Genomic DNA, 125,909 nt, shown 5'->3' on the forward strand with positions numbered 1-125,909 from the left:
CTCTCAGAATGACAGTTACCTACACTCAGGAAGAAAAACACAAAATAAGAGAGGCATCCAGGGACCCAAGGTCCAAATTCAGGCTTTCCTAGGCTCTTCCTGTCAAGTGCTCACAGCTGCCATTGTACAAGTGGAAGAGAGGAATTGCCTCCTTCTCTAGCCCCCATCCTCTTTGGAAGTCCAAAGGGAGACCTAGTAGAGTCCTAAAATAATATACTCAACAGAGGAAGAGAGAACAGAGACACAGAGACAAAGAGACAAGGGGAGAGTAACAGAGACAGAGACAGAGAGAAAAACGTTTCTTTTGAGTTGTTCAAGTCTATCAAGGCAGCAGCTCCTCCTGCCTCAGTCACCACTCTTCTTTGGGACGTTCTGGTCCGAAGGGACCCCTCAGAGTTGTTTCATGCACGTCCATCACCCCTGCTATACTGACATATTGAGAGAGAAAAAAAAGTAGCTCCACGAGAGCCAACCCAAGGTAAGAGAACATGATTGAGAAACAAACGATTGTAGCTCATCTTTGTTCTGCAAAACACATTACCTGCATTGCCTCATCATTTGTCTCTCACAACAATGCGGTGACTGGCAGGTGTGATCATTAACTCCAATTTATAGATGAGGAAACTGACACTCAGCTCAAGTGATGCTGCAGGTGTGATCATTAACTCCATTTTATAGGTGAGGAAATTGACACTCAGCTCAAATGATGCTGCAGGACACAAAATCAGCATCTGAAGTAAGCTTCAAACCCACCAAGGTCATCCTAGACCCTATCCGCTATGCTCTCTGCCTCTGAAAGCAAAGAAGCACAGGAGAACAACTACAGGTGGAGAGAAGATGAAAATAGAGAAAGGAAGGGCTCCTTTGTGGTTGGCATGTTCTGTGCAGGATGATAAGACCTGCAGGACCCAGGAGCTGGGCTCCGATCTGAAAAGATGGGTGATCCAGGCGGGGCTTACCAGAGCATTTGCTTGCTAGGATACATTGCGAATGTAAATAACAATTGTTTCTGTTTTGGCCAGAAACCCTTATGGTCTTCCCCTCCCAGAAATTCTTTGTCTCATTTTATTAAGGCTTAATCACTGAGTGGGCTGAGACCTGTTAAAGATCTTAGCTTGAAAAGTCCAATGTCTCCCACTGCATCCTGGGCCATTTCCAGTTGTACTGATACATATCTAGCCACTGCCTTCCCTCACTTCAATCCAATTCACTTGTGTGTCATGGCATCACCTCCCTGATGTCATGGTCCTCTTCGAGAACGAAGAACAAACAGCATTGAGCATCGTGCACTGATTTCTGCCTTCCTCCTTACTCTCCAGACAGTATTCTTTAGGCTCTTCATGGCTTCCCATGATTCTCTTGATGGAAGAAGATGTGGGGAGTGGTGAGGGGGATGTCAAAGCTTTTTGGCAGATGTTTCAAAGTCAGAGTAATCAAGAAATTGTAAAAGGTAATGACTGGGTCCCTATTTCCCAGGCACACAATGGAGTACTTTCTCAATCAGGACATTAGGACACATTAGTTCATTGTAAAGGTGCCCTTGGTGTGTTACAGTAGTCTGAATTGCTTAATTAGTCTGAATTGCTTAATTACCCTCCATTAAGTGAGTGGGGGTAATGGTATGGATGATGTCAAGAAGTAAGAGGTGAATGCGCATGCATCTCTCTCTCTCTCTCTCTCACTCTCTCTCTCTCTCTCTCTCTCTGTGTGTGTGTGTGTGTGTGTGTGTGTGTGCGTGTGTGTGTGTGTGTGTGTGTGTGTGTGTGTAACCCATGGCCCTGTTCCCAAAGTTCTGGGTTTACACAGCTGGCCCACACACAGAGTTTATTCTGGGAAATCTCAGAATAAAGCTCAAATATAGCTCAGATCTAGGTCTCTTACAGATATAGATAAAAGGGTCCCTAGAGAAGATACATATGAACTGATGCAGAGTGAAATGAGCAGAATCAGGAAAACAATTCATACAATAACAATATTATAAAGATAAACAAATTTGAAAGACAGGAACTCTGATCAACACAATGGCCAATCAAGTTCCAGAGGATTAAAGATTGAAACATTCTGCCTACCTCCTAGTAGTGGTAATGATTTAGAACATAGATAGGGACAGGTATATATACATATGTGTGTGTGTGTGTGGGTGTGTGTGTGTGTGTGTGTGTATATATATATAAAACATAACTAATGTGGAAATTTGTTTTGTTTGACAAGGCGTATTTGTAATAGAAGTTTTGTTTTTATTACTTTCTCACTTGGAGAGGAGAGGGCAGGGAGAAAATGAAGATCTGAAAATAAAATTAATATAATTTTAAAAAAGAAATTCCAGATTGCGTGTAAGCTCTTAAAGTAACAAAGCATGTTGGAATCATAGAAAATAAAACTGAATTAGTAGTAAAGGAAATACAAAGGTGGCTGGGGGTGGGAATCTGGCCCAGACAGACTTATCTTGGAAAATGGTGTGAGATGTTGGTCTATTCCCATTTTCTGCCAAACTGCTTTCCAGTTTTCCCAGCAATTTTTGTCAAATAGCAAGTTCTTGCCCCCAAAGCTTGGATCTTTGGGTTTATCAAACACTAGATTATTATGGTCATTTACTATGGTGTATTGTATACCTAATCCATTCTACTCCATTTCTTAGCCAGTATCAGATTGTTTTGATGATTATTGCTTTGTAATACAGTTTGAAATCTGGTACTGTTGGCCTCCTTCCTTCATATTTTTTTCATCGATTCCCTTGATATCCTTGACCTCTTGTTCTTCCAGATGAATTTTGTTATTTTTTTTAATCTATAAAATAATTCTTAGGTAGTTTGATTGGTATAGCACTGAATAAATAAATTAATTTAGATAGAATTGTCCATATTGACTTAGCCTACCTGTGAGCAATTAGTATTTCTCCAGTTGTTTAGAACTATCTTTATTTGTGTGAAAAGTGTTTTGTAATTGTGTCCATATAGCTCCTGGGTTTGTCTTGCAAAGGAGATTACAATCATAATGAGTTACCTCTTCAGACCTATCTGATTGGATAACATGACAGAAAAGGAAAATGATGAATGTTAGCAGACAGGATATGAAAAAATGAGGACAGTAATGTACTGTTGGTGGACTTGGGAACTGGTCCAGCCATTCTGGAGAACAATTTGGAATTATGCCCAAAGAGCTAAAAAATTGTACAGACCCTCTGACCCAGCAACACTGCTACTAGTTCTCTATCCCAAAGAGATTAAAGAAAATGGAAAAGGACATATATGGACAAAAATATGCATGGCAGCTCTTTTTGTGATGGCAAAGAATTGGAAACTGAGGGGATGCTCATCAGATGGGGAATAACTGAACAAATTATTTTATATAACTGTGACAGAATGCTATTGTGCTATAAGAAATGATAAGGGATGGTTTCAGAAAAATCTAGGAAGGTTTGTGTCGTTGTTTATCCTTCTTTTTTGAAGAAGACCAATGACATCATGGGGGTGATGTCTTGACTTGTGTTTGAATAGGATTTAAGTGAGACAGAGTTGCACAAAGTCTTCAGTCACACTCTCTTGCAGTGACAAGTCCAGTGGCAAGACAAAAGTCAAGATGCAGTCAAGTCCAGGATGCAGTGGATGACCATGGTGTCTTCAGTGTCTGACTAAGTTCTAAACACTCCACAGTGCCTGCTTCAGTCTCCGTCATGGGTGTTGTTCTCATCTGCCCATTCCATCAGAGGAAGTCTTCACATCCTTGGGGTACACATCCTCTAACTCACAGAGAGGTGTGAAGCCTGTCAGTTACCCTCAACCTGGTTTAGCCATCTACTGAGATGACTTTACCAGGATATGGCCTCCACATGTTACAGCTTCTTGGTGAGACCTCAGTGCTAGGTGGACCCCAAAGGTGGATGATGAGCCCTGAGAAGGGCTCAACAAGTCCTCACATCAGAGGTGCCATTCATCCTTAAGCACCCTATACATCCCAGGGAAGACATATATGAACTAATACAAAGTGAAGTGAGCAGAACCAGGAGATAATTGTACACAACAACAGCAATATTCTAACAATGATCAATTCCAAAGGACTTGGCTACTCTAATAAGTACAATGATCCAAGATAATTCCAAAGAACCCATCATGAAAAATGCTACCTACTTCTAGATATAGAACTGATGAACTCTGAGTGCATATTGAAGCATACTTTTTTCACTTTCTTTATGTTTCTTGCTTTCTATTGTTTTTTCTTTTTTGCAACATGGCTAAAAGGGAAACACGTTTTACATGGCTTCACATATATAATTGATATCATATTGCTTGCCTTCTCAATGAATGGGAGAGGGGTAGGAAGGAGGGAGAGAATTTGGGAATTGATTTTTTTAATTAATGTTAAGAATAAATAAAAATGAAAAAGAGAGATTATAGCACTATATCACAAAGATCATACACTATGACCAGGTGGGATTTATACCAGGAATACAGAGCTAGCTCAATATTAGGAAAACTGTAAACATAATTGATTGCATTAATAATAAAAACAACAAAAATCATATAATTACTTCATTAGATGCAGAAAAGGCTTTTGAGAAAATACAGCATTGCTTCCTATTAAAAACACTAGAAAGCATAGGGATAAATGGAGCTTTCCTTAAAATGACAATTAGTATCTATCTAAAACCATCAGTAAGCATTATCTGTAATGGAGATAAGCCAGAAGCCTTCCCAATAAGATCAGGGGTGAAGCAAGGATGCCCATAATCACCACTATCATTCAATATTGTACCACAAATGCCAACTATAGCAATAAGACAAGAAAAAAATTTTTAAAAATTAGAATAAGCAGTGAGGAAATAAAGCTATCACTATTAACAGACAACATGATGCTATAGTTAGAGAATCCTAGAGGTCAGACTAAAAAACCAATTGAAACAATTAACAACTTTATCAAAGGTGTAGGATAAAAGACATATGGTATAAAAGACACATAAATCATCACCATTTCTATGTATTACTAACAAAGTCCGAATAAAATAACTGCAGACAATATAAAATACTTAGGAGTCTACCTGCCAAAACAATCTCAGGAACTATATAAACACTATTACAAAATAGTTTTCACAAGAATAAAAACAGATTATACAATTGGAGAAGTATCAATTGCTCATGGGTAGACCGAGCCAATATAATAAAAATAAAAATTCTACCTAAATTAATTTACTCATTCAGTGCCATATCAGACTACCAAAAAATAATTTTATAGAGCTAGAAAAAATAATAAGAGGAGAGGATTCTGGGAAGATGGCAGAATAGGACGGAAAACTTTTGGCTTTCCAAATTTCCTCCACAAAAGAAGAAAGATAAAACATCACTGTAGAGCAGCAGAAATAAATATGGGGTAAAGTAGTTGTCCTCCTAAGACATTATGAGAAGATAGCAGGAAAGGCTGGACCTCCAGAGGCAGATGTTTGGCCTGGGTGAAGTGTAGACACCTCCAAGCTGACTCTGCAGAACACACAAACAACAATCCCGAGGGGCAGCTTGGTTGAGAGGTAGCCTCAGTCTTAGAAACTTTCATCTTAAAGACAGTGTCAGGGTCTGATGACTAAGTAGAAGAAGATTGAAGGACCTTCCACTGTTGAGGGACACCAAGCACAACTATGCTAATCAGTTGTGTCCCATGACTACAAGGAGAAGGAGCTAGCACAGAGCTGATGAGTGCAGCAGCGAGGGACAGGGACCCTGTTGGCTGTGGGTACTTGTAGGAGAGCAGAGTCTCTGGTTTCAGTTCCAGGGCAGAGAGGATGGCTGTAATTTGCAGCCACTGGAGGGACTGAAGGGAGCAAGATCATCCACAGGAGAGTGTACCTGGGAGCCCAAGTTTGGGTGCTGAGACAGACCTCAGAAAATAACAGTAAGAAAGACCCGAGGTTTGGAGCATCATTCCCCATATCTCTGGACCACAACTTAATTACACTAATAGCTGCTAAAAACAAAAAATACATAAATGAAAATGAGTAAGCAAAGGAAAAGGGACCCAACCATAGATAGTTACTATGGGGATACAGAAGATCTGGGTTCATATTCAGAGGAAAACAATTGATCTAAAAAAGCCACTCCTTTTTCAATGAGAAACATCAAGTGGTCCCAAGCACAAAAAGAGTTCTTGGAAGAACTTTAAAAGGACTTAAAAATCAAATAAGAGAGATTGAGATAAAAGAAGTATAAGAAAATTTTTAAAAATTATGAAAAGAAAATCAACCAACTTGAAATAGGGAATCAAAAACTTAAGGAAGAAAATAATTCCTTGAAAACTAGAATTGGGCAAGGAGAAGCTAATGATATTCTAAGACACCAAGAAATAAAACAGAATCAAAAGAATGAAAAAATAGAAGAGAAAGTGAAATATTTCATCAGAAAAGCAACTGATCTGGAGAATAGATTGAAGAGACATAAAAATAGTCAGACTACCAGAAAATTACAATAAAAAAGAATCTTGATACAATATTACAAGAAATTATGAAGGAAAATTGCCCTGAAGTTCTAGAACAAGAAGGCAAAGTAAAAATAGAAAAATCCACCAATCACCATTTGAAAGAGATCCCAAAAGGAAAATTTACAGGATTATCATAACCAAGTTTCAAAACTCCTGGGTTAAGGAGAAAATATTGAGAGCAACAAGAAAAAACAATTTAAATACCAAGGAGCTACAATTAGGATTACATAAGACCTAACAGTTACTACATTGAAGGACTATAGGTCTTGGAATACTATATTTCATAGAGCAAAAGAGCTGGGTTTACAACCAAGGGTAACTTTCCCAGCAAAGTTAAGTATAATTCTGAATGGGAAAAAAAATGGATATTTAATGAACTCAAAGACTTTCAGGTTTTTGTGATAAACCCCCGGAATTTAAGGGAAATTTTGACATATAACATCCAGGAGAAATATGAGGTAAACATTAAAGACTACTTATAAGAAACTCAATGAGGTTAAATTGTTTACTTTGTATATGTGAAAATATTAGCAATACTCTTATGATTGTCATCAATATTTGATGTTTGAAAGAAAGGTGTGGGCTGAGCTGAGTATGATGAGGTAATTCTAAAAAAAAAACTGTGTAGGGAGAGATAAAAAAGGAGTAATTATTTCATACAATTGAGGCATAAAAGGAAAAATTTATATAGAAGAAGGTAGTAGGGAGGAGGGTGGGTAGTGCTGAAACCTTACTTCCATTGGGAACAGATTAAAGAGGAAACATATATATCTAGAAGGGTATAAAAGTCTTCCAAATTCAGAAAGAAATAAGAAGGCAATGGGATAGGGTAAGTGGAGAGGTTAAGTGAGTGACTTTTAGAGGAATGGGTAGGTTAAGGACTAGGAGGGCAAGGCAGCAGGTAGAAGTAAAGCAGAGGAATGAGGAGGAATAAGGTAAATAGAGTGAGAAAGATAAGAAAATAAGAAAGAAGGAAATGCACAAGTAATTGTAGTTTAGAATGTGAATGGGATGAATTTACCCATAAAATGGAAGCAGACAACTGATTAAAAATTTGAAATCACTGATTTGTTGCTTTCAGAAAACATAAAAATGAAAGATACAAAGATAAAGTAAAGGTCATGGGTAGAATCAGTATGTAAAAAAGTAAGGATAGCAATTATGATTCCAGACAAAGTTAAAGTTAAAATAGATTTAATCAAAAGTGAATAGAAAAACTACATCACGTGTCAGCAATATTATTCACTATTGCTTTAGAGTTAGACTATTTAAAATACCTAGACAGTGTAAAATACCTGAGCATATATCTACCAAAACAGACACAGGAATTATATGAACATAAACATAAAACACTTTTTATACAAATAAACTCAGATCTAAATAATTGAAGTAATATTTATTGTTCTAAGGTAGGTAAAGCCAATATAATTTTTAAAATGACAATTTTACTTAACCAATATATTTGTGCAATGTCATCCCAATTAAATTACTAAAAAATATTTTTACTGAGTTAGAAAAAATAATAACAAAACTCATTTGGAAGAACAAAAGGTTGGGGCAGCTAGTTGGTGCAGTTCATAGAGCACCAGTCCTGGAGTCAGGAGGATCCGAGTTCAAATATGGCCTCAGACACTTGACACTTACTAGCTGTGTGACCCTAGGTAAGTGATTGCCTCACAAAAATTGTGATTATCTCAACCCTGATTGTCTCACCAAAAAAAGAACAAAAGATCACAAACTTCAAAGAAACTAGGAGAAAAAGATATAAAGGAAGTAGATTCAGCAGTATCAGACCTTAAATTGTATTATAAGGGGAGTGCATTATTGAAGTGTAAAGAGGACAATTTTGATGATTTTAAATTAAAAATTTCTTATATAAATAAAACCTATGTAGCCAAGAGTATAGGAAATGCAGAAAATTGGAAAGGAACTTTCATGGACAGTCTCTCTGATAAGATGTGATTGGGTTGGAATATTGGGGCAGTGTAAGAAATGGTGAGCTGGCTGATTTGGAGAAGCATAGAAAGACTTGGATTTATGAGGGAAGATGCTATCCACCTTCAGATGACAGGAGGAAATAAGCATTAAAAGTCTTACATATATGTGAATGAGTATATATGTATGTGTATATATGTATATTTATAGATATCTATATATCTATGTGTATATGCATGTTTATAGATGTGTATATATGTATGTTTATAGATATCTATATATCTATATGCTTAATTGTAGCCTTCTTTAGGATGGGGGCAGGGAGAGAGGGAGAAAAATAAAGTAAAAAGGGCACAACAAAGAACAAAAGAAAATAAACAAGTAAGAAAAGCTAGGTAGCTTTGAAAACAATGGATAGTATTTATTATCTAGGTTTTCTTGAAAAGGAAATGTATTCTTATAAGTTGAATGTTATTTTATGGTCTGCTGTGTACATGGCAATTTTTTTTTTCTTTTCTCATTTTGTATTTAAGTTTAAAATAAAAAAATTTACAAAAAAGGAAAAAATAATAACAAAATTCATCTGGAAGAAGAAAAGGTCAAGAATATCAAGGGAATCGCAGAAAAAAAATATGAAGAAAAGTGACCTACTGATACCAGATCTCAAACTGTATTACAAAGAAAGCTGTAATCATGAAAACAATCTGGTACTAGCTAAGAAATGGAGTGGTGGATCAGTGAAATAGATTAAGCATACAATACATTGTAGTAAATTACCATAGTAGGGGCTTTTAGGTGGTGCAGTGGATTAAGTGCTGGGCCTGGAGTCAGGAAGACTCATCTTCCTGAGTTCAAATCTGGCCTCAGACATTTACCCAGCTATGTGACTCTGGACAAGTCACTCAATGCTGTTTGCCTCAGTTTTCTCACCTGTAAAATGAGTTGAAGAAGAGAATGGCAAACCTCTCCAGTATGTTTGCCAAATGGAGTCACAGAGAGTCCAACAAACTGAAATGATCAAACAACAAAAAATAACCATAGTAATACAGTGTTTGATAAAACCAAAGATCCAAGCATTTGGGACAAGAACTCACTATTCAACAAAAATCGTTGAGAAAATTGGAAAGCAGTTTGGCAGAAACTAGACATAGACCAACATTTCACACTGTGTACCAAGCTAAGGTCAAAATAGGTACACGAATGTCATGGCAATCAGTGACTAAAGATCTTTCCTGCCCATTCAATAGGCCTCAGGTGGAGCTAGTTAAGGGAGGCTTGATTAGAAGTTTGTTTGTAGGCAGGCCTACCCTTACTAGGCACTGAGCCCCAGGCCTACACTATTTACTGACTGGGTGTAAAGCCCTTGGGGCTTAAAAAGAGTATATATACCTAGAAGGTAGCCATTGTAAGGTCAGAATTCAGCCCAAGGAAAAGGACTAAGAACTCCGAGTCAACAGAGCTGCACAGAGAGTGCAGAGTGGAGAGTGTAAACCAGGTTGTTGCAGAGACCAGAGAACTAAGCAGGGAGAGAACACAGGCAAGCAGACAGTTGGGATTTGTGAGTGTTTACAGGAAGGCTCCAGAAGGGGAGAAGGTTACAAGATGACTTGGTTCCTTGCTATAATACTGTGTTATAATTTCCTTGTTGTCACATTAAGGTGGACTGACTGGTTTTGGAATACAATTACTGCTATGTCGAATTAGGAGTTATTGGTCTTGGGGTTTGGTCCTCTGGCGTCTAAATAAATGTTATACTTCCTCTGACTTCTACCTAGAGAATCTCTTATACTCTGCAATTCTGAACTGTACAGGCATGTTTATGGTCATCTTTGAGGTCATGAATCTTGCCTTACTGATACAACGATCTAGATATAAAGGGTGATATCATAAGCAAATTAGGGGATCATGGAAAATTCTACCTGCCAGATCTATGGATAAAAAAAGAATTTATGACAAAACTAAATATAGAGAGGACTATGGCAAACAAAATGAATAATTTTGATTACCTCAAATTAAAAAGGTTTTGCACAAACAAAACAAATGCAACCAAGATTATTAGAAGGAAAGTACGAAACTGGGAAAAAATGTTTGCATTGTTTCTCCAATAAATACTTCATTTAATGTTGGAGGGCATAGAGAAAAATTGGGATCCTAATGTATTTTGTTAGCAGACTTGTGAACTGAGTCAACCATTCCGGAGAGCAGAACTACAAGAACATTATGTGTAGTAACAGCAATACTGTAACACTGATCAAATGTAAAAGACTTAGATATGGTAATTAATTCAATAATTCAATATAATTCTGAAGGACTACATCCAGAGAAAGAACTGATAGAGTCTGAATGCAGATTGAAGTATAATTTTTTCACTTTATTTTTCTTGTTTTTTTTAAACAACATGGCTAATATGAAAATATGTTTTGAATAATTTCACATATACAATTGATATCACATTTCTTGCCTTCTCAATGAATGGGGCAGGGATAGGGAGATAATTAGGAACTCACAATTTTTTTAAAATGAATGTTAAAAACAAATAATACATTTTTCAAGAAAGAAAAAATAATCACGTTGGCAGATGAATGTAAGATGACTTGGAGTTCAGGGAGCTGTGAAACAGGAAAACTAATAAGAAGCCTATTACAATAGTCCAGGTGTAGATGATGATATCTGGAGTGAAGGAGGTGCCTTTGTGAGAGAAAAGAAGGGGATGAATAGGAGAGTTGCTGTGAAGGCATAAATGACAGGTTGGAAATGGATTGGATATTTGGTGTGAGTTGGAGTTGGAGAGGACACTGAGGCAATGAGACTGGGTGACTGGAAGGACAGCAGTATCCTTGAGTAAGCAAATTTGGAAGAGAGAAGAGGTTAGGGGTCAAGATGATGAGTTCTGATTTGGAAGGAGCTGCAGGATATCCAGTTCAAGATTTCTAAAAGACAGTTGGAGATTTGGGACTGAAGTTGAGGAGAAAGATTTGGGCTTGATACAAAGATCTGGGAATTATCTGTATATAGATGATAATTGAAACCACAGGAGCTAAGAAGATCCCTAAGTGAAATAATAGAGAAGGAAAAGAGGGGAGGGTCTAGGACAGTCCTTCAGGGAACACTCCCACTTAGTCATGTAACCTGGAGGAAGAACCAGAAAAAGAAACTGAGGAGTGGTCAGATAGGGGTAGGAGGAGAACCAGGAAAGAACAGAGTCATGAGTATTCGGAAGGAGATTGATGGACAGTGTCCAAGGCTGCAGAGAGGTGGAGATGGCTGAGAATTGGGGAAAGGCCATTGGATTTGGAAATTAACCAATTGATGATAACTTTAGGAGGGAACACTTTTAGTTGAATGATGAGGTCACAAGCCAGATTGTTGAGGATTTAGGACAAAGTGAGAAGGAAGGAAGTGAAGGCACCTGATGTTGATAGATTTCTCAAGGGAGTTATCAGAGAAGGGAAGAAGAGGCATGAAATGATAGGTACCAGGTATAATAGGATGAGGTGAGATGTTTTGTTTTTCTTTCTAGGGATAATAGTAGTGTTTATAGGCAGCAGACAGGAAGGAATTGGATAGATTCAGGGTCTATGTAGAGGAGTTTAGCTCATCAAGGAAAAGGTTCCATCTTCATCTAAAAGCAGAGTGAAGAAGAAAATAGAGGAGAGAGATACCTGAGTGATGTAAGATAAGAAGGGGAGAAGAGAGAACACTCAGTCCATTGGCCTCCATTCCAATGAAATAGATTTATGTTAACTAAAAAAAGGGGGAGGGGAGCATCCTCCGGATGTGAAATGTTGCAGGAACTTTCAGGTGAGGTCACTGTATCATGAGTTTTACTAGGTGTTTTATTTTGTTACAAGAGAGCTCACAGTGTAAGGATAATCTGTAAATGTGTGTAATGTAAAAACAAAACACACCAATAAAACTCTAAAAAAAATTAAAAACATGACAGAGGGGGAAAAGAGGAAAGACAGAGTAATAAAATATGATCAGAGAAAGGCATTTCAAAGTTCTTGAGCAGGGAAGGGCTGTATTTGTGGGTGACGGCAAGACAAGGGCATGGCCATCTCTGTGTAGTCAGTCAGTCAATGAACCCTTCTAGAGCACCTTTGTGCCGATAGCTATAGTAGAGTGGAGGGCTGGGTCATGGGAAATGAATAGACTGAGGAACTGGGAAGTGACTCCCTCCTGGTCACCCAGGAAGTGTGGGGCAGGGCTTTGAGCTTGGGTCTTCCTAACTCCAACTCTTGTAGCCCGTGTGTTAGTCCAGGCTTCCTCTCCATTGTTCCCATGGGCCTGGAGCCACTGCCTGGCACCTGCCTCGTATCGATGCTTACATAATTACATATTTGTATTCTTGCCATTCTAACAGATCACATCAGCTTTTCTTTCTGGCAGCCATTCACCACCTTTGTACTTGGCCTGTCCAGGGCTATTGCAACTACAGATGAGCATTTGAAATTCCTCAGTCATTCCTGTGATAAAATCATTCCCCAGTGTAAGGATTCAGTCCTGTTTTCAAAATCAAAATGTGAGAAGCTAGAGATCTCTGAACCTGAGCCGTATAAATGGACGAACAAATAAAGAATTCATTAACTGTCTGAAACTACTCAACAACACAAGAACAACACAACAACACTGTCCTGAGCACTGGGGTTACACGCAGAGCAGCCGTAGGACAGTCCCTGTCTCAAGGAGCTCACAGTCGAAGAATGGGGGAGACACACATATGGAAGGCTGTAGGTGCCAGTCAGATGGAAAAGCCCCAGGATCCTTTAGGCGCAGCAGCAAAGAGTATGCTAATGTCCTTTCCTTTGGTGTCATTTCCGCTGATAAAATCCTATCATTTTCTGGCCATCACCAAGGACTGTTGGCAGCAAGAACTTTATGCGTCTGCAGTAGCTGTGGGTATCTCTCCTGGAGGCTTCTCGGGAAGATGGATGAGGGCACTAGGCTGGAAGCAATGCTATTCCCAAGATTCTTGGATTCAGGGTCCTGGGCTGTCTCCGTCGGGGTCTGAGGGGAGATGGTGGTCAAGGTGGTGGCAGGTGACTTACCAGGCACATGCTACCTCCTGTGTCTCCCTCTTGCTGCTTCAGCTAAGCTGGCTTGTCTGACCTGTGGGAATAAAGGTGAATTCCTCCTGTAAAACTACCTTCCCACCATAAAATTTTTCCAACCTCCAAACTTTCTGTTAACTAAATTGTGGTCATAAAACTTTGGTGCCCTACCAAGTCTTAGAAACCACGAGCAAACTGGCAAGTATTGAATCGAGTTCTGTACCTGGGGCGCTTTCATAACGTCCATGGTTCAGGAGACAGCAGAAATTAGAGGATTAGTTGTAGGGGCAAATCTCTTACCATTCATTTCATCAGCTTCAGCTTTTTTTTTCCTTTCCTCTCCTTCATCCATTATCTTTTTTCTATTGTCATAAATACTTTGGGGGGGCAGCAAAGTTACATCTCTCATTATGATCCTTTTCAAATAAAAATTTCAACTTTCTTTCAAGCACAAGAAAGGTCTAGTGACCTCTATGGGCTTGCATGTGACATAAGGGGTACTGCAGTTGTGTTAGTACCCCAGATCAGTTGCTGTATTGCCTTCTTTAACTCTGAAAAGCAGTGTGTTACTTTAGTAAGTTATCCAGTTAGAAAGATCCCCAGGTGGGGACAAGTAGTTTCCTCTGCATCTTTTTCATGTAAGGGAGCATCACACCCCACCATGTGACTCCCAAAATGGCACAGAGCCATTTGAAATCCATGTTGTCTAGGTTCCAAACTAATCTATGGGTTATTATGGAATATTGCTCAAGAATATTAAAAATAGAAAATCTATGGCTCCATCCACACCCCAAATCTGCCATTTCCTTTCTCTGTCAAACAGCCCCCATGTTCACACATGTAGGAATTCAGCATACTGTGGCCATATTGTTTATTAAACAGCAAAATGAAAAGAAAAGAAAGGTGATAGCTTCTATATGGAGACTTCTATCCAATTTTATACCCAAACCTCTTTCCACATCTACAGCTCATGGAAGAGGACGAGGAGGAGAGGAATATGTGTCTTGGCCCTTAATTCATCTCAGAACTATAGCAAGGGGAAGCAGGGAAACACAGAGGGGAAGCAAGGCATATTTCCCGCCTGTTTCATGAGTTCTGCCTCAGCTCTGCTGACCACTGCAAATTGGGTCTCCAGGCACCATGGATACAGAGAGTCAAGACAACTGATGATGGCTCAGGATGCAGGGGCTGACCTTGGCCTTCCTAAATTAAGGTCTTTCCCAAGTCTTAGTTCATCTGAGGTCATGCCCATTCAATGATTAAGGGCTAGATGAGAACTGAGACAAAAATAGCCCAATTAACCGTCCTAAAGATATCACTCTGAGAAGGAAAGACCTTCAGAGTTTCTGGTCAAAACAGAAAACAATTACTATTTATTCCCATTCTAAGCCATCATACCTAAACAGTCAAGAGAGGAATATGTGACCAAACAAGAGATAGAGAGGATCATAAGAAATACAATGGACAATTTTGATAATATAAAATTAAAAAGGTTTTGAGCAAATAAAACCAAATACAGCCAAAAATAGAAGGAACGCAGGAAACTGAAGGGGATGGGAGGGTTTTACAGCAAGTTTCTCTGATAAAGACCTCATTTTTTAAATATGTATGGAATTGAGCCAGATTTATTAAAATAAGAGCCATTCCTCAAGTGATAAGTAATCAAAAGATATGAATAGGCAATTTTCAGAAAAAGAAATTAAAGCTATCAATAGTCACATAAAAATGTTCTAAATCACTATTGATTAGAGAAATTCAAATTGGTTGGTTGGTTGTTGTCCTTCATTCTCGAAGAGGACCAAAATGACATCACTGTGTTTGAGTCAAGATTCAATGTGTCCAAATGTGGCTGATCAGGGCAATATGAGTTCGGAAGGCTCTACCACATATTGGACACAAATAATTCATGTGAATATTTAGGGTGGATTCTCCAAATTTGCACATGCTGCATTTCCTTTAAGCTGTCTCAATTCTGCTTTGCTCATAGAGCACAGCATCTTCTCAGATGTGGGCACGCCATGCTGAGCAGTCCTGTGCCAATGTCTCCCATGTCACACAATCAATTCCAAAGTTCTTGAGAGAGACCTTGAGAGTATCCTTGCATTGCTTCTTCTGACCGCCATGTGAACACTTGCCCTGTGTGAGCTCTCCATAAAATAGTCTTTTTGGCAATTGTACGTTTCGCATCCGAACAATGTGGCCAGCCCATCGGAGTCGCACTCTCTGAAGCAGAGTTTGATTGCTTGGCAGTTTAGTTCAAGTAAGGACCTCAGGGTCTGGTACCTTATCCTTCCAGGTGATCTTCAGAATCTTCCTAAGACGATTCAGTTTCCTGGCATGGCGCTGGTATACTGTCCAGGTTTCACAGGCATACAACAATGAGGTCAGCACAACGGCTCTGTAGACCTTCAGTTTGGTAGTCAGTCTAATACTTCTCTCCCATATTTTCCTTTGGAGCCTCCCAAACATTGAGTTAGCTCTGGCAATGTGTGTGTCAACCTCATTATCAATGTGTACATCCCTGGCAAGTACACTACCAAGGTAAGCAAACCTATCCACAGCATTCAAAACTTCTCCATTTGCTGTAACTGATGGTACCACATATGGATAGTGTGGTGGTGGCTGATGGAGCACCTGTGTTTTCTTGGTGTTAGTTGTTAGGCCAAAATTAGCACAAGCAGCAGAGGAGTGATCCATACTTTGTTACATCTCAGCTTCAGAGGCTGCATTGAGTGCGCAAACATCTGCAAACAGAAAATCATGCACCAACACTCCTTCCACTTTGGTCTTAGCTTGTAGCCCTTTCAAGTTGAAGAATATTCCATCAGTGCGGTAGCTAACCTTAATGCCATGTTCATCCTCATAGAAGGGATTTGACAACATGGCTGAAAACATCATGCTAAAAAGCATGGAAGCAAGCACACAGCCTTTTTCACTCCATTGGTGACTGGGAAGGCATGAGAGCATTGTCCCTTATCTAGAACCCGGGCAAGCATGCCATCATGAAATTGACATAAAATGCTGATGAACTTCTCCAGACAACCAAATTTTGACATAATTTTCCATTAGAGAAATACAAATTAAAATAACTCCAAGGTACCACCTAAAACCTATCAGATTAGCTAACACAGGGGTGGGGAACCTACAGCCTTGAGGACACATGTGGCCTTCTAGGTGCTTGGGTGAGGCCTTTTGACTGAGTCCAAGTTTTACAGAACAAATTCTTTTATGAAGGGGATTTGTTCTATGAAGTTTGGATTCAGTCAAAGGGCCACACTTGAGGACCTAGAGGGCTACATGTGGCTTCAAGGCCACAGGCTCCTCACCCCTGAACATGACAGAAATGGAAAACAACAAATATAAGAAGGGATGTGGAAAAATAGGGACACTAAAGCACTGTTGGTGGAGTTGTGAAATGATCCAACTATTTGTTGTTGTTCAGTCATTTCCAACTCTTTGTGACCCGAATGGGGGTTTTCTTGGCAAAGATAGTGGGGTAGTTTGCCTTTTACTTCTCCAGCTCATTTTACAGATAAGGAAACTGAGGAATTGGAGTTAAGTGATTTCCTAGGGTCACGTAGCTAGTATCTGAGGCCGGATTTGAATTCATGAAAATGAGTCTTCCTAATTCCAAGCCCAGTGCTCTATCCACTGTACCACCTAGCTGCCCAATCTAACCATTCTGGAGAGCAATTTGGAACTAAGCTCAAAGGACTATAAAACTGTTCATATCCTTTGACCCAGTAACACCACTAACAGGTCTCTATCCCACAGAGATCAAAGAGAAGGAAGAAAGAACCTATTCATACAAAAAGATTTATAGTAGCCCTTTTGTGGTGGCAAAGAATTGGAGACTGAGAGGATGCCAATCAATTGGGGAATGGCTGAACAAGTTGTGGTATATGATTGTGATAGAATACTATAGTGCTATAAGAAATGACAAAGAGAATGGTTTCAGAAAAATTGGGGAAGACATGTAACCTGATGCAAAGTGAAGTGAGCAGAACCAGGACAGCATAATCCACAATAATAGCAATATTGTAATGATGATCAACTGTGAAATACTTAATTACTCTGAACAAGACAATGATCCAAGACAGTTCCAAAGGATCCATGATGAAAAACACTATCCACCTCCAGAGAGAGAATTGATGAGCTCTGAGTGTAGATTAAAGCACATTTTTTTTCATTTTCTTAAAAAAATACATACTTGCATAAAAGAAGGAATTAGGTAGGACTCCTTTACTTATTTTTCCAAATGGTTTATATATTATTTGAATTTTTTTAAACATTTGGTAGAATTCACTTGTAGATACATCTGGTCCTAAGGATTTTTTCTTAGGGAGCTCATTTATGGATTTTTCAATCTCTTTTTCTAAGATAAGGTTATTTAAGTATTCTATTTCCTCTTCTGCTAAACTGGGAAGCTTATATTTGTTTAAATATTTATCCATTTCACTTAGATTGTTACTTTTATTGTCATATACAGTCAAAACTCAACTTTCACAGGGGTAACATTCCTAGGAAAACAGTGCAAAAGTTAAAAGAAGTGTGAGTGTTGATGCATCGAGCCTATGGGAAATAGGGGATTATGTTTCCATGATCACCAAAAACTCAATTTCTTACTAGAGATCACTGAAAATACACTTTTCTGCATATAATTCTTTATAAGAAGACATTAATTCTGATAACATGTACTTTTCCAAACACAGTAACCATGAGATAACCCATAAAATGCAGTACACAAGATAAAATTGGTAACATACAAATCACTTTTTCTTGCTAGTAATTAGAATTTTTTGACCTTTTGTGGTAACATCTCAATTTTAAAAAGCTAAACATTGATTTCAGACAATACTCACTTTTCATAAAACAAGAAATCTACAGTAGCATAAATATTTTACAGCAAATAAAATTTTTAAACATTTTTAAGCAAAAATGAGATTATTAATAAAATCATGTGAATGCTTAAAGTCGCAAAAGTTAAACTCACAAATGTTGATGATTGACTGTAATCGGGCAAAAAAAACCCCTAATTAATAATTGCTTCAATTTCATCTTCCTTGGTGGTGAATTCATCTTTTTATTTTCGATACTGACAATTTGGTTTTCTTTTTTTTTAATCAAATTAATGAATAATTTATATTTATTTATTGGGTTTCCCCCCACAAAACAGTTCCTAGTTGTTGTTTTTTAACTTTTAGTTTTATTAATATCTCTTTTGATTTTTCAGGATTTCTATTTTGGTGTTTCAATTTGTTCTTTTTCTAGTTTTTTTAATTGCACGCCCAATTCTTTGGTTCTCTGTCTCTCTGTCTCTCTCTCTCCCTTCCTCTCAACTGATGTAAATATTTAGAGATATAAACTTTCCCCTAAGTACTGCCTTGGCTATCTCCCACAAATTTTGTTTGTCTTGTTGTCATTCTCTTCGATGAAATTATTGATTGTTTCTAAGATTTATTCTTTGACATACTCATTCTTTAGGATTAGACTATTTAGCTTCCAATTAATTTTTAATCTGTGCTTTCAAGATCCTTTATAGAATACAATTTTTTTTATTTCATTGGTCTGGAAATGGTACATTTAAATTTTCTGCATTTGTTTGTGAGGTTTTTATGCCCTTATACATGGTCAATTTTTTTGAAGGTACCAATGTACAGCTGAGAAAAAAGTATATTCCTTCCTATTCCCATTCAATTTTCTTCAGACATTGATAACGTCCAACTTTTCTAAAAATCTATTCATCTCCTTAACTTCTTTTTTATTTGTGTCATGTTATGATAGATTTACCTAGTTCTGACAGAGGAATGTTGAGGTCCCCCACTAGCATATACAAACACACATGTATACATATACACACATACATACATATATGTATGTATATATGTATATACATATACATGTTTATGTTTAGTATTGATATTACTTCATTATCTGTGATACCTTTCAGCAAAATGTAGTTTTCCTGATTACCTCTTTTAATTAGATCTATTTTTGCTTTTGCTTTATCTGAGATTATAACTCTCCTTGCCTTTTTTACCTGAGCTGAAGCATAATAGATTCTGCTCCAGCCCCTTATTTTAACTCTGTATGTGTATCTCTATTTCAAGTGTATTTACTGTAAACAACACATTGTTGGATTCCAGTTTCTAATCCATTCTGATATCCACTACTGTTTGATGGGTGAATCCATCTCATTTGCATTCACAGTTATAAGTACTGTATATTTTCCTCCATCCTATCTTTTCTGTTTATTCTTCTCTGTCTTTTTTTACCCTCTCCCTTCTCAAAAATCTGTTTACTTCTCACTACTGCCTCCCTTGACCTGCCATCCCTTTTATGACCACAACCCCCCTTCTCTTATCCTCTTCCCTTCCTACTTCTCTGTTGGGTAAGATAGATTTCTATACCTAGTTCTGTGTACACACACACACACACACACATATATGTATATATAATATATTCTTCCCTCTTTGAAACAATTCCTATGAGAAAGAGGTTCAAATGTTGTCTTCCACCACCCCCATTTTGCTCTCCACTGTAAAAGCTCTTCCTTGCACATCTCTTTTTATGAGATAATTTTTCCTATTCTTCTTCTCACTTCCCTCTTCTCCCAGTGCATCCCTCCTTCTCACTCTATTTTTTAGATCATCCCAACATGATAGACACATACCCATGCCTTCTGTCTAAGTAGACTCCTTCTAACTGCCCTAATAGTGATTAAGATCTCGGGAGTTGTATGTATCATCTTCCCTTATAGGAATATAAACAGTTTAACCTCATTAAGTCCCTTATGCTTTCTCTTTCATGTTTACTTTTTTAATGCTTCTCTTGAGTCTTGTATTTTAATGTCAAATTTTCTATTCACTTCTAGTCTTTTCATCAGAAGTCTTTGAAAATTCTCTATTTCATTAAATACCCATTTTTCCCTTAAAAGATTATACTCAGTTTTGTTGAGTATTCTTGTCTGTAACCCTAGCTCCTTTGCCTTCCAGAATATCATGTTCCAAGTTTCCACTCCTTTAATACGGAAGCTGCTACATTTTGTGTGATCTTGACTGTGGCTCCATGATATTTGAATGGTTTCTTTCTGACTGCAATATTTTCTCCCTGACCTAGAACTTCTGGAATTTGACTATAATATTCCTGGGGGTTTCATTTTGAGATCTCTTTCAGGAGGCGATTGATGGATACTTTCAATTTCTATTTTACCCTTTAGTTCTAGGATATCCATGCAGGTTTTTTTTGGTGAGTTCCTAAAATATGGTGTCTAGGCTCTTTTTTTATCATGGCTTTCAGATAGTCCTGTAATTCTTAAATTATCTCTTCTTAAACTATTTGCCAGGTCAGTTGTTTTTCTGGAGACATTTCAGTTTTTTCTATTTTTTAAAAATCCTTTTGACTCTGTTTTATTGTTTCCTGGTGTCTCATGGAGTCATTAGCTCCCAATTCTAATTTTTTAGGAATTATTTTCTTCAGTGAGCTTTTGTAGCTCATTTTCCATTTGGACAATTCTGCTTTTTAAAGTGATATTTTCTTCAGTATCTTTTGTGTCTCTCTTAGTAAGCTGTTGATTCTCTTTTCAAACTTTTCTTGCACTATTCTCATTTCTTTACTCAATTTTTCCTCTACCACTATTATCTCTTTCTTTAGTTCTTCCAGGAATTCTTGATGGGTTCATGTCCAATTTGCATTTTTTTTGAGGCTTTGCTGGTAGCTCACTTCATGTTGTTGCCTTCTTCTGAGTTTCTGTCTTGATCTTCCCTGTCACCATAGTCATTTTTATGGTCAGGTTCTTTTGTTGTTGTTGTTCTTCTTCTTCTTCACTTGTTTTCCCAGTCTATTTCTTGACTTTGAACTTTATGTTAAAATTCAACTCTGCTCACCTAGGGGTGGGGAGATACTATCCCAAGCTTCAGACTTTTTGGCACTGCTATTTTCAGGGCTAGTTCTGGGGATCTGTAAGTTTTTCATTCTTCCAAAGAGGTGTGATCCAGGGAGAGGTGTGATTACTATTCTTCTGATCTATGTTCTAGTCTAGTCAGAAAGGGCCCCTGCTCCCACAAGCGCTAGTGCTTCTCTCTGCCCTGGAGTATATGGGCAATGGAATTACCAAACAGTGCCTAGTTCTGCACCTAGTGCCAGCACAGGAGTCCTCTGTAATCTCTTTCTGACCAGCTACCCAATCCTCTCACTGTCTCTGTGCTGAGAGCTTCCAAAGCTGCTGCTACTACTGTCCTGTCTTCCTCTGAGGCCCTCTGGTGGCATTGCTGCCACACGTGCACCCTATCCTGGTGTCACAGACCTCTCCTTCTCACCTCCTAAGTTGTCTTGGGCTGGAAAAATGTCTCACCCTGACCTTTTGTTGGCTCTGCCACTCCAGAATTCAACTTGACATGTTATTTTAAAGTTGTCTAGAGGGGATTTCTGGGAGCATTTGTCCGGTTTGCTGCTTCTACTCCACTATGTTGGTTTTGCCTCCCCCCCCCATTTTTTAAAAATGTAAATGTATATTGGGTACAGGATAATATTTATTTGATCTGACAGATAATTCAGGAAACATGTATGGGGCTTGTAGTAGCCCATAAATATTGGACACAATATTTCCAAGGAGGAAGAGTACTCTGTTGAGTCCTATCTCCCCCCTTTTTACAGACCCCCAGACTCACAATATTTCTAGCTCAGACTATCTTTGTGGGAATACAGTGAGAGAATATGATACAATACAGTCTTTGAGTAGATAGCATGCATTTAGTGCTTTAAGGTTTGTAAAATATATTTTATATGTTATCTAATTTGATCTTCACAACAGTTCTTTGAGGTAGGTGTTACTATTAACCCCATTTTCCAGATGATAAAACCAAGGCTTGAGAGAGATAACGTGACTTAACTTGTCCAGGATCACACAGAAAGTAAATGTCTGAGTCACATTTTAACTCAGGTCTTCTTGGGTCCAAGTTAGCATTCTCTTCATTATACCAAGGCTCAAACTCATGTTTCTATTTCATACTCTGCAAGTTGGCAAAGTTGACCAAAAAAAAAAGGAAATGTCAAATTTTAGAAGGATTTTAGGGAAACAGGTAGATTCCAAAAGCCCTAGCTTCCCAGAGTCTTAGTTATTCTCTGTTGCTTTCTCTTGGTGGGTCTCTGCTCTTGGTTTGATTCCTTCAGGGGTGACGTTCAGTGAGAGGATGTATGGTAAGAATATATTGTAGAGGCAGTTAGTGGAACAGTGGATAGAGTACTGGGCTTGAAATCAGGAAGTTTTGAGTTCAAATCCAGCCTCTGACACTTACTAGCTATGTGACCCTGAGCAAGTCACTTAACCTTGTTTGCTTCAGTTTTCCTCAGCTATAAAATTAGCCAAAAAAAAAACCCAAATGGGGTCATGAAGAGTCAGATACAACTGAAACAACACAAGGATGAGCCATTTAGGTTTTGTCATCAGGCAGGAGATAGGTCTCATGGAGAGTTAGTAGATATAAGGAATGGGGAAGAAAAAGATTTAAGATGAAAGTACTTTTGTTGACTATAGAGCAGGCATTTGTATTGGTAATTAAGGAGGGCTTTTAGCACTTATTCAATCAAGTGCCCTTGAAGAGTTTGGCCTTTGTTTCCTTGATTAAATTAGGAGTCCTTCATGACCTCCTTGCCTCAAAGGAAAGCCTAGCTTACATGGGTTTGAGGAACATGTTTGTGACATCAGAGGCTTTTAGACCACATGGGTTTAAGTTGCATTTTTGTGACGCTTTTAGGTAATGTGGGTGAGTCACATGCCTGACTCACCTTTGACCCTGAACAGGATATATAAACCCAGAGGTCGGCATTCCCCTTGAAGCTCTCACTCCTGGAGGCACGGGACTCTGGACAGCTGCTTTAAGAGCCTCCCGGCCAACCTCAGATGTTGTTGGTTTCTTGGTAACTACGAATTGTATTTGGTCTGTTTATAAATGTTTGTTTGTAATTTGTTTGTATTTGCTCTGAAGTTCAGGGTGCTGGCTTTTTCCCCTGAACTAAGTGAATGATATATGTATGTTTGATTAAAATAAGATTGTCAACCCCTTAAAGTTGCTTTCCTTAGTAAAGCAGATCAAAAGAACCTGTGCTGGCAGCATTCTTCTTGTTGGGCTTGTGTTGGTCTTTCACCCCCACAGCAGCTGCTAGCCAAATTGTTGCAACAGCATTCCAGAGAGCACAGTAGGTGGATAGCTTTAGAGTGGGACACTGGAGCAGGGGCAAGTAGTTGAGGGCAATGAGAAAAGAGGTTGGGCAAGGGTGAGGTGGAGAATGGAGTTTGAATGATGATTACTCAGGCTTAGAATCACTGGGATAGGGAAGGCATGAATGTGGGGAGTTTATTAATCATTAAGGACAGTCCAGGGCCTGTGATGGCTCCTTACCCCAAATACTACTCATCACTCCATCCTGGATCTGTGACCTGGAACTGGGTAGTAAGCAACAAAACTCCCAGATGGCACCAGTTCTCATCGGTGTTCTTCTCCTTATGGGTGCTCATTTTCACCTGGTGCCCAGCTGCTCCCTGTGTTCTAGAATGGTCCAAGCCACCATGCCTGACCAGACTCCATGCTTCAGCGTCTGAAGACTTCTCTGTCTGAGTCCCTACGCCCATTTAGACTGGCAAAATAACTCAGTGTGACTTTTTCTTGTATTTTCCCATCAGGATTCAGCACGCTTTCTAGATCTTTTTGGAGGATAAGGGGCAGGGTTGCCATCCAACCTGCACTCATGAGGATGATAAAGAGGGAGATAAGGGCTAAAACCTTGGAACCCCACCTCTAATGATGGTAGCCCCTGGGAACTAATTTGCGCCTCCCTCCCACACCTGTCTTCTATGGTATGCTAAAGTCAACTCAGACATGAAAGTCAGTCATTAAACTTTCAGCGTGAGCATTTGCATCTCAGAAATCTTGATTTATTGTTGGTCATCTAGACTTAAGAAAGTGATGAAGTTAATATTAATAATGCAGATTAAATTTAGAAGTGTGCCATGGGAACAGTCCCATCCTCCACCCAGAGCTATTGCTATACATTTATCAGCATACCACCGCACCTAGCACCCAAAACACAACCCAACGAGCAAACCAAAGAAAGCCCGCTATCTCCTTCCTGGTATCATCTTGCCAGCCTTCAGTGAAGAAGGGTGAATACTCCAGGAGGGAAGCAAACCAGATAGACATAAGGGAGACTTCAGGACCATTAAGTGTGAAACTTAAGGGACAGGGCTGAACAAGAGGTAGAAAGTAATTTCAGGTATGTTGTTGTTGTTGAGTAATGTCCAATCCTTCATGACCCCATTTGGGTTTTCTTGGCAAAGACACTGGAGTGGTTTGCCATTTCCTTCTCCAGCTCATTTACAGATGAGAAACTGAAGCAAATAAGGTTAAGTGACTTGCCCAGGGTCACACAGCTGGTAAATGTCTGAAGCTGGATTTGAACTCAGCAAGATGAATCTTCCTGACTCTAGGCCCAGAGCTCCATCCACTGCACCACCTGGCCGCCCCAATTTCAGGTATAGGAGGGACTATATTATCAAAGATACACCCAGTGTTTGATAAACTTTTGTAGCTTCTATCCCATCTCCCACCCCTAAATCACGATGATGACGTAGCAATAACTAGCATTTACACAGGACTTTTAGGTTTGAAAATGCTATACGTATGCTATCTCATTTGAGCCTCACAATAATCAAGTAACTTGCCCAGGCTACCCGGTAAGGCAAGATCTGAACTCTAGTCTTCCTGAATGACAATCTCCAACCACATTCCAACTTTGACACCTAGTTGCTAGGCATCATCTCAGCCACAGCCCAATAGAGCAGGGTAGAACAAAGGAAAGCTGGACTTGGGGTCTGGGGACCTGCATTCAAACCCTGGCTCTGAACTGTGAGGTCTCAGGCAACTCAACCTCTTGGCCTCATTTTTTTATCTATAAAGTGGCGGTAACAATACTTGAAATATCTATATCACGAGGATCCTCATAAGATCCTTGCTACAGAAATGTATTAGGTTATTAGAGCAGTGTAATACGGGTAAAGAACTGGACATCAGAAGTGGCCCTATGGATAGGGGATGCTTGGGTGAGAAAAGGAAAGAGGCGTCTTGCTGTGAGCCCTAGAGGAAGGGTAAAAGTAGCAGCTCCTATCACAAGAGGGTTTTTTAGGTCTGAGATCTAGCCTGGGCTGTCTCGAACACTGATGGGGTGGGGTGAAGTCTGCCATGGCAGCCAGGCACATCCCCAGAATACCAGGTCAGCAAGCAGCATGCTTTCTACCCCCGCTGATCCCTCTAGAAACATGCAGCTTTCTCCAAGGACACAAAGTGCACCCACTGTTCTATTAAAAAACTCCTACATCAGACGCAGCTCACATTCATTTCCATGGTCCAGAAGATGGGCAAAGTGTGGTCAGGCAAAGTCCCCCTTCTTTCTGTAGAGTAGGAGTGTAAGCAAATAAGACTGAGATCTAGGAAGAGGGACAGTTACCTGGTGCCTGGGCTGTGGTCTGGCATTTAAGTACCTACTCAATAGATGAAAGGTTTGAGTCTAGAGTTAGAAAGACCCGAGTTCAAATCCAGCCTCAGATACCTTACTGGCTGTGTGACCCTGGGCAAATCATAATCTCTGTTTGCCTCAGTATTCTCAACTATAAAACAGGGATAATAATATCACCCTCTCCCAAGGTTGTTGTGGGGATCAAATGAGATAGTATTTGTACTTAGTTTAATATCTGTACTTGTGCTTAGCACAGTGCTTGGCACAGAGAACAATAAATATTTATTAAGCATCTGCCCAGAGTCAGGCACTATGCTAAGTGCTGGGCATACAAAAATGCAAAAGGCAGTCCCTGCCCTCAAGAAGTTTACAGGGAGACAACATGCAAACATGTGTGTGTGTGTGTGTGTGTGTGTGTGCACATGTGCGCACATTTTGTGTCCCAGCAATGCTGACCTACTTGCAGTTCTGGAACATGGCATTCCATCTCCTACCTCCACTCCTTTCCATTGGCTGTATCCCATGCCTAGAACACTCCACTTACCTCGGCTCCTAAGTTTATTTGACTCTCTTGAAGACTCAGGTCAAGTCCTCCCTTCCTCAGAAGGCCTCTCTCCACCTCCAAATCCCAATTGTTAATGCCTTGCCCTCTAAGATGACCTTCCATCTACTCAGCCTATTAACTTTTATGTACATAGTTTATTAACTTATCTTCCATTACAATGGGAGCCCCTTGACATATTTTTGGACATGGCCAATGTGGGTATTTGTTTGGTTGGACTATGCATGTATGATTGTTTAAAAGAATTGTTGCGGGGAGAGGCAATGGAAAGGAAAGAGAATAAATGACTGGTTTTTTTTTTTAAAAGAATGGAAACTCCTTGACGGCAGAATTGGTTTGGGTTTTTATTGTATCTATCCCCAGTGCTCAGCTCAGTGCCTGGCACACAGTAGGTACTTCATGAATGCCTGTTTCCTTCCCCTTTGCCTATAAAAGCTCCTGGAAGGCAGGACGGTCTCCTGCCTCTCTTTGTGTCCCCAGTGCTCAGCTCAGCGCCTGGCACGCAGAAGGCACTTCATGAATGCTGCTTCCTTCCCCCATCAGACTGAGCTCCTGGAGGACAGGACCGTCTCCGCCTCTATTTGTGTCCCTGAGCTCGGCTCAGTGCCTGGCACACAGTGGGCGCCTCCCAAGTGCGGGCTGAGGACTCTTTCTCCTCGGGAAGGCGCCCTGCTCTCTGACAGATGGCGCTGGGCCCCGAGGCAAACAAGCCACCCAGACTTGGCCGACTCCGAGTTCCAGTCCCTAGGGCTACTCCGCCCTCACCTTAGGCGGCTCTTCTCCCCCTCAGAGACCCGGCCGCCCATCCAGCCCGGGCCGGCCCCGCCCCTTCTCCCGGACTTCCACCAATCCGGAGGCGGTACCCGGGCCCCGGCTCCTCGGGCCGGGCGCGGCGGCCAATGGGAGCCCGGGAGCGGGCGGCATGCAAATGAGCAGGTGTGCCGAGGCTGCGGCCGGCCGGAGCTGGGCCGGGCCCCAGCCAAGGGTTGTAAGCAGAGCGGCAGCGGCGCCGGAGAGCACACGGGCCCGGGCTCCAGCGCTTCCTCTGCGGCCATGGCCTCCGCTCCGCCGCCGCCGCTCTTCTCCGCCGCCGAGGTGCAGCGGCGCTGCGCGGCCGGCGCCTGCTGGGTGCGGCGCGGCGCCCGCCTCTACGACCTCACGGGCTTCGTGCGGCGCCACCCGGGGGGCGAGCAGCTGCTGCGGGCGCGCGCCGGCCGCGACGTGAGCGCCGACCTGGACGGGCCGCCGCACCGGCACTCGGACAACGCGCGCCGCTGGCTGGAGCAGTACTACGTGGGGGAGCTGCGCGGCCCCACGCAGGTACGGTGCACGCGCTCAGCCCCGCCGCCCCCCGCCCGCGGCTGCTCCCCTCTCTGCTGCGGGTCACCCCGCTCACGGACCCCTCCGCCTCGGCGATGCCCCTGTGCCACCTGTGGGCCGTGCCCACCTGGCAGTCACCTCCCTCCTCACCTTGAGCTGCTCTGACTCAGCCTCTCCCCTGCGCCTCGGCCATCCCGGCCAGGGAGCTCCTGCTGCCCCTGCTGCCCCTGCTGCCCCTGCCATCCGTGCTCCACCGGTCCGTGCCCACCTGCTGGCCGTGCCCGTCTGGCGGTCACCTCCCTTCTCACCTGCGCCCTCATTCACCTTGTCCTGCTCTGACTCAGCCTGTCCCCTCCGCTTCGGCCATCCTGGCCTGGGAGCCCCCGCTGCCCTTGTTACCCGTGCTCTGCCACGTTTGCCCCCCTGCCCGTTGACCCCAACTGTCTGTCATCTCCCTTCTCACCTGTACCCCCATTCACCTTGTCCTACTCTGATTCACCTCTCTGTCCCACTCATTGACCATTTCTGTCTGCCTGTCCCGTCCACCTCTACGATCCTAGCCCGGGGAGCCACCCCGCTGTCTGCCATACCCATCTGTCGATCACCTCACCTGTACCCTGTTCACCTGTCCATCTCCCTCCGACTCTGCTGTCTGTCTCCCACTCACTGACTTCTGTCTGCCTGTCCCCTCCACTTCCACTATCCCAGCCCCTTGGAGCTCCTGCTGTCCATCTGTCATCCCTTCTTCTTACCTGTCCCCCACTTACTCATCTTCACTGACCTATCTGCCTCCTATCCAGCTGCCTCCCCACTCACTGACCGACCACTTGTTTGGCCCCCCACTCCCATGATTCCAGGGAATTCTTCTATGCCCCACTTTCCTATCTCCTTCCTGCTCACCTCTCCTCATTCATCTAAGTCTTTTGTTTGTCTGGCCTCCCCTCTGTGATTCCAGCAAACTCAGTCATGAGTCTCTCTCACTCACCTGTCTTTCCTTCTCTGTCCCCCGCTCAGCTGTTTTTCCTTTTCCAAAGCCCTTCCTCCTGTCTCACCAGTCATGCTCCCAGTTCACCTGCCCGCTACTCACCTACCACTCATCTATTTCCCCTTCCTCTGAAACTCTCCTGTCCATCTGCCACCCTCACCTGTCATGTTCCCAGCTCACCTATCCCCATCTATTCCCCTTATCTGTCCCTTTCCCTCCTCACTTGTCTTCCCCCATCTGTCCATGTCTCTCTCCACACACCTAGTTGAGTCTGGACCCCCCGCCTTTATGCCTATCTACTCACTTGTGATTCCTCCCCACATTCCATCTATTCCACCTGCCTTCTGTGCTTCTCTGTTCACTTCAAAACAAAATTCTGTACTGTTCCCTAAATTAACAACGCAAATGCTTTCTCCTGGAGCCTTTCACTCATCTTTATCCCTAGTCCCTCAGCCCTTTTCTTCCTTTCTCTAGAAAACCATCCCTTCCTTGCTCTGTCCCGAAGTGATTTCTCTCCATCAACTCTTCCCAGTTTCATTTCTTCTCTGGATCATCCTTCCTTCCTGTTCCTTCTTTCTGCATTTCTTTCCATATATTTCTAAGTCACCAAACACCATTTCTGGTCCTAAAGATTTCACACCCCTGCCTCCAAATAGCCTTTCCTTCCCTCATGCGCCTACCACATCCCACCAAAAATAAGTGATTCAGCCGTCAATGGCAAGTCTTGCTCCTTCACTCCCTCTCACTTTGGGCTCCCCGAAGCTTGCTGGCAGCAAAGATTGCTCTCTTTTGCCTGACTTGGATTTCCCGGTAGATAATCTCTGTTGCTTCCTTGGGCTTTGTCTCACCTCCTTTAAATCCAATGATCCCTGTGACTCCATGGACGTTTGAGGCTGGGTGTATTTCTGCTGGTCTAGCAAAAATGAGGCAGCATGGGACTCCATGCAGCTTAGCTCTTGCCTTCCTTGCCTGGAAAGTAGTCTGAATATCTAACATTGTGGTGTACAGAAAGGACCTAGCCTCATCTGGCTCAGTGACCATAGGTAGTCACTTCTCTTTGAGTCTCAGTTTTCCTGTTAAAAAATGGGAGTATTAAAGGCTGCACCTCTGTTCTTCTGAATTGTTTTTAAGGAAAATGGTTTTGGGGTTGTTGGCTTTTTTTTTGTTACAAACTGTGAAAGAGTTATGTAAACATGAGCTGCTCTTACTATCCCACTGAGTCTCTCATTCTTGGATTTTTGTAGCTACCCCCAACAAACACTTTGAAATTTTTGGGAGTTAACTGATGACAGCTTCTGGCTCTGGCCACACTCTCCCCGTGGGGCCAGAGGTTAAGTCTCCATTAGGCTCTCTTACCCAATTCTCAGGTTGTTTCTGGTGGGTGTAAAGTGATGTATCCTCAGGAATTGTTTGATAATTGGGCCAGGCTGAAGATGCAATCTGTGGCCATAGTCATGAGTTGAGTAGGAAAGGTTAGGCTCTAACCTCCAAAGCTCCATGCCTCAAGTTCCTTCAAAGCAGAAACTTCTCATTGTGTCTCCCAGAACTATTAAGCACAATGTGTTGTCAAAGTGTGTACTTAAAAATGTTAACTGAATAAGCAAATGTATGTGGATTTTTTCTGTGCCTCCAATTCAAAAGTATGTTCTGGTGCTTCTGGCACCATGAGAGAAGGCTAAATAGAAGGAATTCCTGGGTTTTTTTGGGGGTGGGGATGAAGAAGCAGGGGGCTGCAAGTGTCCTGACCTACAGGTGGTCACAGTCCCTCCCTCAGTTCTCAAGTTCCACAGAAGGTGGTGTCCTTGGTTCTGAGCATTCTGTCAATACCCCACTCTGCTAAGGGTCCTAACACAAACCTATCTTCTCTCACTCTTCCTCATCTCTTCTCCCCGATTCTCCAAAGTCTACACCCCCTGCCTTGGATGAATGACTTACCTTAGGTTGAACAATTGTTATTGTCATCTTCTGCAGGCTGGTTCCAGGGTAGAGGCGGGAGTTTGAATGAGAACTTGAACCCTGCCCCTTCCCCATACACACACATAAACTTGGCCTAAAGCCAACTAAGGTACTGCCCCCTAGAAAAGATGTGACTGCTGATAGACACTTGTTGCTCCACATTCCAGTTACCTGTTGCCTTAAATGTTGTTTTAGATTATTGTTATATTCGTTAAGTTTTGTTTGAGAGGGTTAAAAAATTTTAAGTATTGCTTCCTCATAGACTCTTCCTGTTTTTTTTTTCTTTCTCCTTTTTTTTTTTAGAGGGGAAAAAGCAGGGCCATTGGGATTAAGTGTCTTGCCCAAGGTCACGCAGCTAGTTAAGTGTCAAGTGTCTGAGGCTGGATTTGAACTCAGGTCCTCCTGACTCCAGGGCTGGTGCTCTGCTCACTGCACCACCTAGCTGCCCTGCTCTTGCTGTTTTTTAAACTTAACCTAGACCATTCTCCTATATCTAAACAAATACAACAAATACTAATAAAGAAATAATCTAACCAAAAAGAGAGTAAATCTTCAAATGAAACTCAACTGTAAACTATTTCAATTTATTATTAGCAACAATTATATATATATAGTATGTTTCTATATGTATACATCTTAAATAATAAGAAAAATATTTTCTGCATCCTCCTCTTCATTTGTGCTCCAAAAGGTGCATTTTCATTTTTTTAAAGGTAGCTACGGCCAAAGTATGCACATTTTTTCTATTCTGCTGACCTCTCTTTGCATCTCTTCATATAGGTTTTACCTTGTAGTCTTCATATTTGACTTTTTAATTTTTATTTGACATTTTTATGGTGCCATGATCATCGGTTACACAGGCTGTTCCAAAAGTCTTCAAGCAGTTTTAAGCTGTTCAAACTTAAACTTTGGTGTCCCCAAAACCTTTGTAGTTTATCAGTTTGCATAAAAATTTTGGAGATACCAGAGTTTAAATTTGAACAGCTTAAAACTGCAGGAAGACTTTTGGAACCCTATTGATTAATATAGTATACCTTAACTTGTTCAACCATTTCCCAGACCTTGGACACATTGGTCGTTTCTAATCTTTTTTTTTAAATTTTGTTTAACCACAGCATTCATATAATCCCAAATAACAAAACACATAACAAACTACTCCCCTCCAAAAGTACTATCCCCCCAAACTGTTCAGCATTGAAAAGTATGTATGACTGAAACTGAAATATGAAACATGCTGCCTGTCATTGTGGTTATAAAAGGCAAGGCAAGGCGAGGTGTGGTGCTTTCATTTTAACAAATTAGTACCAAGATCGTCCATTTTATTTAACTAGAATTTTGTTATAGTTTAAAATTCTCTTCCTTTATGTGGTTCCTGTATCTGTTGTTATTTTGGCTTGATTTTCTTTATTGGTTATTTCCAGTTTTTCATTATTACAAATGAAGCCACCATGAGTACTTTTGTATTGTTGTTCAGTAGTGTCTAATTCTTCATCACCCCGAGGACCATAGCCCGCCAGTGCTGTCCATGGGTTTTTTTTGGGCAAAGATACTGGAGTGGTTTGCCATTTCCTTCTCTGGTGGATTAAGGAAAACAGAGGTTAAGTGACTTGCCCAGGGTCACACAGTTAGTAAGTGTCTGAGGCCACATTTGATCTTCCTGACTCCAGGCCCAGAGCTCTATATCCATTGAGCCATCTAGCTGCCTCTATAATCCTATAACTGCAATTTTCCTTTTAATTATATCTTTAGGATATAGTACCAGCAAAGGGATCATTGGGTCAATTTAAGTAATTCTTAAATGCATGAACTTAGTAACCCTCATAAGGAAAAAGCAGAATATTGTCTTTAACCTTAAATGAAATAATGTAGCTTGAATTATTTCCATTTTGGTGAATATATACGTATGCATAGATATGTGTGTATATATGTATAAATATATGATACATACGTGTATATATGTATTAATATATGATACATACACATATCTATATATATATTTTTTTGTTAAAATAGGACAATTTATTTGCTCTGCGTGCCTTTCCACACACTCATCGGGGTACTTATTAAGCTTTGTTGACCTTGCTTCTTTCTATGTGTTGTCTATGTCATCTGTGTTCATTATTCTTCTTAATCGACTGGCTTTGATTTTCATTACTTATTAGAAGTCTTTCCGTGTCACCTGTCATCTTTACTCAGTTTCTTATCACCTTCAAATCCACTCTTGACCTAGGGAGGCACACCCAGCTCAGGGCCCCTTCTGTCCCCAATCTAAAGGAAGATGGTATTTCTTTATCCTGTACTTTAAAATATTCAAGTGCACTAGGGTAGTTTCAAGTGGAAAGATCAGAAAATAAATTGTGGATGGCATATCATGAGTCTGATGAGAGCTAGCATTTCTATTTGGTTTTACAAGCATTATCTCACTTAAACCTCATGATAAACCCTGTGGGGTAGATAGGAAAACTACCTATCTAGAACTCTACATCCACAAAGGTGGCTCTTTGAAGGCTGTGACCAATCAGTTAATCAGCAAGCATCACGAAGCATCCACTTTGTGCTGAACCTGGAGAATGCAGAGATAAAAGTAAAACAGCCCTGCCCTCGTGGAGCTTATGTTCTAATAGGCATGGGCATATAGTAGAGTATATGTCGACATATATATTTATGTTTGTGTGTGTATATATATATATCCATGAAATATATAGTGCAGAATATATGAGATAAATACAAGATAATTTGAGGGGGGAGGGTAAAGGCAGCTGGGGGTGGAGAGAGAGAGTAGAAACCAAGAATGTCTTCCTGTAGAAGATGGCCCTTAAACTAAGTCATGAAAGACACCAGGGTTTCCAAGATGATCAAGTGAAGAGGGATAAAGAACATTCAATTTGAAGATCCCTGAGAAAGCAGGTGGAGCACTGGGTATGAACAATAGCAGATAGGCCAGTATGACTGGATTGTAGAGTGTTGGAGGGGCTCTCCCTCTCCTTCTTCCATCCATTTCTCTCTCCCCCTCTCTCTTCCCTCTGTCCTCTCTCCCTCTCCCTCCCTCCCTCTCTCTCTCTCTCTCTCTCTCTCTGTCTCTCTCCCTCCCTCTCTCCTTCCCTGTCTCTCTTCTCTCTCCCTCTTTGCTATACCTCTCTCTCCCTCTTTCTCTTCCTCTCCTCCATCAGAATTTTCCTAAAACATATGCTATCCATTTCAGCAGTTAACTAAACAAGCTCAGCAATGCAAGATACAGAGAACATGTTTTTGTTTAGGTGTTACAAGAAGAGTGACCCTCTCTGTTCCTATCTCTTGTTCTCTTACTTCTGGGGCAGCAATGCTGGGACCTGATATTTAAACCAGTAGGCTGGCAGCCACATAGTGCCTCTAGTCAGGGCAGTGAGAAGTGAAGATTGCTCAAGGTGATGGTGACAGTCGTCCAGGGGGAGGGGAGAGGCTTCCATCAAGTTTTGTTATTTTAGGCTGAAGTTCAGTCGATGAGCAGGATCCAATATTTCAAAGATTCCTTTCCCATAAGGTGCCCCAGACTAAACCCACCTTCTTACCTTAGAATTTGGAGGTCTTGGAGTAGAGGTGGGGGTGTCTGGGGTCCGTGTGGGAAGGGCTAATGCTATTTACACCTTCCTGGGACCCCCCCTTTCCGTCATATTACTCCACTCCGCCTTTGCCCCTCCCCGCCCCCCCCAGGAACAAGTCAGGCAAGTTTGAGCCAATAACTTGTGGGGTAGCTGGATGAATTCTGTTTTAGCCACTAGCTAAGGAAGGAATGAAACTATGTCTGTTCTGTTGGCAGTGAAATTACTGGCCAGGGATTTCTATGGCACTTTCAAGATACATCTGCCCCCAAGGTCCTGGGTGGGAATTGGGCTGCTACTACAGGCTTAGAATTTTGAAGAAAGCTTGAAGGAATTGGCATTCTCAGTCTAGGCAGAAGAAAGCTACAGAGGGGTTGATGGGGGATAGTTATATCCAAGATGGTGACTATCCACCCTCCACTGAATATAGAACCAAAGGAAATAGGCTTGAGCTAGAGCACGAGGGTCAGCGGTAAGGAACAGCTTAGGTCACGTTCTGTGTTAGGTTGACATCTGAAGGCAGCAAGTTATGTGGTAAAGGGGGCTGTGTACAAATCCTGGCTCTGTGACTTACTGCCCAAGTGACTTTGAACAAATCTCTAAAATCTCTAGATCCCCATTGCCTTGATTTTTAAGATGGAAAGGTTGGACTCGGTGATCACTTGGGTAGCTTCTACCTTTAATTCTTTGATCCATTGGGCTCATAGGATCCCACAAACCAGAAGGAATAGATTATTATCCTACCTCGACTATGTCTGTGGTAGTCTTTAGATTATACTTTCACAAATTCCTTTTAGTCTTAGGATTCTGGTTGAACACTTTGTAGGGTGGTCTGTCTTGCCATACCCCAAGCCAACACCGCCAGTCTTATCCCAGAGATCATGGCACTCCAGACTCAACCTTCTCCTTCCAATGGCAAACCCTCTGAATCTTCCTGATGATTGGATCTCCAGCCATTCATGCTCAAGAGTGTTTTCAGGTTTAAGTGACTTCTCTTGGATTTATAAGCCTGACCCTGCCATCCCTGATGCATGCAAAGACTGAACTGTAGGTCTCTTGCCCTCTCCCAACTTCCCAGACCCTTTAGCAGTCCTAGAGTTCAGCTATCCTCCCAGGGGCAGCCTTTATAAACTATGCACTGAAGGGACTATTAATGTCTTTTAATTTAACCTTCAAATGCCTTCCTGGATGAGAACTCCTGTCTCTTGGGCCTCTCTCTGGAGAGGCTTATGCTCTAAGTACCTTCCTCACAGACAGTCATTTCCTTTCTGCATTTTTTTACACTGGACCTGTGATATTTTTTCTCATCCGTGTGGGTAGTTCCAGGTGAGACTTCCTCTACCCATCAGTATCTGTCCTGCAACATTTAACCTTAGAGAGTTGCCTAAGACATTGGGAAGTTAAGTGACTTGCCCAGGACCATTATACCAGTATGTATCTGAGATGAGACTTGAATACAGGTCTTCCTGACTTTGAGGCCGGCTCTCTATCCAATATGTCATTCTACCTTTCTACCTGTACTAAATGCAAAAAAAGTCACAGAATCACAGAATGTTAGAGCCAGAAGCAACCTTAGCCATCATCAATTCCATCCTTAATGTTTTACAGAAGTGGAAACTGAGGTAAAAGATGACATTTCAAGAGGCTGATTTCATAGTTATTGCTAGTCCCTCTTTCCTGTGTGCCTTCCTTTCCTTAATATACCAATTTAGGGGACTATGCCCCCCTTTTCTGACCTGCCCAGGACACACCTGACCAGGGACCTTCTAAAGGACCAGCTTCCAAAGTCACACCTACCCATGAGGAAGGCAAGACTGGCATCCTAGGAGATGTGGAGCTGAGAAAGGCCCTTCCTGAAATAGAGCTCTTACCTCAGATCTAGGTGCCTGAGGATTCCGATGTGCCGGAAGCCACAGAGATGCCTAGTGGCTGATGAGACACGCACTTATCATCTCTGCCTTCAAGCCCAATGTTCCTTACCCCGCACAGAGCGTGTCCATCCACAGTCCAACAGTTAGAGCAGAGCAGAAGAACTGAGGTTTCACACCCTCCCTCCATGATCCATTCCAAGAGTTAACCCTCATTGCCATGGAGTCTTAACAGCTAACATGAAATCTTTCATGGTGCCCTATCCCTGCAGTGGGGAAGGATCTGAAATTTACTGGTCAAGCCTTCTAAGAGTTTTCCGATTGGAACTATATGTTGTAAAGAAAACAGCATTCATTCATTTAATAAGAATTAATTAAGGATCTCCTATGTGGCAGGATAGAGGGCTAGATTCATAGTCAGCAAGACCTGAGTTCTAATCTTGCCTCAGACACTACTAAGAATGTCACCCAGTGACCCTGGAACAATCATTCACGTTCTCCCCACCTGTTTTCTCATCTGAGAAGTGTGGATATTAACTACAGCTACTTCACAGAGTTGTTGTATGAGATGCCACGAATAGAGTGCTTTTCAAACCTCAGAGCGCTATGTGAATGCCAGCTGTCATTATTTTTAGGACTATGTGCCAGGCGCTGTGCTGGGGATACAAAAACAAGAAACAAAACAGAGGCTTGGATTCAGAGTCAGAGGACTTGCTTTTAAATGCCAACTGCCATTCATTGACTCGCTGTGCGACCTTAGAGTGAATCAATTCTTTCTGGACCTCAGTTCCATGTGTAAAATGAGGGGGTTTGGAGTGTGTGTGTGTGTGTGTGTGTGTGTGTGTGTGTGTGAGGGAGAGAGAGAGGAGAAGCAGCCAGGCCTAGTAAACAAATGAACAAAGCATTTATTAAATGCTTCAGAGGGCAAAACGTGCTAACTGCTGAGCGTACAAAGAGCAAAGTAAGACAGCCCCTGCTCTCAAGGAGCTCCCATTCTAAGGGGGCAGACCACAGATAATAGGGAAGGTTTTGACTGCAGGTCAGATGGAAAAGTCCCATGGCCCATTTCATTCAGTGGCAATGCAGCCTCATAGATCCAGAGTCAGGAAGGCAGGTTCAGCTCCCAAAGCTGACACACACTAGGTAAGTCTCTTAATATTGCAATGCCCCCAGGAAATGTCCTAAGATAGAGGCCCTTAACCTGTGGGTAGATTTCAAGGGAAATCTACTATGTCTTTATTTTTACTCCACTTTGGTTTGCTTGGCAATCCTGTGTATTTTATGCATTTGAAAACATGATTTTGAGGAGTGCATAGACTACATATCACCGAAAGGATGCATTATATAAAAATAGTTTAAAATGGTTAAGAATCCCTGCTTTAAGTTGCAGCATAGGTGTCAATCTGCATTGGTGGAGGGTTCCCTATGAGGCAGCTAGGTGGTTCAGTGGATAGAGAACTGAGCCTGGAGTCAGGGTAGACCTGAGTTCAAATCCAGCCTCAGACACTCACTAGATGTGTGACCCTCAGCCAGTCACTTAACCTGTATTGCCTTAGTCCACTGGAGAAGAAAATGGGAAACCACTCCAGTATCTTTGCCAAGAAAGCACCAAATAGGGTCACGAAGAGTCAGACGTGATTGAACGACTGAGCAACAAAAGAGCGATGACATTTTAGGTTGGGACAAAAACAAATGCAATCACAGATTTCAAACAGAAAGGGACCTTCAAGGTCATCCAACCCAACTCTCGTGAAAATGAGGAAACTGGAACCTAGAAAGGTGAGGTGATTTCCCCAAGGTCATGGAGGTTGTAAACAACAGCGCTGGGATTCAGGTCTCGACTTCAGGTCTTCTGCTCTTGCCACTGAATGAAGATGGTGCCTTAAGACTGACAAGGGACTTCCCTCAGAACTGCCTGGTCCTGTGGAGAATTCAAATATTGCTATCTCCATTTTTCAGAAGAGGAAACTTTGCCCATAGCCACATGACTACTAATAGTTGGAGTTGAAATATGGAACTGGACCTCAGGATTCCCAGCTCTCTCCAACTCTCTGTGTTGCCTGAGGCTATGGGCTTTGGAATAAGAGGAAGATCTTCTTCCAAGACCTCAGCTGTTCTGGCAAGAGTGGCTAAAAATGTTTCAAGTGCCTTTGAGCTTAGGACCCAAGTCCTGGGAAAAGGGGGCATAGTGGAATAAGTAGCAGGGAGTCCCGTGGAGAGATCGGTCCCAGGATAAAGACCGCCAACTCATGAGTACCTCACACATCATAATGTTAACCAGACAGAGCCAGCAGCGGGTGGCATCTTTTTCCTAGGGAACCTGCCAAACAACTCTGGCTGCCTCAGCAGGTGGAAAGTGGAGATAAGGAACTTGCCAGCCCCAGGGGAAGGAACTTATTTCTGTGTGCCCAAAAGGGTCTTACCTGGGTGTGACATGTGTTTAGCCAAACACATGCTTCTCTAATCCCACCCAACCCTGGCCCTTGGCTGCTGATGGTACATTAAGAGCCCTGAGCACAGGCTTCCTGTGGGGGTGAGTGGAGTCAGTCAGTCAACCAATAAATATTTGTTAAATGAGCAGGCATCGATTAAGTGCCTACTTTGTGCTAGGCTCAGGATACAAAGCAAGGGGAAAAACATCCCTGCCCTTAGGAACTCACAATCTAATGGAGGGAAGGGGGGAGGGGGAGAGAAAACAAAAGGACCATTTGCAACAAGATATACACAGGATAAAATGGAGATTATTTTAGAGGAAAGGCATTAAAGGGGACCAGGAAAGGATTCTTGCAGAAGGTAGTATTTTAGCTGGGTTCTGAAAGAAGTCAGAAAACCAGGAGATGGAGATGAGGAAGGAAAACATTCCAGGCATAGAAGATAGGCATTGAAGAATGTCTAGATTCGGGAGATGAGCATTGTGTACAAGGAACAGTAGGGAAGCCGGGGTCATTGGATCAAAGAGTATGTTATGGAGAGTGAGGTGTAAGAATCTGCAAAAATGGCAGGGGTAAGGGGTGGGGGGCACGTTATGAAGGGCTTTGAATGCCAGCCGAAGGATTTTATATTTGGTCCTGGAGGTAAGGAGGAGCCACTGGAGTTTATTGAGTAGGGGCATGATGACTTTAGGAAGGTGACTTTGATAGCTGAGTGGGGGATAGACTGGAGTGAAGAGAGACTGGAGACCCCAGACCGCAGCCCAAACGCTAATGCAAAAGTCTTAGGGAAGCTTAATCAACTACCATTTCACCCGCTCTGTGCTAAACACCAGGGTTACAAAGCCCAAGCAGCCTCCATTCTGACTGATGGAAGAGATGTCTCCAAGCTTAGAGAACCCATTGGGCAAGATGGAACAACACCTGTGGTACCAGGTGCCTGGGCAAAGGAGTCCCTCACTATGGCTCCCTCTTATCATCCTTTCCCCAAACCAGAAAAATACAGTTTCTCTCTCAAGCTCACAGTTATTGCCCTCAGTGGGGGTGGGGGTGGGGGGGGTTCTCCTTGCATTCTGCTGTTCCAACAGTCCAAGGAGAAGTGGCAAGAGACCCCAAATGAAGGAACTAAAAAAGCTCCACCCTGGAGCTCCCTGGAGATATTTCAATTTCCTGGTAACTGCTGTAGAAACTCTAGCTACCTAAGATGTCTTGAGGCTAGGTCCCTGGAAGCTCCTTCTAAACTACAGCTTTTACCAAAGGGGGCCAACACATTCGATGTCAAGTCAATCCAGTAAATATTTATTAAGTACCTGTTACGTGCTGGGCACTGGGGATACTGAGACAAAATCCCTGAAATCACGGAACTTACATCCTCCTGAAACAACATAATATATGTCCAGGTAGAGAAATATAAGATAATTTCAAGAAGGGGAGAGCAGAACAATAGAAGGGAAGAGGAAAGGCCTCATGTGGGAGGTGGTATCTGGTCTGAGCCTTGAAGGAAACTAGGAATTCTAAAAGGCAAAAAATAAGAAGCGAATACATTCTAGCCATGGAAGATCATCTGGAGGAAAGGGCACAGACAGGAGATGGACAGCAAGGGGGCCGTTTTGGCTGGAAGGGTAGTAATATGAAATGAATCTAGAAAGATGGGCCGGAGTCAGACTATAGAAGTTATAAATGACCGATAGAAGAATTTGTATTTTATACTGGAGGCAACAGGGAAAACTTGAGGATTCTAGAGCAAGAGAGGGACACAGTCCAAGCTGTGCTTTAGGAAGACAATTTTGGCAACTATGTCATGAATAGACTAGAGAGAGCAGCGAGGACAATTTAAGAGGCTGTTGCAATAGTGTAGGGCAGCAGTTCAGAAATTGTTTAATCTCAAAACTCCTTTACACCCTTAAAATTATTAAGGACGCCTTCCAAAGAGATTTTATGTGGGTTCTGACTATAAATATTTACCACTTTCAAAATTAAAATATCATAGTATTATTATGAAAATTGTTTAGGTCTTCAGAGCGCAGTTTAAGAACTGCTGGTGTAGGGGAGAGCTGGGGAGAGCCTAAGCAAGAGTGGTGCTCCTATGAGTAAAGAAAAGGGGATATATGTAAGCAGAGATGTGGAGACAGAATCAACAAAACATGACAACTGCTAGAATATGTAATGTGAGAGAGAGAAGAGTTGGGGATCACTGGAAAGAAGCTGGTTTGGAGGAGAGAGAAAGGCAATGGATTCCATTTGGGGCGTGTTTTGTTTAAGTGGATCATCTAGCAGGTAGTTGGTGATGTGAGACTGGGGTTCAGAAGAGAGATTAGGTCAGAATATGTACATCTGGGAGCCATCTACAAGAGATGATTGAACCCCTGGGAGCTGATAAATCACCAGTCAACAAACATTTAGCAAGCACTTCCCAAGAGCCAGGCACTGTGCTGAACACTGGGAATACAAAGACAAAATCAAATACCTCACAATCTCACTTCTCTAAGGCAGAGAGGAAGGAGAGAAAGGAGAAGAGGGCCTTGGATCACACCAAGATTTAGGGTGTGATGCGGCTTATGCTGGATGAATGATACAGAGAAGGAGACTTAGAAGGAAGAGTCAGGCAAGTAGGAGGAGAACCAGGAGACCAGAGTGTCTGGAAAGCCAAGAGGAACTGGTTGGGGAAGAAGTGGGATGAATGGTCAACCAGGTCAAACACAGCAGAGAGATTAAGAAGGATGAGGGCTGAGAGAGGTTTAGCTGTCAAGAGATGAGTCTTCTCTTGACTACTACTTTTACCAAAGGAGACTGAGCACATTGAATTTCAAGTCAATTCAATAAATATTAAGTACCTACTATGTGCTAAGCAGGGCAGCTAGGTGGCACATTGCATAGAGTGCTGGGCCTGGAGCCAGGAAGACTCACCTTCCCTGAGTTCAAATCTGTCCTCAGATACTTACTAGCTGTATGACCCTAGGCAAGTCACTTAACCCTGTTTGCCTCAGTTTCCTTATCTATCAAATGAGCTGGAGAAGGAAATGGCAAACCACCCCAGTATCTCTGCCAAGAAAACCCCAAATGGGGTCACAGAGAGTCAGACATGACTGAAAAGGACTGAGCGACAGTGTGTTAGGCACAGGGGATACCAAGACAAAATCTCTGACATCAAGGAGCTTACATCCTCCTGAGAGGATCTAACATGTGTCCAGGTAGAAAAATATGAAATAATTTTAAGAGAGGGAGAGCATTAATACTAGAGGAGAAGAAAAAAGGCCTCATGTGAGAGGTGGTATCTGAACTGAGCAAGAGATGACTATTGGCAGGATTGGAAGTCACATCCCTAGAGACTGAGAAGGAGGTAAAGAAATGGGAGCTTTCTTCAGGAATTCGACTCTGAAGGGAAAAAAAGCTATAGGATAAGAGTTTGGAGGGAAGGCAGGATCTTTCCAGGATTGGGGGAGCCTGGAGCATGCTTGTAGGAAGCCTGAGAGATTGAAGATGAGAAAGAGGCGATGACTGAGGGAAAGCAGGAGACCAACTCCAGGGAAGATGGGAAAGAACTGAGATCAAGGTCCTAAAGAGAAGAGTTGCCTGATAGAATTTAGGCTCCTTGAAGTTAGATACTGTTTGTTTGTTTGTTTGTTCGTTGGACATAATGGCCTAATAGTGCCTGGTACATAGTAAATGCTTAATAAATGTTTGTTGGTTGATTAATTGGCTTGGATGATGAGAAGGGCCACCTCTTTGTCAGAGTCTAAAGCAAGGGAGAGGAGATTGGGGGTTGATGTGGACTAGGTATAGAAAAAGGGAGAAGAGAAAGCTCATCATGAATACCCTGTATTTGCTAAGTAAAATAGCAGAAGTCCTTGCAAAGAGGGAAGGGGCAAGGGATGGTATAGGAGACTCCGGGGGAGCGGGGGAAGAGAAGGTTTAGAATAGTCATCCTGGACTGGTACAGAGTGAAGTAAATAGAACCAAGAGAGCGCTGTACACTGTAACAGCAATATCGTATGATGAACAATTGTGAATGACTTAGCTATTCTGAGCAATACAGTGATCCAAGACGATCCCAAAGGACTCATGATGAAAAATGCTCTCTGCCTCCAGAGAAAGAACTGATGGCATTTGAATACAGACCGAAGCTTACTATTTTTCACTTTCTTTCTCTTTTTCTTCCTTTTTCTTTCTTTCTTCCTGTCTCTTCTTTCTTTCCTTCCTTTCTTGTTTGAGTTTTCTACCACAGAATGATAAATATGGAAATGTTTTACCTGATTGTACATGTATAACCTATATCAGATTGCTCACCATATCAGGGAGAAGGGAGGGATAGAATTTGGAACTCAAAACTTAAAAAAAAATGTTTAAAATTGTTTTTAACATGTAATTGTGGCAAAATAAAATATTATGAAAAAAAAAGAATAGTCATACTGTACCACCCGGGCAGTTGTCAGGGATTCATACCCCTACTATTCATTTTCCAGGCCTCTGAAAACATGCCTTCCGCATTTATGATGTGAAATAGATAGGAACTGTTTAGGACCCATAAACACATATACAAGTGTGTGTATATGTATATATATATATCACTTAACCTCTCAGTATCCTAGACAACTTTCTAAGACTATAAGCTGCACTATCATTTTTGATCTGCTCAGGTACAGAGAGCTTCCCCCCCTATACCAATGAAATCACAAGTCCAAACACAGTTTACTCTGAAGACCACCATCGATGCTTTAGTGTCCTCTAGGCTCCTCTCATCCTGGTGGTTAGTGCCTAGTTGATCTCCAAAGGCAGCAAAAGTCTTCAGATATCTGAGTCCTTAGACTAAGCAGACTTCTTTGCAATAGCATAGGCATGCCCCAAAGGCCATGCTTTCTGATGACATCTTCAGATCAGTGTTTGCTGGGCTTCTCGCGACAGGATGACCTCTGCGCTCTTTCAGATTGAATGCTCTAAGAATTTCATTGTGAGGAATTTGTGCATCTTTTGGAGGTAGCCGGGTGGCGCAGTGGGCAGAGTGCAGGGCCGTGGTCACTCAGCTAATACCACACTTGAACCCAGATCTTCTTGGCCCTCATTCCACCATGCCATGTTGCCTTTATGTAGTTTAGGTATATTTCAAAAAAACGAATTGGTAACTCCCAATGTTAGGCCAATATATTTAAAGTATATTTCAGTGGGTCATCACACGGAGATATGCATTCTCCTCCTGGCAAAGACAGTGGAGCGGTTTGCCATTTCCTCCTCCAGATTAGGAGGAAGAGAGAGCTCAGGACACCTGACATCATGGGAGAATGGAATCGTGATCTTTTCTTCCTCTTAACTTAATGATCCTCTGATCTAAAGATCTCATCTTATCTCCAGCGGGGAGGAGCATCTGGTAGCAAGGTGAGGGGAAATCCTGCTAGCCTTTGTCATTATCATTTTCCTCTTCTTTCTCAGAATGGTATAAAACTGACAGTCTTACCAGCTGTGGTCACCGATGGCATTAAGCTGGGGTGGGAGACTGGAGAACTGAATTGCTTTTTCCTCTCCAAATGACATAGCTCAAATGGGAAGAAGGAGCTACAAGACAGAGTCCCACCTGACCCTTTCTTTGGCCTCATCTTGATAAGACTTGGGAAAGAGGACTGGGGATTAGGAAGGTAGGAGAAGCAGATCATCTTCCGCTGAGGAATGCTTCTTCCAAAACATTGGAAATTCCTTTCTGAGAAGATAGTGAGTAATATGTGTGTTTATATGTGATTCCCATTCTCCCTGGCTTGTGACATTGTCCCTGCACACCTTGTTACTGATTAACAGGTAGGTCAAACCTCCTGGCAGAGTGACAGCTGTCCTTTACAGGGGTTGGGGCGGGGGAGTGGAGGTAGAATCTGGAGACTGGTGTGAATGCCAGATGCAATGGAGCCATCTGAGATTATGCCCATGAGCTGGGGGGGGGGGGGTGGCGGTCTCTGTGGAGACCATCCTACTCTGTCTGATGCTTTAGGTCCCTCAGTATTTATTTGAATGCCTTGGCATAACGGCATAATTCCACATGGCATGTGGAATTAAATTCCACAAATAATGGTTAAGTGCTCAACATTTGTAAAGCGCCCTACTAGGAGAAAAATGACTCCATCTTTGTCCTCTAGGAAGGCAGTGGGGCATATGAAGAAGCTCACACTTTTCAGGTTCATGGCATCATTGACTTAGAGCTAACTGGGACCTTCAAGGTCATTGAGTCCAAACCCCTCATTTTACAGATGAAGAAACAGGCAGTAAGGGGTATACTGAGGAGTTGAACCCAGGTCATCTCACTCCAAATCTAGCACACTTTGCACTGTACTATCCTCCCTCAGGTTGGGAGAAAGAAGCATTCATTCCTTCATTCACAAAGCATTAAAGAGGTAATTTAACATTAATGATAAAAGGCTGGTAGAGACCTGAGTTTAAATCCTGACTCCCACACTTTCATTGCAAATTATTTGATGACCCTGACCCTCAGTCTCTCCATCTGTAAAAATGTGGATAATAATATTTATAGTTTCAGCTTCACAGGGCTCCAGCAGGGAAACTCTTTGTAAATCTTCAAGCGCTACGTACATGTGAGCTGTGGTTAGTACCATCAGGTGTAGGAGGCTGTTCTGGGCAGTGGTCGGGTTGGAATGTTAATGTTTAGGTAAGACACCGTGGCTTGCCTTCATGCAGCTTGCAGTCTCACAAAGCAATAAGACGCAAACGCAGACCTACAGGCTGGAGAAAAGAGCAAAGCTGGGTCAAAAAGGCAGCTGCCCGATGCGAGGCGTTTACCAGCCTTGCCCTTGAGCGATCCAGGGAAGTTGTTTCAGGGTCACAGCAGGCCGCATATCTCTCTCCCATAAATGCTAAATGGAAATGTGCCACAAAGGTGGGTGAGGCCCCAGAAAATATGATGAATTGGCAGAAGTAACTTCACACGACTCCTCTCTCTCCCTGGGTCACCAAACAGGTTGAGTGGAAGTAAAAATCCCATTTTCATGGGAGGAAGAAAGTAAAGGGGGCAGGAGAGGGATATCCCAACTACAGAGTGAATGGACTTCTGCAATCAGAGATCACACACAGCCGCCTCTCCTCAAGGCTTTCTGTGACCCCCCCTCAGGGTCAGGGAAAGCAGTAGGATCTTCTCTCTTTGAAATTGCTTTGTACAGAGTAGAGTATAAGTTTCTTTTTGTCTCTGTACCCCAAGTGCCTAGCGCAGGACCTTGAACATAGCGTAGTGTGAAGAGAAGGGAATAAACGTGTATGAGGCCCACTCTGTGCCAGGCACTTTGCTAAGCATTTTTTTTACAAATATTATTTCATCTGATCCTCACAACAACCCTGGGAGGAAGGCATTGTTATTATCCCTATTTTACAGCGGAGGAAGCTGAGGCAAACAAGTTAAGTGACTTGCCCAGGGTCACACAGCTAGTAACCATACAAGACTGAATTTGAATTTAGGTCTTCTAGAATCCAGGCCCAGCACTCTATTCACTGCACCACCAGCTGCAGCTGTTTATTGAATGGAATTAAATCTACAGGATAATAATAATGGGGATAGACATCTGTATTGTGCTTTGACTTTTGCAAAACACTTTGTATCCATGCATCGTCTTATTTGATGCCCACAACTCTACTGTTATTTGCTATGATATCCAGACTGGAGTAAGGTAGGAAATGTGGGTGGGAATCCTTTTCCTATCATGTTCAAACCTCCATGATCGCTCACCCCAGCCACTTTCGGGAGGGCTTGAAAAACCAGGTTATATAGATGAGGAAACTGTGTTCTAGAAAGATTTAAGTGGTGACTCCAGGACTCTGGACCCCTTGGTTCTCTGCCAGCCTTTGGTGTGAGCTTAGGTAGGTTTTAGGGTTTTCTCCACCAAAAAGCGACCTAGGAGAGCTCAGGTCACAGCTAGGAGGATCTTGGAGTCATTTACTCAGGATTGGGTCCTTGTTAGAATAATGACATAGTGGGATGGGGACAGGAGAGGGGAGTCTCTTTCCCTGGTTCCTGTCTTTTAAAGTAAATAATGTAAATGTAAACAGGGCAACACAATTTAAAATGGACGCCATTTAACCAACCGCAGCTCATCCAACAAGAAAGAATAAAGCCTGTGGCTAGGCTGGGAGGAGGAAAATCTGGCCCCTCCTTTACCCGGCTCACACACCTCGAGACCCTGACTCAGCCTGAAGCTGTAACCCTACAGTCAAGAGAAGGTGAGATGTCTCTGGCTTAGAATAGGCTCCCCACCCTTTGCCTTTGCTCTGGATTCTCCTGAGAGCGCAGTGGGGGCGAATGGAGGGAAAGGGGTAGAGGATGGAACAAAGGAAGATATCTTCCTGGTGAGGTGGGATGCAGAGGTTCTTAGGTGAGGTTTTCTAGAAAGGGTGATTATAAAAAGCATGTCTCAGAGCCGAGGTCAGAATCCTGGAACCTCGCTTGGCTCCCAGGCCAAAGCATTCTCCATTGACCTACATATTCAGGTTTGATCGGCAAATATCTTGCTTTGCCCTTCCACGGCACAGATTCTGGAAATTACCGGGGAGAAAGAAAAGGCTTTGTTTATGCAAAAATCCCCAAGTGGAGAAGCCTTACTTCCTACTGCCCCTCCCACTCCCCCATGCCTTTTCTCATGAGCAATATTTGCTTTTGGGTTTTTTTTCCTTCCCCTTTCATAGTTGTAACTCAGGCTCTTTCTTCTCCTTACATGTGCTTGAGTGATAATACAGACAGTTACAATAATTATCATCATTGAGAGGGCAAATTATAGCGAGAAACAAGGAACTGACATTTACATGGCACTTTTAATTTCCAAAATACTTCCCATCTCCTCTTACTGGACCATCACAATGATCCCGTGAAGTAGGTAGTACAGCTATGAGGACGTCGAGGGTGGGAGAGGCTACCACGGGGATGAGGTCACACAGCTCCGAAGCAGAAGTGCTGCTGTTTGAAGCCAGGTCTTTTGGTCTAGATCCAGGGCTCTTTCCACTCCCAGTGCTTTTACTGTAACAACTCAGGTTTGGAAGATGGGGAGGACAGGGGGTGATGCACCCATCTTGATCCATCCTGAGAAAGCCATCTGTTTCCCTATATTTTGTCTGGTTCATTCTTGACCCTTATCTGACACAGCCATCCCTCTCCACTACCCTGAAATGAGGCATCTTGTTGGGGCATCTCGTCAGAGATGTACTATGACACCCTCTTGGCTTGCTTACGCTCCCTTCCAAGCTTTTGACAAGCTTGTGTGCCCATGATTCTAAGGTAATAAGGAAATCAGAAGGAGGAGGGGTTTGTGGGTTTTTCTAACGCTCTACTGAGAGAAAGAAGAGAATAAAAGAGGGGACAGACCCACTCCCTAAAGTGTTCATTTAGGCTAACTGAAAACAGAAGGAGGAGATGCTCAAATTCTATTTTGTTTCTGTTTTCTCTGCCAAGGAAAATGACCTTTGCACTGGAAATGACAATAAAAATGGCTAATAGGGACGGAGTTAATAACTGAGATAAATAGTAAGAGATCTGTTAGCCGCTTGGGTGACTTGGAGTCTCTGACCCAGATCTTCTAAACTGAATCAGAAACAGAAACTGAGAGTGTCCACAGCTGTGATGGCTCAGCTGCCACCAGTCACATTTGGAAGATGATGGAGAATAGAAGAGGACTAGAGAAGGGAAGATGCTCTGATTTTCAAAACAAGGAAGAGAAGCCTGCGGACTATAGGCCAGGGAGCTTGACTTCAATTCCAGGGAGAAATCATCTTTAAAAGAGATGGTTAATGAACATTTAGGAAAGGAAGTCATGAGTACAAAGAACCAGCATGACTTCATCAAGAACAGGTCCTACCTGACCCCACAGGGGTGCTGGAGCTGTAGTTTATCTAGTTTTGAATCAAGCCTTTGGCGAAGCATCTCATACTAATCTTGTGAAGAAGAGATAAGGATGATATATCGTGAAATTAGATTGATTCAGAGCTACTGGAATGGCTAGACTCAAAGAGAAATGATTAATATTTCAATGTGAGTGTAGTCGAAGGTCTCCAGAGGAGGACCCCAGGGATCTACGCTAGTTAAGGCTCTTATGGGCGACTTAGATAATAATGATAGCTAACATTCATAGGCATACATTTGTCAAATTTATAAAATATGAAAATTTATAAATTTATAGCTCTACAAAGTGCTGTTACTATGTTCCAGATACTTTGCTAAGCATTTTATAACTATTATCTCATTTGATCCTCACAACACCCCTGAGGTGCTATTATTATCCCCATTTTACACACGAGGAAACTGAGGCAAACAGGTCAAGTGACTTTACCCAAGGTCGCACAGTCAGTAAGTTGTCCGAGGCTGGATTTGAACTCAGCTCTTCCAGACTCTAGGCCCATTGTTCTCTCTGCTACACCACCTCTAGATGTGCTCATCAAATTCGAAAATGATAAAAAGCTGGGAAGGAAAGCTAATTGTTTGTATGACAGGATCCCAAAAGGTCTTTATGGTCTGCAGGAGTGGGGAACCTGAAGCCTCAAGGCCTTGGGTTCTCCACCCCAGAGCTAGAGAATTAGACTGAATCTGATAAGATGAAACCCAGTAGGGGTAAATGTAAAGTCAAACACTTGGGTTCAAAAAGTCAACTTCATTATTACTAGATGGAGAGAAATGGTTAGACTGTGGTCTGCATGAAGAAGATTTGGGGTTTTTAATGACCAAAAACTCAATTTGAATTTACAGTGTAATATGGCAGCCAAAAGGGGAGACATGGCTTCCAGAAGTTAGGAGGAGACAATCTCTCTGTACTCCGCCCTGGTCAGACCATACCTACAGTGTTGTGTTCAGCTCTGGATGCCACAGTTTAGAGAGGGCACTGATAAGCTGGGGAACATCTAGCAGAGGGCCACCATGATGCTGAGGGTCTTTGAGTCTATACCACTTGATGGCTAGTTAAGGAACAGAGGATGCTCAGCCTGGAGAAGACAAGACTCAGGTGGGAACCTGACAGATGTGTTCAAGTATTTGAGGGGCTGTCTTCTGGGACAGGGATTGGATTTGATCTACTCAACAGGGAGCAACAACGAGAGTCAAATTTAGACTCGACATCTGGAAAAAAGCATCCCATCAGCATCCGAAGGTAGAATGGTTTTCTGGGTAAGGAGTGGGCTCTCCTCCATGGGACGTCTTCAGATACCAGGGATGTCACAGAAAGAACTGAATTTGAAGTCAGCTGACCTGGGCTTGAGTTCCAGGCATCAGTGGAATGATCACTTCTGGGGTGAATATGTTGGAGTGGGAATTCCTTATTGAGTAGGGTTGGTCTAGATAACCACTGAGGCCCCTTCCAATTCAAAATATTGGTGATCTTCTAGTCATTTCAAAGGAGGGTCCCCGCTTTGGTAAAATTACAAAGTAGGGGAAATTCCTGGCGAAATGAAAGAACTATTGGACAAATAGTCAGGAAAGATGGGTTCTGGAACTACTCGTAATACTTACTGTGTGACCTTGGAATTGTCATTTCCCTTCTCTAGGCCTCAGTTTGTGAAACAAAGAGTCTGGATGAGATGGCCTCTGAAGTCCCCTGGTAACTCTGATGTTCTGTAGTTTTAAATTTATTTTGGGGTACCCTTCAGAGGTGTCACTTTTTACTAACCCTGCTCTCCCTCCTTTTATTTGCCTTGTGCTTTGAACCAGCTGTCTCATTTGGAAGTAATCTGATAAATTAATGTAAGAGTAATTGATAAAGGCCTAAAGTGTGAGGCACCTTCTGTAATTAGACCTTTGTAGAGTCACAGGACAAGAAAGTGCCTTCAGAGGTCATTCCTTCTGAGGTTCTCCAGCTAACTGGCACTAAGGTCCATCATAAAGCAATCTTTGGCACGTCATGGTATTTTGATTTTCCTCATTCTTCCTCCTTGCTAATTTTTACACCTAAGGGTAGAATTGGTTTTGTCCACAGTGGAGAAAGGTGGGTAGACCAGGTGCTGTGTATAAATAATCTGTTTGCTAGTCAGGGTCTGTAGACACTGATATCATGGACCTAGGCAGCCTGGTGTAGTGGAAGGAACACTGGATTTGGAATCAGAGGTCCTGGGTTTAAATGTCAGTTGCGATAATCATCACTTGTGTGACTTCTGTGTCACCCCCACCCAAGGGCTCACCTACCTTCATGGTTCGATTCATGTCATTTCCTAGAAGGAACATCAGCTCACGTAGGGCAGGTTTTATTTAACCCAACCCAAAACACAAGGAACTCACACCTGAGCCCATTAAAAAGTCAAAACAGTTCTTCCCTTTGGTGGCCCCACCTCCTCCAAGTACCTTGGTAGTTCTTCCAGATTGAGAGTCACCCTAGGGTTGACATCACAGGGAGGGACTGAATTCCCTTTTAAAGACCAAACCCAGAGGCAAATGAACTTGAGTCACTCTTTCGGGAGCAAGGCATTATCAGTAGAACTGAGAGAGTTTGGGAAAAGAGGAGTTCATACCCTGTGGAAGAAGTTCACACCTATCCCTGGACCCACAAGGAGGAAGAAGGGCTTTCCCCAGGGGCAGGCATCGGAATAGCTGTTTGTTTTTTTCAGGTAGAACTCCAGTGAGAGCTTGTCTTCCTGCTTTCTGGTGTTTCCACATTAGGGTAGCTTTCGTTGTTAGAAAGTGTCTTCTTCATTAAGCCTCCACTTGCTTCTTTGTATCTTTTATCTATTGCTCCCATCACCATTTTCATGTGAGAATACATCAGGTCCTTGAACATGGCTTGTCATGTTCCCATAAGTCTTCTCTAAGCCTAAACCTAAGCCTAAGCATCCCCAGTTCTTTCAACTAACCCACATATGCACGTGTTAGACAGAAAATACACAGGAGGCACTGCAGGTTTCGACTCCACCCTCTAACAGGTTCGCTCTTGATTTGATCAGACAGGAAAGACAGCTTCCAAGGGGTTAATAATAATTATTCTAGTCTAGTTTTCTCTAATAGTATTGCTGATAACGGAAGCACTACAAACTCCTACAGTATTCCTTAATCACTTTCTAGCAGGGGCTGGCAAGAAGGTGGGGGGCAACTACCCCTATGTCTCGATGGGGACAATTGAGACAGGTACAACTTGTGCATTCAACCCTGAAGCGTTCCCCTAAATCCCCTCAAGCCTCAATGGGGGCCGTTTGAGGCAAACACAGGTTCCCCGTTCCTGATCCTTGATGGGGACCGATCAAGGTGCACAGCATCCCAGCTTGTGCATTCAACCATAAAGGTTCCCCAACTCACTGACCTAAAGATATAAAGATACCCTAAAGATATCCATATCCTTTGACACAGAGATCACCTTGCTAGATCTATATTTCAAGGTGCTCAAAGATAGAAAGTCTCCACCTATACCATATGGAAGACATTGGTCCCAATTTCTGCCAGATTGCTTTCCAATTTTCCTAAGTTTTTGTTGAATAAGGAACCCATATGCTAATAGTTTGCCAAGAAAACCCCATGTACCATATAGTCCATACAGCCACAAAGAGTTGGACAGGATTAAACAACTAAATAACAATCATGATAGTAATCAGTGACCTTGTGTTATCAAATACTGTACTACCATGTTCAACTGCTCATGTGTCTTGTTTACCTGGGGGCAGCTAGTAGCCCAGTGGATAGAGTGCTGGTCCTAGAGTCGGGAAGACCTGAGTTCAAATGCAGCTTCAGACACTTACTAGCTGTGTGACACTGGGTAAGTAAGTCACTTAACCTCTGCCTCAAACCACTGGAGAAGGAAATGAATGGCAAACCACTCCAGGACCTTTGCCAAGAAAACTCCATGAATAGTATTGGCCTGCTGTGGTCCATAGGGCCACAAAGAGTCAGACATAACTGAGCAACGTGTTTACCTAATCTATTGCATTCATCAACTTGAAATTTTTTTTTAGTACCAAATGATTTTGATAATTTTTATTTTATATTTACATTTTAGATATACTTATTAATGTGTATGTTATATCTTCCAATAGTATGTAAGTTCCTTGAGGGCAGGGACTATTTTATTTTTGTCTTTTTAATCTCCAGTTCCTAGCATAATGCCTAGAACATAGAAGGCACTTACTAAATTCTTGTTGATTGATTAATTGATTAAATAGCAGTGGGTTTATTTCCTTCTTAACTATGCCGATTCCCTCGATTTCTTTTCCTTGTCTAATTGCTATAGCCCTTCTAGAACTATGTTGAATAAAAATATTAAAAAATAAATAATAATATTAAATAATAAATTAATAAATAAAATAATTAGATTAAATCATAATGTAAAACTAAAAATAAATATAAAATATAATGATGTAATATATAATATATTAATATAATATGATATAAAAGAAATATATAATAACATAATAAATAAATAATAAAAAAGACATTCTTGCTTTTTATTTGAAAGGCCTCTAGTGTTTTTCTATTATCAGTAATGCTAGCTCTTGGTTTTAGATACACTGGTTACCATATTAAAGAAAAGTCCATTTAGTCTTAATTTTTTGAAATATAAACTGTTTTTATTTTATCAAAAAATTTTCTTAAGATATTCATATGAGCTTATGATTTTTATTATTTTTGCTATTAACATAGTCTATTATGTTCATAGTTTTCTGACTATTGAGCCAATGATACGTTCTTGGTATAATCCAACCTGGTCATGGTGAATAATATTCTAAATATATTTCTACAACCTCTGTTAATATTTTTGATCTATATTCATTAAGGATAGTAGGTGCCATGCAAATCTGAGAAATATATATATATTTATTGTGATCCTCATTCATTAACCACCAGAGGTCTGTCATATCTAGCTCTTCTAAAATTCCATTCAGGTACTTAACTTTTTTCTTGTTTGGCTTTTTTGTTAGATTTATTTAGGTTATGCTACATATTAAAGTCCTAATAATTTATTGTTTTATCGTCTATTTCTCAATCTACTCTCTGAATCCATCACCTTCCTACTGGTTTCATCATGATTCCTTAGGAATTGTGGTTGGTCATTGTATTGATTAGAGTTCTCAAGTTTTATATGTGTGTGTATGTGCACACACACACACACACACACACACACACATATATATGAATGTATATGTGTATATTTAATGCACATATACATACACATACATATGCATGTGTAGTTTTAGGGCAGCTAGGTGGTGCAATGGATAGAGTGCTAGGCCTGGAGTCAAAAGAATTCAGATCTGGCCTCAGATACTTACTAGTTGTGTGACCCTGGGCAAGTCACTTTACCCTGTTTCTCTCAGTTTCCTCATCTGTAAAATGAGCTGAAGAAGGAAATGGCAAACCACTCCAACATCTTTGCCAAGAAAACCCCAAACAGGGTCATGAAGACATGGACATGACTGAAAAATGACTGAATAACAGTAACATAAATTCTTTTAATCAGCCAAGATTCACCTTCTCACTCTGCTACCCCAACCCCTCCCCATCCCATTGAGAACATAAAAAAAAGCCATTACACACATATATAGTCGATCAAAACAAATTTCCCCATTAGCTATGTCCTAAAAAATATTTATCTCACTTTGCATTCTGAGTCCTTTATTTTAGGTAACATGTTCCATCATTAGTCCTCTGGAATGTTGGTTGGTCTTTATGCTGACAAGAATTCAGCATAATAGTATTTTATCACATTTGCATATCATAATTTGTTCATCCATTCCCCAATTTATGGACACCCCTCAGATTCTTATTCTTTGCCACTTCAAAAAGAGCTATTAGTATATTTATACACACTTAGAATTTAAGATTAATCTTTCTCTTAAATCTCACTTCTGTCTAGTTCCTCTTTTTCACCTTTCCTTCCTATTTCTTTGTTGAGTGAAATGTATTTTTACCAACCTCTTTTGACTGGTTCAGATGAGGGTGAGGTTCAAGTGTCAGCCACTTCCCTCTTCCCCCTCCTTCTTGTTTGTGTAGATGTCTACTTTTGCTTCTTCATCATGTGAGATAATTTTCCCTAACCTTCCTTTCCCTTTCCTCCCCTCCCCCAAGGGAACCCCCAAGTATATTCTCCTCTTTTCCCCCCATTTTTTACTTAAGATCTTCAAGAGCTAATAGAACCACTTGCAAGCCTTAATTTGGACTCCCTCTATGAGCCCTGTTGATGATGGGGATCAGAGGGGACACATATATCATCTCCCCATATTTGCACGGAAGTAGTTTATCCTTGTTTAGTCCCTTATCAGCCATTGAATTCTATTTGCTGGCTATATGTGCTATTTTTTCTGGAAAGCCCTGGATTTTGACTATGATGTTTCTGGAGGTTTTGATGTTGGGATTTCCTTCAAGAGGCACCAGTGGATTCTTTCTATTTCCACTTTGCCCTCTGGTTCTAAGAGATCTGGGGAAATTTTTTTTAAGATTTCTTCAAATAGGATATATAAGCTCTTCCTTCCTTCCTTTCTTCCTTTCTTTCTCTCTTTTTTTTTGGTCATGGCATAGAGAGAGACCATTGATGCTTAATTTTTTCTCTTCCATTTTTCAAGTCAGTTGCTTTTGCTTTAAGATACTTTTTCTTTTTGTTTTTAGCCCTTTGACTTAGTCTTATTAATATTTCTTGTTGACCCTTGGAGTCATTGGGTTCTGTTTGGTCAATCTGAATAAGATTTTATACCTCTTGTGACAAGCTACTAATTCCTTTCCAATTCTTTTCTCTCGCAGCATTCATTTCTTTTCTAGTTTTTTCTCAGTCACTCTCATTCAATTTATGAAAATATTTTTTAGCTCTTTTTTTTAACTCTTGCTTTATCTCTCCCAGGAATTCTAGTTGGGTTTGTGCCCAAGCTGTGTTTTTCTCTTTGGTGAGGTTTGTAGATGTTTTGGAGTCGTTCTCTCCTTCTGTGTTTGTGCCTTCTAATTATGGTAAGATTATTTGTTTTCACTTTCTTTCATCCTGCTTCCTGACTTTGGACTTGATGTTAGGGCTAGGCTCTGCAGTACTTCTGGAGGGAAAGTCTGGGCTGGTCCTGTTGCTGCTTTCTAGAGGTATTGAGTGTTGTGTTTTTCCAGAATCTCAGGAACATGCTGAGGACCTGAAATTTTCAGCATTCCCAGAGCGGTCTGATGCAGGAAAAAGTTTGATCACTGCTCCGCTGTTTTGAGCTCTGCAAGTTCCTGATCTGGGTTTGGATTTGAGCAAGTGTAGACTGCTACTGGATTCCACCCCTCTCAGCCAACCAGAAAGTTCTCTTGGCTTAGAGTGGCAAAATTAAGGGTTCCCTTTTGGTCTGGAGTTCTGGCCCTGGTGATTCTTCTGTAGTCTAGGCTAAATATTAGAAGTGAGACCCTGCTTTGTATCTGAGGTCTGAGCCACACCACTGCTGCTGCTGCTGGTTTCTGAACTTCCTCATTTTTCTGTGTACCATGAAGTATCACCCTGTCTGTGCACTACTGTGCACAGGTCTCCTTCTCACCCCTGCATGCGTCCTGGGATTGGTCAGTGCTGCCCATTGGCACCTGTCTCTATTGCAGTACTCTGCTGTGGGTGTCCTGGTTGGGACCTCCTTTTCTCCCACTTCTCAGCTTCTTCCTAAATGCTGGAGTGCTCAACATATCATGCTCTTGGATGAGTTGTCCCCTCTGTCCAAAGACTTCCCTTTCTGTCTCTCTATGCTGAACTGGCCTGAACAAAGGACTCACTACGACTTTTTCTGGATTTCCCCATCAGAAGTCAGTCTGGTGCATTTTTTAGATCTGTTAGGAGAAATTCATGGAGAGGAGCTCATTGCCTTGGCTTCCCATCACTCCACCATCTTGGCTCTTGACCTATGGATTCTATTTTGTCTTTGCCCTCTGGTTCTAAACATTCCAAGCAATTTTCTTTTGTGGTTTCTTGAAATGCAGCATTCAGTGGTTGTGTTTTGTTTTTGTTTTGAGGTTGTTGGGGGTTTTTTTTGGTTTGGTCATAATTTTCAGAGAATTCAATAATTCTTAAATCATCTCATTTTGTTTTCTAGGTCAATTGTTTCTATTAATAGATACCTTATATATTCTAATTTTCTGGTCTACTGACTTTCTTCTACTATTTCTCATTGTATTATTAAATTTTTGAATTATTTTCGTACCATTTTATTTTTAATTTATACATTTTTCATTTATTCATTTATCATTTATACATTCAATTTATATATTTTATATAATGTTTTCAACTTTCATTTCTAAGCTATTATTCTCCTGGCAGCCATGCCCTCTTATTTTATTCTTTATCTCTTTTTTCAGCTTTTTATTTTTCCATCCACTCTTGTAGTTCTTGCAGCCAATCCATTATTTTTCCTTGGGCTTTACTTGGAATTATGTTTTTCTTCTGAGATTTTATCTTGAATAGGACTGGCTGTACCTGCGTCCTGCCTCTCACCAGTTTGCTGTCATATCCCAGCTAATGCCTTTCCCTGCTGTAATCTAGATGTGATTTTCCTTCCACAGTGCTTCATGGGGTAGATGGATCTTGACCTTGCTACTCCTCTGTTATAGTCCCTTGCTGGGAAACTACCCTGCACCACCAGACCCGGCCTCTTTATACAGTTTAGGCCTGGGACCTGGAGCTGGGATCACACCCTGCTCCCTGCTCCATTCCCCGATGGAGAAGCTTATCAAAATGTCGGCTGGCACAGTTCCCAACTAGAAAGATACTTTGCCTTGGGCTTCAATTCTTAGTTTATTCTCTAACCGTGATGTCACTGGCTTCCACATATCCTTGACCAGAAGATCTAGCTGACCTTGGGCCCAGTTGTCAGGTCTTTTGATACATTTGGGTGGGGAGAATGGAGTTGTTTACTGCTGTTTCTCTTTGGGTTTATTAAATCCTGTTTCATTTGAGCTCATTTTGGGGGTTTCCATTGTTCCTGATATGCTTTTTGAGGGAGCTGGACTTGACTAGAACTTCTCAATGGGCCACTTTCCCTGTCATAACTATATATAGTCAAACAAAACAAATTTCTGCATTGGTCCTGTCTAGAAAAATGTGTCCCCTTCTGCACTCAAGAGTCCTTCACCTCTGTCAGGAGGTAGCTGCATGTTTTATTATTAGTCCTTTGATGTCATGGTTGGTCATTATGTGACTGATCAGGGTTCATAATTCTTTCAAAGTTGTTTGTCATTATCCTACTGTTGTCATTATCTAGATTGTTCTCCTGGTTCTGGCCACTTCCCTCTGCATCAGTTCATACAAGTCTTCCCAGGTTTCTCTGAAACCATCACCCTCCTCATTTTTTATAACACAATAATATTACACCATATCTATACACTATAACTTGTTTGATTAGCCATTCCCCAATTTATGGGTACCCCTTGAGGTTTCCATTTTTGCCACCTGTAAAAGATCTATAAGTTTTTTTATATCCTAAGAGTTTGTTTTGCTTAGGACTAATCCCTCCTTTAATCTCTTCTCTCTCTAATTCCTCCTTTTCCCTTCTCTCTTTTCACTCCTGTTGAGGGAGATGTATTTTTGTGTCCAGCCCTGTGTGTTCTTACCTCCTTTGGACCAGTTCAGATGAGAGTGAGGTTCAAATGTCATCCACTCTCCCCAACTTCCTCCTCATTGTTTGTATAGATGTCTACTTTCAAACCCTGATTGTGTGAGATAATTTTCTCTGATATTTCTATCCCCTTCCCTCCCTCCATGTATTCCTTTTCACATAACAGAACCGTTTCAGATCTTCTTTCTAGGTAGATTCCTTCTATGAACCTGATGACAATCAGGTTCAGCGGGGACACAAATATCATCTCCCTATATTATAATGTAATTGTTCATCTGTGTTTGCCTTTTTATGTTTTTCTTAACTCCTATGTTTGAACTTCAGAATTTCCAAGCAGTGCTGGGCTTTTCATCAGGAATGCTTGGAAGTCCTCTATTTCATTAAAGATCCACTTTACTCCTGTAGGATTATATTCAGTTTTGCTAGATAAATTATTCTTGGCTGAAAACCTAGATCCTTTGCCTTCTGGAATACTGTGTTCCCACCTTTCCACTGCTTTACCATGTTGACTAAATCATGTATGATCCTAACTAACTGTGTCTCCTCCGTCCTTGAATTCTTTCTTTCTGGCTCCTTGCAGTATTTTTTTCTTTAACTTGGAAGCTCTGGATTTGGGCAATAATCTTTCTGGGAGTTTTCATTTTGGGGTTTCTTTCAGGAGGTGACCAATGGATTCTTTCTATTTCCATTTTGCCCTCTGGTTCTAAGAGATTTGGGAAATTTTTTTTTAAGATTTCTTGAAATAGGATGTATAGACTCTTTTTTTGGTCATGGCATTTAGGTAGTCCATTGATTCTTAAATTTTTCCTCTTCAATCTTTTGTTTTTGCTATGAGATACTTTTCATTTTCTTCTGTCCTTACAATCTTTTGACTTTGTGTTAATATTTCTCACTGCCTCATGTAGTCACTGGCTTCTGTGTGGCCATTTTAATATTCTCAGGGAATTTATTGCTTGGACAAGATTAATTCCCTTTCTAGTTTTTTTTTTTCTCTCTCAGCTCCTATTCCCTGATTTTTTTCATCGACAAAAATATTTTTTAAACTCCTGCTTTATCTCTTCCAGGAATTCTTGCTGAATTTGTGTTCAAGTTGTGTTTCTCTCTGAGGCTTTGCTTGAATATGTTTTGGAGCTAATCCCTCTTTTCAGTTTGAACATTCTTGGCACCATAATGGTTTTTTTATGATGGAATTTTTTTCTTTTTTGACCATTCTTCCCGCCTACTTCTGACTTCAGACTTGATATTAGGGCTGGACTCTGTACACTTCTGGAGAGAAAGTCTGGGCTGGTCCTGTTGTTATTTTCTTAGAGTATTGAGTGTTGTGTTGTTCCAGGATCTCAGGGACTTGCAGGCTAGGGGCCTAAAGAGGTCTGGTCCAGGGGAAAGTCTGATCACTGTCCCCCTGGCATAAGCTCTGCACATTCCTGAACTGGGCTAGGGTCCGAGCAGCTGAATCAGCCCCATCCACCAACCAGGAAGCTCTGTTGGTTCAGAGCATCACAACTGCAGACTCCTCTTGGGTCTGGGATTCCTGCCCTGGCAACTCTCCTGCAGTAACATTTTCAGTAGTTTTCCAGAGTAGTGATAATAGTAATAACAGCTAGCATCTTAGAGCTTTTTAAGTTTTGCTAAATTCTTTACAAATGTGTCATTTTATCCTCACAATGATGGGTAGTTCCTGTTATTATCCCCGTTTTTCAGTTGAGGAGACTGGGCCTGGCAGAGGTGAAGTGCCTTGCCCAGTGTCACACAGCTAGTAGGTATCTGAGGCTGGATCCAAAATCAGGTTTTCCTGACTCTAGGCGCATCACTCTGTCCATTGTGCCACCAAGTTATATAAGAAAGAAAAAAGCGTGGTTTACATCCCCTTGAAACTGTCTAGCAGTGAGGTGTCAGGGAAACGTGGCTGGTGGGCTTCGTGTCGTTCCATCTATCCTGCCACATGCCCCAAGGCTCTCTACTTTTCCCTGAGTGCACCCAAATATTTGAATTTTATCAGCAATAGCTAAGAATAGGCAGCTGTTGAATAAAAAGTAGAATTGGACTCTGATGTATGTGTATGTACACATATTCACACACATGCATGTGCATATATACACATGTACCTATTATACATATGTTCATATACATTACACATGCTTATATATACATAATAAACCTCCTTATATGTATGTATGTATATATACATACACACATATACTGTGTATTATAGTTATCTGTGTTGGTATCTTTGCCCCCTCCTCCCTCCCAACCAATAGACTCTGAATTCTTTGAAGTAAGGGAAACAGAATGGCCTCTTAATAAATTCAATTCAGCATACATGGATCAAGATGTCCTGTGTGCAAAGTACTGTGCTAGACCTGAGAACTCCAAGGTTTTTTTTTAAAAAATCCCAGAGAACTTGCTAGACCCCTCTCCTTTTTATGACCAGATGCCCAGAAAGTGCCATCTTCATTCCCTGCCTTGAATGCCTTGATCGTTACCCGATTTTCAAGCCTCGGTGGCCTGGCAACACTCTCATCAGCACTTTACCAAAACCACTCCCTCAAGGTTAACAATCTTTTCATAGCTTCTGGATCCAATGGCTGTTTTCTCAGGCCTCATCCTCCTTCCTCTCCTTAAGTTTTTGACAATATTGACCAGGTACTGTCTCTTCCTTTGTCCTCCCACTCTTCAAAACCTTGTTGAATCAGTGACTACCTCATCTCCCTTTCTTTCACATCCTGTGAATTCTTGTGTTTCCTGAATCTGTCCCTTCCTCTTCACGCACATCGGAACCACTTTAACTCATCAAAGCTCTGTCTTGGGTCTTCATTTCTTCTCTTTCTACTTCACCTCCTTTTGTGCCGTCATTTGCTTCCATGAGTCCAGTCAGCTCTATGGACAAGATTTTCAAGTGTGCTTTCCAGCCCTACTTGTGTTGTATCTTCCTAATAAATAAATCCTAATAAACGCTGAGACAGTTTCGTTTTTGTCTTAGTAGTCCCAGAATCGAGCACAGTACTCCAAACGTAGTAGGGATTTTAGCAATGGTTTATTGAATCAAATTCATTCTTTTAAATTGAAGTCAACAACGTTTTCAACAAACGCTTATTAAATGGAAGAAAGGAAGTAAGCCAACATATATTAAGTATCTACTCTGTGTCAGGCTCTATGCTAATCATTTGGCAAATATTATCTTATTTTATCCTCACAACAACCCTAGGAGGTAGGAGCTATTATTAGCCCTAATTTACAGTTAAAACTGAGGTGGCAAACAGAGGCCAAGTGACTTGTCCAGGGCCCCACAACTAGTGAGGGTCTGAGGTAGGATTTGAACTCAGGTCTTCCTGGCACAATACACTGTGGGATTCTTCAGTGGAATATTGGTAGTTTTTCTAGTGGTCCAGATAACTATCCATCTAGGCCTTCTTATTCTGTGAAACTTTTGTCCATACTGCCTTCCTGTAGACTTCTGGGAGTGACGAGATGCCACCAGAGTCCTAGGGTTGCCCATCTGTCAGCTCTCCATCTCACCTGAGACTACCCCACTTCCTCTTCTACTTTCAGTCCATCTCTTTAAGGGTTATCTTTAATTAAGCAAGTCTTTCTTCATAACTCGTGAAGCCTGGTCACATCATGCATGGGAGTATCTCTATTAATTAGCCTTTGAGGGCTCAGGATAAAAAGACAAAAACAACAAACCCCAATTCCTGCCTTCGAGGAGCTCAGTCTAATCTGCAGGAATATGATAGATCCCACCAATAAGACACTGATATCATACCTCCCCCTATTCCCACTGACCGTGGCGTTCCCCAGGACTCTGCAGTGGGGCTCCTCTCTACACGCCCTCATTTGGTGATCTCATCGGCACTCGGTGGGTCCAATTTTCATCTCTATGCAAATGGGAGGAAAGAGGAAGAAATAAGTATTTATTAATCACCGACTATGTGCTGGGTACTTTGCTATGTGCTTTAGAAATGTTACCTCATGCTTCCCAGATCAGTGTTTCTAATCTTTGTCTCTCTTCTGAGCTCTAATACCACGTCATCAACTGCCTAGCAGACATTTCAAACTGAGTTTCACATCCAGAACAGAACTCGTTCCATCTCTCCCCAACCCTCTCCTTTTCCCAACTTCCTGTTCCTGTGGAGTCCCCCGCCATCTTTCTAGTCTGCCATATTTGCGGCCTCGGTGTCCTCAGTTCCTCAACTTCCCTCACCCTGCAGAGCCAGTCTGATGCTAAATCGTGCTTCTTTCTCTCCGCTGACACATCCATTATTAGTTCAGGCCCATCCCCGCTCACTAAGATGATTGCAGTAGTCTCCTTCATTGGTCTCCCTGCCTCAAGCCTCCTGCAACTCCAATCCATTCTCCACATAGTAGACATAGTAGTTGTTTTTTCCAACATGTAGGTCTGACCGCATCACCCTTCTACTTGATAAATTCTAGTGGTTCCATATCATTTCTAGGATCAAATATAAATTCTTGTTTGGCATTGAAAGTTCTTTCCACCTGGGCCCCAACCTACCTTTCCAGTCTTAATATTTATCACTTCCCTCTTCATACTTGACAGTCCAGTCACACAGGCCTCTGCTCCTTACATTCTGTTCTTCCATTTTCGTGCCTTTACATTGGGTATCTCCCATCCCTGGAATGTACTCCCTATTCACCTCAACCTCTTAGAACCCCTGGTTTCCATCAGGACTCAACTGAAGTCTGCATGAGCTCTTTCCTGGTCCTTCCCAGAAGCCACTGCCTCACCTCCTTACCCCCTAAGGTTATCCGCTTTGTATGTGAGGAGTATATATCCATGTGCATATCACAGAATATAAGCCCTTCAAGAACAGAGACGATTTCATTTCTTTCTCCAAGAGCCTAGCATAGTGACTGGCATATAGTAGGCCTTTAATAATGCTTTTTGATTGATTAATTAATTGATTAATTGATTCTAGAAGTTCAAATTCTTCAAGAAAGGCAATCCTTTAAATTGCTTGTAAATCATTACTCCTTGGAATAATCCGTTTCAGAGCCTAGGACACTGGATGCCTAAAGGGTGTGGAAGAGGGAAGTCTCTATATAATTAGGGCCGAGCACACAATGGAAGGCAAGGAGTAGAAGCCAGCTTCATGTTCTTCATAGTTTTTCTAAGGCCTTCTCTCTGTGATTATTAAACATCTATATGTGTGTGTATACATGCATATGTATGTATGTATCTCGTTTTTACATAGGTGCTTGCATGTTGTCTCCTTCATTAAACTTTGACAGCAGGGACTGTCTTTTACCTTTCTTTGTGTCCTTAGCCATTAGCACAGAGCCTGGCAAATAGCAGATGCTTAATAAATGCTTATCAACTCGATCTACAAAAGGCCAGCGCCAGATGTGTCCACAAATGCCTTCCATATCTTTTGGTCCCTCTCTGTGCCCAGAAGATCTTGGCTGGATGGGGGCGAAGAGGGGAGGGGCCTTGGGACTCCCCACGTGTCCTCCATCCTCCACACCAAATTCTCTTTTCCGGCCCCCTAAGTTGCTAAAGGGCATGTGGAACTGGTGATGCTTCCTCCTGCCTTGTGGAGGCACAGCCTTTTGGTGCTGCCCATTGGGTATTGTGAGCAGAGGTCTGTAGTCACTTCCGACTCACATACCCCACTCCCACTCCTATCCCCTCACCCCCACACAAATGGCTAGCATCTAACTTGCAGCTGAATGATGTCAGTCAACTAGCATTCATTAAGTGCCTACTGTGTGCCAGGCACTGTGCTAAGCGCTAGATCTCTATAATAAATCCATAAATCCTTTAGGAAAAACTTCCTGTTACCAGGGTAGCCCTAACTAACTCTTGTATTTAATGTGTAGGCTATTGCCCCAGTAACTATTTCATTGGCGGAGTCCTGGATTATTTATTCATTCCATTTATCCATTTGTTCCTTCAAAGGCAAGATGCTTTAGTGCAGGGCTGTCCGACCTTAGGTTTTTATTGAAACAATAGACAATATGTTTTGATTTGCCATTTTAGTGAGAGCTCTGCGGTAAATTTCTATGCTTGTAGGCAGGCCGCATAAATCACACTGCTGCGGCCACCTGGCCACATTTTGGACAGCCCTGCTTTAGTGGAAAGAGCATTGGTCTTAGAGTCAAAAGACCTGGGTTCAAGTTTTGACTGTGCTACTAATTAATTACGTGACTTTGTACAAGTTATTCTTCTTCAAATGAAATTGTGTGTGTATGTGTGTGTGTGTGTGTATGCAATTTAGTTAAGCTTTAAGCATAAAGTGAGGCAATGTGCCTATCTCTAAGTCAGGAAGACCTGAATTCAAATCCCACGCCTGGCACAAGCTGGCTCTGTGATCCTGAACAAGTCTCTTAACCACTCCCGAGTCCCAGGCATCCCTGTAAGAACAAATGTTATGGAACGGCTGTGGACTGTCCCTCGCCTCTCTTTGTATCCCTCATACTTAACACAGTGCCTGGCATATAGCAGGCACTTAATAAGTGATTATTAACCAATGCTTCTGTGATCTTGGAGGAGCTGGATCTGAATCGTTAGAAGGCCTCTGGTTGAATTCTCATTCCAGGGGGAGAGGGTTTCGGTGAGATAACCAGGAGACTTTTCATGAAGTTGGTCAATTCCTTTTGATGAGTTAGTCTACAAGCATTTATTAAACTCTTATTGTGCAAAAGGCACCGTGCTAAGTGCCAGGGCTATAAAGGGTTTCCTTTTGCCTCCCAGACATACAATAAAGGGCACTTGGAACTTCCGGGGCCCTGGAGATAAAAGGCAAATGCCAGGGTTTAGTTTTCACTTGCCTTAGAACCATTGGCCCCAATCACTCTGCACCATGTAGCACCAGTCACCTGCCAACATTGATGAACCTATGTTTTAGGTCTTTGGCATAACAGGGCCAGGGAACTGTGAAGGTGTCCTGGCTGCTGGCTGAGAGCCAACCAGGAAATAATCTGAGCTGGGGACGTGGGGCTGCAGCACCTGCCTCCCAAGCTAGCCTTTGAAACTCTTGACTCAGTCAGGGCCTCACTGGGGTCTGCTCTCTTGGGGTCAGGATAGCTACCCCTCAAATTGCTGGGCAGGGAGGTCAGGGCCTGGGCAGCTTCTAGTATGATTTAGGACCTGGGCAGATCCTCATTCTAGGAACTCAAGTAATTACTGCCTCCCTCTGAGAGGGAGATTCATGAGATTTAAAGTTGGGAGGAAACTTAGATCATCAAGTCTAATCCCCTCATGTTACAGATGAGGAAACTGAGGACACTCTATTTCTAACATAGCTCTTTGAACTGCAAATCCGGTGTTCTTCCTCCTCTGCGGGGGACAAGAAAGACCAGGTCTTCTCCCCACCCCACCCTCATTGCCCTCAGTGTCCAGGAGGCAATGCTGCACTGATTCCTGTTCTCCCAGTGTCCACTCACCCTGAGATCTTTCCCTCCTGCCCAGTTTCAGAAAACAAAGGAAGCTGGGGTAGGGCTAACTCTGATTTTTCTGGGTGGGGCCTGAGGGTGTGGAGCTGGCCTGGGAAAATACAATCTAATCTGACCTTCCAAGACTGTGGCTGCTTGTGTGTTCTGTGGGCCCTGTGGTCACATGGCCCAGGCTGGGGCTCGCCCTGAGCCCACGCAGGCAGATTGCCCTGAACCAGGAGCCTAAGGGGACAGGGAGGGGGCGCCCAGTGGGTGTCCCTTTGCGTGGAATGGTAGCAATTCCAAAAGGGAATGCTAACATTCCATGGGGAGGAGGTGACCATCCGGAAGCTATGCATTGCTTAGAATTATTCCTTTGGGTTGGACTCATGTATCTTTCTGACTTCGTGTTACAGATCAGGGAAAGGAAAATGTGTGGGTGTGATCTGCTCCCTGTGTCAGCTATGATTCAAATCCAGGTTTTCTGATTACATTCGAATGCTTTTTTTTTTTTTACACTGTATCACATTGCCTCTTCAAGGTATTTCTTAGAAAGCATCCCTAGAAAACAAAGAGATTTGTGCCTAGTGGCCTGGGGAAACACTCTCCCCATCCCACCCCCATCCTATCTCCCACGCCCCCTATCTCTCCCCACCTCCAATCCCCCTACTTTCCCACTCCCCATTACCCCCAACCCTACCTCTCCCTCTCCACCCTCTCTCCCACCCCCTTCTGATGGGGAGATCTGGACCACTAAAAGGAAAAGCCCTTAAACATCAGTATTCTGACTGAAAGAAGGCTTAAGTGGGGAATTTCTTTCAAGGCAGACCCCCCATTACCCTTGCATTTTGGGGTTCCCAGCACCCCAAACCACAACACTTCCACCTCTGCCCCCTCCACCTTACCTCTACCACCCCACCCAGACATCATCATCTTCCTTTTCCCAGGGAAGAGGGAGAGCAATGACCCGAGCTACCTGGAAATGTTTCAGAGAATTTTCTAGTTGGAAAGGACCTTAGTTGATTGATTTTCTATTGAATGATTGATCTAGTCCAACGCATTCCCAAACGGAATCCCCACTATGACAAATCCAACAATTGGTGGTCCAGCTTCTGCCAGAAAAATCTCGAAGGAAGGGCCCCCCCAGCACTTCTCCAGGCAATCTGTGGCACCTTGGGGCAGCAGTGACTCTTGACTATTTTCCCTTCTCCATTGACTAGGAGACAGAGTTATTAACCATTTCCCCTTCCTCTTCCCCTCTGCACAGTAGGGCTCCAGTGCTGGAACCTCTTTGTGGCTAAGGCTTGGAAAGCAAAATTAGCCAGCCATGTTGTGTGTCCATTCTCAGAATTCTTAGCTACTGGACAGATTTTCCCAGGGGTTCAAACCACTGCCTTCTTTTTCCACCTAGAAAAGTTCAAGTTAGGCAGTTTCATTAAGTGTCAGGCCACTTAAAGAATAATAATTGGGATAATGATGTGAATAGTGTTGATGATGATAATAATGACGGATGAGTCAGTTTCCTGGCATGAGTTTCCTTTTCTGAGGCAGTGTTAGATTAGGAATTAGTTGGACCCAGCCTCAATTTCATTTCCACAGGATCCCTGAAGTTCAGAGGAACGCAGATTGCTAGAAGATGCCTCAACTAGCCAATTATCTTGTGATAAAACTCCTTTTTAATTAAATTGATTGTGCTTAAAAAGGAAAATAACCCCACAAACCTTATCAATCATAAGACTTTGTATGTTAATGGGGTGGGGTGGGGGGGGGGAGGACAGGAAGGGATTCTATCTTTATTTCTAAATTCTCTTATTGTTAATATTCAGATCCTCTGTTTTGAGATTATTGATGTGTATAGTATGAGATATTAGTCTAAATATCATTTCTGTCAAAGTATTTTCCAGTTTTCCCAGCAGTTCTTGTTAAATAAGGCATTATTCCCCCAAGTAATTTAGGTTCTTAGGTTTATTGGACACTGGGTTATTAAGTTCCGTTGTTTATAATTCTTGTTTATCTGGTCTCTTCAACTAATCTACTTTTATTCTTTAACTACTACCAAATAGTTTTAATGGTTGTTGCTTTATTATATAGTTGGGATCTGGATGTGCTATTATTCCTAGGGGTAGAATTCTTAAATAAGGGGCTTAGAAGGGGTCATAAAAGATAAAATTGACAGTTTTGATTACATGGAATTGAAAAGCTTTTGCACAAACAAAAACAATGCAGCTAGGATAAAGGGAAATTATCAAATGGGGGAAAAGGTCTGTCTCCATTTGTAGATCTGTGGGCCCCAATATACCACCCATCAGAGAGAAGAGAGGGAGGAAGGTGAGAGGGAGAGGGAACTGGCCCAGTGGTCTAACCAGAGTTGCACGTTCCTTTCCTTCTCAAGAAGAGGAAAGCCACGTTGAAAGAGCTGGGTGTCCAGGTGTACTGGAAACCAAAATCACACTCCTCTTTCCAACTCCCCGCCCCCCCCCCCCACATACACCTATCTCCCTTCAAATCTAAAGATTTCTGATCTTCAAAACACCCAACAAAACTTTCTTGGGGGCCACAAAGGTGGGCTTGTTAACCAAGCTTTCCTCTACTAAGTAGGGCCTTTAAGTGAAGTGGGATCTCCAAGCCTAGTCTGAACATCAGTAAACAGATACGGCTGAATCACATCTGCAGTTCCTCTTCTTTCATTCATCCCTTTCCTAACTTGGGATGTCTACCCATTTCCCAGAATATCATGTTCCCTCACCTCATTCTTCACAGGGATGTGCATGGAGATTGGGGATGGCTTAGAAGAGGGATGAGCTCACCACCTGATTTCTGTAAAAGTATTTTCAAAGTCCAGGCTACTGGATAAAAGGCTATCTGTTCCTGAGTGCCCAGAGCCTAGAATTTCCTGAACACATATTCTTTTATGTTGGGCTCTCCTGACTCTTCCTGGTCCCCTTACTCACTTAGCACACTGACTCTTTTCACTGCCTGACTCTATAGGCGACTTGTTTGTTTTTGATACAGGGAGAACGGTTTTTTAACTGTTGTGCTATTCTTATTTTCCCTTGTTCCCCCCCCACTTCCCCAAAATAACTCCTTATTCAGGATCAAAGGGCATTGGAATTCACCTCTGGACTAGGACAGAATTCAAAGGGACCATTTATGGGAGTGATCATTGACTTTTCTCCATGCAAGGGGATGTGTCTTGGATTCTTTGTGGGAACAGGACAGAAATAGGCATTAGGAAATCTGGGTTCTAGTTTGTCCTGATCAATGACATGATTCTTAATTTATCTGGGCCTCAGTTTCCTCTTTAAAATGGGAATAATACTTGTTCTACTGGTGTTCAAAATTCTAAATATCAAATATAAATCTCAAATAAATAAATTTAAATATAAATAAATAAATATATGAAATTGTAAATATCAAATAAATAAATAAAATTTCAAATATCAAATGACTCATAGATGCAAAAGGATTCAGACATTCACTAAACATTTTTAAGTACGTATTATACTTGGGGACCAGTACTAGCCGCTGGAGATTCAAAGATATGATAGACCTTGCTGTCAAGGAGCCCTCAGTATAATTGGAGGAGGTGGTTAGAAGACATGGACACAAATACCTTGACTACAAGGGAAAGTAAGTGCAAAGGGAGGTTCCAACCTAGGCCTAAGGTTCTGATATATTGGACCAAGGAGAGATGGCTTTGGAAGGGAAGGAGAAAAGAGTTCAGAAACATTCATGGAGGAAGTTGGCTGTTAGGTTGGGTCTTGAAGGAAGGGAAGGATTTCTAAAGATGGAGATGAGTGGGCATGGGGGGGTGGTGCGGGGGAGACTGTAGACACCAGAGACAAAAACAGCAGAGGGTCTTAGTAGTGAATGAGTGGGTGGTTCCAGAGCCTGGCTCAGAATGAGTTATTCTTGGTTCCTGGTCACACTGCATACTCATAGTCTGCCTGGGATGAGGTTAAGCCTGTTTGCCTTAGGTACAAACCCTTTCTTCTCCTTACAGAACCCAACCTTTGTTGTCTGTGTCTGTCAGCCTCTTTAAAAGTAAAGAAAAGCCCAACCCAAACCGAGACAAAAGAACTCGGGATTGACCTACTCATCCCTAAAAGCTAGTCTGGGCTTCCTCGGGGTGGTCAATGGTCTGAGACACTGGGGTAGAAAGGAGCAGATGAGGATTACAAGGGACTTTGGATGCCTCTCACTTCTTCCAGATAATCATCTGGGCTGTCACTGATGAAAAGCCACTGTTCCTCTGCTAGAAGACCCCACCTGCTAATGGCTTCTTACAGGACCAGAGATCAAGAGCCGGAAGGGCTAGAACAGAGAGCATCCAGTTCAGTCTCTTCATTTTACAAATGAGGAAATTGGAGCCCAGACGAAGGCCACAGGATCCAGCTCCAGATCTGGATCTCCTCCTTTTACACACAAAGAAACTGGCCCAGGGCAGTGAAATGACCTGCATGAGGTCCCAAAGGTCCGGGTCTTCTCATTCTAGAACCAATCATCTTCCTTCTGTATAATCATGGCCAGGAGTCAGGAAGCCTTGAGTTCAAATTCATACCCAGGCTGGGTGACGTTGGGCAGGTCACTTAACCTCTGCCTCAGTTTCCTCGACTGTAAAATAGGGATCATAAGAGCAGCATCCACATCCCTGGTTGTTGTAAGGATATGTAAGAGACGGGGAACAGTTTTGTTTCCACAGAGTTGAAAGCATTCCTCTTCCTCCCCACTGCCCCGCCACCACCCTCCACCCCCAGCTTTAGCAGAATGTAAGTCAGGTGACTGGTTAGAAGTAATTCTAATCAAAGCTCTGGGGTGAAAGGTTAGAGGCTTGTACACATGCTGAAATGAGCCATTTGAGGACCACATGACGTAGGCAGTCAGGGCGGTGTATTTGGCCAACGAAGAGCCTGGCGGGAGATTCAAAGGGAAAGCCAATAAAAGGACTGGCGTCTATCTGAGTCCTTTGTACTCTCTCTGGGGCCTAAAAAGTTCCTCCACCTCCCTCTGAGCCTCAGTTTCTTCATCTGTAAATTAAGGGAATTGTACTAACTGATCACAGGTATCTTCCAGCTCTAAATTTATAATCCTAATCCTAAATATAATTATTAGTCTTTATCTTTCCTTACATCTCTGCAGTTTTTGATACCACTGACCAACCCCTGCTCCTTCATGTTCTGTCCTCCCAGAATCACTTAGTCAAGACAAATAAGTACTTATGTGCCCTGGCACAGCGCACCAGGGCCCTGACAGCACTAAGAAAAACAAACACAGTCCTCGCCCTTGAGGACTTCACATTCTAACAGAGAAGAAATCCTAACAGAGAAGACATCGTGTAAGAAACTATGTACATACAAGATAGATTGTAAATATATTCACAGCTCTCTCTGGGTTCTCCTCCTCCCTGTTTGGCAACTCTTTCTCAGACTCCTTTGTGGCACCACCCCTGATGCATGGGTGTGTCTCTTTGCCTTGCTCTTTCTCTGCCTCTTTCTGTCTCTATCTCTCTGTCTCTCTGTCTCTCCATCTTTCTCTCTCTCTCTCTCCCTCCCTCCCTCTCCTTTCTCCCTCCCTCTCCTATCTCTTATGTTTCTCTGTCCTTGTTTATCTGTCCATCTGTCTCTCCCCACCCCCAACTTGAAATGCTGATTCAGCAGCTTCTGACTGAATCATAACACCTGCCCACATGACCACCTGACCCCGGGGCAAGGGAAGCCCCTTTAGGGCCTGGAAAGGCTCCCCAGGGAAAGAGTCTTCCCACCTGCCTTCATGTGGCTTCTCAGGAGCAGCAGATTCCTGCTTCCCTTGTCTGAAACAAAGAAACAGGAACATTTCCTTTGTGTGGAGGGAAAGCTTTGGAGGGGGCACTACCCTGACAGCAGGAACCACGATGGAAGGAAGTTGGCCTTCGAGAAGTGGGATCTAGGACTAGGCTGAAGGGAACCTTGGAGGCGATCTAGTCCAACTGCCTTGTTTTGTGGACAAGGAAACTGAAGCCAGGAAAGACAGCCATTCGTGAAGCTACAGCTGTCTCAGGTCCTCTGATGTCAAACCCTAGGCTCTTTCCGCTGGTGCCAGAATGCTTGGGCCTGGGTCACCACAATAGTATTTCCCCTTGCTTCATCCGAGAGACACTAATGAACTCTGGGAGCATCAATACATAGAGAGGACAGTTCAGCTCCTGTGGTGCTAGGGTCAAGTGGTGACAGCAGGAGGGGTGGATGGAGGGCCTCTGGGATCGTTTATAATGGTTTGGCATCTCAGAACCCTCACAACCCTTGGCCTGTACAGAGAGGTCTGGGTGGCATTAGTAAGCCAGCCTTGGCACTCTCTGCCCATCCTGAGCTGGCATGTGGTCGGGAAGAGCCAGTGAGCACTGACTTCTCAATGTTTCTTTCCCCAGTAGTCACTTTTCCCACTATCTCCGACAGGATCAGTGCCTATAAATTCCTGGGCAGAGGGTTCCCTGAGTGATAGAAACAAAGGGACCAGGAAGGAGAAAAGATGAGGCCTCTGTCCCTGCCTTGCCCCTTCCCAGTATCTTTCGACCTCTCCAGCAGAGTCTTCCTGGGCAAAGCCATTATGCTACTGAGGTTCATCAGCCTCTTAGTCACCTAGGCCCAGGGTTGTATTGGAGCCAACTCAAACCAAGAGCTAATTGTTCAGTTCTCAGGATGAGTAGTTAATACCTCAGAAACCTAAAAATGCTGCATATCAGAGCCTCGTTTATTGTTTTGTTGATTGTCTAGACTCATAAAAGTGATGGAGAAAAATTTAATAATGTAGATTAAACTTAAGTGCATTTGATGAGTACATTTACCCCACCCAGCCAGTTGTTAAATATTTACCAACGTCCCCCTGCCTAGGCTCCTAACCTTGAGTCATGGATTTAGAGGTGGAAAGAACTGACTCGGCTGTCATTTTTCTTATACTTCGGGTACATATAAAGGTCATTTTTATAACCCTCAGAATTTCAGAGTCAGGTTCAGGAATGTATGCTTGAGTGTTCCATGGAATTTCATGGAATCTTATCCCCCAGCCTTAACTCTGGGGCAATCACTGAAGGAGAGGCAGCCTGAGAGGTTACGATACTGGGGAGGCTCTTAAGAAATGAGTCATTCCAGTCTAGGTAGGAATGTTAATTCCCCCTATCTCAAGGATGTTGATTATTGTGTCCTTCAAAAATATAGTAATGGAGTATTATGAAATTTCATGATATTTATAGGTTGGGCCATGACAGGGGTATGGTGCCTGAGGCAGTAATCTGAAAATCACTTTTCCTGTGTGGTTCATCTTGGTGCACTCACTACCTTACTCCCCGACCCTTGCAGAGTGTAGATGAAGAATGACCCTCACATATCCTATTTAAGCTTGGATGAGGGAGTGAAGATGTTCTCTGCCTCAAGTGTTCCTTTGAGCCAAGAGACTCTTTTCCGTCTTTCTTGCTGTAGTACTGCTACTGACACCCAAAGACATTTAGGACTAAGGAGTCTGATAACCTCAGGTCTACACCAGTGTCATTTGGGAAATTATACCAAAGCATCCAGCCACTTCTGGCGTCATTCACTGTTCCCTGAAGGGCCCGGTCTTGCTGGACTAGCCCTTTGCAGGCAGAGTCTTTATATCTTTGTCTCACTTTTAACTTGGAACTTTTTGAGTTTCTGGTCCCTGGTGGTCTTTGATAAATGGAGACTCAGTTGCCATTTGTCTGCAGTAATATTGTGGAGGGGATTTCTACTCGATGACCTCGGAAGGTCCCAACTCTAAGAGTCTGATTGTTTTATTCACTTATTGTTCTCACTTCTAAAGATACTCCTGTGGTGCTTGGAGATCACAAGAGGAGATCCCTTTTACCCCAGGGTGAATGGCAGGGATATTATATGGGTTCTCAAGCGGTTGGGAGGGAGGAGAGGAAGGACCTATTTACAGTTTTGCTTGGGGATATAGAATTTAATTTATTATATATTATAATGTAACATCATTGTAACATATATAATATTGTCACATACAGAATTAAATTATATGTTACATACTATTAAATTTATTCCATTGAGCATGATTATTGAAAAAAAAAAGAGCCCCTACCTCCTAACTGAAGCCAAAAACATTTGATTCATTCATTCTGCAAATATTCAAGTACCTGCAGGTCCCCTGTGATAGAGGGATGTCGAGTTGCTGTAAAATTTGGGAGCTGGTATAGACAACCTTTTATAGTTTAGTCTCTAGTTAGAGAATCTGTAAGGTTCAGTCTAGTCTGAAATCCTGCAATCCCTTTTCCTGGCCATAAAAGCTTCCATAAAGTTTTCCTTGAAGGGTGTGTAGATTGAAACTGGTTGGGGAGAGCATTCTGGGTGAAGAGAGTAACATCAGCAAAGGTGTAGAGGGAGGAAAATACAAAGCTCAGAGGGTAGCAGTAATTCAGTTTGACTACTCCGTCAATGAGCATTTATTAATTTCCTATTCCATGTTCAAGGCACCGTGCTAAGTGCTGGGGATACAAAAAAAAAAACAGGCAAAAGACAATCCCTGCCCTCAAGGAGCTTATCATCTAATGGGGAGACAACAAGCAAACACATATGTACAAACAAGCTATATATGGGATAAATAGGAAATTATTCACAGAGTGAAGGCCCTAGAGAAGCATTGAGAAAGGCTTTCCTTAGGAGACGCAATTTTAGTTGGTACTTGAAGGAAGTTGGTACTTGAAAGCTACCAGGGTAGCCAGAGGAAGATGGGGAGGGACAGCCAGAGAGAATGCCCAGAGATGAGAGATGAGAGCGTCTTGTTGGAAGCCAGAATTGCTGAATCTAAGAGTATGTGTCAGGGAGTGATGCATAAGAAGACTAGAAAGGTGGCAGGGGCCGGGTTGGGGGCGGGGGGGTAGGAGCTGGGCTATGAAGGGCTTTGAACACCAAGCTGACAATTTTGTATTTTATCATGGAGGTGATAGGGAGCCACCGGAGTTTATTGAGTAGGGGGATGACATGGTTGGACCTGCCCTTTACAGAATCACTTTGGTAGCTAGATGGTGGATGGATTCATATGGGAAGAGACTTGAAGGCAGGCAGACCCACCAACAGGCTACTGCATTGGTCCGGCAGTGAGGTGATAAGTGCTCTGGAGCGGGGGCAGTGTCAGAGGAGAGGAGAGGGCATATTGACAAGATGTTATCTTTCGGTCATTTCTCAGTCGTGTCTGACTCTTCATGACCCCATTTGGGGTTTTCTTGGCAGAAACACCAAAGTGGTTTGTGCCATTTCTTTCTCCAATACTTTTTACAGATGAGGAAACTGAGGCAAAAAGGGTAAAGTGACTTGCCCAGGGTCACACAGCTAGGAAGTGTCTAAGGCCAGATTTGAATTCAGGAAGATGTGTCTTCTTGACTCCAGGCCTGACTTTCTACCTGCTGCAACATGGCATTCAATAGTGTGGAAGTACTAGAGGGAACACTGAATTGGGAGACAGAAAAGAGGTGGGTTTGAATCCTGCCTTTGAGTCTTACTCTGTGGCCATTGGTAAGCCGTTTACCTTCCCGAACCTAAGCTTCCTCATCTGTATGTATTCTTTACAGGATGGCTGTGCAAGTGACATGCGATAAACAAAGTGCTCTGTAAAGCTTCAAGCACATTAAGTAATGTCCACCTTCACCATCATTACCATTATCCAACAGCCTTTTCTCAATCCGTAGCCTTTTTGGCTTCTGCAGTATTTGGTAATGGTGACTACTCTCTCCTCTTGGCTACTTTTTCTTCTCTGGGTTTTTGTGACCATTCCTCAGCTTCCCTTGATGGATTACCATTCATATCCTCCCCTCTGTGAGTACACTCAAAGGCTCTTGCCTCAGTCCCCTTCTCTTCCCTGTCTACACCTCCATACCTGGTGACCTCATTCTCTCCCCCACGTTCAGCTGGAGTCTTTATGCAGATGACTCTAAGATCTATATATCTACCCATCGTCTTTCTCCTGAACTCAGGTCCTTTATCAACAACTGCTTAGTGGATGTTTCAAACTGGATATCCCACAGGTCTAACTTTCTCCCAAATCCTTCCTCTTCTGAACTTCCCCATGTCTGCCAAGAGTCACCCAAATTTGTAACCTTAGATTCCTCCTCGATTCTCCCCTCTCCCTCACCTCCCATATCCAGTCAGCTGCCGAGGCTTGTCTGTTCCACCTCCACAGTGTCTCTCCCATCTGCCCCCTTGTCTCTGCCCACACACCTGCCAGCACCTGGATCAGGTCCTCATCGGTTCCCGCCTATCCTTCACTACTCTCTCTGCTTCACATCTCCCCTTCCTCCAGGCCATCCTCCACACAGCTGCCAAAGGGATCATCTAGAGCAGAGGTCTGCCCGTGTGTGCCACCCTCAAGTGGATCTCAGGGATCCCAGAATCAAATACAAACTCCGCTGTCCTTCAGTGCCCTTCATCATCTGGCTCCAGCCTGTTTACACCATTCAGTGCCCTTCATAACTTGGCTCCAACCTTTCCTGCCTATTTACACATCACTCCCCTTCACACTGTCTTTGGTCCAGCTGTACCAGCCTTCCCACTGTTCTTCCCATGTGGCTTTCTCATCTCTGTGCCTTTGAAAAGGCTGTGCCCCATGACCAGAATGCCCTCCCTCCTCCTCTCTGTCTCTTAGAATGGCTAGGGTCCTTCAAAGCGTGACTCAAACCCAGACCTTTCCTGATCTCCGCCTGTTCCACCCCTTTCCCCAGAAATTAGCTTGTAATTTATTTTGCCTGTGTAATGTGTAGGTTTTGTCTTCTTCCAATAGAATATAAACTCCGTGAGGGCAGTGATTGCTTCATTTTTGTCTAGCACATAGTAGGTATTCAATAAATATTTGTTGACTAATTGCTAATGCTTGGTGGTGATAATTACTACCCTGGCAGCCTGTGCAAGATGCACTGGAGAAGGCAGACCTATTGGGAAGCTACTGCCACCATTTATTGGATGGGATATAGGGATGGAGGGATGGGTGGGGAGAGCTCCCTGAGGCTCCTAGGATCACATATGGCTTGTCCCCTTACCCTTGGTGAACACTGATTCCCCCTCCTAGTTGAAATCGGGTCAGAGTGAAAGTGAAAAAGACAAAGCCTCCCTTCCCAGGTCTGTTTGTGTTTGCTCTAATCCACATCTTTCATATATACTTCTATTGGTTTTGTGTGTGTGTGTGTGTGTGTGTGTGTGTGTGTGTTTTGGAATACTATTGTTCTGTAAGAAATGACGCATATACTTCTGTTTATCTGAGAGGTCAGGGATTGTTTCATTCATTGTACTCGCTGCATCCCATCCCTTAGCACAAGGCCTGGCTCCAGAAATACTAGGTGACTGAGTGTGCAGATAGCCCTTATATTACATCTCATTAATCAGAGTCCCCTTTGGCAGGGGCTTGAGCTGAGCAGGGGCGAGTGAATTTCCAGAACTGGGCTCCCGCACCCTGGACCTCAGAATTGACTCTTGGTTTTTTCCGCTTTTGTGATCTCACTGGCACATTCCATTTCCCCTTTGACTTTACATAGTTTGCTAATTCAACATAACCTTGAGTCTACTGAGACATGCTTCCTCTCTTAGCTCCTTCCCTCGGGTTGGAGCTGGGGGCAGGGGGAGCTGGGGGAGGTAAGGAGGTCATTTCTCTGACTCTCTCCAGAATTCCAATCGGCCCAGCCCTCCTGGAGCCATGGGTCTGTTTAATCAAACAGGGGTAGGAGGAGGAGAAAAAGGAACAGGCAGCAGGGAGCTGCTGGCACCAGTGGTAGGTGTGATAATTGTCAGTGCCGCAAGGTGCCCCGGGGCCCTGTTGGTGCCCGCCTCTGCCTGAGCCTGGCCTCCTCCTGAGGGGCTGGCTGCCTGAGAGGGCCAGAGAGGCTCTAGCCCCTGGGAACATATGTGACAGCTCCCTGTTCCTTGTTAATGATTCCTACTCTGGCCCCCCTCTGTTGCTTAGTTTGTCTATCTTCCGCAGCCCTGCCTCTTTTCTAAAAGGCAGTCCACATTTTCAGGCTCACCCCATCAGCTGCCAGCTACCCTAGTTCTGGGAGTTTTAATTATAATAACACCACCACCCATTTATACAGCATTGTAAGGTTTACAAAGCATTTGTCTCGTAACAGCACTATAAGGTAGATACGGCTAGTAGTTTTATTCCCATTTCACAGATGACAAAACTGAGGGAAGTATGATGACTTGTTCAGGGTCACATCTAGTCAGAGCAAGAGCTAGGATTCAAACGGGGGTCTCTCCTGACTCTGAGACCAGCGTTCTTTCCATTGAACCAAGCCCCTCCTTCAATGGATGTATTCTTATCAGTAAGATTTAGAATTGTAAGGGGGCCATAGAAATACTGTAGTCCAATATCTTTATTTTACAGATGAGGCCAGTGCCCCAGGAATTTGCCTCCAGTATGGCCTAGGTTTGAACCCAGGGCCTCTGCCTCCCAGTTCACCGGCTCTTCCACTACAGTAAATGTGGATAGATTCACGGGCCGACGCTATTCTTGCATACCTTCCTTCCCGGTGTTAATTCTTCTCTTCTCATCCTCGCCAGGATCCTCAGGAGAATGGAACTGTAACCTCTGCCAATGCCCAGGGCACAAATCCTAACATGGATCCAAGATGCAAATCAGTGGATTTTGAAAAGGTAAGTGACTCAGGACAAGAAGGGCAGAACACGGCTGGGCCCAGAAGAGAGCGGGAGAAGCAGGAGAAGTAATTAATGAAGATGAAGAGAGGCTGCCCGGTTGGTCTGGGCCAAAGTCATAGCCAGGGCCAGGACATAATAGAAGTGGGAGGGCCCTGCTTTCTGCCACAGGGAGGGAGAGAAGGAAAGAAGGAAAATGGGGAAGGAAGGAGAGAGGGGGAAAAGGAAGAAAAGGAGGGAAGGAAGGAAGCATTTATTAAGTACCTACTATGTGCCAGCATCTGTATTATAATAAAAAATAACATTTCATTTGATCTTCACCACAAGTCCTAGTAGTAGCTACTCTTATCACTATTTACATGTAAGGAAACTGAGGCAGACAGCAGTTAAGTGACTTTTCCAGAGTCACACAGCTAATAAGTTTGGAAGTGAAGATTCCAAACCAGGTCTCCACTTCAAGTTCAGCACTTCACACTGCCTCTGTCAGGGGAATGAATGAATCAATAAATTACAACAATGATACTGACCTGGGGAACAAGAGAAGAGATATTTTCTATGTTACCATCACAGGCATAAGAACCTCTCTTAGTGAGCTTTTTGAGACATCACCTCTGGCTGTTTCAGATGTCAGGGCTAGATGAAGACTCAGGCAAGTGCCTCTAATGATGGATTCAATTGAAAAACATTGTTTGGGAGGATTTAGGGGTGTTTTGGAAACCCTAATGACTCAATGAGGCATTAGTGAGACCAGCATCTTGTAGTTTGAAGGCGAATGCCATTTGTTAATCAGCTAGGCTTTCCCAGCTAATTAGGAGCTGACCTTCCCACTTCAAAAATGGGAATGGTTAGTAGTTGAGTGTGAAGAAGAAGGAAAGAAGAAGGCTGGGGAAGACCCCAGGTCCTAGCCCTGCCCAGCCAAGGCTGGGGAAGACCCTGGGTCCTAGCCCTGCCCGGTGGGATTAGGCACTCAGCCATGGAGCAGGGAGAGTGGGTCGCCAGTCAGTCAAGCATCCACAAATCAATCGTTCACTCAATCTGTAAACATTTCTTAAGCCCAGCAGGCTTCCTTGTATCAGGTGGTGGGCTAGACGCAGGTGATTCCAGTGAGAATGAAACAAGGCCGACTCTGAAGGAGCTTATGTGTGTCAGTGGGGGCAACATTTAGATAGGTGGATACAGATAGATGTATCCACATACATATATATATATATATATATATATATATATATATATATATACACATACATGTATATATATACATGTATATATACATATATGCATATATACACATGTATATACATATATACATGTATATACATACATGTATGTATATATACAACATGTATGTGTATGTATACATGTAACACATATTTATATGGCTATATATGCACACACACAGAGGAAAGGAAAGAAGGAAGGAAGGAAAGTAGAGACAGACTGCATGGATGTAGGTACATGTAGGTATGTATACAGAATAACTTTACAGAGAGTAAGTACAAAGTAGTTAGATAAGAAGTAATTGGGAGGCAGGAGAGGGCTCTGAAAGGCTTCCTGTAGAAGGTGGTGTTTGAGCTGTATCTTGAAGGAAGAAAGGGATTCTATGAGGAAGGGGTGGCTAGCACTCAACATCGAGGTGTTCAGTGGCGTTCCATGTGTGAAGAGCAAAAGGAGGCCATTTTGACTGAATTGCAAAGTGGGAGAGCCTTGGTTGTGTAGTGGGAATATATATATACATACATATATATATATATATATATATATATATATAGACAGAGGGCACAGGGTGAGTTGAATATGAAGGAATGATATCTAAAAAATTAAAATCAAATTAAGGGATGAGAAAAGACTATACTGAGAGAGGGAGAAAGGGAGAGATAGAATGAGGTAAATTATCTCGCATAAAAGTGGCAAGAAAAAGCAGTTCTGTAGGAAGGAAAGAGGGTGCAGGTGAGGGGGAATGAGTGAATCTTGCTCTCATCAGATTTGATCTGAGGAGGGAATAACATACACACTCAGTTGGGTATCTTACCCCACAGGAAAGAAGAAGGAAGAAGATTTAAAAAAAGGTGGGGATGATAGAAGGGAGGGCAGATGGGGGAGGAGGTAATCGAAAACAAACACTTTCGAAAAGGGACAGGGTCAAGGGAGAAAATTTAATAAAGGGGGATAGTTTAGGAAGGAGCAAAATATAGTTAGTCTTTCACAACATGAGTATTGTGGAAGGGTTTTACATAATGATACACACATGGCCTATGTTGAATTGCTTGCCTTCTTAAGGAGGGTTGGTGGGGAGGGAAGAGGGGAGAGAATTTGGAACTCAAAGTTTTTCAGATGTTCAAAAAAAAAAGTTTTTGCATGCAACTAGCAAATAAGATACACCGGCAATGGGGCATAGAAATCTATCTTGCCCTACAAGAAAGTAAGGGAAAAGGGGATGGGAGGGGAGTGGAGTGACAGAAGGGAGGGCTGACTGGGGAATGGGGCCAGAATATATGCCATCTTGGAGTGGGGGGGAGGGTAGAAATGGGGAGAAAATTTGTAATTCAAACTCTTGTGAAAATCAATGCTGAAAACTAAATATATTAAATAAATTAAATAAAAAAGAAAGAAAAAAAGATGCTGTTAGGAGTATTTTGGTATGAATAGTTTGCAATTCTTCTGGCAATCAGGTTCATCCAGAACTTTATAGAAATGAGAACCTGAATGGCAAAATGGGTAAAATGCAACATTTAGAGTCAGAGAATTGGATTAGGGTTCTGCCTCTGCTGCTTACCCCTTCTGTGCCTTTGGGCATATACATATATATATGTATATGTGTATATATATATACATATATATAATCTCACTGTGCCTCAGTTGAATTAGATGGCCTCTAAAACCGGAAAGCTATGAGGTTAAGATCTTTCACACATGGGGAACACAACACAATGTAATGTGGATTAATTTCCTCCTGGCCTGGCCTCAAGTCTAGTACACCTTCTTGGATAACTCAACTTCCCTCCCTCACCCTCACCACCACCCTAACACAGAGCACTCATTTTCCCTGGGTGGGGCTGCTCAACTGTGTCATGAGTCCAGGAGAGGGCGTGGTACCAGGAGGAGGGTTTTGTTTGACTGGGGCCTGGCTGGCCTAGGAGGCAGTAAATGGGCAGATTCTAAAGAGAGGAAGCCGTCAGGCAGGGAGAAAAAGAAGGGAGAGAGAAGCAGGTAGGCTCAGTAGGAGTAATTCCTGTTTTCAGGTTTATAGTATTAATTCCTCGCCTGGCCCTCTTCCCAACCTAGTCATGCCAGAAAGCCCCAGGGGAAAGCCAAGTCTTTTCTGGTTGTAGCTGAGAAAGTAAACAGAAGTCATACACCTGATTGTCGTAGCCAAGTGGACTGTTGCTAGTGCCTAGTACCTAGTGACTCTCCAGGGTAGGAGACATCCTGGAATGTCCCCTCTCTAACAGAGACCCCAGAGCAGAGGAGCCACTCCTACGCCAGGGCCTCTCCCACATCAGGGGGACCCTGGCCATTTTGGACATAATGAGAGAGCTCCAGATAAAGAGCACAGTGTCTGCTTATAGCATGGAGCCCCCAAGCGGAGGGGCAAATTGTGTGGCACTCTCCAGAGAAAGTTTTGGGGGAGAAAGGGACTCGTTGGCCTTAACTAGTGATTATTTACATATCTGCTCGGCCTCCTGTGGCCCTATTTAGGCTAATAAAACCCTTTCTGGCTTGCATTTTATACCTGTATATTTAGGGCAGAATGGAGATATATGAAAATTAGGAGAGGTGTGAGGGCACGGTTCCTCCCTTTCCCACAATCAAAGAAAGGTGCTTTGTAGGGGACCTTGATAAGTACTTTACAACTGTTATCTCCTTCGGTCCTCACCACAGCCCTGGGTTATGGTATTCCTGTTTTACAGTTGGGGAAACTGAGGCAGATAGCATGTAGGTGATTTGCTCATTTAAGTGCCTGAAGACAGATTTGAACTCAGATCTTCTCGACCCCAGGCCCAGCTCCCTAGCTTTAGGGCAGCAGGAGAAGAAGTGGGAAAGTGGAGAGCAGGAGACAACCTGGTCAAAAACACCATTGCCTTGGATGGGGTGGAGAAGAGAGGGTTCTTTCCTACCCAGTTGCTGCCAGAACTGGAGATGTGACCTGATATGGAACCAGCCAATAAACTAAGTAGCTATTTTCCAGCCAGGATATTTTGGGACATTTAGGGGTATCTTGAAAGGTCCCTTGTGTGACTTGTACCTAAGAGGTACAAGTTTTTGAAAATTGAATTGTACCATGATATCCTCACAGCATTTAACCCACTCCGTCCAGTTCAACAAGCATTTATTCATTAAGTCCAAGGCACTGTACTAGGCACTCGGGGTACAAAAACAAAACCACCCAGCATTTGAAGATCTTACATTCTACTGGGATGGGGGTGGAGGGAGTAGATAGGACAATGGATGGAGAAATACAGCACTTATATACGTAATCAAATATGACATTTATTCTAAGTAATTTCCAGAAGGACCAGCCACTGGGATACCCTTGGGCAGCCAGTCACACTTTTGTGCTTTGGAGGATTCTATAAAGCTATCGATGAATGTGGAAGGTATTTCAGAAAGGGGAGCCAGTTTCTGTGGAGGCCCAGAGGAGAGATGTTGTCTTTGCAGAACAGCTCATGGGCTGATTTGACTGGGCAGAGGGAGTAGTGAGAAATAAGCCTGGAGACCCAGGTGGGGACCACACTGTGGAGATGTCCAAAAGCCAAGCTGAGCCATGTGTATAGACTTTATCTGTATCCTTTTTCTGTTCACAATGTTACTTAGACTATAAGCTCCTTGAGGGCAGGGACAGATCCATGTCTGTTGTTCTGTCCCTAGCACCTATGACAATTCCTGGTACATAGTAGGAACTTAGTAGATATTTGTTGCTTGGTGTTTTAGTAGAAGAATGGTGTGATCAAGTCAAATATTTTAAGATAATTAATTTGACAGAGGTGTGAAGGATGAATTAGAGAAAGAGCTGAGCTAAGGTAGAGGCTCTTTGAGTGGAGAGAAGGGGAGAGATGGGAGAGAGATTGTGGAGGTAGAATGGATGACTTGGCAATGTTAGGGTATGGAAGCTACGGTGGCTAGAGGGCTGGATCTTGAGTCAACTGGATCTGAGTTCAAATCCAGTCTCAAAAACATACAAGCTCTGTGACCCTTTCCAGGTCCTTTAACATCTTTCTGCTCACACCTCTCTTCCCCTCCCACCTTCCAGGATTATCTCAAGGTTAAAAGGAGGTGATGTTTGTAAAGTGCTTTGCAGACCTTAAAGTGACAGATAAATGCTAGTTACCGTTATGGCTCTACAATGTCCAGAAAGATCAAGTGGGATCCCTCAGTGAGTTCCAGTGTGTTGGACTTTGTGGAGAAATGCTGAATTACTTAGTTAACAATGAGTGCCTTCTGGGTCCGTAGCTCTGTACTGAGGGCTGGATGGAAAATGGAAAAGGGAAAAGGTGCCAAGCAGCCAGCTGAAAAGGAGTGAGCTATAAATTTGGTTAGAGAACTCGGGTTTTAATCACTACTCTGCTGCTCACTGCCATCCTAGATGACTCCATTTCTGACCCTCTTAACCTTGGACATATCTTTTCAATCAATCAGCAAGCATTATGAAAGTTTTCATTAGGTTTTTGCAAAAAAGGAGAAGTGACAGCTGCTGGAGGGTATACTAATGCATTGTCGGTGGAGCTGTGACCGGGGCCTGCAACTCTGGCAGAAAGCTACTAATGTGTCCATAGACCCTTTGACCCAGTCATACCACTTTTGTTGTAGTTGTTCAGTCATTTTCAGTCATGTCTAATTCTTTGTGAGCCCATTTGGGATTTTCTTGGCAAACATACCGAAGTGGTTTGCCATTTCCTTCTCCAGTTCATTTTACAGATGAAGAAACTGAGGCAAACAGGGCAAAGTGACTTGCCCAGTGTAACAAATAAAAAAAAACCCTCAAGTTTCTGGGTAATTAATAATCAATTTATTAATCAGGCTATCTAATATTCAATAAATTGATGGTTAGTGCTTTCTCTCATTAACCAAAGACACCTAATGGAGACACTGAATGCCTTAAATCCTTTTTTTTTTTTAAAAGAGAATGCACCTATAGGAGAAATCAACCCTGATTGGTGGACATTTAAACGAGGAGGTAGGCTAGAAAGTGGCTGGATCTTGAGATGCAGCCACCTCCAGCCGTCTGGACAAAGGAGTCCATCTCCACCCCCACCCCCACCCCCAGACCACTCCACTTGGTTTTCTTCTTCATGAACTAGGTCACCCTAAACTCTAACAGAGGGTGAAAAGACATGGGCTTATTCCTGAAAGGCAAGAATTCACCTAAATTAGATTCTTTTTACTCTCTACACAGAAGTAAGGTCTCCTAGTTGGATGGGGTCTTGCCCAAGATGGAGGAGCGTGTGCCCAGAGGACTAGGGCAATCTCCTGTATCAGCCATGTCCTTCAGAGACTGGCTGACTAACCTACAAGGGCCGGTCCCTGAATGAGGAAATAAAAAGCCTGGGTCCTAGTTAATAATGGATTATTAATATGCTGGAAAACAATCATTTTTCTCAATAGCTAATAAGTATCTGAGGCCAAATTATGACTCAGTTTTTCCTGATTCCAGGCCCGGCACTTTATCCACCGTGCTACCTAGCTTCTCGCTTATACCATTACTAGGTATTTGTAAAGTGCTTTGCAAACCTTAAAGTGGTATATAAATGCTGGTTACCATTATGGCTTAAAGAAGAGATTAAAGAAAGAGGAAAAGGACCCACGTGTACAAAAATATTTGTAGAAGCTTTTTTGTGGTGGCAAAGAATTGAACATTGAAGGGGTATCCATCTCGAATGTATGAATGGCCCAAAAGTAAATTGAAGGGGGTCCAGGGATACCTGGGAATGATAAATTTGAGAAAGTGCCCTAAGGAATAAGAAATAGCCTGGACTAGATGCATCTGGACTAGGAAGGCTTAGGAGAAGTAGAGGAGGAAAGAAGGGTCATGAAATGATGAGAACTAAACCCTGCTTCTGGATAGAATAAGCCTCCGTCTCTGTGTCTCTGCCTCAAGCCTCAAATGCAGAATTTCCTGTTTGTGGTTTTGTTGTCTCATGGAGTCATTTGTTTGTATTTGGCCTGTTCTGATTTTCAGGGTGCTTGTTGCTTGGGCAAGGCTTTATACCACTTGTGCCAACCTGTTAATTTCTAATTCTTTCTTCTCAAACTCTTGTTTCTTTTCCAATTTTTTCTCAAACGTTTTCATTTAATTTATAAAACATTTTAAACTCCTTTTAAAAACACTTGCTTTATCTCTCCCAGGAATTCTAGTTGAATTTGTGTCCAAGGTATATTTTTCTTTGAGGCTTTGCTTGTAGATATTTTGGAGTTGTTCTCTTCTGAGTTTGTGTCTTGAGCATCCCTGTGACCGTATCTTTTTATGATGGAATTTTGTTGTTGTTGTTGTTTGCTCATTCTTGTAGCCCATTCCTGACTTCAGATTTTTTATTAGGGCCGAGCTCTGCATGCTTCTAAAGAGAATGTCTGGGCTGGTCCTGCTGCTGCTTTCTTGAGGGATTGAGTATTGTGTTATTCTAGTATCTCAAAGACATCTCAGGTGGGGACCTGCAAGCTTTCAGTACTCCCAAGATTTCTGATCACTGCATCCTCCCCACTCCCAAGTGCTGCAGGTTCCTGACCTGGGTTTGAATTGGGGGCAGCCACCTGTGGGCTTGTCTTATGTGGAGTTTCAGGAGACTGCTGCTGCACTCAGCCACCTGAAATCAGAGTGTCAGAAGCAGGGATGTATGTTAGAAGGGAAGATGGCATGAAACAGGGCAGAGGGTGCCCCACAGGCTTGGGTTCCTATCCTAATGCTGGCAGTTAACCATTAACCATCTGCCTTTAGGTAAGTCACTACCTCTGTGAGCCTCCTCATCTATAATACAAGGAAGGAAAACAATCTTTGTCTCACAAGAGTTATGAGGAAAATGCTTAGTAAACCTTAAAGTGCCCAATAAACATCAGCTATTTAGTCAAAGTTTAGCTCTACTATCTACAAAGCCAATGCCTGTCCCTCCCCGCTCTGAAAACCTCTGCATGGGCCCCTTTCAACCTCCTTCTGAGAACACCTGAGGCATTTGGAGGCCTGGAGAGTATTTTGTGAATGGATGGATGAATGGAGGACTCTGAGTAAGCAGAGTAACCAATGATGACGATGGTAGTAAAATCTACAGAATATTCATGGGTCCTATTTCCAGTGTTCTTTGTCCTTCCAGGGCACTGTGGATGTCTTTGCCTAAGGGTACCTCACCCGAGCCTGGTTTTCATGGATGGATGGGCTCACTCTTTAGTTCTCCCAAAGGTCAGGGCCTGGCTGGTTGGGGGAAAGAACAATGGATTTGGAACCAGGGGACCTTGTTCAAATCCTGGCACTTAACTGGGTGACCTTAGGCTAGAATGAGGGCTCATCTCTTCCAGCCTCAGTTTCTCCATCTGTAAATGAAAGGTAGCATTAGATGACCCATGACATCCCTTCCTACTCCAGATGTGTGGATGGATGTGTGATGGATCCTCCTATCCCTACCTCCCCTCCTGACCCAAAACATACACATATACATGTATACATATGCACATATGAGCACATGCACATACTAGCAGCATAGTTCATTTGCTGTGTGAAAAGCCCATACTATAGGGCAATACTTAGGGTTTTCCAGGGGCCTGGCCATGAAGTTGACATAGGGAGGGGGTGGGAGGCTAACCCTTTCAGGACCACTGAGCAAGACTATTAGGTTAAGGAAGATTTGTCTAAAGTCAAATGAAAATAGATGCCCCATCTTAGAAGAATCAATGCTGTAGGTTTAAAATGGAGAAGAATTTGAGAGAAGAAATTTGCCTCATCTTTGGGAGCCTTCTTGAAAAGAATCTGTGTCATAGGCCCTTCTGTGTTGGTACTTTATGGGAGCAGGGAGGGCAGATGGAAAGGATATTTCTGGTACTGTAGTGGGTAGAGCCCAACCTGCTCCTGATCATTGGGAAGACCTCCAGTGGTGGAGGGAGGTCTACTGGGTAGCCTACCTAGTTGACTACTCTGTGGCCTGGACTCAGGGAGTCACTTACCCAGTGGTGCAGTTTCCCCAAGTTTCCCCAAACTGTTGTTAGGTGAAGGACAAATATTTTCTTTGGTTGACTAAGGGAAACCTTTTGGGAATTTTCTGCTGCATATAAGTAAATTCTGAATTGACCTCTTCCAGGCCAGGATGAGGTGGCAGGTAAATGTCCCAGTGGCTTGGTCAGACTCAAGCATCCCTCTCAACCTCACTTCTCCTCTTCCATCTCCCTCTCCTTCCCGCCAAAGAATGAATGGGTCAAAGACCAAATCTCAGAAACTGTAAATAATACTATCCAAGAAAATGACAACAGGACAAAAGACCCAAACTTTTGGAATGTAACCCAAGTCATCCTTGGGGGGAATCTATCTCTAAATTCTTTCATTGACAGAAGAAAGAGTGAGCCAGTCAGTGAATTGAGCATGTAACTTAAAAACTGGAAGAGTTTCAGGTAATTTAAACAAACAACCAGCTAAACACAAAAATAAAAATTCCGAAAGTCAAAGAAAGGATCAATAAAATTGAAAACAAAAAAACTCATTAAATTGATAAAGAAAACTAAGAATTGCTTTTTTAAAAAAAGTGTCAAGCTCCATTACATATAAATAGTACAATGACCGTATCTGACACTGTATACAAAACTCCGTGCTAGCAATCTCCCACCTCTCTGCGGTGAGAATTGTGGCATGTTTCATTATCTGTTCTGGAACCTTCCAGCATTTTCCGAATTCAGTTTCCTTTTCATGCTCTTTTCGTTTACTGTGGGTTTAGTCTACCACAGTATATAGTGTTCCTTTCGTTCTGTTTATTTTACTCTAGATCAGTTCGTACTCATCTTCTCGTGTTTCTCTGAATTCAGAGAGCTTGGGATTTGGTTGGCAGAGAATGGATCAGATTTTGTTCACAAATAAATTTAATCTGAAGTGGAGTGTGGAAACATATGAAAGGACCAAGTAGAAGACCAGAGCAGAAGGCCTCTTAAAAGGGGAAAGGCTTGATACAGATGTGGTTTTCCTCGTTCCGTCCCTTCATTCTCCTCTTTTTCCTGAATCCCTCCCCCCCACCTCACAACAGTGTCTTCCCTGTCTGTCTGTTCCCCAACCGGGCACTTTACTTGGCTGCCACAAGCCTGACAAGCTCTTCCCATAACAACAGAATGCAGTCCAAGTAAGGGGAGCCAGGAGACATGAGCAAGGAGCTGAGAGTCTGAGCTGAGAATGACCCACAGTCAGAGCCCAAAGTACTTCCAAAACCCAGTTTCCTGGAAGTCCTTGGCTAGAAGTGGAGTGAGTTGGATAGGGAGCCTATGGCATGGTACCAGTACCCACACTTGCTGACATGCCCCCTGCCTGGGCACGTACCATACTACATCAGACCCCAGGTAGTATGGCCCCTCCTCCCCTGGCTGGGCCCCCAGACAGCCCATAGCTGGAAGCTGTAGTTACTGGGCATTGGGAAACTCAGCCTAGCTACAAAGAAAGAATTTCAATTTGGGGGGTTATGCTTTTCCCCTGGTTGTCCCCCATGCCTGGAGTGCCCTCTCTCCTCACCTTTGCCTCCTGGAGTCTCTGGTATCCCCCCAAACTCTGCTCAGATTCCAACCTATGCAGGAGGCCTGGCCAAATCTCCACACTCCCCAGCCACTACTGCTGTTGCCTTCCCTCTGAAACCACCTTCCATCAGTTCTGTACAGATCTTGTATGTTCATGCTAGTTGTCTCCCCTTTGGAACGTGAGCTCCCTGAGGGCAGTGTTTTTTTTTCTTTTCTTTGCATCCCCAGCACCTAATAAGTGCTAAATAAATATCTCTGAAGCAATGTACTATTCTACTCCCAAATACTAGCTCTTCTTTTCTTCCCCACTCTTCCTCTGCTGTCTTTTCCAGCCTTCCCCGCCTGCCCCTCCCCCCGCCTCCATGTCCAGAAGACAGGATATTTTCTCATGTTTCAGATTTGAGTTTGCTAGAACAATTGGCTCTTATAATTCTTGACTCGTTCTGCAGTAGCTTCAGCCGTCAAGGGAAAGGTACTATCTCCTCCCTCATCCTTACGACCTGGGGTTTCCCATGCAGAATGTGACTCTATGGGAGCTACGAAGGCTTTTTGTTTGATGCCAAGGGCACGTGGGAACTTGGGTGGTGGGTGAGTATGTGAGGAGAACCTGCAAGTTGGGAGTCTCTATGTCCTGCCTTTCTCCTTTTCTCTGACCCTTGCCTCCCTCCCCCTCTTGGCTTCCTAACAACGCCCTTCCGGCTGTTGACTGTTGTCACTGTCCTGCCCACTCTCAATGGCCCTTTCCCCCAGTGCCCTAACTTCTGCTGGGAACCACATTCTTGACATAGCTCCTTCTGCCCCCCTCTCTTCTCTCCCCTTTGTAACTGGAGCCCCAGGGCTCTTGTAGGATATGAAAAAGGTGGGTGAGGGGTGGGGAGTGGCAGAGGAAGATAGGGGCTGGTTGGGGAAGACCTCGAGTCAAAGCAACATTGACCTAGCTCTGTTTCCCTGGCAGCTTGCCCAGTCCACATGCCCTGCAAAGGACACTATCTGCGTGTCTGACCTGGAGCTCACAATGCTGCCTGGGCAGATTTCGTTCGGATGCCAAGAGGTGTGTCACCTAGGGAGCTGGAGGAACAGGCACTGGCTCATGTTGCCTGGCTTTACCTGGAGCCCTTCTTCCCTGAGCAGGGCCAGGCCAATGAAGTCTCTTGAGGAATCTGGGGGAGCAAACTCCCATGAGACACTCCATTTCTTGTCCTCCCCCTTTCCACCACCATGTTGAAGAGAACCAGAGATCTCTGCACATGTAGGCTTACATAGATTCCCAGACTCACTGGGTAGGAAGACACAGGCACCAGGAGATGCCACCTCAGTCTGAGGAATGGGGAGCTTTAATAGGAAGGTCATGGGACACAGCCAGCCCTTGGAAAGATTGTGAAGTAAGAAAAATCTGTTTTGTTTTAAAGTGTGTTTTATTGATGCCTATTGTCTTTACACCATAGTCATTTAAATCTCTCCCCTCACTCCACCAACCCAGCCCACAGCACTGAACCCCTTCTGCCGTGATAAAGTAAACCAATTAGACAAAAACAGTTACTTCATCTACAACTATGAAGCATTTTGCCCTCATGTTCTTCTGGAAGTTTGATTGGTATAGCACTGACTAAGTCAACTAATTTAGATAATATTATCATTTTTATTATTTTGGCCTAATCTATCCATGAACAAATTTTTTTCCAATTGTCTAGGTCTGTATTTTTGCAGTGTTTCACAGTTAAATTCATATAGTCCCTGAGTGAATCTTAGAAGATATGCTCCCAAGTATTTTATAACTTATGTAGTTATTTTAAATGGAATTTCTCTTTCTAGCCCTTCTTGGTGGGTTTTGTTGGCTATATATAGGAATGCTTATGATTTATGTAAATCTAGCTTATATTCTGCAACTTTGCTGAAGTTATTAATTATTTCAATTAACTTAGGTTGGCTCTCTAGGGTTCACTAAGTACATCATGATGTCATCTGTAAAAAGCGATCATTTGTCTTCTGTTTGCCTGAACTTGTTCCTTCAATTCCTTTTTCTTTTCTTACTATCACCAGCATTTCTAGCACTTTGTTAAGTAGGAGAAAGGCAGGACATAGAGACTCCCAACTTGCAGTTTCTGCTTTTCCTCAGTCTTACCCATCAATCCCAGGTGCCTTCATGTCTCCATCCCTCCTACCCTACTGCCACCACTGAAATTTGCTCCGTTGAAATTAGCCTGCTAGCCATCACATTGTAAAGGGTCAGATAAATTAATCCATACTAATCTAGGAGATACAACTAATGGGCAGAGAAGCAAGGTGGGACCTTGCTTAGGAGTCAGAAGCCGAGTTCTAACCTTGGCTCTGAAACTAAGTAACACTACAGCTTTGGAATGAATGAATGAACAAAAAGTATTTCCTGGGCACTTACTATGTGCCAAGCTCTGTGTTAAGTGCTGGGTATACAAAGAGAAAATCAAGATGGTCCCTGCCCTTAAAGAACTTACATTCTAATGGGGAGAAACATCTCATAGGAGATTTCAGCTACTAGTCAAAAGGAATAGTGGTCCTTAGGGGGCAGCCACAAAGCAGATGGTAATTCATCTTCTTTAGTGCCATTGATTAAAACAAACATATCTGTTTCTCTGATGCTGAATGGTTTAATGGTGCCCAGGACTTTGGAGGTGAAAACATTTTCTTCTGGGTTTTCGGTAGTTGCTGAGGAGGAAAGGGTTGGCGCACCTGCCATGGCAGATGCCAGATTGGATTTCCACAAGGGTTGTTTCCATTGATGATGTCCATCCATGCTGGACTGGCCAGAAGAAGACGGGGGTGGAGGGCTGCGGTGTCTCAGAGTGCTGCTATTCCCCTGGCTCTAGGGCTTAGCTGCTAGTCAGTGGTCATGGATGGGCAGTTGGAATTGGTGGAAATGAAGAGGGCATGTATTCCAGGCATGGGGTACATGCAGCTTCTGCAAGGGCATAGAGACCCAGGAGAGTATTGTGCGTGAGGACCTGCAAAAAGACCAGGGGTGGTTTGAGCATAGAGTGTCGGGGAAGGGGAGGAGTGTATAAGAAGGTTGTCAAGGTTAGGTTTAAATGCCAAGCAGAGAAATTGATATTTGATCTTAAAGGCAATACCCTTTAACATCTGCAAACAGATGTCATTTGTAATAAACATCACCATCTAAAATGATTATCCCAACATCTCAGAGACCATTATATTACAACCACATTAGCACGTCCGTAGTAAATAGAGTACAATCCCAAGTCTCCCTTCACAGCCTGCTTCAGTGGTTAGAGGTCCAATTGACACGTGGGACAAATCTATCATAAGCACACATCGTGATGGCATAGATAGACTTGTAACTGAGATTTACCTAAGTGCACACACAGCCTTTGAACTTCTCGATGATGACCATTTCAAAGCCAGTAACTCCAGGTTGTGAATGGTTGCGTATGTGACAGTGCTGGCAGTGACAAATGCAACTCCTCTCTGATGACCATCTCTCTGGTGCAGGCTGCTCCCAGTCCTTCCAGGCTAGCATCCATAGGCAGGACAAAGGACCTTTGTGGCTGTATGCAGGCCAGCCCTGCTGAATGTGTGAGGCAGTTGACCAGGCTTTGAAGAGTTAGTTCATATTTGTGAGTGCAACATTCTTGAAATTATTTTAGCTGTTTCAGCACAAATTGATCTGTCTTGCCTTTTTGTTTCTGGTTCTCCTTAATCATAAATCTACATGTGAGATGATGCAGTGGTTTTGGCCAGGAACCCTGAGGGTCTTCCCCTCCCAGTTTGATTTAAGGGGCCATCCCTTGATTAACTTCTTTAAAGAGGCCTATTCACTGAAAGGGCATTACCTCACTCAAAGTGAGAGCCTGAAAAGACCTTAGACTGAAAGGGCCAGGGTCTCCCAATGCATCCTGGACCATCTCCAGTCCTCCTGATGAATATCAGGCCACTGGCCCCAGATGGCTCTGGAGGAGAAAGTGAGGCTGGTGACCTTGCACTGCCCTCCCCCACTCAAATCAAAGTCAACTGCAGGTCATATCATCATCTCCCTGGTGTCTTGGTCCTCTTCCAGAATGAAGATCAAGCACAACAATTAATAATAATGATAACTAGCACGTATATAGCACTTTTAAGGTTTGCAAAGTACTTTATAAACATTGTCACATTTTATGCTCACAACAACCCTTAGAGGGTTATTATTCCCATTTTACAGATGAGAAAACTTAAGTAGACAGAGGTTAAATGACTTGCCCAGGGTCACACAGCTAGTAAGTATAAGCAGCCAAATTTGAACTCAGGTCTTCCTGACTCCAGGACCAGAGCTCTATCTACTGTGCCACCTAATTAACCTAGTACTCAACACTTTCAAGATAATGGCTACCTAAAAAACCAAAAATGCCTCTAGGTCTGAAAGGTGCTTTAGAGGTGACCAGTCGGAAGTGCTTGTCTCTTTCCTGGGTCAATGCTCAAACCTTGCTGAGACATTGTCCCACACACATGACAAAAGCCTGCCAAACTGGTCCTTGCCAATCAGACGAGCCTCTTCTAGATGATCCAACACCTCCAAAGATAATGAAGACATCTGGATCTTCAAGCACCTCCACGTGGCTCATATCTCCAACTCCGCGAGCTGTTGAAAAGTGACAAGTTGCCTTAAGATTCCTTGGGACATGTGCTCAAACTAGTCAAATCTGGCTGGACAATGAAAGCTGTCTTCTTCTGTCATAGGAATCTGATAGTTTCTACTCTATAAATTCAACACTGAGATTCTCTGGCTGTACCTAGCAGAAAACCTAAGGCATCTTGAATTCTTGGCATTGTATACTGTCCACTTCAGTTCCCTTGTTTAAAATCTGATACTGAATAGACATTTGTATTTTCCATTTTTCTTCCATATTACTACTATAGGTAATATATATGGATTGCTGGACTCTTGCATGATAACCTAGACCGATAGTTCTTTCGGATAGATTCTATCACAGATGAATCTCAAAAAAGTGAATTGCTCTCAAAAAGTCTGGTAATCAGTTGGGTGGATCCTGTGAGTAGCAGCTCAGGCACATCCTACTGTGTTACATCCTTGCAGCAAGAAAGCATCCGTCTTCCTGAACTTATCTCTCAGCTGATGTTTCCAACTTTCCAGTGCTGGAGAGTCACCAAAGTCAAACTTCTCAAGCCAAATAGGGTGACCCAAGACTCTTGTGACGTTCTCTGCCACCACTTACATCTATCCTCCTGTAAGCTTCTGCACAGCTTGTATGGATGGTCAAAGGGTTCAGGGATCAATTCTCAGTTTGTTGCTTGCAGTAAATGGTTAGTATCGTTAATAATGTCAATTCTAGTGGCCCAGAAATGGTCACTGGGTCCAGATATAACAGAGCAACATTGGCCACCTTCCTCATCACACCAGCTGCCTCAGTAAACTTTAGACTTAATCTGATTTGTCCCAAGTATGCATCATCTTATCATTCAATTCACCAAGTCTTAGCTCTTTCATGGGTTGAGCTACTCAAAGGTAACTCTTAATATGACCAGAATACAATGGTCTCTTGGAATTCATTGCCAGCAAAACACTGCGCCTTTTCAATTTTCACCATCACTTCACTGTAAGGTCCTGTGTATCTGGATGGTTTGAATCATAAACAACTCATGACGAAGTTGGGTTTACTATTTTCAGGCCCAGGGACTCCATCCCTGGTCTTTGCCTTGTTACTAGAGGCCAGAGGCCACATAGCAAATAGCAGTTTCTGCCGGCCCAATTCAGTGTTTGCCTCTTGAATGCATCCAACATATGAGTCTATACCTAGACCAGAGGTATAACAGAAGGAAGTTCTTCCTCTTCAGCCATACTCTGCTGGTGATGTCCTCTCCTCAGACAGCTGTGAACTCTGACCCTCTTATCTTGTGTCTTTCCAAGCAAAATGGTTGGAAAGTTCCATGTTTCAGCAAGTTTTCTATACATTTCCATATTCAAGTCTGCGGTAAATACGTGAGACAACGTATTAGAACCAGTTGGTGTTATAAACTCTTGTTTTGGCTTCCACCCCATAACTTTCATATTTGTTTTTACTCTTAATAGTACCTAATCATTAATTTTCACTTCTTTTCTTCCATGGTCACTAAGACTGCTGTCACCTCTTTAGTTCTTATGGACATTTACTAGCTGTGTGACCCAAGCAAGTCATTTAACTGCTATCTGCCTCAGTTTCCACACCTATAAAATGAGAATAATATCAGCATCTGCCTCCCAGAGCTATTGTAAGGTCCAAATGAGGTAATATTTGTGATGCGTTTTATAAATCTTAAAGTACTGTGTAAATGCTATTTATCATTGTTACTGTGGTGGTGGTGGTGGTTGTCATTTTAGAACTTTATCCACTTTCACCATTCTGACTTTGTCTACTTCTTGAGATTGTACTCTTCCTCTTTCTGCTATCCTCTGAAGTAAAGGCATTACCCATATCACAAAGTCAAAGGGTCCCTTGCCTAGTCGTTGAATTGTATTTATCTGGAAACCTACATATGCCAAATGCAGGGACTAGATACGCCAATGTGTCTTTTCTTCACAGGCATTGCTATGAAGGGATATCAAAATTTGCATTCTTCAGGCTCTGGCCAAATATGAAAGCTTGCCCTTGAATGCTTTCTAGAAGATTACCTGTCAGTCATTAAGCATTTATCAAGTGCTTATTATGTGCCAGGTACTATACTAAGCACCAGAGACACAAAAAGAGGCCAAAGACAATTCTTCGAGCTCACAGTCTAAGGGAGAGACAACAGGAAAACAAAATATGTATAAACAAGCTATATACAAGAAAAAGTAGTAATTAACAGAGGGAAGGCACTAGAAGTAAGAGGGCTTTGGGAAAGGCTTCCTGTAGAAAGTAAGATTTTAATTGGCATTTGAAGGAAGCCAGAGAAGGTAGGAGACAGAGATGAGGAAGGGGAGCATTCCTGGCACAGGGGACAGACAGAGAAAATGCCCAGAGCTGAGAACTGGAATGTCTTATTTGAGGGACAGCAAAGTCACCTGCCTGGTCAGGCTCAGGACCTCGCCAATTCTAGAAGTCTTGGTAGAATGACCTGCCCAAACCTATACTGAATCTTTCCCCAGAGGATATGGGCTCCTTTCCTGAGAAGAGTCCCAACTTGGACTACGATTAATTTCCCTACAATGCAGAAGTTTGTAGGGTTCTCTCTCTGTAGGAGGATCATATTTTCCCCCACTTAATAGTGTTTTTCAGTTTGTCCAAAGGCAGACATTCTCTCCCATCATATCTTCTACTTTTTTCATCAGTGCCTCCTCCTTAGAGAGAGGTATAGTGATCAATTTCCAGATACCATTACTGTATCAGAGATTTTTGAATGAGCAATAATAATTCATAAGAAACAGAATTTATTATTGATGATTCATATGTCTCTCCAAATCCTTTGTAAGCTTCCTCAAAGTTTTGATAATGTCTTCATTTTTATATCCAGAATCTACTCCAGGGATTAAAGGATTGCCTCTTTGTGTTTTCCTCTCCATTAATTCACACCATTTTTCTAAAATTTTGGCCCCCGTTTTGCTCAAAATTGAATTAAAATTTTATTATGAAGTGAAAACAATGGTTACTCCATGGTGTACACCAACAGTTTGTTTATGAAAGCAAACAATATTCAGGAAGTCAGTACCACAAGAAAATAAGCAATGATGTTATCAGCAGCGCAAAACTAGCAGTGTAGTACTACAGGTGAGTCTTCCTGACTCCAGGCCCAGCACTCTATCCACTGGGCCACCCAGCTGCCTCCTGAAATATAATAAGTATCATAAAAGGGGAAAATTCCACAGAGGAAAAAATTAAACTCAAAACCTGAACTGGAACTAAATAATTCCCTGTGGATAAATAAGAAAATTTTCAAATTTAGAATTAGGAAAATAAATTCAGGAAAAAAACTCCCAAAATAAAATTCAGTCACAAACTTGGAAACAGAGGGGGAAAAATACAGAGTAAGCATCTGTTGTGAGTCCTGTGCATCAACAAGAAACAAATCAAAATACCACAGATGAGTAACCCCATGTGTGAGAACTGTGTATGAAGTATATAGGACATTTTCTGTGTATACTGTAACACTTGGCGCATTTCATGTTGGGTCTCAGTGTAACCAGTCCAAACTAGGGCCTAAGCTGCCTTCCTTAATGTTACAGAAAGGCAGTGTGTTACTATATAAATTATTCAGCAAGAGGATATAACATCTGAGTTGTTACCCTTGTAGCACTCAACCCAAGCTATCAACCAGGTCGTCTTGTTGGAGTTTCTCTGGTACATGGTTGAGAGATCCTTCCTCTCTACCACAGCCCCACAACTCCAAGTGGCTAAGTAGTTTACAACCTACATTGTCTGGAAGGATAATATAAAATACCATCTTTTTTAAAGGCAGTTGTAAATAGGAAGTCTATGGTTCCATCTCCAGCACACATCGGGAATCTTTCTTCTCTCTAAAATAGTGTCCTCCACTTACAAGACAGAGGCACATAACAACAGCATGTGACCACTTAATTTATTAAACATAACAAAAATGAAAGAAAAATTAATCCCTTTTATGGAGCCCTTGCAAACAGCCTGCATGGCCATCAGTGGTTCTTGTTGTTTGTCCTTCATGGCCTACTTGTAACACCTCCAGGGCCCCCACACCACTAAACTAAATTCTCTCCTCCAGAGCAAAAGGGAAAAAAAAAATAATCCCCACCGGCACAAACATTCCTGTCCTCTTCAATAGATTCTTGCCTTCTGTGAATTCCTAGGGAGGTGTTGTGTTTGTCCTTTGTTCTCAAGGAGGATCATGGCATAAATGATGACATGACTTGCAGCTGATTTCAGTTTGAGGGAGGGAGGGCTGTGCAAGGTCACCAGCCTCACTTTCTCCTCCAGAGACACCTGGACGACTGGAGATGGCCCAGGATGCAGTGGGAGACTCTGGCCCTTCCAGGCTAAGGCCTTTTCAGGGACTCACTTAGAGCGAGGTAACACCCATTTAGTGAATAGGCCTCTTTGAGAAGTGAATCAAGGGATGTGACAATGGCTACCACGTGTGGTCAAACTCCTAGTGAGAGGGAAAAACACAATAAACCACAATTCACACTTATTTTATTTAAGTTATCATCAATACTACCTTGGGCCCCAGAGAAAAAAAAATCACTATAATAATTCATGGATAAGCTAGCACAGTGTGAGTACAGGTTATGGATAGCAGCACAGACTGAAGTCTCACTCAAAGGACTACCACTGGAAGGAGGAATAAGAACAAGCAGGTCACCAAGAAAACCCAAATGTTTCCATCTCAAGCAGACCATCAACAGGTATTCATTGAAGCCTGCTGGGTGCTTATGCTGTGAGGCATGATACATAGTCCTTGCCTTTACATTCTAATTGGAGAGACAAGATCGTGGGATTTGGGACTACAGAGAACTTTAGTAATTATCTAGTCCAAATTCATTTGATGATTAAGTGTGAAAATGACCTGCCCAAGATCGCACCAAGCATGTGCAAGATTTGTATCCGAGGCTTCTGACTCCATAGCCAGAGTTCTTCCTATTGTACCGTGTTATCTCTTTGGTAAAGTACAAGCTAGATAGAAATATAGAAAGTACGAGCTAGATAGAAATAGTCATCTAAAAATATCAGCTCCTTTGACTGCCACTTACTATTTCAGTGATCTCCAACAAGTCATTCTCTGGGCATCAGTTTCCTCCCATGTAAAATGAGGAAGCTGAACTAGATGCCTCCTAAGGTACTGTTCACCTCAAAGTGCTATTGCAGTTTAAAGGGAAGATTCTTACTCCACTTTTGGCTTTAATAAAGGACCTTGATTTCTTGGGCCAAAGGTCAGGAAGTACTGCTACTCTTGGAGATTCCACTTTACTTTCCTCCTCCAACACAAATCCCTGGTACCATCATTTTCCTGGAGAAAAATGTCTTGAGCTATCAGAAGATTCAGACCCTAAAGGGATGCTTTGCAAAGTAGAGCTGGCATAGAGGCACCTCATTTTCTTATGTTGACCTTAACTGCCTCAAATTTTCTTAGGAATGCTCAGATTTTTTCTAGCCCCAGCTCCTGTGGAAATAAGCTCCTCTGTACTGCTTGAGGCTAGCCTTTTCCTCAGTTCTTCTTCCTGATCATTACAGTAGTGACAGGGAGAAAGGGAGGGAGCATAAAAGGAAGAAAATGTATCATCCTAGATCTCTGATCCTAGGAATGTGGAGAAATCTACCTTACTTCAACCCTGGCAGGGATATTGTCACCTATCTAGCTTCTCTCCTGGATTTTCTTTGTACTAGTCAGTGTCTCCTTCCCATATGACTGTTGGGGCTCTCTGCTACCTGTCCAGTCTAAAAGTGGCTACTTCCACTTTTATAGTCTATGGTCCAGTAGGCCTCTGCCTGGGATTTTACCATGGCATCATGCTGCCACTAAAGCAGTGTCATCTAAATTGCATTGAAGGAAGAGAAGAATTTCTAGAGATGGAAGATGATGAGGGGGTGATTTTAGATATGAGGAGTCCTGAATTCAAGCACAGAACAAGGTCAGGTCAGAACTTGCAGCCCATGAAGAGGAAGCATGTCCAATATGGCTGACATAATAGTATGGAAAACTATAATGTTGGGAAGATTTCCCTAACCTTGGAAGGCAGGCAGGCAACAGGTATTCATTAAGTTGTTAGAAAGTGCCAGGTACTGTGCTTGGAATACAAATAAAAGCCAAAAATAAAAAGAAAGACAGCCCCTGCCCTCAGGGAGCTTATATTCTGAAGGGGAAAGACAACCTATAAAAGAGAACTGAAAAGCTGGGGAAAGAGGAGGTATCTGTGTGGGGTGGGCATGGTGGTAAAGTCCCTAAAAGCAGCCATACAACAGAAAGAGGAATGAAGCATGGCTGGCTTGGACCTTTGTCAGAAATGGAGGCCCCAGAAGAACTTACCCAGTGGGAGGAAGGGGGCCAGTATGACAGAGATGTTCCAGGGTGACGAGGGACCTGGAGGAGTCTGGAGAGCCAGAAGCACCTCTGGGAGGGAAAGTCAAGAACTCTGGATTGTTGAGGAGGGAGTTGGGAAGCTATGTCTCAGAACTGTGCCCTGCTATGCCCGTGAGACTCAGGGGAAGGGCCGCCAGACTTGGGAGGGGGTGGAAGTGGTAGGGCTAAGGAGGCATCATTGACAAATTGGGGTCAGGGGGAAGAGAAGCAGATGAGAATTGGTGTAAATACCACATTCAACCACTGCTTTCTTCATAGATTAAAAGTGAGGTGACTTAAATTTGAATCTCACCTCTGCTGCTTCTCGATGACAAACCACATAACCTTAGATCAAGTCCCTTTTCCCTCTGGACCCAGATTTCCTAATCTGTAACATAAGACAGTTGGACAAAATGCTCTCCAGGGTCCCTTTGACATTGTGTGATTCTGGAAGGACACCTAGTCCTTCCTCCTAGCACTGTCCAGGGAGCCCCCATTAGAAACAGAATGCTCAAATGTGAACAGTAGATATGGTTGACCTATGTGTGATGTTCTGTTATTTTTCAGTCATGTCTGACTCTTCATGACCCCATTTGGGGTTTTCTTGGCAAAGATACAGATGAGAAAACTGAAGCCAACAGGGTTAAGTGATTTGCCCAGGGTCACACAGCTAGGAAGTGTCTAAGACTGGATTTGAACTCAGATCTCCTAACTCCAGGCCTGGTGATCTATCTACTATGCCACCTTGCCCTGCTCTGTTCTGTAGGAAATAATTTGTCCCATCTGGTAGTATCCTCCAAGGCTCCTCCCAAAAGGCTACCTAAAATGGGAGATGCCTGTTCCATACCTGGAATCCTTTTGTGTAAACCTTGCATGTCTTATACTTACCCTTGCTCCATCTCCAGAAAAGTAGCAATTCACCATGTGGTTATCCCAGCCCATGGGGATGTCAGGTACGTTGGTATGCCAATCTGTGGTAGTCTCTGGGGCAGGTGGATATCTGGCTGGCACTGCAATGTCTCCGTGCTCCCTATTGAGTACCACATTTCTTTGCCCTAGGACTGGAAGAAGAGTAACAGTGACAGAGGCCTCACTATGGTGCCAATGACCTGCCAGATCAAGAGCAAGCTGCAGGCTTGGAGGCCAAACTTCAATCTAGATGACAGCTAGGGGCACAGATGAAATTGCCAGGAATTCCCAAGCTCAACACTTTCGTCCCCCACGACTCCTCCCTGTCCATCCCTTATAACCAGTCACCAAGTCCTATCAAATTCTTCCTATAATAATAATAATGATAGCAGCTAACATTTACTGTGTGCCAGGCACTGTGCTATCTCATTATCTCATTGGATCCTGTGGAATGTTTCCTCTACCATTTCCCTCCTTTCCGTCGCCACAGCTGCCCCTCTGGTTCAGGCTTTCATCATCTCGCTGGAAAAGCCTCCTAATTGGTCACCGGTCCTTCTATACATGGCAGTCAGTTAAATCTTCCTAAAATACCTTCTCTTTGAGTCAAAAGCCTTCAGTAATAACAGTTTGCATTTCTAAAGGTGTCTAAGGTTTTTGAAGTGCTTTCTTCACAAAAGTCCTGCTAATACAGTATCCAAAGTTTTCTCATTCCCACTTTATAGCAGGAATCTAAGTGAATCCGCAGCTCAGGCTTATCCAAGGTCATGTGACTGGTAAGTGTCCAAGGCAGGCTTGAACCAAGGTCTACTTGAACTGAAGACCAGTGCTCTTTCCAATACTCTACACTTACTTCTTATGTAAGCAAGAATTGAGCCCTTTTGCCTGTAAGTCCAAATTCCTCACTTTGGAATCTGACATTCAAGGCCTACTATAATCTAAACTCAGCCTTATTATCCAAACTCATCTCCCACTGTCTCCCAATAGTAGCAGCCTTCTTCTCTAGCCAGTTTGGTCTATTTGATATTTCCCTTCATTCCCAACTCTAGGTCTTTCTTATACTTTTCTGCTCTCACCTGGAATGTCTCCCTGGCCTCTTCACCCATCTTAGACCAAGCACCTGAGTGACCTTCCCCTTCTTTGTACATTTCTAATACTCAGGGCCTGTATTACTCATCTTTAATGGTTTATTCATTTAATTTTTAAATATTATGTTTTATTGATGCTTTTTATTTTTACATCATAGTCATTTTTGGATAAGAACCCCAACACCACCCAGTTAGCCTTCCTTTGTTAAAAAAAATAAGCAAAATCAACCCAAACAGCAACTATATTTAAGAGCATATACAACATTCCACACCCATAGGTTCCCCCGACTCTCCTACAAAAGGAAGGAGGTGAGATTCCTTATCTGCGTCATTCATTTTGCTACTTAAGGGACACTATTAGAATATAGTATGTGATTAGCCATCTTACTGTTTCATCTTTCTATCTGAATTACAATCTCTGGGAGTGCAAGATGATCACTGGCTTATCTTCTGTGGGTCCTATAGTGCCCAGCATGGTGCTGATCTAAAGTACCAATTCCTTAGCTTGGCATGTCATCCTCTGCCTAGCAGGGCAGCTAGGTGGCACAGATTGCTAGACCTGGAGTTAAGACATCTGACTTCAAATCCAGTCTCAGATACTTCCTAGCTGTGTGGCCCTGGGCAAGTCACTTAACCCTGTTTGCCTCAGTTTCCTCATCTGTATCTTTGCCAAGAGGAAAGAAAACCTACTTTTCTACGTTATTGGCCATTCAAGCATTCAATCCAGCCAGACTAAACAAGTAGCTGGTCACTGAATTCAACACTCAGTCTCCTGTTTCTATAACCTGGAATATATGACTTCCTTATCTCAACCCTTTAGAATCCTTCTCTTCAAAGCTCAATTTCAGCTGCCCCCAATTCCCAGAAACCTTCACCAAATCCTCTAGTACAGAAGTGTCATACTCCTAGCGTGGGGAAATCATATTGAAATATAATTGGGAAATATTTAACGAATGAAAAATTCTTTTAGTTTGTTGGGAAATTTTTAACAAAATAAAAATACAATGTGAGATAGATAATGTTAATTTGTGGTTTTCTAAGTCAGTATGATACTGGCAGGGGATGTTTGACCCCACTGCTCTAGCAGACCGTATTCCCTCCCTCTGCAAATCTGTATAGATCACTTTGGATTACTTCTTTATTCCCTCATTCCTTAGCTTATATTATTCTCCACGTAAGTGCTGTATCCTGTTTCAAGCAGATCGTAAGGTCATGGAGGTCAGGGACTGTCCTCGTATCCGGTAGCACATAGCACAATGCCCTGAATGTAGTAGGCACTTAATAACTGTTTGTTGAATGAACGAATATAAACGTCCAGTAAATACTTACTGACTGCATGCATGGTTGGATAGATGGGTGAATAATTGACCTTGCCAGTTCAGCAGCCATAAGAGAGTCTGGCCTAGGACAAGAGAAACCAATGTAATTCCTGGCCCAGAGTGCTGATGACCCCTGCCTTGTTCTTCTGACTCACTCATTGTGTGAGTATCTTCTCTGTTGAAGGACCTGGTTGACTGGCAAAAACCTTTGCTGTGGCAGGTGGGCCACTTGGGAGAGAAGTATGATGAGTGGGTGCACCAACCTGTGGATAGACCCCTCCGCCTCTTCCACTCAGATTTCCTAGAGGCCTGCTCCAAGACTTCTTGGTGAGTACTGCCCTGTGTCTCCGGAGAGTGATGTCTCCCCTAGGTACCATTAAGCTGCGGCTGACAGGACGGGCGGGAGAGGACATCAGTCCTCGGTTCTCCTGAAAGCTGGTAGCCTTTCCCTGAGGGCTGCTGCCCTGAGGCCAGCCTGGGAAAAACAAGGGATCTATGTGTGGGGATGTCTGTCTGTCTTCCACAGACATGAGCATTTTCATCTTAATCATGATTTAGAATGCTGATGGTCCAATGGAAAAGGGAGTGGATTTGGAGTCTGAGAGTCTGAATTCGAAGCTCAGCTCTGTCCCATGCTATCTGTGTGACTCCTTAACCACTCTGAGCCTCAGCCTCCTCATCCGTAGACTGAGAAGGAAGGACTAGAACCCCCTAAGATGCCTTCCATCTCTTAATCTATGGCCCTATGAATTCCGATGCTAGAACATGATTTTAAAATCAACGATCAGAAAGTCAGATTATAGTATAGGCCTAGCAAATCTTCTGCCGTCCTGTCCGGCCCCTCTTCATAGCTGAGACCGTACTACACTCTCCCTACGGCAGAGTAACCAAGCTTAGATTTCTGTGCAGAGCCTGAGTCTTTTAGAGGGTGTTACTGAGGGCAGACCTTCCTCAGTACCCCCACCATCCACCCCCACTTCTGCCTGTGTGTCCTCAAGGCCACAGCCTGACTGGCTGAATCCCCACATGCAAGTGGACATTGTCATTCCGTACTTCTCTGAGATAGCTCTAGGTTTCCAGCTACAAACATTAAGCACTTGCTGTATATAAAACATGTTGGGAGTATATAAAAGTGTTGGGAGGAATGGGAGGGTAGGGTAGACAGACAAAACTTAGGGAAAACCTCTCTTCCCTCATGGAGCTCTAGAGTATAGAGTTCTCAGGATTCCCCTCCTGAGGCCTCCTGGGCCCACACCTTATAAATCAGGGGGTAAGATAGTACAGCCCTTGGGCCAGGAGTGCTTTCCCCCAGTGTGAGGGTAACTGGCCAGCATGGTGCCAGAATTGTATCCAGAAGTAGGGGCTGGTATGTTCTAGCTACCCTCCTTCCTGCCTTCAGTCTCTTGTTCCCATTGGAGCAGTCTTATCTTCCACTGACCCCATTGCCACAGAAAGGTGGCCTCAATGCTCTTAGTTTAGGGCTCCCAGCTCGACGTCACAAGGCTCTAATCCCTATTCTGTCATCACATGGCCACAGAGCCTTTGGACAGGCCTGCTCCCCTCTGGCTCCGGGCCTTCTCACGAGTCACCTTATCCCCTCAGTTCTCCCCCTGGTGTATCTCTAGGGAAGCCAGACTCTCCTCACAAGTCCCCTTGTGGGACCTTCTCTTTTTTCTTGCCCTTGTGGGCCTCTGACAGGTACATCGTTCTCGCTGTCTGGTCCCCACTGGTGATGTACCTCAGCTGGTTCTACTTTAGAGCCCTCACTCAGGACAATGTTCGGCTCTTCTCATCATTCACCACAGGTACCAGATCCTCAGGGAAGTTCATTTGCCTGTCTCTGTGTTGGGAGGGGGGCCATCTGATTTTCCCTAGCTAGTTACTTTTGCCCATTCTGGAGGAGACATCCCTGAGTGTTCGATGGTTGTCAACAGAAATGTCCAAGACAGAAGGATTTGACTGTGATCTCTGCCCCAGAAAAGCTATTATCAGTCAAGCAAGGGAACCCATAGGAAAAAAAATAGGGGGAATATATGGGCCTCTCTTGGCCCAGAGGAAGACACTTACTCTTCAAGGCCGGGTACATGGTCAAGCTCTGGGAATAGGAATGTGATGACATACAACACAGCTCACTAGACAACAATCAGTCATTCAGCAAACATCTATTAAATGCCTCCTGTGTGCCATGCACAATGCCAAAGAGCTCCTGGCCTCAAAAAGCTTACATTCCAATGGGAGATTGTACATATATCAAACCCAAGATAGTTTGGGCAGCTGGAGGGGTCAAGGGAAGGCTTTGTTAAGAAGGTAATACCTGACCTTCCATCCTGTCTCCAAAAGGAAAGACCAGAAATCCAATTGCCTTTTCTCATCTGGGTCTTCTGGTACTTTCCCCCACCCTGCCCCCAGTTTGGGAGCTTCCTTTGCACAGGCAGCTCAGACCGGGAAGTAGCAGTTGGCATGAGGAGCCTGGGAGGGTGGGGAGGTGGAAGAAGGAAGCCTGACTCCATAAGTTGGAATCTCTAGCCAGCAGCCATCTTTTAGTTCTGGGCTCTTCTTTCCTGCTCCCCTTCCTCCTTCCCATTGTAGAAAAATGAGGATTCTCTGCCAAGCAGCTCTGTGCCCACAGCCTCTGCCTGGTGCAGTTTGCCAAGAGAAAGCATTTATTAAGTATTTGCTATATACAGAACTGAAGAATGCCTAAAGAGAAATCGAGTGGTCTGTGGTAGATGTGAGCAAGCTGTGACACATGGCACATACCCCAGAAGAAGCAATATAGAGGATGTCATCAGAGAAAGTATGACTGGGGAAACGGGACCAAGAAGAGATTGTCAGTCAGGAATAACTGAGGCACACTACACGCGTTCCCTTCGTAGCTACGCAATACCAAGAGAACATGAGGAAGCTGAGTCAGCAAGGGTTAACTGCAGCCTGTGAGCCCCCGTAGCCCAGCAGCCAAGGCCACTGCTCTCGACCCACGCTAAATAGCTCCTGGACAGGGCAGGGCTTGTTGCTCAGAAATTTTGCTGGCTGAATTGCCCACTGTCTGCCTTGGGCTCCCTAACAATGACAGACAGTGGCTGGGCTGCTTGGAGGCTGGCTGGTGGAGGAGGGGCAGGGGGCAGGCAGGGAAGAGAAACTGAAGCTTTGGCCGGCCTCCCTTCCCTCAGCTCGGAAGATGCCACTCTGTACCAGCTCCAGAGCAGGGGGCGGGCAGGGGGTGATACTGGGGTGAGGGGGTGGGCAGATTCTTGACCTATAGGAATAGGCCTCTCCAAGTGGCAGGGACCACAGTAGAGACACTTTTTTGGCCTCAGGCCCCAGATGACTTTATGGCTTATGAAAGGCTTAGCCAGAAGGCTGGGACTTTGCATTAAGAGACATGATAAAAGGTTAGCCATCAAAACAAAGTGATACTACCCCGGGATTCAAACCATTTCATTCATGGAGGGCTTGCCAGTGTGTAAACTCCCACATAAATGTGCCCAGCTTTGTTTTGTTGTTGCTTTCTCAATTCAGTTTTCTTCAGTTGACAAGCATTTATTTTCCCTTGTACCAAATATGTGTAATCAAACACAACAGTTTCCACACTGGCCACGTCCAGCTTCTTCATTCCTTGAATCTGTACATCTGCTTAGGCCGTCCTTCTCCGTGTCTGCAATGCTCTGCCTTTCGGAATATTTGTCTGAGAATCGAGTGAGCCCCAGCTTGGGCGCAGCTCCCTCTGGGAAGCTTTCTCTGGTCCCCTCTCCTTACCCAAATCAGCTCTTGGGTTTGTCTGTGTCCCTGCTGTGTTCCAGAAGAACGGGAGCTTCTGGTAGGCAGGGACTTTTGCTTTAGTTTTGATATCCCCAGAGCACCTTGTACATAATCAATATGTGGAGGGTGAATCAGTAAGCATCCCATAAGTATCCCCAATGTGCCTGGGATTTCAAAGTCAAAAATGAAACAGTCTCTTACACTCTACCGGGGGACCACATGTTCTTGAGCGAGTACATATACTAAACCCAAGGGAATTTATAAGGAACAACAAGAAACCTAGTTTGGCTGGACCAGAGAGTGTGGGAAGGGGAGTCTAGAATAAGCTTTCTAATAAACATAGAAAGGTATGTTGGCGCCAGGTTGGGAAGGGCGTTAAATCTCAGTGGAATTTCTGTCTGATCCTGGAGGTGAAAGAGTGAGCAAGAGTATGATTCGGTCAGAGCTGGGCTTCAGGAATGTCACCGTGATAGCTGCGTTGTCCAGCATTATCCATCACACCCGAGTGGTAGGCCCTGAATAAACCCTTTGTCAGATTAAATTGAATTAACTCATTTCCCACAAGTCATCCTCCAGCTCCACTCTTCTCCTTCCAAAATACTGGCCATCCTTTCAGCCTGCCTGGTCAAGAAGTCCAGTCCCACCCCCAGGGAGCCAGGTGTCAAGGCCCAGTTTAGCTTCTGTTTGCCTGTTTACAAAATACTTTCACTGGTGAGGAAGTTGAGATTAACGATTTGTGCAGTGGTCCTCAGCTGGTTAGCAGCAACACTGGTCCTTGAATGGCAGGTTTCCTGACTCCAGTTAGGGTGAGGGCTCTTCCCACCATTCTACAAGGCCCTGGGCCTTGAACCCTTCTTGTCTTCCCCATCCCCCAACCCTAATGCTTTGCCTGCCCTGTGTGCACTCCCAAAACCCCAGCGGTGATTAGAGGGTGTGAGACCAAGACTTGCTTTACTTGGCTCCAAAGAAGAGAACTGGGAGCAGGGCATGGAAGTGGCGAAGAGACTGATTTCCACTTTTAAGGGAAATTTTCCCAATAGTTAGTCAGTAAAAAATGGACTAGCTTGCCTCAGGAGGTGGTGGATTGCCCATCATTCTTGCAACGAAGGCCAGGTGGCCATGCCCCAGGATGTTAGGGAATTCAGTCCTCTTCAGATACCAGTTGGACTAGGTGACCACCAAGGTCCCTTGACTCTACGTGGCGCCACAGAGGGCTGTGATATTTGGCAAAGCGCATGTGCTCAATGCATCCATTCCCCTGACCCCCCCTCACCACCTTCTCTCTCCATACAGAGTACGCCATCCCTGTGTCCAAATACGTATTCCCATTTTTCCTTGTTATGGGGATGTTGTTATGGACTGCTCTAGAGTACGTCCTCCACCGCTTTGTGTTCCACATGAGACCACCTGCTAGCAACCATTACCTCATCATGTTCCACTTCCTCATCCATGGCCAGCACCACAAGGTGAGGGGTCCTGGGGAGAGGCCTGGGCAGGAGGTCCCTTCCCCTCCACTAGGGTAAAGGCTCCACTGGAAGGGATCAGGCATGGAATCACTAGCCCCAGCTACCGACCTCCATCCCGAGCACCAAAGGCTTCCTTGTGAAGGTTGGGGCTAGGGGATGGGGTGAGCAAGAAAGCCCATGGGAATTCTAGAAGTGGTGGGTGGGCAGGCAGAAATCCTCCTGATCTGTACTGATACTGTCAAGATGTGCTGTCTCCAAAAGGCCCCCTCAGGGTGACTGCTCAAGGACATTTCAGGTACATGGGAGCAATGTCTTCAGGCAGGGAGGCCTTTCAGTCCTTCCCAAGTACCTAAGTGGCCACCACTAGTTACAGACTGTCCATGATGGGGATGTGAAGAAGTCTCTTAAATGAACTCCAAAAGTCCTCTCCCCACAATCATGGCCATCCCCATGCAGGCTGCTGAGGCCCATCTTGATTTGGGAAATGGACTGAGAGGTCAGATGACCCCTTGAGTGGTCTCAGGCCCTTCTATCATCTAGTTACAACTAGATAGTAGAAAGATAAACTTCCTGATCATTGGAACTGTCCAAGAGTTAAATGGGATGCCTGGGAGAGCTAGTGAGTTCCTTGTCACTGGAGGTCTCCAAGCAGAAGCTAAATGGCGCTGTCAAGGATAATTGTATGGAGGATTCCTGCCCAGGGAGGGGTTGGTCTAGATGGCCTCCCGGCTCCCTTCCCATCCTGAGATTCTGTGGTTTTTTGACCTAAGTCTCTACCATGGTCATATGCCTTTGTTGGCATTGAGGAGTTCTCTGCTGCTGCCCAGGCCTTGTTCTCCATTCTGCTGCCAGTAGAGCTACCAGCTCACAAGCCAGATGTCCTCAGCCCAAAGCCTCCCAGGAGGGTGGGGCTCAGAGCCAGCTACCCCTCCAGACATGGCCTGGGGACAGCTATGCTGTCTGACAGGGGTCTCTTTATCTCTAGTCCCCATTCGATGGCTCCCGCTTGGTCTTCCCCCCTGTGCCTGCTTCCCTGATAATTGCCTGTGCCTACATGTCGCTCCGCCTCCTCCTACCTGAAGCTGTCGCGGGCATCATCTTCACAGGTGGCCTCCTTGGCTACATCATCTACGACATGATGCACTATTACCTGCACTATGGGTCACCATCCAAGGGCACCTACTTGTACAAGATGAAGGCCTACCATGTTAAACACCACTTTGAACACCAAAAGTCAGGTATGGGGTCCCCTTCCCTCTCTCTCCTCCACACTCCCCCCACTCCTGAGAAGTGCCATTCTTGGCTCATGAAACTCCCCATGAGTGGCAGAGCCAATGAAGGGAGTAATCCTAGACCACAGCTATTGGCTTGGCATGGATGTCTCCTAGAAAATGAGAAGGAAAAAAGGAAGTGATCTGAGGCTACTCAGGGCCGCACTCCTCAGGACCACCTTCTCTGAACCCAGGACCACCTTCTCTGAACCCAGGCCCCACTTTCACAGAACTTGGTGGTGGTGGTGGTGGTCTTCATTCTCCAAAAGGGTCAGTGACATCAGGAGGGGGATGTCTGGACTTTCGAATGAATTGGATGTGGGTGAGACAGAGCTGTGCAGAATTATCAGCCTCACTGTCTTCTCCAGAATCCTTCACAGGTTTTAGAGATAAAGGGGACCATAGATACCATCTCGTCCAAGGCTTCTTCCCCTGTTCAACAGTCTGGTGAAGGCCATGGACCTCTTCTCAAAATCATGTTTTTATTTTTATTTTTTTGGAGGCAATTGAGGTTAAGCGACTTGCCCAGGGTCACACAGCTAGTAAGTGTCTGAGGCCAGATTTGAACTCAGGTCTGTCCACTGTGCCACCTGCCAGCCTCCAAAATCATGGTGTTTTTTTTGATCATCTTACTTATTTTCAGCCAACTGACAGTTTTCTTTTTTTCAAAATCATGTTTTTAAAATGCATAAAATAAAATACATAAGGTGACAAAGGAAACCAATTTTATTGCAATACAGTTATCAAAATTTTTTTTAATTTGTGATTTGTGAATATATCTAGCAGTGGATATAAGTAACTACAATAATTTTGAAGTAGCGATGAGCATGAATTATATGTTTCAAGATTTCTGCAATAACTTGAATGTGCTATTCATAGCACATATCTCTGAATGACAGAGTAACATACTTTTAACACTGCTCTGGTTTGTTGCCCACATTCATGATTGTAGGAAATGATGAATTGTAATTAGAGGTTTGTGAAAATAAAGATGTAACTTTTTGCATTTGAGTAAACTGAAGGATTGGCCCAGGGTCACACGGGAAGAGTCTGAGACAGAATTTGAACTCAGTACCTGACTCCAAGTCTAGCGCTGTCTATCTACCATGGTTCCTCTCCATTCTTCTGACTTTGCCCTTTCTCTCCCACTCCAGGGTTCGGCATCTCCTCCAAGGTCTGGGATATATTCTTCAACACCCTCATTCCAGAGACCTCAGAGAAGGAGCTGTAGCACCTTCCCAGCCCCTTTACTTTTTTCTCCCTGGTGCCACCCTTCCCTCCCTCTAGGCTAACACTTCCTCCCCTCACCCTTTAGCCGGTGACCCCTGCAGGATGCCTGGGCCACTGGGTGGGTCAGCCTCACTGGCCCAATGAGAGGTGGTGGTGATTCCCTAAGGATAAGAGGGACCAATGCCTTCCTAACACATCCCAGAAAAGAAGAAGTTGTTCTAAACTCCCAGTAACTGAGAAACTCCAGCTCACCCATGGAACGCCCTCCTGGCAGCCTGCCCACCTGAGACCCCCCGCAGGCTCACTGTGGCCTCAGTCCTTCACCAAGAGTCAAGAGCCCTGAGTCCAAAGAGCCACAACCCTAGAGAGGAGTGAAGGAAACAGACCAGACCCCATGGGAAAGGAGCCAGGGGCTACCCTATGATCCTTTCAAAGGCTCTCTTGTAAGAGACCCCTGATGACGTCTGTGGCAGAGGCCTCCACGCTGCAGGAGCCAGATCAGCTGGTGGCTCCTCCCATCTCCCTTCCTCCCTCATGGAGCAAGTCTTTCTTTACTCTTTGGGTGGAGGGGCAAGCTGGTCCATCCGGGAGATGGCGCAGCAAGGCCTGAAATATATGAAGGGTTCTCACTCATTGCCCATGATCTTCTGTGGATAACTCCCTCAGTGCCTAGGTCTGAGGCTGCCTCCAGCAGACACCAACCACAAGTGCCAATAATAAAGCCAAATAAGTGCCTCCTAGACTGATGGCCTTAAGACCTGGCAGGCATTCAGGAAAGGCCTGGAGACCACTCATTCATCCCCATGAGCTGGGCCTCCAGTCCCCAAACCTGCCTCTTCAGAAGCAGGGAGTGGCCCAGTGAGAGTCCATAAGGTGCTAGTCATCAGCTGGAAGGCTGGCCAAAGACATCACCCCTTTCTCTCCATCACTAATGCTCTGTCATGAGAAATCATCCCTTATGCCCCACTGAGGACCCCTGGCCAGCTAGGAGGCAGACACTACCGCAGTGCTATTGGGAAAGTGAAGTGACTGAGGTGCCTTCCTTCCTCACCCTTCCTTTTCTCAGACAAATCTAGCATTGGGCCACAGTCCCATCAGTCCATATTCCTGGTGCCTTAGTCACCTTCTTCTCAGACCCTCCCAACAACTACCATCCCCCAAATGTGCTGAGATGGGCTGCCATGTGAACTGGTGTCTTGGGGTCTTCATCTTCCCACTTTGCCCCGACCCAACCTGGCTGGCCTCCCTCTGTCCCCTGCTTCAGGCCCATGACATGAAGCACCCTCCTCTTCCTCTTAACCAAACCTCTCTCACTGCTTTAAAGCGGGTCTTATTTATAAGCCATTTGAAATTCTCCTAGCTTGGCCCTGGGCCAAGTTCGGGTTTCACATGCTGCCTTTCCTAACTCCAGATGTGGACCCCCATGTAAGTTTGTTCTTATCGTTGGGTTTTTTCCTATTCCCATCCTCAAATGGTTATTTCTTGAAAGTTTAAAAAAAATTCAATGATTATCAAAAGACATGGTTTGGGCTGATCTTGTGATTTCTGATATTTACCGTGGAGATATTTAAAGGTTTTGGAAGAAGTCTATAGAGCTGTAGTTGTGAAATAAAGATGTAAATATTGTTTATTTTGAAAAATAAAACTTAAAAAAACCTCAAATCAAATAACAAAAGCTTAATTGTTATCTGTCAGAGCTACGGGTGAGTTGGGGACAGAATTCCCCTGGCAGGCTGACTCATGTAGTCTTCTCTGTCCCAATCCAGCTGGCTTCCCTGGAGGAGAAGAAGGAAAAAGAAAAGGGTAGGCACTTCCCGTAGTGGAAACAGGAAAAATGAAAAGTGAGCTCGGTATGGCTCAGGAGACAGAAGAGCATTTCCCTTCCCTAACCATGCTTCCCAGTGGCAGCCTTCACCCCAGTTCCCCACCTTGACCCTGACCTAGAGTCCCTTGAACTGCCCACCCGAAAAACGCTTCCCCTTGGCGTTGGGTACCACAGACGCAAGAACAGTAAGGAAGTGAAGTACTGAATATAAGCAGGGCGAAGTCACTGACTGTGATGGATCTCTGAAATCAGAGCCCCCAGCCAAAGGGAGAACCTGAGACAGAGCAGGGAAGGAAGGTTAGGGGGTAGCAACATTGTCAAGAAACTCCTTCCAAGTGGACAAATTAAAAGAAAAGGGGGGCACATAAAGGAAAGACTTCACCAGGAAATCGAAAATCCTATTTTTCCCCAATGCCTTAACAGTCTAATAAGATGGTGCTGCCAGTCTTGTGCTGGAAGAGGCAATAATTGGAGAATGAGTATAATATACAAAAGAGAATTACTAATCTTTTTTGTGTGTCCTGGACCCCTTTGCCAATCAATCTGATGAAACTGAGGGACTTCGCAAAATAAGGTGTTTAAATGCATAAAATAAAATATATAGAATTACAAAGGAAACCAATTATGGGAAAATGCAATTATCAAAATAGTTTTTTTGATGATAATAATGATGATTTTTGTTATTATTTTCTTTATAAAAAATTTATGGTAAAACAGGGGCTAGATTTGTACAAAATAAAGCAGAGAGACTGAAGTTTGTAGTTCTGGAAGGGTTATCTACAGCTATAAAGTCACAGAATACTCAAAGTATCAAGGAAATAATACTTGAATTCCTCAAGAATCCAAATTTCATTAGCCTGAGTAAGGTTGACAAGGTGACATATGCATTATCTCAAATCATTTTAACAACAACTTTGTGAGATAGGTATTTTTTTGTTTTTTTTTTCTTTTTAATTAATTTATTTATTTTTAGTTTACCACACATGGTTCTACAAAGTTTTGAGTTCCAGATTTTCTCCCTCCCCCCTCCCTCCCCAAGACAGCATGGAAGCTCATATAACTGTCCTGTATAACTTCGCATTGAATTAATTTATGCACTAGTCAAGTTGTGGAGAAGAATTTTGACCAATGGAATGAATCATGAGAAAGAAGAAACAGAACCAAAAAAAAACCCCAAAAACAAAAACAAAAGAGAAGCAAAAAAGGCGAGCATGTAGTGCGCCTCGTTCTGTATTCAAACTTCACAGTTCTTTCTCTGGATGAAGATAGCATTCTCCATCATGAGTCCTCTGGAGTTGTCCTTGCCCCTTAGGTTGCTGAGAAGAGCGCAGTATGTCAGGGTTGGTCCTCACGGGATCCATATATCTGTGGCTGTGCACAACGTTCTCCTGGCTCTGCTCCGCTCACTCAGCATTATGTTGTGTAGGTTTTTCCAGGTTGTTACGAAGTCTGCATCATCCCCATTTCTTATGGCACAATAGTATTCCATCACCTTCATATACCACAGCTTGTTCAGCCATTCCCCAATTGATGGGCATCCCTTTGATTTCCAATTCTTGGCTACCACAAAAAGAGCTGCTATAAATAGCCTTGTACATATGGGTCCTTATCAAAATAGTTTCTAAAACAAGTTCATGGCCCCTAGGGCTTTAAGAACCCCTGAAATTAAGCCTATCTGGTATTGACCGTTTAAGTGACTGCTCCCTCTAGTTCTTTAAAAACTGGCAGAGTTGAACTCAAAATTCTCTGCTGTAGCTGCTATGGAAAATGAAGCTTGTAGAGTTAGTACTGTGCTTTAATAATAATAATAACATATAATACATTAAAGTTTGTCAAGTGCTTTACAAATATTATTATCTTCTTAGGTCGTCACCACAACCCCATGACATAGGTACTGGCCTCATTTTACAGATGAGGAAATCAAGGCCAAAAGAGATTACATGCCCTGGTTCACACAGCTTGTAAGTGTTTGAGGCAGGAGTGAAAGTTAGGTCGTTCTGATTCCAAGTTCCCCATATTGACCACCCAGCTGCCTCTAAATGAAGAGCCAGAGAGTAGTAGAGATAAGTAGAAGGTTGGAAAATGTCCCGTAACAAACAATGAGCCCGTTGAGCAGGGATCAGCCCGAGAGCTAGTTGCGGGCTACCTGGGCAGGGCTGAGGCTTGGTAGGTGCTTCAAAGGTGTATCTCCATGACTAAGACTGGAGGGTCGGTCGGGAGAACTAAGATGGATAACACACCGGGCTGGGCAGGAACAAGTTCTGGAACTCTTTGCCAAAGAGGGAAGGGTGGGAAAGGTCAGAGGCAGAAATTAAGATGGAGTGCTGTAGATGACAGGGCAGACGCACCTGTGATGGGGACCAGACATGCCCAAAGGGTGAGGTCGGGGCAGCGACTGGGATTTCTCCTGGAGAAGCCATTGCTTCCTTTCATGGGAGATGCTAGAGCTCCTCAGGTTGTCTGTCTGGATCTTAAAGGCTCCTGGTCTTTCTGGGTCCTGAGTCTGCCGAGGGAGGAGGCTTAAAGGATTAGGAACTCAAGAGGATTGTCGAGATGACCCAGGCCAATGCCTTCACGTTTCAGGTAAAGAATCGCAAAGCTAGCATTTGGACCCGGGTCTCCTCTTTCTACATAATGAGAAGACTGTACTCATTAGAAAAGACCCTGATGTTGGGAAAGATGGAAGGGAAAAGGAAAAGGGAACGGAAGAAGATGAGATGGACAGAGTGTGTCATGGAAGCAACAAGCGTGAGTTTAGACAGACTTTAGGAGACAGTGGAAGATAGAAGGGCCTGGTACACTGTGGTCCATGGGGCCACCACATGGACACAACTGAACAAATGAACAACAAACTCCTCTTTCCATTAGAACAACAGCTAGCATGTATACAGTGTTTTAAGGTTTGCGAAACACTTTGCAAATATATCATTTTATCCTCAAGACAACCCTGGGTGGTAAGTGCTATTTCTACCCTCATTTTACAGATGAAGAAACTGAGGCAGAGAAGGGTTAAGTGACCTTGCCTAGGGTTTGCACAGCTAATAAGTGTCTGAGGAAAGATTGGATCTCATGACTGCCTGTCTTCAAATCCAAATCTCTCTCCACCACACCACCTAGCAGTCATCAGATTAAGTTCTACAAATAGGATTTGTCATGCTGTGGTCAGAGCAGTAATATGTAGAATTTTCATAATGGTAGGTGATCTTATGAAACAGAGTTGAATTCAAAGTGGGAAGCATCATGCTTTAAGGTGCAATTGACAATGAGAACATAATTGAATATTAACGTGCCAAAACAATTAATAAACAAGTCCCTTAGCAAGCAGGAAAGGAAAACAATAACCATCAAAAAAAGCCAGAACTAAGTGGAACTCGAGTTGTTTTTGTCTGGTTTTTTGCAAGGCAATCAGGGTTAAGTGACTTGCCCAAGGTCGCACAGCTAGTGAATGAGGCTGGATTTGAGATGAGGTTCTTCCTGACTCCAGAGCCAGCGCTCTATCCACTGCAGCGCCACCTAGCGGGCTCCCAAGGAGCTTGAGTTGTTTAACTTGTGATCCTTACAGGATCCGGAATTCATCTAGCTCCCCACTTCCTATTGCCCTGACATCTACTGCTCCTCTGCTCTGCATCATTCCCTTCCATCATGACTAAGTCAGGCTTGTGGTAAGTGCTAGCACGACAAGGGGAAAAAAATTAAACAGTCCCTGACCATAAGAGGTTTACTTTCTATAGAGGAAACGTGTTTATCTACACCTATAAGTAACCATAGAGTAGAAACAAATAACAATACTAATAGCCGGCATTTACATAGCACACTAGGGTTTACAAAACTCTTTCCATATGTTATCTTATTTCATCCACATGAGAACTCTTTTAGGTAGGTACAATTATCGCCACTTTGGAGGCAAGTAGATGGTACAGTGGACAGAGAGCACCAGGCTTGGCGTCAGGAAGACCTGCTTTGAAATCCGGCTTCAGACACTGACTAGCTGTGTGACCCTGGGCAAGTCACTTTACCCTGTTTGCCTCAGTTTCCTCATCTGTCAAATGAGCTAGAGAAGGAAATGTCAAACCATTCCAGTATCTCTGCCAAGAAAACTTCAAATGGAGTCATGAAGAGTCAGACACAACTGAACAACAAAACATTATCACCACTAGTTACTTCTAACAGAGGACAATTCCATTTCCCGTTGCCTTTTCTTTGCACAACTACCTCCCATGCCTGCCTAAAATGAATGTTCATCTTGCTTTTACCTCTTAAAATTCCTAGCTTCCTTTAAAGGTCAGTCTAAATGTCACCTCCCACTCAAAGCCTTTTATGAGTCTCCCAGGCTGTCAGTGCCCTCCTCCATCCCCAAATTTCTTCGTACCGAGATGTTGTAGATAGGTGGGGCAGTGAGTTATTGTGAAAAATTTGGAGTCGGGAAGACCTGTTGGGCAGAGGGAAGGAGGTAGCAGCATGCTACTATGACGTAAGTAATGGCAAGAAGATTGAGAGATTAGGTTTACATTGCAAGGCATCAGCAACTTAATAAATAGTATTTAAATGCTATCGAGGTATATCACCTGTGCCCAGACCGTGTCCTCTTATCTATCTCCATTTATTATTATTTTCTCCCTGGGCCTGGGGCGATGGTTATAATGATTCACAGAGATCAAGGATTACTTTGGTTTCTGATGATCATCATTCTCTGCAATCCCTCCCTGGGAATCCAGTTTCTTATGGCTGCCATTTTCTCCTACCCATGAGCAACAGAGAGAAAGCTGGGTAACAAGAATAAGTGACATCTTGAGAGCTCTACTGCATTGGACAGGTCTGAGGGCAATATTCTGGAGGCTTCGTCCTCTAGAGAGGTTTTCTTCAAGAAACAGGAGTGCTCAGTACCAGACCTTGGAGCCAGTGTTGCTAGTTCCCACGCCGAAGAGCAGAAGCTGACTTTGGGGACTGAGATTGCTGGGTGACCGAGGCCACACAAGCTGCCACAATCAGGAACCCTGTCTGCTGGTGGTCAGAACCATTGGAGGAGCTGAGCATACAGAGAAGAAGGCCCTAAATCCACAGCACCAGGACACTCAGACTGCGGGGTCAACAGAACTGAGGCAGAGCCAGCGTGCCAGGGACTGGCCACTATCGAAACACCCGGAGTCTCATGAAACAGGCAGGAAGTATGGCTTGCTTCCCCTTGCTATAGTCTCAGATGAATTGGGGGCCAAGACACACATTCCTCTTCACCTAGTCCTCTTCCATGAGTTGTAGATGTGGAAAGAGGTTTGGGTATAAAATTGGATAGAAGTCTCCATATAGAAGCTATCACCTTTCTTTTCTTTTCATTTTGCTGTTTAATAAACAATGTGGCCACTGTATGCTGAATACCTGCATGTGTGAACATGGGGGTTGTTTGATAGAGAAAGGAAATTGCAGATTTGGGGTATGGATGGAGCCATAGATTTTCTATTTTTAATATTTTTGAGCAATATTTCATAATATCCCATAGATTAATTTAGAACCCAGACAACATGGATTTCAAATGGCTCTGTGCCATTTGGGGAGTTACATGGAGTGGTATGATGCTCCCTTATACCAGAAAGATACAGAGGAAACTACTTGTCCCCACCTGGGGAATCTTTCTAGCTAGATAACTATTCAAGTGACACACTGCTTTTCAGAGTTAAAGAAGGCAACACAGCAACTGATCTGGGGTACTAACACAACTGCAGTACCCCTTATGTCACATGCATGCCCATGGAGGCCACTAGCTTTCTAGGTCACAGAGGTCACAGAGCTTTCATGTACTTGAGAGAAAATTGCAATTTTTATTTGAAAAGGATCATAATGAGAGATGTAACACTTGCTGACTCCCCCCCCCCCGCCCCTAGTATTTATGAAAATAGAAAAAAGATATTGGTTGAAGGTGAGGAAAAAAAAAGAAAAAAGCTAAAGCTTATAAAATGAATGGTGAGAGATTTGCCCCCACAGCTAGTCCTCTAATTTCTGCCCTGTCTCCTGAACCATGGACATTATGAAAGCACCCCAGGTACAGAACTCGATTCAGTACTTCCCAGTTTGTTCATGGTTAAGAGTGTTTTTGCATGTGGTTTCTAAGACTTGCTAGGGCACCAAAGTTTTACGGCCACAATTTAGTTAACAGAAAGTTTGGGGGTTGGAAAAATTTTATGGTGGGAAGGTAGTTTTATTTTAAAGGTACAGGGGGGAATTCATCTTTATTCCCACAGGTCAGGCAAGTCAACTTAGCCGAAGCAGCAAGGCCCCCGGAGGGAGATACAGGAGGTACTATGTGCCTGGTAAGTCACCTGCCACCACCTTGACCACCATCTCCCCTCAGACCCCGACGGAGACAGCCCAGGACCCTGAATCCAGGAGCCTTGGGAATAGCATTGCTTCCAGCCCAGTGCCCTCAGCCATTTTCCTGAGAAGCCTCCAGGAGAGATACCCACAGCTACTGCAGACGCATAAAGTTCTTGCTGCCAACAGTCCTTGGTGATGGCCAATGGTCAAAACCTCAGAAAATGATAGGAGTTTATCAGTGGAAATGACATCAAGGAAAAGGACATTAGCATACACTTTGCTGCTGCACCCAAAGGATCCTGGGGCTTTTCCATCTGACTGGCACCTACAGCCTTCCACATGTGTGTCTCCCCCATTCTTCGACCGTGAGCTCCTTGAGACAGGGACTGTCCTACGGCTGCTCTATTTGTAACCCCAGTGCTCAGGACAGTGTTGTTGTGTTGTTCTTGTGTTGTTGAGTCGTTTCAGACAGTTAATGAATTCTTTATTTGTTCGTCCATTTATACGGCTCAGGTTCAGAGATCTCTAGCTTCTCACATTTTGATTTTGAAAACAGGACTGAATCCTTACACTGGGGAATGATTTTATCACAGGAATGACTGAGGAATTTCAAATGCTCATCTGTAGTTGCAATAGCCCTGGACAGGCCAAGTACAAAGGTGGTGAATGGCTGCCAGAAAGAAAAGCTGATGTGATCTGTTAGAATGGCAAGAATACAAATATGTAATTATGTAAGCGTCGATACGAGGTAGGTGCCAGGCAGTGGCTCCAGGCCCATGAGAAACAATGGAGAGGAAGCCTAGACTAACGCACAGGCTAGGAGAGTTGGAGTTAGGAAGACCCAAGCTCAAAGCCCTGCCCCACATTTCCTGGGTGACCAGGAGGGAGTCACTTCCCAGTTCCTCAGTCTATTCATTTCCCATGACCCAGCCCTCCACTCTACCTTAGCTACCAGCCCAAAGGTGCTCTAGAAGGGTTCATTGACTGACTGACTACACAGAGATGGCCATGCCCTTATCTTGCCATCACCCACAAATATAGCCCTTCCCTGCTCAAGAACTTTGAAATGCCTTTCTCTGATCATATTTTATTATTCTGTCTTTCCTCTTTTCCCCCTCTGTCATGTTTTTAATTTTTTTAGAGTTTTATTGGTGTGTTTTTTTACATTACACACATTTACAGATTATCCTTACACTGTGAGCTCTCTTGTAACAAAATAAAACACCTAGTAAAACTCATGACACAGTGACCTCACCTGAAAGTTCCTGCAACATTTCACATCTGGAGGATGTTTCCCCCCACCTTTTTTAAATTAACATAAATCTATTTTCTCTCCCACTTTCCACTCCATTGAAAACAACAACAAAGTTCCATCTTTCCCTCTGCCTTCTGAGCCCTAACCCCATTTTTCATCCTTATGGTGACCCTCATTCCCTCCACTTCTCCTCCCAGGCCAGTCCTACACTCACTACTCTTTCCTTCCTTTTCTGTCTTGACCACTCAGTGAACCAACCCAACTCTACACTAGCCTCTGCTCTTGAATCCTTTACCTTTGTCCTTTCTCCAGTGCCAAACCCCAACCTTGTGTTGTTCCCGCCATCTTCTTCCTTTGCTGCTGTTCTTGTTCTGTTAGATGGAGCTGGAGGAAATTGTTAAGCTGTGCTGACCAAGTCCACTACGAACTTAAGCTATCTAATTTCCAATAGACCCTCACTGCTGCAAGGCAATCGTTCTATTCCTTCTACCAATTCTCTATCCCCCCACTCTCAAGCCTCCCTGGCACCCTCCCTCCACCCTCCCCACTGAGAGCCTTGTCTCATATTTCATTAAAAATTTTTCATTAATTTTTTTAAATATTTCATTAAAAATGGAGGCATTCTCTCTTCTCCCCTTCTTGTCTCACATCACTCTGATATCTTCCTCCTCTATTCCTCTCTTCACTCTGCCTTCAGATAAAGATGAAACCTTCTCCTTGCTGAGCTAAACTCCTCTACATAGACCCTGAGTCCATCCAATTCCCTCCGGTCCTTTTCAGAAGTTTGTTCCTACTACCATTCTCACTCTCTCTCCTCTTCAGCTTCTTCCCAACTCCTTCCTACAAACACTACTATCATCCCTAGAAAGAAAAAAAAAAAACCTCACCTCATCCTATCATGCCTGATACCTATCATTTCATGCCTCTCCATCCCTTCTCTGATAACTCCCTTGAGAAATCAATCAACATCAGGTGCCTCCACTTCCTTCCTTCTCACTTTTTCCTAAATCCTCAACAGTCTGGCTTGCGACCTCATCATTCAACTAAAAGTGCCCCCTCCTAAAGTTACCATCGATGGATTAATTTCCAAATCCAATGGCCTTTCCCCAATTCTCAGCCATCTCCACCTCTCTGCAGCCTTGGACACTGTCCATCAATCTCCTCCCGAATACTCATGACTCTGTTCTTTCCTGATTCTCCTCCTACCCCTATCTGACCACTCCTCAGTTTCCTTTTCTGGTTCTTCCTCCAGGTTACATGACTAAGTGGGAAGTGTCCCCTGAAGGTCTGTCCTGGACCCTCCCCTCTTTTCCTTCTCTGTTATTTCACTTAGGGATCTTCTTAGCTCCTGTGGTTTCAGTTATCATCTATATACAGATAATTTCCAGATCTTTGTATCAAGCCCAAATCTTTCTCCTCAACTTCAGTCCCAAATCTCTAACTGCCTTTTAGAAATCTTGAACTAGATGCCCTATAGTTCCTTCCAAATCAGAACTTGTCATTTTGCCCCGTACCCTCTTCTCTCTTCCAAATTTGCTTACTCAAGGATACTGCCGTCCTCCCAGTCACCCAGGCTCATTACCTCAGTATCATCTCCAACTCCAACTCACCCCAAATATCCAATCCGTTGCCAACCTGTCATTTCTGTCTTCACAGCAATTCTCCTATTCATCCGCTTGTCTTCTCTCACAAAGCTACCTCCTTCACTCAGGGCCTCATCACCTCTCACCTGGACTATTATAATAAACTTCTAATTAGTTTTCCTGTTTCATAGCTCCCTGAGCTCCCAGTCATCTTACATTTTTACATTACATCATACATACATCTTATATGCATCTGCCAAGGTGATTTTTTAAAAAAAATGTATTTATGTTTAATGTTCATTTTCTTTTTAAATTTGATTTCCAAATTTTCTTCCTCCTTCCCACCCCTCTCCCACCCACTGAGAAGGCAAGAAGTGTGATATCACTTATATATTATTATATATTAATATACAATTAATTATAGTTATATATATAATATATATATCAATTGGGGGAATGACATATTTTTAAAAATGAGTTTTGTTATTATTTTTCCTACTTCTATAAAATAACTTTTGTTAGTTTGATTGGTATGGCTCTAAATAAGTAAATTAACTTAGAGAGAATTGTCATTTTTATTATACTGGCTCAGCATACCCATGAGCAATTGATTTTTCCAATTGTTTAGATCTGACTTTATTTGTGTGAAAAGTGTTTTATAATTGTGTTCATATATTTCCTGGGATTTTCTTGCCAGGTAGACCCTTAAGTATGTTTTATGGTCTGCAGTTTTTTTAAATGGAATTTCTCTTTCTAGCTCTTGCTGCTGGACTTTTGCTGATGATTTATGTGGGTTTATCATTTATACTACAACTGCTAAAGTTGTTAATGTTTACAACTAATTTTTAGATGATTCTGTAGGATTCTCTAAGTATACCACCATATTATCTACAAAGAGTGAGAGTTTTGTTTCCTCATTGCCTATTCTAATTTCTTTGATTTCTCTTTTTTTTTTTTGGTCCTATTCCTATAGCTAACATTTCTATTAAAACATTGAATAATAGTGGTGACAATGGGCATCCCTGTTTCAACCCTGATCTTATTGGGAAGACTTCTAGCTTAACCCCATTACAGATATTGCTTGATGATGGTTTTAGATAGATACTCCTCATTGTCTTAAGGAAAACTCCATTTATTCCTATGCTTTCTGGTGTTTTGATAGGAATGAGTATTGTATTTTGTCAAAAACTTTTTCTGCATCTATTAAGATAAAGATATGATTTTTGTTGGTTTTGTTCTTGATATGGTCAATTATGCTGATAGTTATCCTAATATTGAACCAACCCTGCATTCCTGGGATAAATGATGGCCACCAGGCCATAGTGTATCTTATCTCATTGTTACCATTCTCTTTAATGAAATTATTGATTGTTTTCATGATTTGTTCTTTGACCCACTCATTCTTTAGGATTAGATTATTTAGTTTCCAATTAATTTTTCATCTATGTTTCCGTGGTCTTTTATTGAATATATATTTGTATTGAATTATGGTCTGAAAAGGATGCATTTAATATTTCTACTTTTCTTCATTTATTTGTGAGGTTTTTTATACCGTAATACATGATGAATTTTTTGAAGCTTCCATGTACAGCTAAGAAAAGGTATACTCCTTTCTATTTCCATTCAATTTTCTCCAGAGGTCTATTATATCTAACTTTTCTATAATTCTATTCATCTCCTTAACTTCTTTCTTATTTATTTTATGGTTAGATTTATCTAGTTCTGTGGGAGGAAAGCTGAGGTCCCCCACTAACAAAATTTTATTTACTATTTCCTCCTGAAACTCATTTAACTTTTCCTTTGAGAATTTGGGTGCTATGCCATTTGTGCCATTTGGTGTATATATGTATAGTAATGATATTACTTCATTGTTTATGGTGCCTTATAGCAAAATATAATTTCCTTGCTTACCTCTTTTAATTAGATATATTTTTGCTTTTGCTTTGTCTGAGATCATTATTGCCACCTCTGCCTTTTTTTTAACCTCAGCTGACATATAATAGATTTTGCTCCAGCCCCTTATTTTAACCCTGTGTGTGTCTCTGTTTCAAGTGTGTTTCCAACAACATATTGTTGGATTCTGGTTTCTAATCAGTTCTGCTTCTACTCTCACCTTAAAGTGAGTTCATCCCATTCACATTCAGCTATGATTACTATGTATTTCCTTCCATCCTGTTTTTACCTTGTTTATTCTTCTCTGTCTCTGTCTCTGTGTCTCTATGTCTGTGTATCTGTCTCTGTCTCTTGCTCTGTCTTTTTCTCTGTCTCTCTCTCTGTCTCTCTCTGTCTCTGTCTCTCTCTCTGTCTCTCTCTCTCTCTCTCTCTCTCTCTCTCTCTCTCTCTCTCTTTCTCTCACAGTCTCTTCCTTTTAAAAGTTGCTTTTGCTTCTGATCACTGCCTCCCATAATCCATCCTCCTTTCTATGAGCCCCCTCCCCCTTCTTTTATCTTCTTCCCCTTCTACTTCTCTGTTAGGTAAGACAGATTTCTATACCCACCTGAATATGTATATTATTTCCTCTTTGAACCAATTCTGATGAGAGGTTCAAGCACTGCCTGCCACCCCCACATACATTTTCCCTTCGTTACATGCCTCTTTTATGTGAGATAATTTTTCCCCATTCTTCTTCTCCCTTCCCCCTTTCCCCAATGCATCCCTTTTTCTTACCCCTTAATTTTTTTAAGATCATCTCATCATATTCAATTCATACACATGCCCTCTGTCTATGTATACTACTAATTGTCCTAATAATGATAAAGTTCTTAGGGGTTATAAGTCCCATCTTCCCATATAAGAATGTAGACAATTAACCTTATTGAGTCGCATTTGATTTCACTTTCATGTTAACCTTTTTATGCTTCTCTTGAGTCTTATATTTGAAAATCAAAATTTCTATTTAGCTCTGGTTTTTTCATTGGGAAGGCTTGAAAATCCTCAGTTTCATTAAATATCCATTTTTCCCCCTGAAGTATTATACTCAGTTTTACTGGGTAGGTTTTTTTTACTACAATCTAGCTCCTTTGCCTCCCAGAATATCACATTCCAAGCCCTCTGCTCCTTTAATGTGGAACCTGCTAAATCTCATGTGATCCTGGCCATGGCTTCACAATATTTAAATTGTTCCTTTCTGGCTACTTGCAATATTTTCTCCTTGACCTGGTTGCTCTGGAATTTGGTTATAATATTCCTGGAGTTTTCATTTGGGGATTTCTTTCAGGAGATAGTCAGTGGATTCTTTCAATTCCTATTTTACCTGCTAGGATATCAGGGCAATTTTCCTTGATAATTTCTTGAAAGATGATCTTTCAGCTCTTTTTTCAATCATGACTTTCAGGTAGTCCAATAATTCTTGAATCAACTCTCTATTTTCTAGACCAGTTTTTTTTTCCAATGAGATCTTTCATAGCTTCTTCTATTTTTCATTCTTTTGATTTTGTTTGTTTTTCATGTCTCGTGGAGTCATTAGCTCCCACTTGCCCAATTGTAATTTTTAAGGAGTTCTTTTCTTCAGTGAAAAAGTACCTCTTTTCCATTTAGCCAATTCTGCTATTTAAGGTGTTCTTCTCTTCAATGGATTTTTGTGCCTCTTTTAGCATTTGGCCAATTCTGGTTTTTTAAGGCATTAATTTCTTCAATATCTTTTGTACCACTTTTATCAAGCTATTGACTTTCTTTTCATAATTGTCTTGCAAAACTCTCATTTCTTTTCCCAATTTTTCATCTACCTCTCATTTGATTTTTAAAGTCCTTTTTGAGGTCTTCTAGAAATTCTTGTTTGACTTGAAAATTTCACATTTTTCTTCCAGGCTTTGCTTGCAGCTGTTTTGACATATATATTTTCTGAGTTTGTGTCTTGATCTTCCTTGTAACCATAGTAGCTTCTTATGGTGAGAGTCATTTTTTGTTATTTGCTCATTTTTTCAGCTTATTTCTTGACTTTTAATTTTATGTTAAAGCTGGACTGGAGAGGAGACAGCACTGTCCCAAGCTTCATGTTTTTCATGCTGCTGTTTTCAGTGCTGGTTCTGGTGGTATATAAGTTTTTGGTGGTCATTGCTCTTCTGGTTTGTGCTCTATTCTTTACC

At 43.0% G+C, this 125,909-nt stretch overlaps 1 protein-coding gene across 1 annotated transcript; it reads left to right on the top strand.

The window, feature by feature from the left end:
• The first annotated feature begins 27,573 nt into the window (after positions 1–27,573).
• FA2H (fatty acid 2-hydroxylase) lies at positions 27,574–112,490 on the top strand. Its single transcript, XM_036751377.1, has 7 exons — positions 27,574–27,840; positions 78,073–78,165; positions 103,314–103,456; positions 104,828–104,934; positions 108,182–108,354; positions 109,340–109,592; positions 110,780–112,490. The coding sequence occupies exons 1-7, from the start codon at positions 27,574–27,576 to the stop codon at positions 110,854–110,856; spliced, it is 1,113 nt and encodes a 370-aa protein (XP_036607272.1). The 3' UTR covers positions 110,857–112,490.
• The last annotated feature ends 13,419 nt before the right edge of the window (positions 112,491–125,909 follow it).

This window comes from Trichosurus vulpecula, chromosome 3, assembly GCF_011100635.1.
Source record: "Trichosurus vulpecula isolate mTriVul1 chromosome 3, mTriVul1.pri, whole genome shotgun sequence".
In the NCBI taxonomy this organism is placed as follows: Eukaryota; Metazoa; Chordata; class Mammalia; order Diprotodontia; family Phalangeridae; genus Trichosurus; species Trichosurus vulpecula.

What these genes read in the sequence shown, in the direction of transcription:
- FA2H (XM_036751377.1), top strand. Translation starts at nt 27,574, where the DNA reads ATGGCCTCCGCTCCGCCGCCGCCGCTCTTCTCCGCCGCCGAGGTGCAG. An exon ending in GCCTGCTCCAAGACTTCTTG is followed by an intron (nt 103,457 to 104,827) that starts GTGAGTACTGCC and finishes GGCCTCTGACAG; the next exon opens with GTACATCGTTCTCGCTGTCT. An exon ending in TCCATGGCCAGCACCACAAG is followed by an intron (nt 108,355 to 109,339) that starts GTGAGGGGTCCT and finishes CTTTATCTCTAG; the next exon opens with TCCCCATTCGATGGCTCCCG.